Source organism: Gallinula chloropus (genome assembly GCF_964237585.1).
Source record: "Gallinula chloropus genome assembly, chromosome: 2".
Taxonomy (NCBI): domain Eukaryota; kingdom Metazoa; phylum Chordata; class Aves; order Gruiformes; family Rallidae; genus Gallinula; species Gallinula chloropus.
The window spans coordinates 43577930-43720399 of NC_140086.1; the positions used below are offsets into that span (position 1 = coordinate 43577930).

A 142470-nucleotide genomic window follows, 5' to 3' on the forward strand; every position below is an offset into this window, starting at 1 on the left:
AGTGATTAGGAGAAAGATGTGTTCAAGGGGTTTTTTTAATTAGCAGCAAGAGCTGAGAAAATTTGTTACTCTTAATATTTAGTCCTATTATGGGATTTTTTGGAAAGGCTTAATCCATATTTGACATCACCTACACCTAATTTTCAGAGCTTATTAAATAACTGCTTTCAGTAACTTATTAAGGCTATATATTAAAGTAAATAAGACTGCAAAGAGAAAAATATTTTCATTTTCCAGATTTAGATCAGCCTGAATTTCATAAAACTGTAACTCAAACCAGCAATATTTCGATCTCTCTTTCAGTGAGGAAAAATTCTGACACTATCACCCATTAAGGATTACATTCTTATGCCCTTTAAATAGAGAGTTGCCCACAGTTCCTTGGTCATTTTTGTAGAAAGCCTAAGAGAATTGAGTGCATGCTTGCACTGAGGCTTTGAGAAAACTCACCTTAAATGTCTGTTTTCAGCTTTCTGTGCTAGAATCCATCAGCAGGAAAGGAGTACTCCCGAATTTGCTGTCTTTCTCTAGGGCATTGTTAAGTAAACATTTAAGAAAGTAGGTGGCTAGAGAGAAGATTAAATCTTTCTGTTATTTCAGTGAACAGTGTATTTCAGAGAGAACATGCTGAAAACCTTTACGCTCCCATGAGCCAATGCATAATTTTATTTGGATTACCATTTTGTTGTTAATATTAGGTCAGGTATATTTTCTTCTTCATCCTTTTTAGTGCTATAAATTGACACTTTTGGAGTAATATGTTGTACAAACATGGTTAGTACATTTTTGAAATGTCATTTCAAAGTTGAATGCTTAATGACTTGTAGATTTTCTGCTATGTATATATCTGGCAGTTTTCCTCAGGGCAAGCCTGCTAACATAACACGCTCCAGGCTGATTTATTTATTTTTATTCAACCAGGTGCTACATGGGTTTGGCAATTTTGGCAATGCTATTGTCTATAATGACTCTGCACTGGTGCTTGATGATGCCAACACATACAATGAACTTACTGGCACCAGCAGAGAATATTTCATCCCCTTATCTCTTCATGAGAATCAAGCTTCATCTCCCATAATGCTTGTTATCCCGTATGTCTCATGTAATCTCTGATTTCTTTCATACTTCTCCATTTCCAGAATATTCAGTTATCATTCTGCTGTGCTAATATCTGTTCTTAGAAATATATTTGTTAAATTTTAAGTCCTTTTACAGTATTTTTTTCATTATTTATTTTTCCTGTCATGGGGTCTCTTAGGCATCATAATTAATTTTCTGTCTTTAAAATAGATCTGGAATAACATTTGGTAAGGTGTAGGAATATGGAGAGTATTTCTCTGTATTTCTACAGAGGAATGAAAACAAACTTTTCTTCTTCTAATTTCTCCTTTTCTTTTCTTTCTTTTCTTTTCTTTTCTTTTCTTTTCTTTTCTTTTCTTTTCTTTTCTTTTCTTTTCTTTTCTTTTCTTTTCTTTTCTTTTCTTTTCTTTTCTTTTCTTTTCTTTTCTTTTCTTTTCTTTTCTTTTCTTTTCTTTTCTTTTCTTTTCTTTTCTTTTCTTTCTCTTTTCTTTTTTCTTTTTCTTTTCTTTTTTCTTTTTTCTTTTCTTTTTTCTTTTCCTTTCTTTTATTTTCCTTTCTTTTTCTTTTCTTTTCTTTTCCTTTCTTTTCTTTTTTCTTTTCATTATTATTATTACTATTATTATAGCAGCCTCTTCTTCCTAACAGTGAAGATAAGCTGCATTCTGGTTTTACCAATTAATAAAATTTTAGTACTGTTGAATATAATATTCATAGTACTAATTTAAATTTACTTGCTGTTTTTGATGTTTTCGCTGAACTTGAGGAGCAGCTGAATAACTGCTGCAGAGTCCGTATAGAAATTTTCTGTCAGACTTCGCTGTGGTTCTCAGGTATATTGCAACAATTAATTTACAGTTTTCTTTATGCTCTTTGAAGAGGACTTTTCTATCAGTAGAAGACCTTAGAAGACTATAAAAAGTCTTGTACCTCCTGCACAATTTCTTACCATAACAAGTTTGAATAGTAGCTACTGCATATTCCAACACACATTTATTTCATTTGTTTTTCTGCAACAAGTCATCATTCCCCTATTACATTTAATTTTTTCCTAAGTGAATAGTATGAGGGATAGCTTCACCCTTTCTTTATCCTTTCCTTGTTATTCTTATAAATTTTTAACCTCTTGTTCCTTAGAGGGTGAAAATGGGATAACTGTTGGCAACTTAACATTTTTCTAACTTTGAAGCACTTCTAAGTAATTCTAAGTAATTTTTTAAAATAAATTCTCAACATAAACAAGTCAGTCTTTGCCAATTTGTCATTGCTTACTGCACTGTAATCCATGCTCAAAGCAAAGTTAAATCTGAACTTACTTAGGGTTGATTTCATGACAGTGTTTTTTTTCTTTTTTTTACGTATGCATCTCAGTGAAATGTAAGAAATACCTTCCAAACACATTTTTCACCAAGCAGATCTTAATGTCATGGCACTACAACCATATAAATAAGCATCAGGCAGGAAAAGTCTGTATCTACAAATTGTACTTATTCCCTCATTCCATGTTCTTCCCATGATATGAGACAATCTGAATAGCTTTGTCAAATCAGCTGTACCTTTAAGACAAATGAACAGTTCACAATCTACGCCTATACTTAATACTGGAAAATATAAAGACATTGACCTAAATGCCAATCTTACTCCATGATCAATTAGGGCCATGCACAGCAGATAAAAAAAAAAAAAAAAAAGAGAGAGAAAAAAGCTCCATCTGGTTCAGAAGACAGTGGCCAGTCCTATAAATAACACAAGCTGTCAGGAAAACATCATTCCTATAGTACTCTTTGTATTGGCTTTCTGTCCAACTACAGATCTACTACAAGGGGTTTCTGAGCTTTGCATGTGTTTGAACCACACTTCTGTCTTCAGGTCACCATAACAGCCACATTCATTAGTTATTCACAAATTAGCATGGTGCAGAAAGAAATGTAAAAGAAGTAAAGAACATGAACGTAGACACTTCTAGAATCCTATTGCACATGCACACACACAGACGTTATATACAAAATAAAAAAAAACACATGTAATAGCAAAATAAAAAAAACCACATGTAATAGCAAACTCCACACCAAAGTATAAGGCAAAGATGAACAATAAGATTATTTTGCATTTGTTTATACTTTCAATACTTCCATTGGTAGCTAATACCTAGTTGTCAATACTAAAGAGAGAAAAGAAACACTTTTCAGCCATACATTATTTCCATATTCAGAAGATTTTTTTCACAGTAGAAAAAGAAAGACCATTCTGTACTGTACATTCATATTCTGGTAGTATATTTTACTGGGGCAGAAGGTGAGTGCTGGGCGCTTTACAAGTTTGTGATAGATAACTAATAGTTCTGGAAGTTTAGAATATTAGTGCAAAACAGAGATGTGCGTGCATTCTATTTTTAGATGGAAACTTCACCTTTGGAGAAATTGACCACTGGAAATGCTAGTAGAAATGCTAATAGAGAACATGAGCAAGGCCCAGGTGGTACTGAGCCTTCCAAAACCAGAAAAATCCACAGACCCAGCGCTGTCTCTGGAGTTTCCTATCACTTGCTTCAAGTCTTGTCTTACCAGCCCAATTTTTGTCCAGATGGAGGGGTGGGAAGGGGGACGGGATGAAAATGCCACTCGATGTCTCCTCTCAGGCTTCAAATTTACATGCAACTTGTGTTCAAGATGTGTGGGCTCCAAGGAGAGGAGTGAAAGTTACTTTAAACAATCTCATCAATTTTGAGGAATTTTCTCATGTGACGGGTAGCAAATTTCCTTGATCCAGTGCTGCAATAAATCTCTAGCACATAATGGAGCCCCCACTTCCCAGTGTTTCATCAGTTTTACTTAACCATCCTCCCCTCTACTGCAGAGGGAGACAAAGGATTCTCCAGTTTTCAAAGGTGTCCCCTGGGGAAAAGAACAAAAGACACATATAGTTTCTGTACATGCATTTTCTTAGGTGAACATGGAGTTCATAGCTGAACTTTATTTCTGAGGAATCAAAACTTCACTCACATGCTCAAAGCATTAAAGGACGTGAAAACTGTGGCATGAACAAGGTGAAGAGAGGCTGTGGATACTTTGTTTGCTCAGAGGTAAAATGGCGATCCCCACTCCTTCCTGTCAATCTGTTGAAGATAAATAGCAAATTGGTGCCTTTATTTCTTCTCCCTGGTTTGCATTTAGAAGATGACACATAGAAAATTCCCTTTGAAACATTTCCTTAAAGGCACATGATAAATCCCTATGGAGAAATGCACAGCCTGAAGTGAGCCTTGTGCTTGGGTTTGATTGTGACAGATAGCAGTGGAAACACAGTACTTGGTGCTCCGAACTAAGAGACCATTATGTGTGCAACTCACAGTGAGACCATGGCAGAATAAAGCTTCCCCCAGCCCCACCCAGAAGTGTGGCTGCCTTTGTAATTTTAATTGGTCTGTGTTTGTGGAGTGGGGCCTCTATTTACTTATGGCTTGGGGCTTGTGTTTACCAAGCCTGGTGGAGGCCAAGTGTCATATCACTGAAGCTTAGTTCCTGCAAGCTCTCCTGCTATATCTTGAGGCACTTTTCTTTTCAGTATCTGTGCCTGTCTAATTCGCGAGCTTCTGTGAAACAAGCACAGGAGGGTACAAGGCCTACAGGGAGGAATTACACCTAATTACTCAAATAATTGCTAGGCTGTTGCCTTCTTAGTCACTGAAAATAATTTCCAGGTCCCTGGCTTTTATAGATAGTCTTCTAGAGGCAGGAGGACACAGCCCCCTTTTTAACTCAGCCCATTCACTCACAAAATCAGAACACTCGAGCCTGCAAAATTAATAAGCACCACTTCCATTACATATATTTTAGGTTGTTGTTGCCGTGGCGATAAAGTCAGGGACATTGAATCTCCTCTGTTGAGCCATTGTTATCATCCCTGGCCATCTGCTGCAGAGGAGTGATATTCCATCTCATTTGCATGATGACTGATATATGGGAGGTTTGGAAGGACATATGCCACAGCAATCATGTGATGAAAATTAAAGTGAAAGTTTTGGGCCCAGAGCCGAAAAAAATCTGTGTATGCGCATGAGGCTGTTGATGTGCAAATGTGAATCATATTGAGAAGGTTTGAATAGGGAGGTGTGACGTAAAGAGGGGACACAAACGCAGGTGCTTATCTCTAGGCAGTCAAAGGCACTGGATGTCATATCATGGGAACTACCTTTCAAAGACACAGCTTTAGTGCACAGTTCAGCACACAAGGGAGGAGAAACATATAAGTTTTGGAAACAAAAATAAAGTAAGTTTAACAACTTTTTCACACTATTCTGAACCCATTTATGTTTAAGCGACTTGTGCTATCAGTAACTTTCTGTCTTTTCTATTGTTTGTGCTCTTATTTTGCAAAAAGCAAAAAAATCCTGTCCATATATTGATGTTGAAAGCTTGAGAGATTTGTGTTAAGAAGTTTGAGGGGGTTTAATCCGTGTGTAAAATGCTTTCTGCAAACTTTTCTTTTTTGTTTAAATAACACTAATGCTGTTTCTTCCACAATGTATGCTTGGTCGTTATCTTAAATGCTATTTTGGGCCTCAATTAAAAAATAGCTACTTGTAACTGCTTTGAGAAAGCTTTCTGAATAAAATGTCATGGTGTAATTGCATTTATACTGCCTCAGTAAAGCCTTTGTTCATATACATTTTAGAATTGTGCAAATTTGCAGCTCTAGCTATTTGATTTGAGGAAATGATCAAAAGGACACTTTTCCTCTCATTTTGAAAAGTTACTAAACTTAAATGCTACCATTGAAAAAAAAGAGAGGGGGGAAAAACGAGACGGAAGAGGGACCAGTGTATTTGTAGGAACTGTTCGATGGATGCAGGTTCACTTGCAGTTATGTATTACACACCAAAGAGCTTTCTCATGATGTTTTAGAATGCTTTAAAATCATGTGTAATGTTTTTAAAATGAAGATTGTTGATCAATATATTTAATAGCATTGCTCTAAATGAAAGAGTCTTTCCAAGTGTGACGTTTCAGTCCTTTAAATTATTTGGAATTCAGAGAGTGAATTCAGAGATTCTGATTAAAAAGCGAATACTGCACTTCAGAATGAATGTTTGTGTCAGGAAAATCTTTAGAAAGTTAAATGACAGTAATATCAGGCAAGGTTGAAGAATGAAATGGACCTTCTGGGACAACATTTTGCAGGAGGATGATTTTTATGAAATAGCATTTGATGCTAGAGAAAGTCTGTTTAACACTGATCAGCAATAGCTCTCTCTCTCTCTCTGTGACTTTCTTTTGTCTTTAACAAAGCACTTAGTTCAGATGTTTGTCTTCCTTCATATGTAAATAGCAAGACAATCTTCTGCAAGGTGTTGTGAATTTTTCATTTAATAGGTTATAAAAGCACAAATCCTAGATTTTATCCTGAAACTGTATGGAGTGAACTTCGTTAGTTAAGGCTCTTTTTAGTATTCAAAATGACCATTTATTATCTCTTTTGTCAATTAAATTAGTTTAGTTAATTGCGTAGATGTGTCTTCTTTGGTTTGGCTGTGCAATGGTTTTGTAATTCCTGGGGAAAATTACAGCATTTGTGATGAAAGCTTTCTCTGAGACAATAATATATTTCTGCTATAAGGTAGCTAACAGATGATCTAGATTCGGAATGAGGAATTTAGACTTTGGAATATAGACTTCCCTGTTTGGAGGATTTTATTTTTTACTTGTAAATATCATCTGCGTATTATAGTACTTTCATGCCTGCAGGCTAAGATTACCAGTCCTCCTTTTTTTTCCTCCTCCTTCTAAATATTCAATTACTCAATGGTAATTATTATTATGTGGCCTTCTTGGCTTACTGCATTATTAGATTAATATAGATTTCTTGTGCCAAATTAGCGGAAATCACTGTTATACACAACAACAAATCACTTTTTTTTTTTTAGTTTTATTTACTTTGTTGAATAACAGGAAGACTTTGACATCATTAGGTTTTATTCTTCAGACTTTTAATGAGTCTTTGAAAGCTGAGCGGGAGAGGGCGTATTTTTTTTGGTTCGCTTTTTTTTTCCCCTGTAGGTTTCTAGTAAGAAACTTTCTTTAAATTCTAATATAGTTCGTTCAAAGATCTATAAATAGGGATATTTGTGAATGAAGTTACTGCTAAAATCCCCTGAGCTCTGGTTATTGTTTTAGAGGTGTGTAACAGGGGTAAGAAAAACTGAAAATGAAAGAAAAAGAGCTGTCCATGGTACTGCAGCTGATTAATATTTCCCCTTACTGTACAGAAAAAAAAATCTTTACTGAAGTGTTAGTAAAACTGCCACCATTTGCTACTGGTTTTGTTTTGTTTTGTTTTGTTTTGTTTTGTTTTGTTTTGTTGTGTTTTGTTTTTCTTCCTCTCAAATCTATATAAACCTTACACTGAAGTTAACTAGAAAATAAATAAAATAAAATCAAGTGCATGAAAAACTTATTTCAGGACCATGTCATGTTTCTGAGAATAGCAAGTCCTCAGATCACAATAACTTTCACAAATTCTATATTAAAACTATATTTTTCTGTGAAGGTTTTTGTCAAAGTTACAGACAATAAAACTTTTCCCGTCTAAATTAATCTTTGAGTATAACAGAAATGGTTTCTATGGCAGTGCTGCAATGTAAACAAAACAAACAAGCACAAAAAAACCCCAGATCCCAATCTTGCATTACTTGATTGCTTTTGAAATGAATTCTTGTCCTTATATGACCTGAAATGTGTGGTTACAAAGCTATAGAAATCCAAACGATCATATTTGTTTGATATGAAATGAAAAAAAATAGTTAAATTGAAAGTTTAACATCATGAAATTCAAAATCCCAAGCGGTATATAAACATTAAAAGAAACTTTGGACCGCTAATCCTAGGAAATGAGTTTTATGGATTGAATTCAACAAGGCTTCAGAAATGGTTCCATCTGCTGCCTAGCAGCTGGTGAAAGGATAAATTTAATTCATTAATTCATTTGGAAAAAAGGATCCAAGTAGTAAAGACTTCATTGCTCATAATGCACATAGGTGGAAATCAAAACTGAAATTAGGTCCAGTTGATCATCTTTGATAATGAGGAACATTTTCTTTGCTATTGTTATAATGATCTTGATCAGGCAGTTAACAATATATTGACTGTATGCTGTTAACTGGTATTTTTATGTCTCAAAAACTTGAGAACCATGTTAAAAGCACAAAACCTCTGATAGGAAGAACAACCTACATTAGGAGTTACAAATTATGTAGGTCTAAAAAGCTGACATGTTTCGCTGAAATATTTCTGCCCTTCTATGAATATTCACAACTTCATTCCTATTAAGTCAGTTTATCTATACAGATTCGGGTACGGAAAATAAACTTATTTTCATTTAAGTTACCATATTAGTCCAAAACCAGAATGTTAAATATAAAGTGTTTATTATTTTACTTTTCTATTGAAGTCACAAGCTTCATCTTTTTTGTCTTCATCCATTTCCATATTAAGAGCTAAAAACTTGTGCAAGTGTAAAAGGGAAAAAATAAAAGTTAACAACTGATAAATGGCAATATCAAAATATCCGGAGTATTAAAGGCAAAATTAATTGAATGAATGCTTCAATAATAACTTGACATTTAAGTTATCTAGATTATCACAACTCCAGATACAGACATTTTTAAAAAGTTGTTGCCTTTACTTTAAATTGTAAGTAGTAAGTGCAAAGTCACATAAGACTTTCAAACTGAGATGGTAAGTGGCAAAGCCTCTTCACCTTGTATCAGGCACACAGGTAAATGTGCACCTTATTACTTGCTGAAGGATACACAGGACGGATGAACCTATTATCCTGAAAGCAGCTAAATATCTGCCAATGCCTATTTTCAATGTTTCTGCTTGAGATGGCGATTTCATGAATGATATTTGGCTTTTCCCATTTCCTCTGTAGCCCATAGCTCACTGTGGTGGGTTTGTTGGATTTACTATAAAGGTTCTGTTCGCACCCTGTGGGTTGGGTTAAGAATTAGGATTTATGCATTTACTTCTACTGTTGCATTGTTTATACAGCTTTGGTTTAGTTTTGATCCCTTTTTTTTTGCCTTTGAGGCTCTTCCACAGTGTCAGCTGCTGACTGATAGTAGGAGAACGGCCTCGTGGTGTGAATGAAAGGGACCTAGCGGTTGGTAAACAGAGATAAGGAATAAATAGAGCACAGGCAAAAGGAGATAGTTCTGTGGGAGCCCAGATTGCCGCCAGTCTGTTCAAGTGAGATGCAGTGCCTGTCCTTTTCCCAGATTAAATTAGTGTGCGAAATCTCCAGTGACCTCCTCCCCTTCTCCCCATACTCTTTAGCCAAGCTGAACAGCCTCCGCTGTAAAGTATTCATTTTATCCAGGGACAAGTTGGACAATAGAACTCTCCCTGTTACTTATGGACAGCTGTCGTGATTCATAGGGCTTTTCAGCATTTCATTTTTCATAAGAGTTAAAAGGGTTTTACCTTGTAACTGACGAGAGGTTAGAAATGCAAAGACACCAGCCCTAAGGTTGCCTGTAGTAAGGAAGTTAATAAATAAATATTACACAGACACACACACCCCCCAACACACACATATCCCCTCCCCAATGTGTGAAAGGCTGTGTATTTTGTTAGTGTTGCTCCTCTTATTTAAAGGGGTTTAATTGTGATAACATGATTACACTGAAGCATGAACTGCATGGAGAAATTAACAAGCAGAGACACAGCGATCTGCAGGGCCCCCAAGGTTCCCTAAATTAAAGGTGACCAGTGCAAACCCAGTGAGTGCCCTTTTCCCTTCTTTGCCCTTGCTTTTGCCCACATCTCCTATCACTTTATTACCTGCAAATAACTCCCAGGAAAGAGTAAACCCTCACGAGATACCTCTGTGGTCCCGTAATTTTTTTAGTGATTTACTGCAAATATATTCAGCATTTTGACTGATTAAATAGACCTTCGGCAACCTTGAGGGTCACTGTGTAGAGTATGTACATAGAAAATGCATCAGCCCATTGTACCCTGGCAGCTAATGAGATTGGTCGTTAAGTAAATGACACAAAGCCTACAAAAAAAGCTTAGCAGCTCACTAGAGTATCACAGAGTGTCCCTGCACACCACACAACGACACAAACAGTGGACTAACCTAGCCCACCCCTGCTTTATTCTACATCACTGCTTCCCTGATGTCAGCGTGAGAGGCAGAACAAAGGCTAAAAGGCACACGGTAAGTCAGTCTGACAATTATGCCCTAGGGAGAAAGTAGAGCAAATCTTAGCCTAACCATGGGGTTGAAAGTCCGTTTCTAGACAAGTAGGTCATAATGAAGGGATTTTTTTTTTACCCCCCCTCCTGTCACTTCAGGAAGGGGAGAAAAATGTCTCTGGAATCAAGGTTGTGTTTGTTTCTTGTTTGTTTGTTTTCTTTCTCTGTCTGATTTGCCAGCTTACAAAAGTTTCTGGAATTCTGAAAGTAACGTGAAACAGTATGCTTTGTGAACTGGATATTGTAATTATAGTGTAATGAAAGAAATATTCTTTGTAAGAACTGACACACAATAAGCACCGCCTCAGATGTACATTGACATTTGATGAACTTTACAGACAGAAAGTTTTCTTTTTGCTTCTCTGTAAAAATCTGCTGGAAATGTGTTATGTGTATAAATACACATTTTCATCCACTAGCTAGCTACTTTCACCCTAATACCCAGTACAGTTTTTACAACTCTGTGGATATAAATTAAGGTGTTACTATAATTTTTTTGTTTTTTAAAAAACCCAGTTTTATACATGACGTCTCTCTCAGTGTTATCTTTTACGTGAGCTGAAATTAAAGAGTTGAAGATTTGCAGTTAAACAGTTGCACAGTCATTACTTATTTTCTTTGCACAGAAGAAAAATATATTCAGCTGGTATCTTAGTATAGCAGTGCCTGTGTATCCAATATTAAAATCTTTCCCAGCACTGTTTCAGTTTAGTACTTCAGGACCCTTTATTTTGCTGAAAAATGGCAACAGGAAGTTGACAGAAAGTCTTGTTTGCATTGCTAAAATGTTTCTGTCTGCATTGCACTTTGGAGGCTCAGGGGATGCAAGGTTCAAAACAACATTATATTATTACAAGATGCCTGTGTGAATTAAGTAATTCTTCTCCCTACTGCCCCCCCCCCCCCGAAAAACCTATGATCATGATGTTTTAAGAATGCTTCCTCAAATGCAAACAGTTAAAGAAATGACTTTTAGCTATCAGCATGCTTAAGGGTTGTTTTTTGTTGGAGTTTTTTTGTTGTTTTGGTTTGATTTTCTTTTCTTTTGGAAGAGTTATTTAATTTGGGAAAACATTTGTCAATATACATGTATCTAGATGTGTCAGGATAACCTGTTCACATAAAACTCTTCATAAAAGTCAGTTCACTGTGATATGTCACTTACCCAGGGACATCTTTTTTTACTGCATAGACAATAAAAGTATCATCACAACTTATAGAAACAAAGATAAAATGTGGTATTTTACCATACACCTTTGGTGATTCCTCGTAAAGGTGTGTGTCTCTGCATACATATATACAAATCTGCATGTGCCTCTTTATGCAAAAGTGTACATATGCAAAAAAACATGCTTACTCATATATCATCTCACTTTATTGAAACTCTGTATATATTAAGTATCAGTTATGTCTGCTTTTTCATTTCCCAATATTTCCAATTTAGGAAATTTCATGGGAAGAGCAAGTGAACAAACTCTTGTAAATTTTTGAATTCTTTTCTTTTCATATTTTTAAGGTGTTTGCATCTTAGCAACATGTTTTCCTCATGTCATCTCAGAAAATAGGAGATACGCAGGCATCAGAAAACAAGCTTGCTTTCTCAGCTAAGTCCTATAATTCATACCTCATTGCTAGGTCAGCAGAGATTTAGTAAACTACAGCGCTACAACATATTTCATCTTTGAACTTTGGTAATCGATATTAAGTTTTCAGTTCATTTTAACAGGTAAGATTTGAGGATATTTTATGCTCAGGTCCATCACCACAGCTTTATAAAATGAGCACACCCCTACACCCAGGTTTCGTGCTTTTCACATACCTATGTGAATGAGAGTAAACGGTATTTTGTATTTCAGCATTCACTGCATTAATGAATAAGTTCAGCTGTCCTTTATCCTTTTAAAAGTAGAGAGTGATTTCACTGTACATGCAGCAGTACTAGAAAAATGATACTGCTACTCTAATCCGACAGGTTGAGCCACAGTTAAGTGTCAATAGTTTTTCATAGATTCATTGCTTTTCCTCCAGTCTGTAATTTCTCTAATACACCTAAGAGAAACGGCAAAGAAAACTTGACTTCTGCTAATTAATGTTGTTCATCTGATTTCCCTGAAAAATACGTAATACAACAGATTTTTAGTGACCACTTTCAATAGACTTTTTGGACCTTACAGTCCGATATGAGGTACATATCTCTGTGCTAAGTTCCAGGGGACACTAATCTAGGTTGTGCATGTGGATCAGAAAAACTTTATGGCATTATACAGTTGATTTGAATAATTTGAATTCCTTTTTTTTTTTTCTTTTTTTTTGCATGGTTTTAGATTTTTCAAGCCAATAATCCTCAAATATCTGATATTCTTGATAAGGAAGTATCTATCTTCAAGGTCAGTCACAAACAATCCTACCGAAGGCCCGGAGCTGTTGCTCCAAAATAAAATATAGCTAATATCGTGAGAAGTAAACTTTATATTCTACTGCATCCATATCTATTTGTAGCATCTAGACCAAATTTTATCTGTTCCTTAGCTAATTCATTTTGGAAGTAAAAGTATATAACTGAGACTGGGTCACTTGTCCCGATAGTTGTGGATTATTAAAACTGCATAAGCAGAGTTGGTGCTTCTGAATTTTAATTACCTTGAATCACTTCAGATTAAAGATACCGTTTAATTAGTGATAAAAAAGATTGTCTCCCTCTTAACTTCTTTTACTACTTACATAAAATTCCTTTGGAGGAGAATTGCTCTCATTTTTGTTCATGGAAGACTTCACAAACTTCTGTCTTTCTAAATGATAGATTAGATGGTTCAAAATAAGTAACAATCTAACAGTAAAAGTTACTTTATAGTGAAGATGGGGTGGGGGTTGTGGGGAGGTTTGGAGGGGCTTGCCTTCTTGGGTAGGTGAACACTTAAACATTTGTACACATGAATGATTCCACTGAGGTGGAGTTGATGGCACTTCACTAGAGTAAAGCGGGTGTGGAAGTGTTTTTAAGACAAGGGGTTTGTTGATTTGCTTAATAGATTTGGGTAACAGTTTCTAGCTTGTTTTTCAGGTTTGGCTTCATATGTAAACTTTTCTCTCCATTAAGAAACTTTGGTTAAAAGGACCTTGTTTTTCATTTAAAGACATGTATTTGAACTCTGCTCCATGCAGGTGTTAGATTTAAAAACCCAATCTTTAGAACTTTTTCAAAATATCACTTCATGTGAGCATCAGACTTTTTAAGTTCTTCTTTACAGTGTTTCTTCAGGTGATAGTAAGAGTCACTAATTCAGTTCCTTAGGTCTCAGGGGAAAATTTGACACCACCCTTATAGCTCCCCCATCCAACTTAGAGTACATGTACAGCATCTGGATCATACAACAAAGTAGTAATGGCTCCAAAGGCACCGTTATGGGCTATCAGGTCAATAATCCTTATGCTAAGAAGGATTTACATGATACAGAATAATGGGTCTGTCATTTCTGAAGTAAAAATCCACTTTTTAATGAGCATCAAAATACTGTTTTGCATGCCTGGCTTCAGAGATACTATGGTAGTTTAAAAAAACCAACACACATACCTTCTTCAAATAAAAGTTCACATTTAAATGTTTGAATAAAATGAATGTTAAAATACTGCTGGTAAGCATCTAGAGTCTCCCAGGAGATTTTTTTTGAAAAAAAATGTACTTATTACTCTTCTCAAATATCTTCTCCCTTGCTATATCAGAAAACTATGCAGCATTGCCATCATGTCTTCAAATAGCATTTTTGTGATGCAGTCCAGAAATAGATTTGGCTTAGGGGCCCTTTTGTTTGTTTTGTTTAATTTTTCTACTGTGTGGTTTTATCCTACTTTGGGCAGAAGTTTTACACAGTCTAACATAAACTATCTCGATCTTGTTACAATAGTTTGAAAGTAAAAGCAGTGGTCATAGGTCACAGAAAACCAAGGCTGTGATTTTTGTAATAATTATTTTTATCTATATATATTTCAATTTCTTGCAATTAAAAAAAACCTCAGAGAACATTTAAGAGGTTTTTCACATTTTGGGAAAAGAGAATTCTTCGCTTACAATTTGGTTAACTCAGCCTCCATATAAGATATGGAAAGTCACCAAATCCTAAACAGAAAGAACTACCATAGCTATACAAATGAAGAGACTGAGTACACATGACATTTTCATTGTACCTCTAATATTTTATAAAATTAAACACCATTTGAAGTATGGGTCTGATGGGAATCATCCTATATATAAGCATTAGACATTTAGTGAGCAAAGTGCCACTGAACACATAAATCACTCTAAATAACATTGACACTTGGTCAAAAGAAACATATATTTAAGGCTCAAGTGTATGGTCAAGCTACTTTATGGAGAGCTAGCTTTCCCATTATTTTTGTGAGAAACAGTACTGTCTACAAAAAGGGTTAAAGAAAATGCATTCTGTTGCATCTGCTTACTAAATCCCTTACTTTAGTAGAAATTCAAATTTTGTAAAGATTATTCGTTTTATTGATGCATATAATTATAATCACAAGCCATCTGCTGATTTGGCAGGCATGGTTAAAATTCTCTAACTCTCATAACCTTTCAAGTACAGTGCCCTTGGGACTCTATTTCACTTTTATATTTTGGAAAACATGTAGGGACAAACAAGAGAGGTCATCTGCCGAAAGTCAGACCTGTAAAACATTAAAAGAATAAAGATCGTGATGACTGCTCTTGTTTTAATAGAAAAGAAAGTATTTTCTATTTTATTTCTGACTTCAGGAAGGATTATGCTGGTTTCCATCACGCACTTTGGGAATTTGAATTTTTTCTAGGGATTAAAGCTCTCTCCTAGCACTCCTGGGATGTGGGTTCCAAGTCTAAACTAAAAGAACAAATATTGTTCAGTTTGATTGTCACAGGTGAATTAAACATATTTGACCTTGGCCTTAATTTTTTGTTTTATGTAATTTCCATTACATTTCTATTTGAAATGTTTTAACTAACATTTATTTTTTTAAAAAACTTGGTCGTACTGAGTTTCACAAAGATACACTTATCACATATTTAGCTTTTCCCCAAGAAGCTTGGAAGAGCATTTAAATTTGAGGACTGCATACAATAAGGCATAAAATGAGTGGCTAACATTCTTTGCCCTAGCCCTCTAGAAATGCCCGTCTCTATTTAGATTATCCTACCACCAACTGGCAGTTAGACACAGATAACAAATGTTTGGGCTTTGTGTCTATGAGAAGTCCTGTTCTCCATTTCTTTTGTTCTTCTCTATGTTTATCCAAGATATTTTCTTTCTTAATTATTCTTCCTTCATATTGCTGCTGTTGTGTTACATGTGGTGTTAGTCCGCTCCTTGTAGTAGAGAAAATCTGCAAGGGAAAAAAATCTAGATGATAGTCTCTCTGTCATAATACAAAACTGAAAGTGTTTCAACAAGTTTCTCTGAGTTAGGAAAAAGGATGTTTCAGAGACAAAATACATGAAGGTGGAAAATCTTGGTACAGAATGGGACAGTCCAGTGACTTCCTGATATTAGCAGAAGGTTAAGACAATCATCTCTCAGCACAACTGTCTTGCTTAATGCTGTATTGACGTGTATCCCGCAGGAACAAAAGATGCAACTCTCACTTCTGTTTAATTAGTGTATCTGAAGGCCTGTATACAGCATGCATGCTGCTTTACTCCTTTTGGAGGTTTGATTCTCACCCCACACCCTCATTATGACAAGCAGGAGGGAAATGCACATGTTTGAAAGTGTCTTCACAGCTGAAACTAGGGAAACAGGCCGAGAGTAGCTCTGGTTTATTTCACAACCAATTAAGTATGACATCTGTTGAAACTCAGGAAATAAGTCTCCCTTCCCCCTGTTCATATACTTACTTAAGCTGCCAGTCTTTTGTTTGGATATGGCGAATTTTACTCATAGGACTTTTTTTTTTAATTTGGAGTAAACAAAAGAGGGAAACCAAACTATTATTTTTTAAAAACTAGTTTTCACTGAGTGAATGTGAAAAAGCTGTGCTTGGCACTCGCAAATCAAACAAATGATTGTGTCAATAATTCTTTGCCTAAGCATGCACCTTACATGCTGAAAGAGAAGCATGTTTGTAGCAGGCAACATAGGCACAATAACATTTTCATTTTTAAAAATCTGGCTCTTCTTGTTGGCTCCCTAAGGCTAGCAAAAGTTGCTAGAAGGAATTTTGATTTTATTTTCTTTAATTTTATAGTTTAAAACATCACACAGAACAGATGACACCAAATAGAACAGGGCATGGGGCATTATGTATGGTTAAAACAGACTAAAAAACAAATTGAATGCATAGCTACTGTCACTAGTGACATCAGGTTTCTCAAGTATACAATAGTTCACATCATAAAACGAGGAAGAAACAGAGATAAGCTTAAATAGCAAACTTTGACTTAAGAAAACCACTGTATTTAGTATCAGATAATAACAGTTCAACCTGAGAGACATTGCCCATTTATCAGACATCAATCCATGTGATGCACTTACGTATCAGGAAAACTTTTATTCCTTCATAGAATATTGTCCAATACAAATATTAAAAAGATGGTATTTCAGTCTGTACCAACTGTTAAGAGTTCAGTTTCCTGCTGTTGTGCTTAAAACTTGATTGTCTTCTTTTTCCTTTATCTAGATAGAGAAATATTTGGCACATCATGCTGACTCTTTTCTTCCTCTGCCTCTTGACTCTATTCTCCTGCCGCTGTGAAGCCACACTGCTCATATCAAAGCTGTGGCTAACTCTTCTTCAATTTACACCATCCACTAGTGCTCCCTTTATTTGTCCGTCAGCTTTGTTTTGTTTGCCAGTTCTTTCCTACAAGGACTGGCACAGCCTTCATTCCTGGAGGATGTTTCTCTATTTCTCTTGCTTTTTTATCCCTATTTTAAAATACAGATCGGAAGTCACATAGGGTACATGTTATCTAAGCTGTAAAATGCTTCTCAGCGATTGCCATAGGTTTCTGGGTTAAGAATCCTCTGGTGAAATGTTCGTGTGAACAGTGGAAGTGTCTAGTCCTGAGCCAGTCATACAGATTCCCTTTCGAGTCAGTGGAAAGAGAGAGATGTTTCTTGGATGCAATTCATCGCGCCTTGAAGTAGATGTGTGAAATAAGTAAGACGTATCACACATCTAAACAGAGGCAGAAATGCTTGTGGGTTGACTACAGGCTTCCCAGAGACTATAGAAAAACCAGCGGTTACTACCGCTGAAATACGTATCTGCACCTCAGGCATGTAAAGTTATGAAGGTGAAATCCTGTCTTTCCTGTCCAGCATACAGGCTGGACTTGATTTCCTCCTATATTTTGTCTCTACAGAAACTCACTATTTCTCATAATTTCATACAAGATAATGATACAAATAATATGTCATAGCTTAGACCAAAAGTTTCATCTTTCATATGCATGGCATTGATGAAATTCATTGTGTACTCAGGTATTAAAGGAGAGCTGAATAGCAAAACTGAATATTGCTGTGCATATCAGAGGACAAAATTTTGCCCCTGAAATATGATAGTTGCAAAAGGGAAGGGGGAAATTCCCTGCTTTGTTCTTATATTCCTTGTCAGAAAAGTGTTTCTTTTCTCAAAAGTAGTTCTTAAAAGATAAGATTTGAGCTGTAAAGATTTAACAATATCCATTCAATTCAAAATATAGTAAAGATGTCTACATTAAGCCAGGTGAGATTTTTTTTAAAATGGTGGTAGAGGAATGTCCAGGCTTAGCTCCACATTTTCTTTCTCCCATTGGTCACTATCAGACTCTGTAGGCACTTTTAGGGGTGCATCTGTAATTTCTTTCTCTCTCCTAAGGCTTTCAAGACTGTTTCTCAAGGTTTAACATAACAGAAGAATAGATTAAATTATGGTTTTGCATTATTTCTATGGGTGGTTTTAGTGATTTCATGCTATCATAAAAACTACAAGCAAGCTTTCAGTTCAGAATTTCAGTTACTGTGTGTATTTTGCATAGATTCCAAGTATTTTTCTGTGTTTGAGGATATTTGATGACACAAATTTTGATTTTTAGAGGATTATTTACCATATTCATTGCTTTAGATCATAGATATGGGACTTTTTAAAAATAAAGTTCATCTTTTAAAACTCTAGGAACAGGTTCTCAATGTTTCTTCAGATCAAGGCAAAGTTCTTCAATTTTATTTCTTAGTAGACAATTCCTAATTCCTTTGGGGTTCAGAGCTAGATAGATCTCCACTAAGCTGTGCTAACCCTTACATACTTGATGGTCCCTATGGAACAACACGTGGCTATATATTACCCTAATCTATAGGATGGGAGGCACAGGTTGGCCTTGTAACCTGTAAAGGTTGCTGTCAGTCCTTTGCCTTTTCTCACCCTTTCCCTGAGGGAAGTAGTATACTCTGCTGTAAGATTATGTTCAGTTTGATCTAATTTAGTAAAAATGAGTTTCACAAAGGGTTAGTAACTATGTGTCTCCAATAGTACTTCCACAGATGAGGCTCAAAGTCAATGAAAATCATGACCAAATTTGTGCTCATGCCAAATTCATTGTGGTATAAATTGATACCAATTCAATAAAGATAGCCCTTTAGGCTGATTTAACATTTATCCTGGATATCTTGACCTGCTCACTTGTAATATTCTTAGTTTTCTTCTCCACAATCAACATTTTAGTCATTAAAAAATGTCTTCTTAAATATCCCTAACTTATTTTGAGTAGCGTGAGAGAATAAATAGCTTTAGCCCTGAGCGCTTTGGGCTCAATGTTATTTATAGCAACACCATTAATAATACCACTTATTTTTATTGTTATTAATGTGAATAATGTGCTACTATTTTGTGATCACAGGGAATAATACTGCAAAATTGCAGAAGTGCAAGTTGCTTTCAATCAATGAGTGCCAGCCTTCAAAAAGCAAGTTCAGCATGGTGGATACCCTTCAGGTCACACAGCTTGTTTCCTGATTTATTTGTTGTGTTTTCAGATTTATTTGTAGTTGCATGATGATCCTATCTTTTAATTTTAGAAGTTGCATGGCTAATCTAAAAAAAAATTCATCAAGTTTTAAGTGGGCACAGTATAAAAGATATCATGATTTTGGCCCTAAAATGTTCAGAGACAGTATTTTGTATGCCTCCTCCCTCCCAAGCCTTGAGGAATCCCCACAGTAGGACAATCATTAACCCAACAGACTATTGAGACAAGCTGTCCTCAAGCATCCCAGAAGCTTCAGTGTACAGCATGAAGTCTACTTCTAAGAGAGAGCTAGCAAGTCCTATTACTGACAGAGTTCAAGCAGACAGCATCCCAGGAAAGAGTGAAACTCAGTCCAAGGGTTAAGTTTTCCTGTGGACAGGGCATGTTCCCAGTTTTCCTGTCTGTGGATGAAGAAAGCATCTTGAGAACTGAAGAAAAGATGAGCCAGTAAAATATGAAGACCTTTGAGTAGAAGCACAATCCTCATGTTATCCCTGAGAATTTTCTTTTTTTTAACATTTGGAGTGAGATATGTTGTGTGGGAAGAAAGAATAGTCTTTTGAGCAGAGAGAAAACCTGAGACATTACATTATATGAGCTTTCCATGGCCTTGCCTGCCTGACCTCAGTGATCAGAGGATTCTGTAAATCATTAAGCCCAGTTAATGCACCTTCAGGAAATTTGCTTTCACACGAAATTCCAAAACTAAGCAGAAGAATTTGTTCTAATAAAGCAATAAATAAATATCTGCCTTTTAAAGGACCATAACCACACAGCTCACATTTTCTCATTGCTCAGTGTTTGGGGTTGTCAGTACAGCTTGCACAACTTAAGGTGCCTGAGAGAAAGAGGTGGTTCATTACAGTAGTATTCGAAGGAAATATTCATTTCCCAGATGACTATTCAAGTGATCCTGTGAAATTCCATTGTGCTTTTGGCTTGATATTTTCAAAAGCAAATTTATCATCTTTTGAGCGGCCAGTCCTGCAAGATTAACCTGGAAAGCTTATGTTTCTTTCTCCATCATCATATTCAGAAGACCATATTCATGCCTTAGGCTTGTCACACATCATCTCATGTAATTCATATAATTACATGCAAGTAAGACAGCAAGTAATGCAAGTAATGAGCAAGTAACTGAGCCTCAACTAAAACCTTCATGAACGGGTCTTTTGCAGATACAACTGCAAGTAGTTCATCTTATTCTTACAAAACATGTACTCTGAGGTGTCCTTTTGGTGTATGGTGGACATATACTTTCTCTGTTGACACCTACAGATCTTAGCCTGAGGAAATCTGCTCTGATCAGGGTAGTCTTTGTATAGACAATTTTAGCATAGAATCATGTTTTAAAGACAATGCCAGTTCAGAGACCTGCTGTGAGTTGTGTTTTCTGATTGTTAACCCAAATAGGACTTGATGTTTGGAAACTCTGTAACAATGCCCATCTTTATCCATAATGTTCATAGCCTACCACAAGAAAACTGGAATAACTGCTAGTGAGTAATGGTAGGTGATTGCTGCTGCTGTGGAGGAGGAGCCTGTTGCCTTACTTTCTTAACAAGAAAAGGATGTTCAAAAGTGATGCATGAGTGTCACTCTTGATCTTACACAGCTGTAAAGAACACATCCTGTTCACCCCAGTTCTATTTACTTGCTATTCAATTACCTGCTGGAATTATGTTAAAACATTAGCAGGTTGCTGAAAGCCTTAAATCATTGTCTCATTAGAGTTTGACAAAAATAATAAAAACTTTTCCCTTAAATGTATTAAATTTTGCACTATTATCTTTTCTGCTGCTTAAAGCAGTATTTTATGAAGAAGTTTTCTAGTTCATAGACCAGTAAGCTATGAATAAGTAAATATTCTCACCCAACAATCAGCTAAGACAAGCTTGATAGGTACATGGATCTAATTGTAACTATATAAACTATTATGCAATATATATAAAAAAGATTTTTTAGATTAGTTTTCATGTCCTCAGATTATTAGTCTTGTTGATTACTTTAGTAACCTTGAGAACACAATGCTGGCCTGAAAAATACAGTTGTTTCTGTAACAAGAGACATGGGAATGGAAGGAGTTTTACATTGGTGGGGTTTTTTTTTTATAAATATGCTTTGCAAATTCTTTGCACAACAAACCTCACCAATATGTAAACAGGGCTCTAGCTACTGTGTTTGTCCACAGCTAGAGCTACAGATGAACACAGTGTAGTTGTGTGATGACAGGAACAGCTGACTCATTAGTAGAGAGCAGTGAAAGGTAATTAACCCTGGGAAAAGTACAGCTGCCATGCGAGCTGTTCCTTTCTGTAGGATCTGATTAGAAATTAGTGTTAAACCACTGATTCTTTAAAAAAATGTCATTGATAATTCACTTTCTCTCTCAGGTGTGGCCCCTAAGAGGGGCCTAGGATGGAACTAGTGCACAAAAGGTCTTCTATCTAAAAAGGCCTTTTCTGAGAGAAGTACACACCTGTTTGCCTACTTCTGGACTTTACTTAACCATGAATATTGTCTCAGCTTTGATTGTTTTGAGGACACCCTCCAAGTCTGTAGGCAGTGCAGAGAATGCATTGTCAAAATGATTTAAGGTAGAACATTGTTGTTTGCCGTAACAGCACCTTTAGTAAGGCTGATTATTTACAAGTCGCAGCTACTACTTCTTGTATCAGGACGTACTTCTGATGCAAAATGATGCAGACCTCTTCAAAAGAAAACAAAAAACTGTCTCCTGGGTAGGTGAGCACAGACTACGAAAAAAGGCTTGCGCCCTGAGCATGAAAGCCACCCTCCAGCCCACCCCTTTTCCTTCATATCTTGGCATTTGAAGTGCCAGCAGAAGAGGCAGAACCCATGATTCAATGTGACATCCAAACAACAAGCCAGCCTATTACATATATATTCAGACACCTGATACAGGCGTACTTATCAAGAATGACATAACTGTCAACTAAAATGGGAAAATTTCATTAATTTGCTATTGGAATTTCTAAACTGCTGTTTATTATTTACAGCTGTCATATCCAAAATAGTTTTTAATCATCGTACTTAGTAAGATCTTCTGGCCAGCACTGTATCTTTGTATACCTGTCTGATTAATACCAAGTGTATGGGAGAGCTTTCACATGCAAATAGCATGTATTATTGAGGCCCACCAGAGTGTTGTGGTTGTTTTCAATGGAGCCAGGCTTACACTAGGGAGTCTGAAGGGTAACTGCTTAAAGTGATAAAGTTTGTAAGACATGTCTACTTAGGCTGATATTTTTCAACTTGCTTGAGTCAAATTTGCAGCAATAGGATGAATAGGATTATTTTAGGAATATAAAGTAATATTACAAAGATATCTTTCTGTAGTGTTATTTTTAACTCAGTATTGTTTAGTGGTACAGTGAGCCATTTTCTTAGTGCACATCTAATGTGCTTACATTGAAAGAAACGTTTTTTTTTAAACTTTTTGTCAGTGAAATACAGTGCTTGCTGGGTACAATATTTGAAGTTAACATTACCACAAACACGTGTATATGTATAAGCACACATCCATTTTTATATAAATAGACATATATTAGATAGATATAAATTAGATACAGATATAGCTATAGATATATACACCTTATTGACATTTCAACATTGAGAGCAAAAATAAAGCAAAAATAGTCAAACAAAATGATTGAAGATATTTTCTAGGAGAAAGTTTCTCTTTACAGCAAAACAAGAGAAACAGATTTTTAAGGTAAAGTCCTGACATGCCAAGAGTACAGTTAGTTCTAGATTGCCTAATATGTTAAGAGAAAACAGAAATACATTTTAAATTATTTTGCCATTCATCATGCATTACTTAGTACCCATTCTTCTCAGAACTGTCCTATTTTGTTTGGGTTTTTTGTTTTTTGGGGTTTTTTTTAGTAAAAAGGCTTGAAGAGAAAGAGGAAACTTTTTTTTTTCTTGGAAATCCCAAGTAATAACATACTCTTGAAGTATCAGGTTGAGTTTCAGAGGAAGTGAAACCATGAGCAGGCTATTAAATTGATGAACACATGAGCATGAAAATAATATTCACTACCTTAAAGCATGGTTAGAAATGCACAAAAGCACTTCACAGCACTCTACATCGTTACCCTCATTTAGCTGAAAGGTTAAGAGACTTCCTGGGGGCCACAGAACAGATCAGTGGCAGAGACAGGAACAGAGTTCCAGAATCCAGTTTTTCCAAATTATTTGCTCTGTCATGTTGCCTTGAGTTTGTGTCTATGACAGAAGACTGCTGTCATTTTATCAGTCCACTCTAGACTCATAAAAGGCTTCGAAAAAGACAATTAAAACTGCCACCTCTGGTGCCACTGGCCTCAATATAACTTTGGATAGACGAAACACTTTTTCCCTTGCTCCATGTACCTGATGCAAACTTTTGCTGAGCAAAATCTTTTCAGATAAGAAGTATATCCAGTGCTCATTTTACATGCACATATCGCTATCTGACAAATATTAACAATTTTTTTCCTCCTATTCTTTATGAGTCTGATTTTCAAGGTGGTATTTTTGTTCTCTGGTTTTTTCCTGTTCTCTTCAGACTGTGCCCAGGATCTTCAGGGCAGTTCAGCAGTGCAAGCAAGCCTCATTGTCTTTAGCAGTTAGGGTCATTACAAGTCTTTTAGATGGTGGCAGACTGTTCTTCACTTAGCACTCTTGAAGTTAATGAACATATGTGATTTGCATGTTGAGGGAAGGCACACTTCTTCCTTTGTGTGACTTTCCCTTTCTTAGGACATGTCTGTCATGCTTAATGAAGAGAGCTTGTTGTTCAGAAAGGGGAGGATGAATGCATAGGACAGCAGAATGGTGGTTATATTTCTTTTTTATAAAAATAGTTTGTATTTTTAGGTTCATTGTTCCTTTTGACTCCATGTCAGACAACATTCAATGAGCTAATTAGCCATGGATTTTGGCCAGCATAAGAATTGTGATGTCCTAATTTTGGCTATTAAATCAGTTCCCAAAATTTTGGTTGAAACAGTCAGAAATAATAGTGAAGGAATATAGTAACCTAGATTAAGCCTGTAAGTATTTGAGAAGTGACCACTTTTACTGAACCTAATCAGGTCCTGCACTTTTGTAGAAGTTCAATGAAACCATAATAGCACCCCCATAAAATTGCCCTTCAAACTCATTGATTCCTAACTAGCTTGCTGGAAACTGTGTAAGGTATAGGGACTGTAACAGTGATGGCTAAACACCAGGCATGTAACAATACCAGAGCCAGACCAGAATCTTTCTGATGTTGAAGGAAGTACAGAACAGAGTAATTAAACCCACACAGTTTCACTGCTCTTAGTTATACTGATCTGTGTGCTCAGACATCTTCCGCTGGCCTCAAGCCTTCAACAGCTTAAGCACCCCTTCGATGAGCATGGCACAGTCATCTTTTGCTGAAATCAGTACCCGTCCCCCCACACAGCACCTCACAACAGAGATGAGTCCATGCAGGAAAAGTCATCCAGGCTGAAAAAGAGTAAACATGTTTTAAAAGAAAACAAACCCTGTGTTCCAGAGTCAATGACACATGCTCTTTGAACTTTCTTTTAAAATTGCTCTGAAATCATAAGGTTGTTATGGTGTGGTTTTACTCAAAATAATGCATATCATTGTAACACAAGCCTTGAAGTTAAGTGGCTACTTTAATGAAACATAGTTACCATAGTTACAGCAGAAGAACAGAGAATAACTTTTAGTTCTTTTGAAGCTATGAATTAGTTTAAAAAGAGGAAAAGGAATAAACAAGCATGCAGAAGTTTATTATTCAGTGTTTCATGCCTGATCAACTCCAAAAAAGAAAAACTCTCCCCAGACTAGGGCATTAACATTTTCCAGCTGAAATCTATAATTGCCCATCAAAAAAACACAAAATCACATTTCAACTCTTCAGTATGTCTGTTTCTGTGGTTATTTTCCCTCACTCAGAGAAGAAACAGATTTTTCCTAAGTTCTGCTTTCAGCATTTTGTTAATAATTGACATTTTACAGCATCATGGTTGCTAAAAAAAAAAAAAAAAAAAAAAATAATAATGTCCTAAAGGCAATATTACATTGATTGCTAAACACAACTCATGAAATCTATGGTCTAGCTCCATTATTCATTATAAACACTATCTTAAGGCTGATGAGAGGGAAATGAGAATTTATCACAGTGAAGATGTCTTCTAGGACCAGCTTCATTGTTTTTCAGTTTAGCATTGAGATGTTCTCTATCCCTGAAGTGTTAATGGAGGTCACGGCTGTTGCTCTCCTTTACTGTGTCAAAGCAAAGGAGTTCCTACATAGTTGACTATTGAGAAACAAAATGATGTTCTTTCCAGTATATCACCTTCAGCTTATGAGCCTCTAGAGCAGCAGTGATTAACAGGACTTTTACAAAGTTTCTGTGTAGTTACAAGGACAGCTTCAATCTTCTGTCATTTTTTTGCATTAGCTATGATTATGCTTTTACCACCAAAATGCATTTATTTTAAAGGTAACAATACAGACTCAGAGAATAGCTTATGTTTCATCTATATTTATCAGCACTCACTGTACATTTGTGTCTTCATTACCAGGAAATATTAAGGGACATTGTGCCATCTATTCCTGTTTACAGTTTATTATGCAGAGATAGGAAACACTTAGCATGTAAAATGAATGTAGAAATTATTCCTGGATAGAAACACGGACATTTCCCACTCGTTGGCTCTTTCTCCTCCATCACCGGATCAGAGTGTAATTGTCAGTAATCAGGCCTGCTTGCTGCTGATAAAACCACTCTGAATGCTAGCAGCCTTCTTTGTGTGATGACTCAATTATTCCAGAAGTGCCTCATCAAATCTGCCCCATCAGCTGGGCTAATAAATAAGGAGAAGAAACTGGCCCCCCAAAGCAAATTATAAATCCATTTGCATTAACCATTTCGCTGGTCCATGATCTAGGCAGAAATAAGCATGGCAGATTGTGTTAAGCTTATTTGAATATGTTTATAATGTTTACAGCATGCAACCTTTTTCTTTTTTTTTTTTTTTTTTCACAAGGTGTTGGAATTATTGGTCATGAATAGCATCTAAATGCAGTTATGTTAATTACAGCAAAGCCTCAGGCATCTTTGAGGGATAGTTTGTTGCTTAAATCAGGTGAAAGTTAAACCCTTCTGCTAGGCAAAATGTGATCTTGCACATGGCATTCGAATTACTGCTGTTTTTAAAAGAGATGATGAGTGCAAGGGATCTGTATTTACAGGTACTGGAAGGACAACTGCCTGTGTTACAAGGCTGTCTCGTACCGGTAATGTGACCTCCTGATCATCTCAGGATAAAACTAAGTAAAATAAAGTTTAGCCTTATAGCTGGGAAATAAACTGCAATAGTCAAAGCAACAATAATTCTGTTTCCTGTGTACTCAGCACTTAGTAAGTCAAGTGTGAAGGAAGAGGGGTACTCTGCCCCAAGGAAATTTCTTTCTAAAGCCCACATTATATAAAAATGATGTTTCCCATTAGACTCCTTCAGATTTCCAAGGCTGCCCATGTATACCACAGTGAGGGTGCTAAAGTGATGCATCAGAAAGCCAAATGAAATTAGTTCGTTTACTTATGTCCTGAAAATCAAACATGCACTTAAGAGTCTCACTGAGGTGACCCAAAATTTGTGCAGAACTTTATGTGCAAAGTTTTATACTTCATCCTGCAAAGATCTGACTGCAGTCAAGAACTCAATATGTCTTAACTCACTTGTAATGACGTATTTTGCTTTCACTTTTTTTTTCTCAAATGTGAAATATGTTACAGTATTTTATCTTGAGAACAATAAATCACTGTCACTGTAGAAACACAAAAAATGTTCAAGGATCACAATGGTGAGCACATCAGATTTTGTTTCCTAAGCTGTTACTTCCATTCTGAATTAACAAATCACAAACTGTTGTGATAATTCATTTTCATATTTGCAATATATCAACTAGTGATGTGGTAAATGAGACAAAATCAAATTCATCTGTTGGAAATGATATCCATTATGCTCAAAAAAAGTTCTTAAGGGTCTTTTATAGACGTAGTATAGTCTTGTGTAGTGTATTTCTGACAAAGAAAACCTCAGACTTCTGGTGATGTAATTTTTAACTGCAGAATATGTCTTTTCTCATTATTAAATCTCAAGGAACTCTCTACTAATCTGACCTGAATGAGTGCACTTTTACCCATAGACAATGGGTCAACAGGAATGGTTTCTTGAAGGGATTTGTCACACGCATCTGACGTTGCGGATCAGGGCCCAAACGGTGATTCACATCAGTATCCTGGTATGACACATGGATCTCAGTGGGATGGCACTTCAGAGTCAGTACAAAATCATGTTGCACTGGAAATGGCTATAAACCAAAGAATGAATTGCAAAGGTTCCAGGTGACTTCACTGAACCATTACACTGACAAATCAAGCAACTCATTTATTCCATCTTTGTGGGTTTATAAAGTTTGTGATTCTAGTTGATTTGAGGTGGAGGTTTTCTTTGTAGGGAGACAAACTTCACCTTCAGGATTAAAAAATTCTGTTCAGACACATAGGGATCTGAAGTGTGGGCACAATTTGCTGTCTGTAAATCCTTTTGCAAACAAATGAGCTAATGCACGCTATGAATATGTTAGGCCAAATGAAGATACATGTGGACTGAAGGGGAATGATACTACCAAAAAGCCTTGGTTGACAAAGAAGTGAGTCCTATGTGATTTCCGTCAACATCAGTCTTAGTATCAAAGCTGCCTGTAACCAGGATAGATGTTCTTTATGGGCTCTTGAAGCTGAGAACTTAATTTTCCCAGTTGGCATTGCAGGCTTTTACCTGCACCTCCTGCAATGCCTTAAAATTTGGCCCATGAGTAATTTTAGAATTCATAAAATATACTAAAGTTTTTATCAATGTCTTATTGTAGAAGACCTTGATGTTATTGTAAAATCGGCACTAACTCTTGTTTGCTACCTGAAGTATCAAATCCCAGCACTTATATTTCTTCTTGGAGTGTGGACAGGGATGACACATAGTTTATATTCCATTAGGGGTACGTCATATCCCATGACACAGCATAATCCTACACACCCTGTTTATAACATGACAGATGCATGACATTGTATTGGACTTTTTTATGAAACACCATATCTTCAAACGTGGGTACTCACCCACGAATCAGCTGTATGGCAGCCAGCACCCTGTTATGTGAAAGAAATAGAAAATGGCATAGTTAAACTTATTAACTGATAACTTCTGTTGTGATTCAGCACAGAAGGGGGGCTTAGGGGTTGTGCTTTATATAAAGTCTTGCTTTTGTCCTGCTGCAGCACCCTCTCCTTTGCAAAGATAGCTGATGATGTTGCATGCAAGGCAGATGGGAGTAAAAGAGCAAATGGCACTGTTGCATCTAGTATTCCAGTACGATTTCAAACTCACCCCACCTCAGCCCCAGCCCAGCCCAGATTCCTTGTCTTAAAAGGAGGATTTTCAATGCATTACCTTATTATGTAAAGTCAAATGTGAAAAGTTTTGTATATTTTCCTGTCCTTTGTGCACTTTTCCAAGTGGATCTCAGCTGTGCTGTCTTAACTCCCGGTCCCTTAGGATGAGAGAGACAGCAGATGGGGTTAGGGCAGAGGGCTGATGCTTCTGACAGCAAACGGCCTGGTTGTTGAGTGGAAGCTGTGAGCGTCAGGAAGCTCCTTTTCCCCAGAGAACCAACTAACCACTGAAGAAAGTTGAAAATGAGCCCTTTGAGAAACGCTATTAAAAGTAGTAAAAAATTGCAATTGTGCAGATGATGTGCTGCTGTGTGGTTATTCGAATGCTAATGAGTTTGACATTAGGGAACTCAAAGGGTTTACAGCTACTCCCTTATGTGATTTTGTTCTTTATTGGCAATCTTTGAGAAAATAAATGAAAAATATATTGCTAATAAATACATAACATGATAGGAATTTAGACAAAAAGCTGCAAAGTTTTAGGCTTTAAAAAGACTCACCGTTGTAGCTGTTCTCAGAGATCTTTTGTTTTATGTTAGTGTGTTTTGAACAAAGAGGAAGAGGCAGGTAGAAAGATTTGACTCCTGTTGTTTTGTTGTTGTGGTTTTTAGGTTGTTTTTTTCATGAATGTTGAAATAGAGTAATGGGGGGAGAGGCCTTTGAGGATAAACAACATCTTTTTACAGCAACATATTGGCTAGAAAACTGCTTTAAAAATCTTGTCTTTATTGGGCTGTTCTGTTCTGGGTTTTGTCCCATCTTTATCATGCTGCATCTGTTGTCTGTTTTCTATTTAATAAAAACTTATTTATTTTAGTTAAAAGTTATTGATGGGATGCAACTAATATTCTATCTATTGGGACTCAAGCAGAAATTAGTCACTTGGTAAACTAGCTTACCCAAGAATGGGGTTAGAATGAGCCTTTCCAACTTCAGAAATGTAACATTACAAATTTTACTGGCAAAGCTTCATTAGATATCTTTAAATGGATAGTTGAAGTTTCTCCTTCAAGTTCTAAAAGTTTATCTGCAAACTTAGTTATAAGTGTCTTATGTTGAATGAATAGACCTATTTTACTTATTATACTGCATATTATTTGAAAAGGACCTTGGAAGTTGTAAATGATAGTAAATTTTTTGTATTTTGGTCACTAGAATAACTGCTCTCAGCCAGATTTTCCCAGGTTGAAAGTGCTTACAACTTCAAGTGTTCGAACGGTTTGGGAACTCATCATTTCTGACTACAGGGCCCTCAGTATTGTACACTCATATCTGAACTTCTGCAGCTCTTTTTCTTTCACTGTTACTGTTGATTTATCTGGAGTTTCCTCACAGAAATGAATAAAAATTGAACAGAGAGAAACGTCAAGTATTCCCTTCAGTTTGCTTATAGTGAGAACATTATCAGCCTGCCAAACTTTAATCTCTGATACTCAAAATAAGAAAAAAAATAAAACTGAGAGATTTTCTGCTATTAAATTTTTTTAGAATGCTTCTCATTTATTTGATACGATGTACTGAACTGTCCTACTCACTACAAAGGGGTTCTGTTACAGTAAAAACATTTGACTAAGGATTTCTACCTACAGAAACTGTGGATTTTTGTCTGTGCAAGAAGAAAAACTTTTCTCAGAGCAGGTCTATTTCATAAGGTATCAGAAAGAGTATTAAAAATATGAAGAAAATACCATAACAAAAGAAAAATTGACTTTATTTCTATCTTTTAGAAGCACACTTGATGCCTCTACATCTTTGAAAAACTGCTTGCAAGAAAGAAACACACCAAGATTATTCTCACATTTCATTTAAAGCATCCTCTTTCATCTATATTTTATTTAGTGTAGCAGGTTTGGGGTTTTTGGTTGTTTAAGGTGATGGGTGTTGGCGGTTGTTTTGGTAGGAGTTTTTTTCAGAGAATGAATTTCAGGATTATCTATTAAATTAGGCAAGGCATTTTGGGCTGAGTGACAAATTTGGTCCTTTGGAATCTGCACATATTTACACCTGGAAACACAAAAAAGGTGGGATAATTTATTTACAAGAATGTATCGAAGTTGATATATTTCTCTATATTAGTGCTAGAATCTGCTATGATTTCATGTGTTGTGTCTCATGCACATAACATCTACTTTTTTAAAATTAGCAGTCTTCATCAGTCAGGTATAACCATATTGAACAACTGAAAGAGATAAAAAACTTTGTAAATACATCAAGGTTCTAGATTTAAAGTTTTAGAACTACATTACATACAGACATAAACACAACTGTATTTGAATCTATATGACTCCAGGGGTGAGAATATGTAATGCACTGCTTAAATTTAATCTGTGAGTGGCATCTTATTTGTGAATCACTTTTTGGTGTATCATTCGTATTGAGATTTTTAACTATATATCAGGTGAGATAAAAACTTTGTTGTATTTGTAAAAGATATCAGGCTGTAAATGCAATTTTTTCTTTTTAAATGTTGACACTTTCTTTCTTCCTTCTAATATATATTGTATTTAATACATAATAGCCCAGGAAATAATGTCAAGGCATTGAATTTTGTCCAAAATACAAGTCCAGGACAAAAAGCCTCCAGAAAGTAGGATCACACATCAGCTTGTGTTGAGCTGCATTTCAGCATCGTAGACTATATAATTTTTCTCTACATTTAAAAAGCTAGCAGTTGCCCCTTAATTTCATAAAGCTGTGACTCTGCCCTCTAAAGCCTTGGTAAAGCAGACTAATAGAAATACTTGGCACACGTTGGTTACCTAAGGGAATAATAGAACTATTTGCTGTAGTCGTTTGGCAAAAGGACATAAACATATGGCTTTGGTTTATATTCAGCACTGCCAGTTGTGCAAAGTTGCATGGATGAAGTATACAACAGCAGTGACAACTCAGAAATCAGAAGTGAGAATCAAAATAAATCATCCTCATTACAAAGCTATTCAAGCTTGCCTCTGATTTAAGGTTTATTTTGTCGCTGCATATTTTCAAGTGGTGACTTAAATATAAAAAACATCGACTTCTCAGAAATATGTATACCATTCAACCATACTATGAAATGCCAAAAGTATTGATGATTTATATGTGTTGCAAACATACTTTAAAGTTTGAATTCAGTAGATGTACTTACTTCTTTTAATTTCTGAGAAACTAATACATCTGAACTAATTACTTTCACATTATTCAATTTTGTCCTAGAGAAGTCAATAATAATATTGCATAACCAAAGAAAAAAATTAAAAAATTAAAGAGATGACTCCTTGGTTAAGAATAATCAAGATCAGAAAACAAAGCATATTTTCACTAGTATTCTTTAAGAACACATGCAAGAAAATTTATCGTAGTACAAGTAACATTCCTGAAAATTTTGTCCTCATATTTTTGACTTTTTTACTGACAGTAATCAGAATATAAAAACTTTTTCTAGAAGTTGCTATGCGTGTACTTTGCATTTTCTTTTCACCCTGTAATTCTCACCATCAGTCTCCCATTAATACTTCATATTAAAAAAAGCTGTTGGTAGGTTTCAGAAAGATGCAGTCAGCACAAATATATAGACAGATAACCAAACAGTGGTCAGTAATTTGGGACGGGCGATGGATAATCCTCTTGTTCTCAGATTTATTTTTTAAAACATTTTTCTTTATTACAAAATTCCCTTTTATGTATTAGATTCTTAAATGAGTTACTGAAAAGAAACCTTGAAATATGAGTACCAAAAGCACTGAAAAGCTTGCTCTCAGGGTATTACTTAGTACAGGAAGGGGCACACTCAATTTCGTGTCACCCTGAGACACAGTGCGACATAGACATATCTGTAGTGCTTAGTAGTGCTACAAGTATTTGTAGTCTGATTTCAACTGAAGTTTGTAGCTTGTGTTTGAGTTTTGAGGATGTGTGCCTTAAAAATCATTAAGGTTTTTTTTCTTGGTTAATTTTATTAGCCACAGATGTGTGTGTTGCCTCTATACAAGCCAAAGTAGTTTACAAATTAAAAATAGTACCGCAAAGCCATTATTTTTCAGACCTTTCAAAATCAGCTAAGGTTTGTCATAAAGAAGTTGTTTGCCAGGTTTGATTTTGAAAATCACATGTAACTTTTAGTTGGAAAATCACATGGAAATGTCAACTTTTACACCCATTACCTCTAGATAAACTGATGATTTCTTTTCCTCTGGGTAGTTACATGAAAAAAACCCCAAACTGCCACTCCAGGAGTGTGAAACCAACTCCAGGAAAGTCATGCTTGCACCAAGACTAAAGTAGAGATTAGGAAGTGCACGGCTCTTATTTTAGCTCTTTTCAGGAGGTGCACTTCATTATTACCTATCAGCAGCAGCGGCTTCCCCAAGTCGTATCAAAGTTATGTGCTTTAAAAATATCTTACCAACATAGAAACATCAATTTAGTTTCTGAAATTCAGAATTAAAAATGTGCAAGCACACTGAAATATTATTTTTGCTATCATTATTATTATTACTGTTATTATCATTTACTGCACATGCCCTATTTTCAGCCGTTAGTCATATTCTTGGATCCCATTATAATATCAGTACATGCACATGTGCACAGATAGACTCCAGGCATACAAAAAACCAAATGCAGAGCCAAATCCTGATTCTCTTACTCAGGGAAGTATTTCCAGGTGCTGCTCTTGAGTCTGCTGACCTCACTGGGATATTGCAAACAGAAGAACTAACATTTGGTTTCTCCAGCCTGGAATACTGAATTTTGCTCAGAAAGTTTGATTACTTTTATTCCAACAGTAAATTTATCTGGAGAAACATGAATAACTGCATAGCAAGTTATTCCAGCTTCAGCTAAGCAGAATTTGTACTATCGTCAGTGACTCCAGTCAGTTTTCTGGGGGTCTACTTACTTGACTTACCCTTAAGTCGCAACCAATATTGGAGGAAATATGGAGGGAAGGTAATATTGAAATTCCTGAAGTCAGACAGAAAACATTCATAAACTTAGCGAGATTTGTTGGAACATGCTGTTAGAAAATAATTCAACACTGATGTCCTCAGTAAAATTTAAAATCACAGAAATATAGCATAACTGAAGAAACCCTAAGGCAAGTATTTATTTCTTAGCCTGATTAGCCTGATTTGGGACTGCAAAGCTGCCACCTTTCTGTCACTGTGCTACAGACTGTGTATCTCCCACTCATCCCTTTTGAATAATTTAGCTAGTTTCAACTAATTTGGAAAAGAAAATGTTTAGATGGGTTAAAAAACCATCAAGTCAGAGACTCTAGTTATAAAACACAAAAATAAAGTAGAATTAATTCCACTATTTACTTGTCATTAGTTCTGTGAAGCTTGCCTTTAAAAAAATATGGGACTGAACTGCCAATAAAATTTTCCTGGGAAATACTTAACTATTATCTTGATCATTCTGATGGATAAAAAAATCAGTTGTGAGACATTACATGAGAATTTTTTTGCAGACATGACCATTCTATTTATCTCTTATGGCTTATTGCCTCAAGACAAGATATGTTCTGGATTGGAGGTCTGACCATCCCCAGCTTGAAGCACCTTCCGGAATCCATCCAATCTTTACAGTACACAGCAGTAATAAGATATGTCTCTCAAAGTAACACCTTGATAACAATTACCTCTAAAAACTTTGGATAGAATTTCACCGATTCCATGGATGATTTAAAAGTTTGAATACTTTTTGCTCACCATCTGTGACTGTCATTTCATGTAAAACATTCACCATCTAGAAAAAACTCTGAGGTGACAAACTTTGTTCACTTTTTTTCAGTATCAGTCTCTGAAAGAACTATCAAACCCTAAAGATACTGTGTTTAAATGTTGGGCCTGAGGCACACTTACAAGGTTTCCCAGTTTTACTCAGTTACTTTTGAATTTTCAAGTTAATACATGTGACTTCCTGTAAGTTAAGGTCTTCCTTATGCAACACAAACATGATGATTATTTTAATACGTGATATGCGCCAGGATAAATAGTCCCATAAATTTTAGTTTTAAGCCGATTAAATGTTTCTCATCGTTTCAAATTATTTCAAGGAAAGAAAATCAATAGAAAAATCACCTGCATTGATTTTATTGTTGGTTTTCACTCATTGTGCAGTTTTTAAATATTCATCACAATGCAACACACAATTTAGAGCAAAGTAACTGCTGTTCACTTGAAGCAGTGGACACTTTTTGTTTCATAATTAAAAGAGCAGCACTGTGATTGGTGTGGTATTTATTATGAAATGATGACAAAGGAGTACCAGTGGTTTTAATAGTTTTAGCTTACAGGAGCTGTTGTTAATTTTGTCTGTAGAGTTGCAGGTGAAATAATGCACAGTGGATAAATAGTCTATATTGGTTTAACTGAACATAATATATAGTGTGTTCTGGAGTTGTTTGTCTCAATAGACTATAGTAATCAAAAGTAATGAACCTATTATGTGCAGGACCTTGGAGAGCATAGAATGGCAGTAAAAGTGTGGCACATAAAAGGTTTATTAAAGGAAATTAAAGTCCATCATTGCCACACCTGCTCCCCTATTATAAGTCTATGGCAGGTCAGTGCCTTCAATCACAACTCAGCATCAGAGAACAGAGCCATGTTTCCCATTACCATTGCAGTCACATTGCAAAAACTCGTTCTCCAGGTTTTAAGGATAGTAACAAGTAAAGGCTGCCATCAGCCCCACTACGTAAACACAAGCCACTTATGTTGCTTCCCTGCTAATAATCTACATCAGATGTAAATTTAAACAGAGAAAAGATATCATTGTCTGGCTTTGAGATGCATTTGAATTAATTTATACTTTCATTTCAGATATCGCTAACCTGTGTTCTAGAATTAGGCTTCTTCAGGTACACGAATACCATTTTCAGATGCTTATGTTCTCTCTTGCAAATAAGTATTTTGATTCCAGTCGCTGTATATTGAGTATAAACAACAAAAAGGGAAAAAAAGCCAAACCCAGGAAATTAGAGAAATTATTTTTCTCTTCTAGAAAGGCTAGGTTTATTCTTTTTCTTTCTTAGGTGAATTTTGTCATATTCTGCATGTTCTTTCTGATAAGACCTTCAAAACATCTCAATTATCTGAGTCATACAAAAGCTAAAAATAAAGCATCCTCAGATCTTCAAACTCTATAAATGGAAAAAGGCACAAACAGTGCCTTTGCTTCAGTGGGGCAAATCAGTTCGGCTGATCTCAGAAAGGAAGAGTGAAATAATAGGTTCTTCTGATGACATTGGTTTTTATCTTGTGGCCTTCTGCAGGGAAAGATGTCGGGCACAGGCAACTTCTGGTATCCACATAATTACCTATTAATGCAATTATATAAATCAGATGCTGGTGTCTGCATTTATTCATGTGTATTGGTCTGAGAATCATGTGGGAGTTGCTTTGTCTACAGATCATCACCAATTTGCAAAATGGGAACCTGAGGTTCAAAGAAAAGATAGATAGTGAGATACTGCCACCGTGTACCCTCGTATTTTGCCTAGGCAAAAAAATATTACTTAGGGAGATTCTTACTTACATAAAAAATTAAGAGTTACTTTTAGAAAGAAGAGGAGCTTGCCTCCCTGGACACAGCCATAATTACGCTGTTGTACAATCTGCAGTATGTCACTGCAGCTCTCCACACCAGAACATGAAATCTTAATCCCTTTGAATTTCAGGGGTCTGTAATAAAATCCATGGATTGAAAACCTGCCCCTACAATTATGGGTCTGGGCCAGATCCAAGACCAGAAGGTGCGTATTTTCAGAGCTGGTTTAGATGTAGCCAAAAAGTGTCATGAGAACAGCTGATCTTGAAAGGTGTCTCTTAGTTTAGTTATTTTACAGGAGTAACTGACTTTTTTTGGAGGGTTGGATCTTGGATTGGGGGGGGGGGGGGGGGAATGTTGATGGTGTGTGTTTTTTTCAGTGTGAAATGCAAACCTGGACACTAAATTTCTGCCTCCCCTCCCCCTCCTCCAACTCATACAAATCTGTAATTGTCTCTGACCAAAAGTTCTGTAAAAAGTAACTGGTTAAGTGGTGAGGTATTTCAAAACTGTACATGTGCAATTATGCACATTCAAGCAAGAAAGTTTCACATTTCAAGGAAGAAGTTGTCAGAAACGTAGGTTCCAAACACATCTGTTAAGTTACACTTCAGTTACAATAATGTAGAGTGCCTGTAAGCACTGTGGCTTTCTGGGACCTTTTCTTCCAGGAGGTGGATGCACTCATACAGCACTGCTTTTTCTAACCTTATGCCTTCAGCTAACACCTGTAGAGCTTGCCATTAAACCTTACGGAGTCTCTCATAACCATCACTTTATTAAACAAATCTGTATCATTAAAGGTATCTCCTAGGTATTTACTAGATATTCACAGATGGCTTTTTATCTCTTTGACAAGATTAATAAGGCATGATTATTCTTCTTTCTATTACTGTCTAGCATTTGGAAATGGGGGTGGGGGGAAGCATTTGAGATTTTTTTTCTCAATGGCAAAAAGAATGAATTAAAGACTTTGTGTTAATATTACAGATGGATGCAGATGGGGAAAATAAAAAGCTGCGCACACGCTCAAAAGGAACCAAGGGTGAGTTAGCAAGCATGTTCCATGACCCTGTGCCCTGCACACCATGAAATATGATAGTTCCTGTGCACAGTCCCTAATGTGCAGTAAGAGAGTGTGTAGCTTCCTTAGGGCTGCTTTTTTAATCAAGGCGGGACACAGACTGCTGGCATTAAGAGGCATGCTGTCATTAGCTATGGTTTAAAGAAAAGCAGAAAAAAATCTACTGTATGCTACTTTCCTTGAGCTATTTCTCAAAGAAAATGTTATCCTTTTCATTATGCAAATAATGATTTTCCATAGTGACTAGAGCTGGACCGTATTGAATGGATGCTTTCAAAATAAGGTACAAAACTTTGTCTCAGCCAACTGAATGTTTTTTTTCTGTCTATTGCCATTAATTATCTGTAAATTAGTGCGTAAATTTACTTTAATCAAAAGGTGCAGGTGTATGTGGCAGAGAAGAAGCCTGGGCTTTATTGAAGTGCGGGTTGGTGCTCGTGTTTCATTTTGCAAAGTTATGACATAGTTGTATGTCCCAGCTATTCCTCTCTTTTTGTAAAGAACAGATGGAAATGCAGTGCTGAGAGATAAACAGGCCCTTAATGATCTCAACATCTGGAAAACATGATTGACTAGCAATACAGCCCTTCCAGGAAAATAACTTTTTATTTTAATTCATAACACTTTTTGTGACTCTTGATAACAAGTGAAAAATTGAGATACGTAAAAATAAATGTCAAAGTTTTGCCTGCCTGCACTGTGAGCATTTTTACTGATGACTGCTTTCAAAGGTGCAAAACACCCATCCTTCACTCTGATTTTGATGTGAATTGTGCACTCTCAGGATTGTGCAAAACCAGACTGGTTTGATTCATTGTCCCAACCCAGTAGTTACGGATTGTTAATATTATGCCTTCGGCTGCAAGTTGTGTTCAGAATGAAAAACTAAAGAGTTGTTTGGCTTAGTTCTCTAGTTTCAAATAGCCAAAGAGGTGAAAAGTGCTAGACTCCACTTGAAAAGACAGAGGAAGGGGGTGGGACTGCCACAAAATGCCTGCAGACAAGGGGGTAAAAGCAGACAAGCCTTTCTAAAAAAACATAAATATTGCCGTATCAAATCTCTGATGTGTCCTTCAGTAATGTTCTATGCAATTAATGTATAAATTAATTATTTATTATAAATAAATTCATATCTGCTTCAAAAGTACCAGAATAAGTGACATGAACAATGTTATTGAATAGGGAAGTTATTGACACCTTAGCATTGGAGATGTCTTTTCTGCTGGACTGGACTGTGACTTAAAAAGGTCTGACTGGTTCAGCAGTCCTTAAGTGCATTTAATATGGGATTCAAACTCTTTTCACCCAAAAAGCTAATACACTTTTAAATTTATAGTTTTTCTTTCTCTACATTTTTTATACACATGCACACACATCTATAGGAATTAATAGATCAGGAACATTTTCCCAGAAGTGGAAACAACAAAAGATGCTTATGCAATATGACTAGTAGAAGAACCACCTGTTGGCTTTGTCAATATGCTGTATATCCTTGTGTGGGCAGGTATTTGTAAACACAAGCCTTTGTCATTCGCAAATTGAGTTAAAATTCAAAAAAAGCAGAGATTTTTCATTCTATTTTAAATAAAACCAAGTCCCTTCTCTTTTTTCTTAATTTTTTTCTTATTATTTTTCTTATTGTTCCACTGAATGTCATACTTCAGGTTTGATGCATCCTAAAATAACAGTGAGAATTATATGTTCAGTTAATGTTTGCCACTAGTAGCTGCAATCTTGCGGCTAGCATGAAATAATCACCTGTGCTTTGATAGCTGCTCCTCTGCCATCACAGATAGGCAGGTGCAAGGTTGCAGAAAGCACAAGTCTAGAAATATAAACTAATTCATTCTTTCCTGCTTTTATTAACAGTTCAAGTGGACTCTATAGCTCAAGAGCTCAGGTAAGAACTCACGTTGTTTATTTTTTCAGCTTTATTTTCTGATTATATTGATACATTCAGACCACTAGTCTTGCGTAAAATAAAATATCTAGCAAATGATGCATTATGTAGAGATTTAGCATAGATCTGACACAGGATACTTGATGCTGATTCACTCCAGAAATAGACCAAAAAGAAAGGAAAAATGTTAGCATTAATTATGAAAGCATAGTCAAAAGTAATGCAAAGTGCTCAGAATCCTGGTATGCTGCCTTTGTCTTCAGCCTGTGTTAGGATACACAACCAGATGTAGTTTCAGATCAGTCTTCAGTCATCTTTTTCCTGTAATAGATATTATTCTGGTTTAATGTCTGAACAACATGAGAGTTATTAACCTTTCTAAGATTTTGTTAGATTGAGTATATAAAACTTACAGTCTCTGTATACTCCTGTGGATTCTAAGTGCACTAATGGTTCATTCTTCCTTGAGTACTTGCTGAGGTTCCACATTTTATGGAAGTAGCAGTCAGTACTTTCCATATTTGCATATGGAATGCCAGTCCATTCAAACCCATATATTCTGCAGGGATTTTCCAGATCACCAATAATTTAGCAAAATTTTAACATTACTACAGTAATCCTACTAATGTCTACATCAACTCCTAAAAAGTGGTTAAAAAAAACCCTGGTTCCTAAAAAGTGGCTTAGAACAAATCCTGGAAAGACCAGTATATTATTCAGTTCCAAATCTTCAAAGAAGAACATGTGCCATCAAATTCAAGTTTTCCTGGAACAAGTTAATTTTTCATGTCCCTCAAGGAAAGTATTTACAGGTAGTTGCAAATTCATAGAGTTATTAATGACAATTAGAATGCACTACAGCTGTAATATAAATACTAAAAATGTTTTTGCAAAACTTCCAAATAGTTTTCCTTACATTAATTTTGCCTACGCTCACTTTTCATCACATGCTACTGAGCTGCATTCTTAACCACAGCAGGAATCCGAAATACATGATTGTGTGTTCATCCACCTAGGGAACAGAAACATCTCCATGTGATTTATTGAATCAATAAAAATGCCATTCTTAAGACTGGACATAACATACTTACAAGAAGTTATTTGCAGTGAAAACAAACAGTATTTTAAGCTTTTGTTTTATAATAAAACTGAGGGAATTATAAGCTTCTTCTAGATATTCCATAAAGAGAAATGGAGGTTTAACTTTTGGAAAATTATTCATGGTGAGTCACTCATTCAGCTCTACTACGAACCTCATTTTTCTGTATGGCTTCAGTTTCCTGAGATTTAGTGCTTCTCCTTTTTCCTCTGTGCATCCCTAATTTATGCACCAGAAGGATGCATTAATCCGAAGAGGCAGTCATCCAAAAATGAGGATGGTCCATGTGTTCCTAAGAGAAAAATGTTTGAAAAATAGAGGATGTGCAAGTTTCTGCAACATCAGGGAAGCTGTTATTTATGCGTTATCAATTACTATAGCTTTTCTCTAGCAATTTTGCGTTTCCCTGTGAAATCCATACTGCCTTAGGAACTACTGTGTAATGTATTAGTCTCTCTTGTCAGGTGTGGACTACCTTCATGAAGAATTACATTTCGGTTTAAAACAGTGAGCTAAACAGTCAACAAAGCTATTGTCCATTCTTAACTTGTTATTTGTAATTTTTAAAATTTAACAAATTTCATATTGGGTATCTCCACAGTCAAGTGGCTTTCCTGGCAGATAAGTCAAGTGATCAAATTTATTTGTATATGATAAACTAGAGGAAAAGAAGTGGGGGCTTCCTTTTGGAGATGTAGCCTACAAACTGCATTCTGATTTCTCATATCCATATTATTGTGGAAAAACTATTGAACATCCCTGAAGAATTAAAGACTGAAATAGTCTGTTTTGTTCCCTGGACACAGATATTGGAACCACTGTCTTTTTTGACCAAGGTTCTAAATGCTGTGTGGCTGACAAATTTAAATCCATGCTTAATTAATTTCCCCTTCTCCCCTGGCTTATCCTATCTGACAAAGCACTTTTGCACTCCTTATTGAGTTTCTGTTACAAAGTGCCTTGGGATACTTCTACATGAAAGGCACTACATAAGCTTACATGCTCATATTGTATTATTATTAGTTTCATAACATTGATTGGTTCTAGAGCATTTGTTAGCCTTTTCTTATTCTGCAAGTTGTGTTTCACAAAAGTAGAGAATGAAATAAATGGAAAGAAAAACAAAGAGCTGCAATCACCAGTTAGATTCAATAATGCATCAAATTTTCTATCTTCCAAATATCAGGTGTTTCATTCTTCCTTAATAGAATTCAATGTCAAAATATCTACCGCTTTTAAGAAAGCCAAGATTTCACCAAGGACCCTGTCTAATAGTTTTGCTATCATCTATCTTTTCTCAGAAATAGTACCACCTTTCTGCATAAAAAAAGTGTATTTTCAGGAAAACATCAACTTAATGGCCAAGTTGGGTGGTTTTTTTGGGGGTTTTTTTTAGTAAAATAACTAAAAATTCTCTTGCACTCTACTGAGTTTTTAGGGGACAGTACTTTTCTTCAAGATGCTGAACACCTATGCACAACTATTTAATTGTCAAACTTGCACTGATTTAATGTACTTATATACCTTAAGGAATCCCAAATGTTAATATCATATAAATAATTTTCTTTATATATAAATATATTAATACTGCAGTGCTATTACTTCAGATTTCTAAGACCTTTTATAAAACTATATTTACAGTATATTCTCTAGTGTTGAAGCACAATATACTAGCCTTAATTACTTCTTCAAAACTGAACAGTTTCTCCTTCCAGTCTTAATTATTTACATATGAAGAGCATGGTATAAATTTTTTTCTTTAGGAATGTAGTGCTGTGATGATTTCATCAGTAGCTAAGCTATCCACAGGAAAAGAATAATATTTTATCAAAACATAACATAGCAAAAGATGAGGTAGAAGTAAGTCCTGAATCCAGGATATCTCTGTCTCATACGTTCGAGTTTGAATTTGACACTTTTTGGACATAACAACTCTGCTATACCTTCTGCAAGAAGCAGAAATAAGAGGTCTTCTCTTAAATGATTTAGTCATGAACTACTGAAAGAACAAGGACTTTCAGCTGTGTTCAGGATTAGAATGGAAACCAAAGGGAAGTGAAGAATATTGGTGTGATGTATTCTCATTACTGTGTTCTATTTAACAGATGGGATACAGTACGATGAACCATCTGTAGGTTATGGAATGGCATCTGGGTCAGACCAAGGAAGAGCAAATTGGATTGATCAAAGCATGGGATTACAAAAGCATAGATAAGTTTGGGTATCTGAATAGAAAGGGTACTTTTCTAGGTTAGAGACAGGTGAAACCAAGTCTTTCTAGCTTCTGTAACGGTTAATAAACACACCACAAGGGTCTGGTGCTTAAAGTCATGTAGAGCAGTCCTGCTCTTTTGTGGGAATAGTTCCCCTTTCTGTAGTGTTAGGTCACTTCTTCAGAAGAATGCTGTCTTCAAAAGTAAGGGAAGTTATTTCTTGTCTGGAACTCTTGTTCCAGATATTGTGAGGCATTTTAGATATTCAGAGAAGTTGAACTGTTCGGTGTGAATGTATGGAGATGTGAATATCTTGAATGTTTTAGCAGAGAGAGAAGTAACAAAGTGGAACTGTCTGAAGATCTCTTTGATAAAAGGAGTAACTGGACCCTTCACCGTTTGCTGTTGTCTCTTGATTAGGAGGGTGAGAAACCAGAGAAGCAAATATTTGAAGCACAGGAAGTTCCACACCAACATGCGGAAGAACTTTTTCACAGTGAGGGTGACAGAACCCTGGGACAGGCTGCCCAGGGGGGTAGTGGAGTCTCCATCTCTGGAGATATTCAAGACCTGTCTGGACACCTATCTGTGCAATATGAGCTAGGGAGCCTGCTTTGGCAGGGGAGTTGGACCTGATGATCTCTGGAGGTCCCTTCCAATCCCTACAATTGTATGATTCTATGAAATCTGCAACCAGTTGTACTTAAATATTTCAGAAGGTTTATATTAGTAAAATGTATTCCTTAAATTTATCCTGAATGTTTGAGAGGTTTGTCAATAAAAGTAACAGTATTGACAACATACTAAAATGTGTTTTGCTTACTGAAGGAGTAATTACCTATTCTGTAATACTGAATATTTTGCTGGTTTCCTCTAACTATTGACAGATGATATGTATCCAGTTAGATCTGAACTCAGGTTTTGGACAGTAATGGAATGAAGGTAGACAGTTTGCTAGGTAGAAAATTTTTGGCCTCTCAGGAAAAGTTCATGGCATGAAATAAAACGGCTGCGCATGCCTAGCTGCATTTAGAAAGGAATGATTCATTGGTAACTTTTTCTGAGGGTCATAAAATAAGCAAGTTTTTTAGAAGTATTTTTATGAATGGAAAGCAGTAGTCTGGCAGATGACCTGAGAAAGAGATGATAGCAGTACTCAGATGATAGAATAAGTAGGCACATGAAACAAAATCACCAAAAAAAGGCTCAAAGATGTTCCTCAGTAAGAACTGAGATTATCATTGATTTGTGTAGCTGTCACCTCAGTAGTCATATCCCATAGGACTGCCTAAAAGTGAGACAGAGTCTGATGTCTGCTCCTAGCTGTATCTGGAAAAACTGTCAGGTTTGTCCTTTGGGCTTGGCTTCTGTTTCCACAGGAGTTGATCATAGACTGATTTTCTGGAAACTGCTGGGAAAAAACACATTCGGCATGATCCAGCGTCAGCACCTTTGGTATAGAACTGAGGTGGACTCTTGCATTTCCTGGTGATCCACCTGTCTCCCACTGGCAGAGTGTGGGACACTGACAGTCCTGAGAGTGCTTTGCTGAAACAAATGCTGCATACTCTCTAGCTTAGAAAAGTAACTTCCTCCCTGCCCTAGCCACTGTAGAAATTGAAATAGTCATGGGGCTTTGAAAATATTAACCTCTGCTTCTTACTTGGCATTACTTCTTTCTGGTATAATCAAGTCTGTCATGTTGTCATCAATCACATTCTTAAAATTCCAATAAATCTTATTAATTTCTTATTCTTTTCTTACAACATTGTTAGGTTCTTAAGGAGTTTAGACTGGCATGTTAGTCAGCACTCTCCTCCAAGAATCTGTAGAAATCTTTTATGCGAAGGAAAAAGAATTTTATAATTGATATTTGATAGTAAGCATTGAACAATCAAACATAAATAAACACTGGAAAGTCAGTACATGATACAGTTTACCGTGAGGCAAAGGTAGGTATATGCTGGTCATAGAACTAATAAAATAATAGTGCTGGAATTCACCTGTCTTTATCGTTATATCCTGTATGTCAACCAGCTTCATCATAACTAATAAAACAAGCATTAGTGTAAATTGTACTGGCAATCAAATTTGTAGGTCAGTCTTGTTTAAGTCCCTCCCTTGTTTCCTCCTTCATCTTCCAGTCCTCCTCTAATTAGCCATTATCTCGTGAAATCTACAGTGCTGTCATTCCTCCTCTCCCATTACTCCGCCTCTTCCTTTCCTTTCTAGAATTCTGATGAGTTGATGTACCTCAGGCTTTTAGCATTTTTTGTAATCCCATGTGCTTTTGTACTTAAGAAACAGGTTGTTCCTTCAGTACAGTTAAACCAGTAGACAAGAAACAGTAAACAAGAAACAAACTTGAAAAGAAATTCCCAATTAAAACACTTTCTGCCCCAATATTTCACATTCATTTGGGTGGGGTAAGGCTTGCATGAAATGTTTGGAACTGGTGTATAGAGAACACTAAATAAGAGATTTTTTTTTAAAGTAAAACATCTTTTTCATTAAAATATTCTATGAATGAGATAATGAAAGGTAATAAGAACCTCATCTATTAAAACCATTGTCATTGTTTCTGTGAAGAGAATCACAAAATCAGAGAATTGTTGGGGTTGGAAGTCACCTCAAGAGAGCATTGAGTCCAACCCCAAATAATGTTTCTGGGTGACCAGAAGTAATAACTTCAACATTTTGCAGGTAGCTCTGAGGTGGACAGTAATTTGACCTAACTAGTGTACTGTTTGGAATGACCGCTAAGATGGTTGAAATAGGAACTGTATCTCATACTCCTTTTCATGCACTTTTGGTTGGAGTTGTTAATTATGATGAATCGTTTGCCTAACTACTGCAGATATAAAGACCTTTTGATCTAAGCACTGTGATCTCTACCTGGATTTATTTAGAACATTTAAATCCTGTATTCTATGTTCAGATTTCAACTTTAGTTGGCGCTTTATGTGTAGTTGCTCTCTAGGTGGCTTCTTCAGCTTTCTTCAATAACAAATGCATAAAATAACTTTCTGACATATTACAGCCCTCTTTTACTGTCTACAATGTTCACTTCTAGCTAACTGCAGTCTCAGGGTCTCTTTTCTCTGCTGTTTCATATGACTGTGGTTTTACAATTTTTGAATTTAAAATCTCCATTTGATATTTAAAACAAAAAGCAAAACAAAACAAAAACCAATGATTATTTAGTTTCAATGTATGCTTTTCCATAATACTGACATACGTAATACGTATGTCAGATCCACATCACTTTAATTGTGGCTGCTAGATAGTCGTAATTTCCTTTTTTTTTTTTCTAACTGAGAGCTTGTTGTATCTTAAAACATCCCTTGCCTTGAACTAGAACTTGTACATTATTAATATAATACAGGAGTTGCTGTCTTCCCCATCACAACTTCTGTGTTCATCACCACACAGTAAACGTTATTGTCCCAACCCTATGCAGGAATTTAGAGTTGTATATGCTTTAATGCCTTCTGCTGGGTGGCAGAATGCATCAGAACTTTATATCCCCAAATGGTTGTTCTCTCTTATGGCAGATCTTTTCTCTGTAGATGACCACAAGTCATATAGAGATTGAAATGCCAGCCAGCGACTTCTGCCTCATGTATATCAATCATGAGTTAAATATTACCGCTGGCTGAATTGGTCTGTTTGATGTCAAGGGTGAGTTCAGCCAAGCAAAAGCAAGCCAAAACAGACCATGGGCAGCCTGTACATAGCAAGTAAAGGCAAAGAATGAAGCCATGGGATGTCCTGCTATGTTAAAGGGAGGTACTGACTCCTGTGAATTGCTTACAGTCCCATTGTCTGTTGTCAAAAAAAAAAAACAACAAAAAAATAAGGCTTATCTTCTTTATGCCTCCTTTAACCAGACTGTAGTTACCAGTATGCTTTTTATTTAAACATTTACTGGTGTTAGCAGACTGACTACTCACGTGCAAAGCTTTCTGGATGCAAAGGTTGTGTGGATGATCTGTAGATTTGCCTAGAAACTTAATCCATTCTAAGCCAAATTCTTGGCTTGGGTCCCATTGGAATTTATTGACCTACTGAACCTGGACAGATTGAGTGAGTAAATGAAAAAGAGGTTAGGGAGGCTGGATTCGGCCTAGATCTTGGGCATTCATTCATATTACTGAGTTTAAGAACTTCTTGAGCTCCATGCAATAAAAATTGTTTTCCCCAAACTGGCTTTTACTAAAAATAACTTTCCTGTTCGAAAAGGGTCCAAATATACAACTCTAGCAACATAGCATTCCTGATCCATGAGCTATAGAATGACACCATGACGTCATCCATTTCATTAATATAGTAGTTGAATTAGAGGGTATGCATTATATTTTATATTATCTAAATATTCTTATCATCTTACAAGTATTGTAAACTGAAAAACAAGAAAAACAGAGAAAATAATTTCAACCTGTCCTTCTCTGATTTGCCTTTCCTGTGGGGAAAACCCTTCTAAAATAGTAAACTAGAGTAAAAAACCCAAAACAAAAAAAACCAAAACAAAAAACATTTAATGAACCCATTGCAGCCTGAAATCGTGGTTCTTTAGCCCCAGGCATTACAGTGAGCTTGAGGCACGGGTGGATTTCACCATGCCTTTCTCTATGTTATTGCTGACTTACCATTGCTTCACTCTTTTTACTTGCTTCTTTTTATTTGCTCAATCATTTCACAGTCCAGTTGTTCTTTTTGGTCAGGTGGCCTATAACATTTAGTTTACTGTCTGAAACATCTCCAAGCTCAGTACATAATGACTCAACACCATTATGCATTTCTCCCCAGCCTCTTCTTATGGGGGCTAATAAATCCTTTTTCACCAACAAGGCTATGGCAGCTCCTTTACTTTCCTTGTATGTCTTTTATAAATAAAATATATCTTTTAATGTCATGCTCCAGCCAGCTTTCAGTTATGATACCATATTTTCTAAACATCATTATCTGTCCAGTTCTGTTCTTTTTTTCCTAGATAAACCTTTCATTTGTGTATATAGACAGACACTTTAATACCCTCAAGTTACTGAGCTTATTTTGCTCTGTATTAGTGTTCATAAATATGAATTTCCCTTTTATCTTTCTCCTATCTATACCCCATGTGTATTCCTTTCATCTTGGTTCAGCCCTGGACTGAACTTCTAGCAACTCTGACGTTTTTTAAAAAAAAAAAAAGCATGGACCATGTAAGGCAGTAAACTTTTCTACTTGTAGAAGGCACTTGTAAACCAAATGTACGGTTTTATTGGAAAGGGGTAAAATGTGTTGTTCTGTGTTGTGTACAAGGTTAAAAAATGATAAACATCCAGACTGTCTTTAAGTATCATTGAAGTAAGTTAGATTAGTTCTGAACTTCTAGTACAGCCAATTCACGTGGTCCAAATGATACGTGCTTTTTTTGACATATTTTGTTGGTTTAAGTTCTTACCATTTTAATGTTTAGCAATGTTACTGGAAAGGAATAAATTTTACCTGCTGAATTATCTCCAAAATGTCTTTTTTTTTTTTTTCAGGAATTCCCAATTTAAGGTCTTTTCCAGATTATATTTCATCTAGGCTGAAATCACTGAAATACACATAGTCAGTCATGGAGTCCAACTGTTACAGATTGTCTAAAAGCTACTGTGGGTTGGCTTACTTTGTAAATACAAGAAACCTTAATGTCAATAAATCTCATTCTGGATTAGCAATCAAGGCAAATATATGTTTAACATGACGATGATGAGAACTTAGGGGTCCTTTCCATGTTTAGCCTGCAAAATTTCACCTGTAAAGAGCTGTGTTAAAACATGATCTTTTGTAACATTTTCACATAGAGCAGCAATTTTTCATCAGCATAATGTTTGAATATATTTAAATACATATAGAATCATAGAATCATTTTAGTTGGAAAAGTTTTTCTAGATCCTCATGTCCAACCGATAATGTAGCACTGCTAAATTCACAACATCTACACGTCTGTAAATATCTCCAGGGATGGTGACTCAACCACTTCCCTCGGCAGCCTGTTCCAGTGATTAACAACCCTTTTGGTGAAGAAATTTTCTAATACCTAGTCAAAATCTCCTCTGCTGCAATTTGAGGCCATTTCCACTTGTCCTATTGCTTGTTACTTGGGAAAAGAGACCAACACCCCTTGGCTAGAACCTCCTTTCAGGGAGTGAGGTCTCTCTTCAATCTCCTTTTCTCCAGGCTAAACCATCCCAGTTCCCTCAGATGCTTCTTATAAGACTCTTGCTCTAGACTCTTCACCAGCTTTGTTGCCCTTTGAACAGGCTTCAGCACCTCAATGTCCTTCTTGTAGTGAAGGGCCCAAAACTGAACATAACATTCAAGATCTGGCCTCAGCAGTGCTGAATCCAGGGGGACCATCCCTTCCCTAGTCCCGCTGGCCACACTTTTTCTGACACAAGCCAGTATGTTTTTGGCCTTCATGGCCACCTGGCCAAACTCCCGGCTCCTATTCCACCCACTGTTGACTAATAGCCCCAGGTCCTTTTCCTCTGAGCAGCTTTCCAGCCACACTTCCCAAAGCCTGTAGCATTGCAACCTGTAAGGCTGCTGTGACCCAAGTGCTGGACTAGGCACCAAGCCTTGTTGAACCTCATGCAGCTGAACTCAGCTCTCTCTATATAAGAATTATTTATAAGAATTAGAAAGCAAATATTTTTTTCGGTTTAACTCAGTCTTAGATTGTCAATGAAATGTAGCTTACTCCTAGATTATAATTTTCTTGTTTGCACAGTGTTACACCTTGAAGTTCTTCAGCTAGTCAGTATATTGCTAATTATAACTTGTAAAACAAGCAGGTGCTCCTGGACATATGTGATTTCCCCACATGTGGTTAATTTACAAATCTTTCTCAGTTTTACTTTTTTAGATAGGTAGAATGGTCATTTCATCTAACTCATGTTCCAACATGTTTCACTATTTAGGGAGAAATATTTGGACATACAAAACATCTGTAAGCATATTTTCATACCCTACTACATAGAACAATATCTGGAAATGGGAAGTATGTTGCAGGATGAAGCATCAGAATACAATGTTATAGAAATTCAGAGAATGTATTTAGCCCATACAGCAGACAAGCTACATAGGATTCTAAATATTTCAGATCTTTCTAAGAATGAGATTTGAAGGGTACAGAGATGTGATGAAGTTATAAGAGCCTTCCCTTGAGTTACCTTCCCAACTCCTTGATGAAAATAATCTCATCTTTAAAAAAAAAAAGGGTTTGATCAAGAAGTCCTTATTCAATAAAAAAGTATTTTTCTTCATGTCCATTAAGAGACTATGCTTAGTTTTGCATCTAACATTTGCATGGATTTTAGAACAGAATTAAAGAAATTTAAGTACTGTTTAGTTGTCAATTTTCCAAAGTTATAAACCTTATAGATTTTGTATTCAAATATCCATGATCCAAAGAGATGCAATTTACTTCCTTTTAGAAAATATTTTTCTTCTGTATTTAGAAAATCTTATTAATCCATGTCTTTTAAAAGTAGTTCCTATAGATTTCTGAATTTCTGATATAGTCAGAGAATGTGAATTCTTTTATATTCAGTAAATAATTCCAAGGCATTGGAAACAACACAGTAGCCCTTGGTTGCTGATCAGTTCTTGCAGACAAGACTGATGCTGTGGATTTTGGAGTCTTTCTGTGAAGACTCCAAATTCTGGCTCTGATGAGACAATGGGTTAATACCATCTTCCTGACCTCACTTTTAGAGCAACCTGAGGTGAGAACACAATCACTCCAGCTTCCACTGAGCTATAAAATTTACATGCACTCCCTGCAAATGGTGAGGGTTACTTAAGGAAACAGAACATAAATCTGTCTTAACCTGGAGACAAAGTAAACGCCTGAGTCATGGTTATTCTCCACCTTCCTCCCCAACTACTGTTGCTCATCTGAAGTAGCTGTAATAATTAACAGCACTCATTTGGGCTTTCAATTGCAGTGATCAACTAACCAACATTCTCTTTCTTTGGACTCTGGTATTCCAGCATCATTTCAACAGTCATGATCCATACTAGGAAAAGGTCATCCCCTTTCTGTATCCAGTGCTAGTAATTTCTCCTGTTCATCGTCATCTTATGAGGTGCTCAGGATTTTATGTGATTTTTGTGGATCAGATACTGTCAGCTGTAGCCTGAACTGTTGGAAGCAATTGTGTGAGAGTGTTAGAAAAATCCAGCTAATACATTTCTTGGAGAAGAAAAGAGACATAAAAGAGGCCTTAGGTGGAGAGAGAATCAGAATTTTTGTTCTTTTTAGGTACCTCTGATTCAATACAGTCTTAAAATTCCTAGAAGAGAACCTGACCATTACAGACATTGAGCAGTAAGCTACTGGTTCACCTGTGAACAACAAATGTCCCTAAATCTTCAAAGACCAACTTTTTCCTCCTTTAAAGAAAATGTGGCATTTGTCTTACGCAGTAGCCTGTGGTGATTCCAAGTCTGTGAACAAAACCTGATCAAGACATAAAGCAGCAGGCAGTCTTACTCACAACTTGACTAAGGAGTAGTGAGGCTAACCTTCTTTTAACTACTGGTCTGAAATTAAAGTGTTCTGTAGATTGGAAGATGATATTTTAATTGTAATTTAATCACCTAACACTTGCTCTTGCAGTATAGTCAAAAGGCAATTCAGGCTAATAATTTAAAATTATTTTCTCCACAAACTAAAATGTTCCACTAATTATTCTTGCACAAACTCATTCACATGAGGAGTGGGGTCCTTAAATAGCTTTAAATAATAAATGTACATGCCTTGATATTCAAAGACATTTATTTTCTCTCTCAGAGCTAAGGAGTGTACATGAGATGCAATGTGTTCTGGTCTTATTATTTTTCATGGCATCCATTACAGGCATTAGCAAACACCAGTTGTCAGGCTGAATGTACCCTTGGTTTTACACACTATGGCAATTCTTAGCTCTGTTATCATGCTTTACCAACCACCAGGCTGTTGTGAATAAGAAAAAAAAATCCCCAGAGATCTGGAAGTCTTGCCAACAGATTAGCAAAAAAACCCAAAACAAAACCCAAACTTGCTGGCTACAAAGTGGTTAAAGGTCGGGTTATAGGTTTGACAAACACATCACTTAGATGAACCAATTACAATAAAAAAGAAGAGCATGACAATTTTCAGCAGTACGAAAAGCTTTATGTGGTTAGGACTGCTTAAAACCTCTCTCTTCTGTGGCATTGCTTTGTGGTGGGCTCAAAGCACTGTTCTGCTTCAATGCTACCCGTGTCTCCCCACAACATCCACGATGTATTTGAAACAGAAATAAAGGAAAAAGAAGAACCTAGTAAATTAAAAAAAAAAAAAAGTATTCAGGTGTGAAATCCATATTAAGCATTTATCATGTTAATTTTTTTTTTCCTAACTCATGCAACCAGGTCTTACAAGTCTTAGACTTTGCCTCCTGGTTCACACTACGACAACAGACACAACACTGGTTTTGGTAACCGAGTCATTGACTTAAAAAAATAATATTAAAAATCTGCTCATTGTGGACTGTACTAAAATGATTTTTAATTCATAAAATTTAAGTACAGTTAATTTAGGGAAAAAAAAAAACATGTATTCACTTTGGGCTTATAACAAAAAGAGCTTCTTCTGTTTTATGAGCCTCAGATTACCAAATAACCTTGACAGCTGAATCAGTGTTCCATGACAACAAGCAGGCCATTGATAAATAGCAACAAAACTATTAGACGTTGAATTTATGAGATGAGTAATAGAGAAGCTAAATTATAGGTTTACCATTTGACAAACTACAGCTTGACAAATCTGTGCTAACGTATGTGTGCAATGTGTGAATGTACATAATCAAAAGAAATAGAAACTTTTTAAAACAACAGTGAAATCGACATGCCATGAATGGTATGAAGACATAAATATATTCTTTTCATAATAGTTAAATTCCCAATGTCCATTATCAAATACTTAACAAATCACGTGTAAGTACTTGGAAAAGCTCCCACTTCTGAAGTTATTTTTCTGGTTTTATTTTCATTTTTATTTTTAAGCCCTGCATGGTACATGGTAGATCTTTAAACTGGTTCTTGCAAAATAATAGACTCCAGCTAAACTCAGAAAAGCTAGCAGTTTAAAAAGTCACCAGCAAAATCAAGATTATCTTTTCCTGGCTTATGGAAAGCAATTTGCACTTCCGAGCAAAGAAGCAACAACTGTGTTTTGTCATCTTCCTGTAATCAGAGTGGAAGGCAGCTGGAATGATTTTACTTAAACTTGAATCTCATCTATTCACTTATTTTAAAATCATCGTGTCCTGTTTTCAGCTGAGATGGAGTTAATTTTCTTCCTAGCAGCTGGTATAGAGCCGTGTTTTGGATTTAGGATGAGAGCAATGTTGATAACACACTGATGTTTTCAGTTGTTGCCAAGAAGTCAAGGACTTTTCAGCTTCTCGTCCTGGCCTGCCAATGAAAAGACAGGGGGTGCCAAGGAGCTGGGAGGGGACACAGCCAGGACAGCTGCCCCAAACTGACCAAAGGGATATTCCATATATATGATGTCGTGTTCTGTATATAACTCTGGAGTGGGCTGGGAGGTACTGTGGTTCAGGAATTAGCTGAGCACTGGCTCCAGGTGGTGAGCAATTGCATTGTGCATCTCTTGTTTACTGTATTACTATAATAATTATTTATATCTATTATTATTATATCTTTCGGTTCTGTTCTTAATCCACGAGCTCTAGCCTTTTTTCTCTCCCCCGTCCCACTGTGGTGGTGGAGTGAATAAAAAGCTGTGTGGTTACCTTAGCTGCCTGATGGGTTAAACCATGACAGCTGCTGTTCACAAATATGAATTAGGAAACTTGATTTTACTTTCTCAGACGTACATAATGCATTTTTTGTATGCACTACATACATCCCTGATGTCCATTACATTGCCACCATTTCCACGGGGGTGTTTCCACCCTTGTAATTCTGACCTTTTAATATGATATTCTTCTTATTTTCTATTATAAACAGAGAAATAGCAGAGAAGCCATAATATATTCAACTATAGCAGACACTTAGCGTCCAGCATTCCTGATCCCCATAGCATTTTAGCTTTCAGAAGATCAAGAATATCCACTGTATTTAAGATGCATATGGTAGAATTTTAACATTCTCCCTAAAATGCAGATCTTCATATTTCCATGTCCTTCATGTTTGCAATGATAGATTGCCAAAAAGGTGCTTAGCCAAAAATGGGTATTTTTTTCAACAAAAAGCTCAAGTTAGTCATATGCTTTCATCCAAAATAATCAGAACCTGAGCCAATTTAGTGCACATAAGATACCTTGGAAGGATTAATTTATGCTGTTTAGCTTCTAATATGTGTAACCAATAAGAGTTCCCTGCATACATGGATTTTTTGCAAATCTTACAGTTAAGTCAGTGAGCCAAATACAAAATCCAACACCTAAGGGCATCGTGTAGATTTGTAATGCACCCCGGGGGTGCCTGAGGTCGAGAAACCATTGAGTGGATTACACAGATTCATATATGTAGTTTTTTCAACTCTGACAGATATAATGTGAGCAGTATTATGCATACTACATAGATTTCTTAGAATACTTTGTGTGATAGAACAATGAAATCATGCCAAAAAGTTATTTTTTTTTAAGTTGGAGTTGAAGGTGCAGTGCAGGCCTCCAGAGAGATGTTGTATGTTGTAGCATCTGTACGCCATAACAAATCAGCTGCATGGTGGCAAGGGCTTTGCTTACTGCCTGTAGAAGTAAACTAATATGCAGATCAATATGTGGATCTTATGATATACTTCTTTCAACTCCTGTATCTGTGAAAAATCTCCCTCTGGACTGGGTAAGGCATGTCACAGGGAATGGCTCACCCTGTTTATCAGATACATCTAGCTTTTAGTGGGATGAATTGCCATCTGGAGGAGCCTTTTCCCAGAGTCTATACACAGACACCTGAGAAGAGCTTAAACTAGGCATTTTGTCTGGAGTTAGTTAAGTGAACCCAACGCTTGGGACTGATATTTAGAGTAATGAAAAATGTTCTGTAGGTACAGTGTGCTTCACACAGTTTTTGTGCTGCTGAACTCAAGGTGCATGACTGGATGTCCGTACAGATATAAAGGTAACAGAGCCAGAAGCTCTGGGTGTTGCAGTTACCAGTGGTGTGTTTTCCCCTTAGCTGTTTCTCTGAATTATCAACCCAGAATACAACTTTGTTCATTGTTTCTCAGGTGTACTTATTTTACAGTACAACAGGACATACTCAGGAATAAGGACATTGGGTTATGGGTTGTTTGGATTTTTCTTTCTCCTCATTCCCCTTCCCCTAAACAGATTTTGGCAGTAGTGAAATGACTCAACCATGCCCTGCACTTCAAGTACATGAGTTAAAATTAAATATCCACAAAACAAAACTTCCTGAAACTGCAAGTGAATTCATATTTTATCAGTCCTCATTTTTATATTTAGAAGGAAACTAGAGGATGGTGATATTTTTTAAACAATCTACCTCTAACTTTTCCCACTTTTTTCTCTGTCATTGCCTGTGGATTGTTGCAGTGCCTACAAATGCTCCATGGCTAAGAAAAGAAAAGCTGAAGAACAGCTATCAGGCATTCCTGTCAACAAAAGGAAGTCCCTGTTAATGAAACCCCGCCACTACAGCCCCAGCTTGGAATGCAAAGAAGAAAATGAAGACAGGACGGATCTACAGGAAGAGTTCAGCGTCCTCGAGAGCAGCTTAACTCCAGGTAGTCATGCAGTGGGGTTCCGCCTGTACCTGAATTCTACAGGAAGGGAGATATGAAGCAGTATTTTCAATGAGGACACAGAATCTGTTTGATTTCTAACAGAGTTGAAATAATGTTTAGGTTTAACCATCGTACTTCCAATTATTTTGCACAATAACTCCTCCTGGGGTCTAGTAAATGCTTTACGGGTCACACAGAGAGACAACTACTGCAGCGGGTCAGATACGGAGCAGCATCTGCTTCTCCACTAGCTCTGTCAAAGAACAAGGTTAAGCCCACCACTGAGAAAAACACATTTATGAAGAGCTGATTTTCACTGAAATATATAGAGCTCTTAGGAAAAAAAAAAACACCCTCAAAACGCTTAGCAAAACATTGTTGACTTTAACATTTAGCAATTTCATGCATGTGACTGCTACGTGTGTTCTGTTTAACACGATTATTAGACTCAGCACTTTTCTACTTGTTGTTCCAACTCTGCTAAGCCAAACATGTCCAACAAATTATAGAAACTTCTACAACGTGCATGCTGCAAAATATGGAGGATGGGTGGACAGAAAGATATAGCTACAGGATGTCTTAATTGCTCTTTCTTTGTAATATATGTTTATATATAGTCAAGGCGAACAAAAAATATCAAACTAAATTTGCTGTCAAGTATTTGTTAAAGAATTCCTGCACAAGTTGTTTATCAGTAAAGTGAGAAGAAGTCAGTATCTGCTTTAAAAGGAAGAGTCATCATTAGATATCACAGGCCAAGATAAAAGCAACCTTCTATGGGAAATTCGTAATCATAAATATTATGAAGAGAGAATGAATTTATATTCCATACAGTTTCTAGCTGCTACAGCAGTGTAAAAGGAATTTATTTTACACTTTCTTGTACCAACTTCTCAAATATTTTGGAAGGACAGCATGCTACCTAGTCTCATCAAGGCTTCTTCTCCAGATGATCTTTCAAAGTGTCTCCCAAACTGGGCTGATTTATGGTTCTGTGCTGAACTGAAATTAGGAATTTACACCTTTAACAAGGTAATGGCTAGTGTCTCTGTCTTTTGGATGATATTACTAAACTAAATTCACAAAGAATAAAGCTCCATGGTTCTCAGTGCCTGTCCAGTCTGCAAGGAGTATTTCCACCACCTAACACCAGAAATCTGAAGGGAAGCTGAGTGAGAGTTCTCGTATAGGTTGGATTTTTTTTTCTTTTTTGGTTGGTTGGTTTGGTTTTGGGTGGGATTTTTTTGAGATATATAGGTTTTAGCTCATTTTTCTTTAAATGATTCAGCCTGATTCCTGGCCATCCAGAGCTGCCCTACATAATGCATTTTAGTTTCCCTTGTGTCTGCCCTCTGAACAGCTTGAACACCTTGCTGAAGGGAAAGATATATGAGTGGTGTAAAGACAGACCTTGTGCAATATGCTGATTTATCTGGTTCTTTTTTTAAGAAAGGGCAAATGTTGGGCCAGGTCCATTGATATAAATATAGGGAACACTATTTGCACCTAGCCTTTTAGTCAAAAGAAGTCATGTTATTTCAAAAAGATATTTCTCATTCCAGTGAGATTTCTACACATGCACACATACCCACACACACCCCTACCTGCCTGTGTCAGTGATAATATGACATGTCCCTTTTGCATTAAATTTGCCAGCTATAAAACAGATTTCAGCTGAAGTATACAGCTGGTCTTGGTATGTAGGTTTATTTGAAATTTCTTAGTGCGATATAAACTCAAGATCCTTGTTGTTTGATCAGTTAATGCCTCAGTTCATGGATTGATGAAACTGTAAACTAAGCTGAGTTTTGATTATTTTTAAAGTAAATTTGCAGCCTGTGGAAGTGAAAAGCAAAGCTGGGACAGCTGAACCATTAAGACTGGTTCAACAACAAATTTGTAAACATTGTTGATTTTAAAATAGCTGATTATTTAAGGAGCAAAACTCTGCTATCATGTATTTGCATTATGTTTTAACTTTCACACAGAAAAATAAGTGAAAAGACCTGTTACTGTTATCAGGTTTTGTTCATTTGGTTTGAAGGGTAGATTTCTTTTAAAACTAGAACTTCTTGCTTTTTAAGTGACTTACTGATGTGATTCTGTTATTTTTCAAGTGGCAGAAGAACAAATAAAAAAACCTCCATTTGACTGAAGTTGGTAACAGAGTCAAATCGTTGTTCTTACTTGCTGAGATGTGAAAAGACAGCAGACTTCTTTATTCAGAATATTGCTATGTGTGTGGTATGACCAGCTGCTAAAAAGTTACATAAAGGTTTATAGACTTTTTTTTTAAACACAACTTTATGCACATAGTGCACAAGGCCACCTCTCACTGCATGAGTCCAATTTTCTGAAGAAGAATAAGAATTAATCAATATTTTCTTTTAGCATATAACAAACAGTTGAACCAAACAATTATGTAAACTGGAAATGACCCAAAATGCTAACAGTTTGGCAGCAGTAAAGTGAAATGCATTGTGGTGCACATGTGCATTTTTGTCCCCCTTTTCCCCTCCACAATAATCTGCACTTAATAGGAATATTTTAAACTATGTAGCTAAGCAACAGAGGTAATTGTTGCTTTCTAGAGCTTTTGTTAGGCACTCTAACACAGCCCAAATATGCATAATTAGGTATAATGTCTATAAATCATTATTGTACACATGTGGGTAGTTAAGTGGATTGAGAGAATAGTTCAATGAATTGGACATATTCACTGAAAATGCTTTTTATTTGTTTTCTGTAGTTCATAATACTTTAAAATTATCATAACCCTTTACACTTTCTCTTAATAGCTCGCTGTGTTATTGAGAGAAACTTCATTTGCATTTTAGACTATGCTTAATTTATTATTTAAACCTGGAGTTCTTCTGATTCAGGAGGGGACAGACACATCTTATGAAATAGTCTGTGCTTGTTTATTCATCCTCCTTTCTAGGAAGTAAAATGTTAAATTTTTCAGTTTATGTTGAATAGATCCCAACAAAAGAATGTACCCTATAATCAGCATTATTGAAGGGGCTAGTGTTGTGACTAAATTCTTCCCTTCATCCAAAAATGCTTTTAGTTACTATGGCAATATTTACTTGATCCTGGCAAACCAGTGTTGATTTTAGAGAGATAATTACCAGAAAGGAAGATGATGGAGATGTATTTTTGAGTGTCCTTGTCAGAGGAAATGTTTATAAAAAATTAAATGAGATACAAAAGGCATATTGTCTTCCACACCGACAACCTCTCCTACATGCAGCCTCTATTACCTGCTGGCTGCTGCTTTTCTTCTGAAGAAAGATGTTTATAAAGACAGGATGCACTTCAGTGGTGTCTTTAACAAGTCCTTTATGAGTCTGTACATAACAACCATTTCTGTTTGCCTGTGCATGACCTGATCTATCACTTAATGTGGCAATTGCAGTGGTGACCAGGAGCTTGCCCTTTGTGAAGTATTGAGGGTTTTTTCCACCAAGGTCTTTCATGGGATCTGGGGTGACTGGAAAAGTAATTAAGGTCTATTTTTGGAAAATATTTGGGAATCTTAGATGAAAGAAAAGTTAAAACAGATTAGAAGAACTTCAAAATGTGCATGTGTGCTCGTATGTATGTGTATGTATTGTACAGACTGTGCGTATATGCAAAGTATCTATCTATATATGGCACATTATATGGACATATACAAATGTGCGTGTGTTCTAAGATAATATGTCTTCCCCATCAGTGAAAAATGGCAACATATTTATTTTTCCTATAGCTTTGGAGCTATAATAAAAAGTAGACATAATCTTAGAAGGGCTTTTTCTGATGCTACGAGCAGTCGTTTCAAACACAGCCTTGGTGAATTCAATCATTTCAGAGTACCTTTGAGTAAAGAAGTGGAGATTGGTAAGTAAATGTCTTCGTATCACTACTACAAGACACAAAGAGTAGTTATTCTTACATATTTTTATCTTGTTTTGTTGATTGCTTTTTCATGCAGAGGAAAGTACTCCAAAATCATCCGAGGAAACACCTCATTCAGGTGGGCAAGAAAACTCCAGTCAAAGAAAAGATAACTACTCCAGCTATCAAGATGCCATGGCCAAGTCTTTGCTGAACATTGGAAAATTATCAAAAGATGCACCCAGTCAGACAGTGGCAGAAAATCTAAATGACAGTGGCATTCAATCCTTAAAAACAGAAAGCGATGACACTGATGAATGTTACATGATTAACTCGGCTGAAGGAAAGGAAAAGACCGTTATTTCTGACCCAAAATACTGTTCCTCTGAGGAAAATGAAAGTAACTCTGAAATTATGGAGAATGAGTGGGACAGTTCCTCAAATTTCTCAGAAGAAACCAGTGTAAAGCCCCACGTAACTCAGAAGTATATTTTAGAGTGTAATCAACCTGGCATCCTGGAAATCCCAGAAATTAAGAAGGAAGAGGTAGAATTTGGCACCTGTGAAACACTTTGTGACTCAGAAACAGAGCTAAGAGCCCCCCAGGACTCTCACACAGATCCTTTCGAGAAGAGAATTCAGAATCCCTTCCCTGAAAGCGAAGAAGATGACAACGAGTGCCTGTCAGAAACCACAGAAGTGTCAGTTGAGCTGGACAAAACAAAAGGGAACTTGAGTTTGCTAGAACAAGCAATCGCTCTGCAGGCAGAGCAAGGGCATGTGTTTCACAGCACCTACAAGGAACTGGATAGGTTTCTCCTGGAGCATCTAGCAGGGGAAAGGAGACAAACCAAAGTTATTGACATTGGTGGGAGACAGATATTTAGCAACAAACGTAAGGAAGCATTTTTTGGCTGTTCTTATTGGCTTAAGCATTTATCCTGTGACTGATAGAGGATTCTGAGCTGGGTTTTATAGCAACAGTAAAGAATCTGGAATTTAGCTGGTAATTTTGTTAATTATGTACCTTCACACTAGTGCCTTACATCTAACCAGGTTAAACGCTAGGTAATTGGCTTCCTGCCAAACCACTATGTGAAATGATCAGTAATGGCTACTAAAAGGGCTGTGTAGCTGGCACTGACACTCCTTCTCCTCCTTTTCCTCCTCCTCTGCCTCCTCTTCCATAGGGCGTTAATACATACCTCCTAAATTTCAGCAGCCAAAAGAGAAAGCATTAAAACGGTGCTTAAGGAAAGGTTAGGGTGAAAAATTGGCCTCTTCCAAACATACCACCTAATTCCTAAGCCATGTGTTTTCAGAGTTCAGGCTACTTCACGTGTCAACATTACATTTTGCTACAGCCAGCGCTTCTGAGCCAGGAAAGCACAAGCCGTGCTCTTCTGCCTCATTCACCATCAGAATGGCCAGCAAGTTCCAAAATCTTTATTGTTTCTGATGGTTTGTGGCATCCCACAGAGCTGTAGGAACATTGCTCCATTTTCAGTTGTTAATCAGGCTTCCAGAAGTGGGTATTTTAAAGATTTGGGTTTGATTTGTAAACTGGGCTGTCTCATATGAAACTCCTCGATTGAGGATAATTACAGAACATCAGGAGATGTCATTTTGTAAGCACACTCTCTGCTCTAGTAAGTAATGAAACATTCATCTGTCCTTTGACTTTTCCTTTTGGGCTTCCAAGTATACTGAGGTCACCCCAATATTGCTGCAACTTCTGCTCTGAATAAATGATTTATGGTTTATCTGGTGTTACATTAGAGTAGTCCCTGTGGACATCGCAAATATAGTAGTTTAATTATTTAAAACGTTTAATGCATAAGATAACTGACTTATACTTCCTGTAGCATTTGGGAGGAATATGCATGCATCTCACTTTTATGTCTCAAGCAGTACTTTCATTAGCATGCCTTAAGCTATGCAAGCAAAGTAGTACTCTACTTCCTTGCTAAACTACATGAATCTTTATTTGCTGAGATGACAACGGTATATGCAGGAATTTTACAGATAACTTTTCTTGTCCTGAGACCAGCTGTGTTCACCAGGTTCACATTGGAGTCAATGTGACTTTCTCACAGCACACACAGGAAGGAGCAGTGGTGGGTAAGCATGGCAGATTTTGGCCCTTCCTGATTTGCCTAATATTGTTATTAGATGCAGTTTGTAGGTGTGTTCAGAGGTAACACTCGTGGAGGGTCAAGCTTTGTTCAGGTTATATAAAAAACATATGATTTTTGCCAGTGTAGTATCAGGCACATAATTTTTTCACTTTACGTAATTAACTGGGTTTTATTTCAGAAAAATCCACCATCAAACCCATCAGCTCTTAATTTTCTGTCTTGGATACTACATCAGAAAAACATGGCTTCAATTTATATTTTTCCATCTTTTTAATGATAAACGTTTCCAATTAGTTGGGAAAAAATGAAATCGTATTTCAGGGTTCCTCTTTATTTTCTCTCCACTATTGCAGCACTTTCCATTTGCAGTGATTCTGAAAAGCATGTGGTCTCCTGTTGATGCTCAGTCTATTTTCTTTTCTTTTTTTTTTTTTTTTTTTTTTTTTTTCTTATTACCTAAAACCTCCTTGCCGGGAAGTTTAACCCTCAGCTGTCTCTGGCAATCCTGTCCCTAAGCATGCCCTACCTCACGGTCCAACAAAACAAGCTTGAAGGAGGCTGCTCCCTGTGCTGGCTGCAGCTGTTTTCTCCCCCAGCACCGAATGCTGTTGGCAGCCAATCACAGATGGAGCTAAAACCATCCTCAGCAATTTATGCGGCCACTTCCTCCAGATTTCTCACAAGAGAATTTCTGGACCAAAATTCATTCCTTTCTCGCCCAGACTTTTGATCCTGCATTGGAAATTGAATAAAGGCTTTCTGACCAGTGCTTCTTGCACAATTCTAGGTGCTTGAAACATAAATTGGGAATGCACTGCGGCCATTACAGACTGGTAGCTGTGGGGCTGGGCTGAGACCTCGCCTTTGAAAGGGTATCGGCTGCTCCATGTTTTCACTGTCATTGTGGGCTGCTCCACAAAGCAGCATTGCCATGTGTACCAGAGGGAGCTGCTTGCCTTGCCTCTCAAATGTAAAGTGGCATGTATTCAGTTTCCTAACAAAGAACCTACAGCCTAGAGATCTGCGATATTTAAGGAATGGCTTCTGGTTGAAACGCTTTTTGTTTGTTTGTTTGTTTGTTTCACACCTCAGCTTTTATTTGGTCGTCCCAGCTTCCCGGAGTCTGACATTAACGGAGTAAAAGATTGTTTCTGCTTTTTTATTTATTCCTTTATAGATCTTCCCGTTGGCTGATGCTGCCAGTTTTCTGGCTTATTGGATTGTGGCTTCTGTCCTGTTTGAAGCTCTGAATGGAATAAATGACACCACAGTCCTAAAGCTAAATAGTTTAGCACACAAATGGCATACTGGGGGCGTGGGATGTGGGGAGAAGACGTTGTTTAAAGGACACAATGTGAAAACCTGAGGTGATGCTTAAATCACATACGTCTCTTAAAACTTCGTGTGGGAATTACATCTGAAGTACAAAATAGAGAGTACCAAACTGCTAGGATAACTCAGCTGAGCGCAGACAGGGGCTAAAACAAAAAAAAAAACCCTTATCTGATTTCTCTGCAGATTCACCCAGGCCTGAAAAGAGAGAAACCAAATGTCCCATCCCAGGATGTGATGGCACAGGGCACGTGACTGGGCTGTACCCTCACCACCGCAGTCTCTCAGGCTGTCCACATAAAGTTAGAGTGCCACTAGAAAGTGAGTATCACCACCCTGTAGTCCAGAATAACAGCTGGATCTGGCCTGGTGTTGTGGGTATTGCATGCTCGAGCTGGACAAGAAGCCCACTTCATCTGGGTGAGATTGCAGAATGAGGCTGAGAGGAACCATTGCACCTTCTTTGTCCCCCACTCCCCAGATTTTAGTAATAGTTCTTCATTTTGTGAAGCTCAAGTACTCCTTAGTAGTAGGCTCCTCAGGTGGCCTGGGAAGAGTGAGAGCCAGACTATCCCCACACTGCCAGTAGACCTGCATGCTTTAGTCTCATGTGTCTTCAAGGTCTTTATTGCTAATGCCTTTGCTAAAGGCATGCAGCAGAGAAATCACCAGCCTGTTTCACAGCTGCAACCTGATTTGCCATAATCACACACCAAGGCTGCTGGTTTTCATTGCCAATAACCAAGAGGCCTGGGCACGCTTACTCAGAGATGTTTCCAGTCTTCCCCTTGCCACTGAGCTCCAAAAGGTCTCTTCCATCGGTACATCCCAGCGTTGGTCCACAGCATATCCCTTTCTTATGACTGCATCGTGCTAACCTTTTTATGCCCCGTCTAGCCTGAAATTCCCTGCTCATTTCAAACTGTGCTGTTCTCATTGTGTGTGTGTGTGTGTGTGTGTGTGTGCAATCCTGCAACGTGGTGCAATGAAATGCTGCATAATAAGCCAAAACCTGATGTGAAACTACTCATTTAAATAAACTAGTTAGTTTTTTTTTGTGGTGGAAAGCAAACCAACAAATTAAAAGGATACTTGCACTTTACCAACATCCTATTCCTCATTGTAACTCTCCCTTTTTAAAAATTTGGTACTAAACTGTATGGAAACATCTGCTGAGTTAAGCAGGCAGCTACATTTGGAAGGCCTTAGCAACACTAACTTTCTAAAAAGTTAAAATTGACAAGTCCTTGTTGATTATCACACTTCCAATCAGATACTTTCTGCTAAACAAAACCCCCCAAAAAATCATGATTTTGTTCATGACAAAACAAACCAGTTGACTGAACAGTCATCTTCTCTGAAGCACTGTGCACACAAAGGGGTAATGCAGCACTGAAGTCACGAGGGCAGATGTACACAGATCTATTCTGTTTTACACAGGTATACATCTCAGTCTTAGTAAAGATGGACAAAATTAAAGGGCATGAGAAACATACACACAAGAGGCTGTGACCACTGCTAAGCACATAAACCGTTGCTTGGGAGCATGACCTATTGGTGAAATGTAGTTTCAGTACAGCTCAGATTTTCAGAAGGTTATCAGGTTTCAAAGGAGACATGCTCAGATCAGATCATCTAATTCTGGCGCAAGGCAAAGAAGCTTCCTGTGCCTGAGAGCTTGCCCTCTCTGAGACAGAAAGGGACTCAGCTCTATGTAGCGTGACTGTCTGGCCCAAGGCTCCTATATCACCACCCTTTTCTAATTGACCGTGTTAGTGGTGTATGAACCATGGAGCAAAGGGTTTCATGATGTAATATCCTTACTAACCTCTGCTGTGGTTCTTTCGGAGTCCCTAAAAACTGTGATGTCCATGTGGGAAGCCACACTACAAACACATAGGTATAAACTTGCCTTGCTGTGTTGTAGGTCCTTTGCTTCTCCTTTTCTTCTGTTGTCACAGAATTGAGAATCCATGTTCGGAGGGAAATGTTCATATTTTTTAATATATGTATTTTTAATTGATATATGTTATTATCACTTTTTTTCTTTTTTTTTTTTCTTATCCCTCTTTAGTTCTTGCCATGCATGAAAATGTTTTGAAGTGCCCCACTCCTGGCTGCACTGGAAGAGGACATGTCAACAGCAATCGCAACACACACAGAAGGTAGATCAGAAAAGTTCCTGTCCATTTAAAATCTAACATGCACTCAGTGGTAAATTGATGGGCACACCTTGGAATCAGATTTTATGTACTATGCTGCAGAATGCCGATGAACTTCAAGGATAGCCTGTATTATTTATAACCAAATACTTGTTTTTAATTTCATTATATAAAAAATGGCTGCAGCGCTGATGATGGCAAATTCCACTAGTCTTTTTCACAGATGAGATTTCAAACTGCAGTTTCATTACAGTCTTCACTGTGAAACACCATCATGTAAAATGGGTAGGAATGAACAAATACATTAATATTGCTACCACTGGAAAACCCAGCGGAAACCAAAGACTCTTTGTTTTGCACCACATGCATGGTAGTCCTTGGCAGGAATTTCCCATTAAGGCACATTCCCTTTTAGCAAAACAGGAAATTTTAAGTGGAATAATTTAGAATCCCTGTAAAAACTAACTCCATTTATTATGCTCAGAAATGTCATCTTCCTGCTTGGAACACTCCTGTCTGTTTAACTTGCTGCCTGCAGGGAGAAAGTAAAACTGAGAAAAGCCTTCCAGATAGGCAGCTGTGGCATCACAGCTGGGCTGCAGGTGAGGCAGAGAGCCGACTCGCTCCATCTCCAGCAAGTCACTGCTGTCGGCACAGCTCTTGTCAGCACTGCTTTCTGCTGGAACCCAGCAAGCCAAAATATTCCATTATAGTCCCTCTGGAAAAATGCAATGTCAATCTTACAATCAAACTTGGGACAGAAAATTTTAAAAACCAACTTTCTTTGTTGAACTACCTTTAAGTGGGATTTTCTTTTTTATTGGTGATTGATTATTGTACGAGGTCACCAAAATCAATCATATTACTGTGCTCCCTGTAGTCTTAACCAGAGAGTTTGCAAGTCATCTACAAGAATATACAAGGAACCAGTAAATATTTTTTCATTTTAAATCCTCAGTCATCTTTGCAGTGCATCAACTGCATAAGCGACCCATGAATATGGTAAGAAAACATGTTCTAATCTAATAAAGCAAACAAAAATAAAACAAAGCATAACTTGAACTGATAAAATGTGTTCTTTGGTAACAGTCACTCACATACTCATTTTTTTTCCCAAATTCACTTTCCTTTTAATCAGCAGGAGGCTTATATGCATGGTTTAGCTGATAAAGTAAATGTCATTTGTCAAAAAATTTGCTAGTGACTTGCCAGCCACAAAACATCAAAGCTGAACTGTGGAAAACTCCTACATGATTCAGTTTCCAGATATATCACCTTAAATAAACAGATTTCACAGTATTGCATTAAGGATTGAAAAAAACCCTGAGTAATCTGGGCTATAATAGCAGCAGGTCCCAGAAATGCACAGGGAACTAGGGAGGTTCAGAGTGACTGGGTTCCACAGCGCACATGTCCTTTACTTAAGATTTAATTTTAATCTTCTTCTTCTTGTTTCTTTTCTTCACTTTGCTCTTAAACAGCCTTTCTGGTTGTCCAATTGCTGCAGCTGAAAAGTTGGCAATGTCCCAGGAAAAGAACCAGCTCGAGTCCCCAAAAGCTGGGCAGTGCCATGATCAGACTCACAGGTAGGAGTCCTCACAAACTGTCTCTAAAGTATTTCTGCAAAAACTCTGTCAATCACTCCTCACATCTCTCATTGATTTCAGATTTAGGTGCAGAGGTAAGTGGATGAACTTCGGCAAAGCTAAATGACATGAACCTGTCTCAAAATTAGCAACCAGCGTTCTGCTGGTTCTTTTGCATGTGACTGACATTAAAGACAACAGAGGCATCTTTTGAAAAGCAATCAAATATATTCTACTAGATTCAACTTCAACACAAACAGTCTAAACAGGGCATCTCAAGTGTCCTTCTCCTGTAAACCAGATCTCCTCTCTTGTTGAAAGGGTTTAAACAATTTTCAAGAACTTTTCCTTTGTGACAGTATTTTGGACATTGAAACTTGGCTAAATATCTCTTTGACCTTATTGCACTTTTAGCATAACAGTCTTCACTTATTTTGTGATTCTTTTCAGAGGAATCTTCTGTTCATCCCAAGTAGTGGGTGGTGGTGTCCCTGCAGTTATCTGGAAGGGTTCAGAATTCTGCTCACTCTGTTTCCCCACCATTGAATAATTCATACTTTGAGTTTCTTTATTTTAAGTTTATTGGTTTAATTAGTTTAATTTATTTTTTATTCAATGGTGTCAAAAAGGGGAAACATTTTTATTGCAATTGTATTTTGTTTGAGAGTTATATGGACCCTACAGACATGCATAATTTGCACATCATTGGCACCAGGACCATTACAACCTATTATATTCAGGTCTATTTGGGGACACTTTAATTTGTGGATTATTGACATGATCAGCTCTAATGGTTCCTTCAGAGCCATTACGGAATATTACGTCCATGTGTCTGCCAACTGCACGTGCCTTAACTCTACATATGAAAAGTCCTTAGGAAATTACTAAAGACAAGTAGTTACTGAACAGTAACTAAATGGAATAACACACCATAAATCATTCTTTCCTCCCAAATAACAGAAGCAATTACTTTGGATCATCTTATATTATATTTATACCATACTCATTCACAATAAAGTGAGTATAATAGTGAACCATAAAACTATAAGTCCTTTGACTAGCAAAAATTCAGACAATTTTTAGAAATAAAGGAAGCACAATGGTACAGTGGTAACTGAGAAGTAAATCAGTTTGTTTGGGTTTTTTTTTTTTTTGTAAATAGCCCACACCATCACTAGAGAATACTAGGTATTTTTGTGTCTATAGCTTTACAGCTGAATGAAGTCAATGTACATTTTGACTACTAGATCAGGCACCTTAATACATTATTTATTTCTGTGGCAGCAGCACAATTTCTGATATTGAGATGCAACCATACCTCATTTTCCAAGAAAAGTTTGTTTAAAGATATTCCTCTCTTTCTCACTGATTTTTCCCCTCATCTTTGCAGGACAAATTTAGCAAAGCAGCCAGAGGTAGCTCAGTACAATTACAGAACTTCACAGCCAGTCACCTCCTCCAGAGCCACCCTGATGAAAGAACAGGAGAAGTTTGGGAAAGTACCATTTGATTATGCCAGCTTTGATGCACAAGTCTTTGGCAAACGCACAATAGCACCCGTGGCACAAGGACGAAAAACACCCCCATTCCTTGAATGTAAGCTTGCAATTCCATTATATCTTGGGAAACAGGCAAAATGTCAATTGCTTTCTATTTTTCCTTTTATTTGTTCTGCTTTCAAATTTCTAGAATTAAAAAAAAATATATGTAGGAAGCATCTTTAACCACTCGTGGCCCAAATTTTCTGAATACAGAATGCTAGAATGCTAAATACAGTCACTATAAAATGCAACATATTTATGCTTCTCTTAAAAGAAATTATCAGGGGAAAGAGTAATAAAAAGGAATGGTTTATGTCTTATCTGCAACCTTTCTCCTTGGCTAAATTGCAGTATCCTTATGTGACAGGATGCTACCATGAGAATTCCCATAGAATGGGTCTGCACAAGACCTTATGAATTGTAGTACAGAGAAATTCAAGCTAGGTTTTAAAAAGGCTCTTCAGATACCTTGCAGATGCATCCATGTAGGTATTCCTCCTAAATGATCACCTTTCTTAGCTGCTTTATATCCAGGCCTGGATTGAATTTGTTTTGATATCACATATTTCTGTACTGCAGACAAATCCAGTGCATTAAATTGCTATCGAGATCCCCCTGCTTGCATCACTTACAGATTTGCTGAGGTACTACTCTGTACAAATGAGATACCACAGTGTGAACACTGATTATTTATTGCAGATGATCTTCACAGTCTGCATCAGAAATTTCACCACTATTCTGCCATTATATTGACCATTATAAAATGCTCTTTAGTTTAAAAAAACCGAATTATTCTCTTACTATTATTCAAATGGGAAAAAAAGGGTTTAATTGTACCATATTTGGGTACAGAAGAAAATAGATTAAAGTCTTTTATTCACGATTAAAAAAGTTAGTAAAGAAAAACAAAAAAACTGCAAATTGACCCCACTTATCCCAACAAAGTCGAACATTCATAGTAAGGTGAACAGAAAAGCACAAAATTATGTTCATATAGATATATATATACACACATACTTAAAACACAGCATGACATAACACTATATACTCAGTATACTATATGCTTTATATTTATAAAATATTTATCTGTGTATGTGTCTAAGTACACACACACATATATACATATATACATATATAGAGAGACATATATACATATATATACATTCATATATATTTGTAGGTATCGATGTGTTTGTGTGCATATATATATATATAAAAATACCCCATTTAAAATTGCAAATGAAAAGTAGATATTTATCTGGCCTGCAAAGTGCGCTTGTTCAAATGAAAGCAAATATGTGCATTGCCAGCTTCTTGGGTGGCAGCTTTTCCAATTTTGTTTGTAAAATTGAATATTCTCTATTAGCTGTCTCTCTGCACAGATGTATGTCTATTTCATAGGTTCATTTCAGGGAAAAAATGATTGAAATGTTTTTATACAAATGCAAATCCATACATATGCAATTTATGTATAATGTATATCAGGGCTGAAGTTTGCAGCCTGTTGTTCTTGCAAAGATTGCAGCATGCAGCTATTATTTTAATGGAAAGGTGAAAGTGAAAAAGCAGGTGAGTGCTTTAACTATGCAGATATACAGAAGTTGGCAGTAAGAAGCTGGTTATATAGTGATTGGTTCAGCATCCTATGTAAATACCTAGCTAGCCAAAAGCCCATCATTAGCCCTCTGTGGATTCTGCATTTGTAAACTTAATTTGTTAACAAAACATGGCCTGCTTTTTTGTGAGTTTTTTTGTTCTTGTTGTTGGTTTGGGGTTTTTTTTAGCTTTTAGGGCAGGTAATGGAAAATGCACTATTTTGCTCTTTAAATATAATTTGAAGTTGGCTATAGCAACTGCTAAAAATGTAGAGCTTCTTGCTTGTGCAACAATTTTACAGCAGGGTAGATAAATCCTTTGTCATTTGCTCTGGAGAAGGACTTTACCGTGTGGCTCTACTGAGATGACTCCAGTACGTAGGAAAACTCAGTATTGCACTCAGCTACAGTCAGAACACACAAAAAAGCATTTCTCTTAGAGTATCCCAAGTTTGAGGAAAGATGAGTTCTCTGATGTCTTGTGTAGGTCTAGGATTAAAGTGCACTCAGCCAAAGCTCTACATCCAAAGTGATCTGGAGCCTTGGGTCTCAGATCTTTATGGAGTGAGCAGATGGCCATACACAGAAACGTTCTTGATGTATCTGGGTGTAGGCTGCTTAGTTTATCTTTGTAGGACACTGTGAGGGCTACAGACAAAAGAAGTGATTGCTGCTTGCTAAGAGCTGAAATCATGGTTATGGGTTTTTTCCTTGCAAGAGTTAATGACATCACGGCTCCAAAATCCAGAACAGAGTTATTTCTACCTGTTTTAGAATCAGTGCTGCTGATCAAGCAGAAAACAAAAACCACACACACCACTTTTGTCTGTGAAAGTGCTTTTCTGTTCACCTGTTTTTCATTCTCAGCTGGCATCTTGTGTTTAATAAATCTGTGTATTATTCCAAATGACAGCCAACATAAGACAGTGAGCCAAGATGAGTTTTATTCTGAATGTTCATTGTCATTACTCTTTTTTGGGTTTTTTTTTATATTTATTAAATGGCAGACTTTCTAAAGAATTTCTAAATGGCAGAATTTCTAAAAATTTCCATAAAATCAGGACCTAATATACCTAACAGGTAATTTTCTTATCTGGTTGCTCTGACTCATTCAAGAGGTGGTCTTGTTCACCTTACTCACACAAGAAAAGCTTTTAAAATAACAGGTATTCATTTAAGTAGTGTAAGCAGTGTTGTTTTAGCCAAGACTGGACAAGTGACTGTTGGGTATTTTATGCAACAGAGCTCCAAGAGGAAGCCTTTATAAGGATGCATTTGCAATTGCTTTTGCCCACCGGTATTGTCAGGTCACAACGGGTAACACAGTAACGCTTGTTCAGTCTTTCCTTGGACATCGTTGCATTTAATGCCTGAGTAAAGAATGTGCAAAATCTGAGTACAGTTCTCTGATGCTTTGTTGATAAATGTGTATTTGTCGGGTAAAAATTGTGTTTCTGAAGCCATTTTTACAGCAAAACCTTACTACCAATAGGAAATGGATTGTTTTAAATGTGCTATTTGAATATTGTAATGTATGAAATTGTGGTCTGAGAAACAAAACTATTAATGGGGAAAAAAATCTCATATGTGAAATTGCTAATCAAATCTCTCTTCAACAGCAAAGCATTTTTCAAATCCAGTGAAATTTTCTAATCGACTGCCTAGTGCTAGCGCCCACACACAGAGCCCTTGCCATGCCAACTCTTATAGCTACGGTCAATGTAGTGAAGACACCCACATAGCAGCAGCTGCTGCTATCCTGAACCTTTCCACCCGCTGCAGGGAAGCAGCAGAGATCCTCTCCAACAAACCACAGAGTCTGTCTGCCAAGGTAGGGTAGTCCAAGAACCTGGAGGGTGTGCTAGCTACTGAACTGTGCGAATAAACTGTCTTTCATGTTAGTGACTGCATTAAATCCCCAAAAAGGAGGCTTCTGTTTGCATGCTCTTTTGAAGAGAGATAGAGAGAAAAATCATTAATATAGTGACCAGCTCTGATAAAAACAAATAAATGGCAGGAATCATGTTGTTACTCTTTTCATAATTGAGCCCTGAATAAAAGGGGGGAATTTTGTGGGGGGGAAAAAGAAGGATATTTGAAATCCAGTAACAATCTGTGGTGGATAACGAGTGCGATCTGTTTAAAGGGGGAATTTTCCTCCCTCTGAAAGCTGCTGTAAGTGATCATTTTGGAGTCTGATTTAAAAAAAAAAAAAAAAAAGAAAAATCATACTGTTAATCAAGGCGATATTTTGGTAGCAACGGAACAGACCTACAGCTATTGAGTCTGTTGTGTTTGGAGCTCATGACAGTTTGACAAGGTGCAGAGAGGGAAATAACAACTGACTTTGGTAAAATTCTCCCTTCTGCTGGCAAGAGAGGAGAATCAGGCCCACAGTGTTTGGAGATAGATAATTTGGGCAAGTCTGTCGTAATGGAAAGCTGCCTAATATCGTAGATGTTCATGTGGCTTTCATGTTTTGGTTCCTGCTCTGCATTTCCTCGCAGATCTTTATGATTTACAAATGGTGCTGTGCGAGCTGCGAGCCTTATTTGCTGTGCCATTACATAGTATTATGCTGCTGATGAAAATAGACAAGGTTTTCTTCTGATGACGGTGGTTGTGGGAGCACTGTTGTTTATTATTTGTATTAAAGTCAGACCTGCTCCTCTGCAGTGAAACTTTTGAAAGCTCTGTGTAGATGAGAGAGTGCCATTACAAGAACTTGAAAACACTGGGGAGTGAAAAGAGGTATATTTATCACAACAAAAAGTAGCAAATGTGTTTCTGCTGAGAGGTTTGAATCATGATGTGAGCTCCAAAAGACATATGACATATTCCTCTGCAAGTCGGTATCACTGTACCTTGTCTCTTGTAACACCAGAGGTGGCTTCTGCAGCTGTTTCTTCACAATTTGCTTGGGCCTTCATTCATGATTGCTACGACATTAGCTATTATGCTTTATGGGGAACCACTTATTTTACCACCAGCATAACACCTTGTTAGGTATTTCAAGACTTTCTCCTTTGCTGAGCAGTATCCCCTACTTTGCTGCCTTTGACTTCCACTCATGAAGTTTTGGGTCTTGAAACTGATGTTGCGAGATGTCCCAGAGTAGACTTTTTTAAGGTGTATCCATATGCATCTCCCATAACAGACATTATCTGTTCATCAAACCTTTTCAGATGACAGATCCATCCCTCATATATGCTGCAGAAAGCTCCTTCCACTGGTCTTCAATAGAGACTTCTAGCAGGGAAATGGAAACTGATGCCAATGGCTGGATTAAATTGCTGCCGCAGCCTTTGGCTGACCTCAGCAATAGACCTTCTTGCCAGAGAAGAGCAGTAAAGGGACCAGGCATAACCCAAAGATTTTCTCCTCCGTACCTGCTTCACAGTTGCCAAATCATGGGGAACGTTTGAATGGAAAGTGAACATAATAGTAACGATATGGAGGGACACTTGGGGCACATAGCTTACTCTTTTTTCACAGCCAGGAATCCAGCCTAAAAGAAAATCACCTGCATACCTTGCTATCTGCCTGCCTCCACTTTTGCCAGACTTTCTGGAGGGCATACTGCTACAAAACATCTGACACAAGAATCAGAATTAGCTTCTGGCCAGAACACAGGCAAGTAAGCCCCAAACAGCTTTGGTCGCCAAAACCACACAAAACCCATTTTTATTTGGTTTTGGCTATTTATTACCTTTGTCATACAGGACTGAAGCAAAAAATGTGGAAATAAATCTGTAGAGTCCCTTCAATTAAGATTCTTTTTTATTTTAAAATACAAAGCTATTTTTTAAAGAGATCTTTCTTTCTTTCTCTCTCTCTTTCTTTCTTTCTTTCTTTCTTTCTTTCTTTCTTTCTTTCTTTCTTTCTTTCTTTCTACGTATCTATGTTATGTATTAGCTGCAAAGGGAAATGTTTAATTGCTAGAATTTATTTACATATTTTTAGATCATACAAAGCATCTCTTTGAGAGTTTATTAGTACTTAGACTGAAATAACGCAGCATCAACAGATGACTAGAGTTAATAATGATTTTATTCTTTTTACTCTTAATAGCACCCACATTCACCAGGCCTGAAAATACCTCTGTGGGGTGGCTATGCTCAGATTCCCACAGTACCAGACCTCTCAGCCCTGCCCCTTGCCACATTCCTTTGTTCCTTTGCCCAAGATTAGTACCGTCTGTACTTCAGCAGATCAAAGCTCCTGACTTGTGAAGGTGTTTGCTCTTACAGGAGCATCAAGCAGGTTCCCAGCAATCCAAGCCATGACACAGCAGGTGTGAAGTGGTGTTGTGGCAGACCGAGGACATGCGGGACTGCAGAGGATTTCCTGGACTTGCAGAAAATCCTTTGCAAGTTGCACAAATGTCAGAGCTGTAAAAATATTGTGCTTCTAAGTTTTGAAAGCAGAATTTGTGCTTCAAATGTTTCAAGCGAGTTTCATTTTCTTGTATTTGTCCAAGGAATGTATATGTCACCTTGTCTGAACATGCAAGGAAAACACCAAAACATTTTTTACCACAGGTGTATTCCCAAAGTTGTTTTTTTTTTTTTCTGTCATTATATTTCTTGACCTCCAGAGTGTTGTCCAATTTAGTAAGAGTTGGATGTTTTACCTTGAATAGTCACCACTTTTGTGTAAATATAGAAAACACTTAAAATAAGGTGCTTTTACAGCACAGTTCCAAATTTCATAAACTTAATTGATTTTCTAATATATATCCCACATTCTCTACATATCAGTTCAAAAGAGAAAGTCTAGGGCAAGAAATGAAAGAGAAGGGTAGCAAGGGTAGAGAAAGAAGATTACATATTAACAGTAGCATTGGGAAGCAAAACTTCCAAAAACATTTAACGTACAAAGGCGATCTGCCAAATATCTCCAGAGTAAAATCATTAATTCATATCTTAAGCAATTTAAAGAATAAATGTATTTTGAAATGAGCGGTAAAATGGATCCTAAGCTTTCTTTATGAAATATCTATTCAGCTGCATATGAAGTACTAACACCATCAGATACCTTCTTCATACTGGTTTCAAAAATAATTAATACAACATTGATGTTACACTTTCTGAGCCATTCAACCTCCACTTGGGACTGCAGTAAACTGTTCCCCTGACTATAATCCCTATCAACCAATTCTCACGGGGCCAGCACCTCAAACCGGTCTCCTGGTTGCATTTGATTTGCAGTTTATGTGCTTTCATTCAACTCCAATTGAAGTTGACAGAAAGACTTCCCTAGAAGTCTTTGCCTGCAGTTTCTAGCACAGTGCAAGAGTCTATGTCACTGAAACATCCAGGGATCTTCCCTGTTTCCAGCCCTCACGGCAATTCACGTCTCACAGAGGTATCTGCAGCAATACAGTTTATCTGTAGCCTCATCACTGCTGCTTGCCAAACATTTTGTTGACTGTTTTGGTGTTTTCCCACCTGTTTAGACAAAACGGCATATGCACACTATGCCTTGAAAGAAAACAAAGAATGACACTTGCTAAAAATGTTTAAAGTTCAAATTCTGGTTTTGAACAAAATTGTGTCGTCTCTCCATTCTTGGATATTCATGATGGTGATTATTGCATCAATTATTTCAATGATGCAGTTAGTACTCAGCACGCTTATCAAGCAGTTCTTTACTCCAAATACCTTAAAGCCTAAATGCAGGACAAAAAATCAGCCAAGAATATCACTAGAATATCATTACCATCCTGCTACTCTGCTGTGCATATTGGTCCTTAAGTATATTCCTGGCTAGATTTTTTTTTTAATTTGTGAATTGCTCTGGGCTGAGATTGTAATTTCATTTTTGTCTCAGATGTTGTTGGTCATGTACAAGTTTTCTTATTTTGACCCAAATTAGTATTTTAATTTCCTGCAGAAGAAGTCAACTGCTTAAATTTATGTCTGAAGAACTGAGGACCAGGTGCATGGATTTTTATTGGCTGGGAATGGAAGTGATTTTACCCTTTTTGGATGGATTGCGTTAAGATTAGTATTCATACACATTGCAAGGTACTAGTTTCAGAGTTACTCCCAATAGCAGAGCTAAAGAGCTCTTTTGAGCATTCCAAACTAGACAGAACTGCTAGTGGGAATGCAAAATCATTGATAATGTTGTTTCTTTGGGCTTACTTAGTATTAAGTTGTACGGCTGATGCCAACCAAAGAACACACAAAACCCCTTATATATGTAACGATACAATCTCCCAAAGGTCACAGGTTTGAAATAAGATTCATGCAGACACAATAATTCACTCTTTCTGATCCAACTAGGACATAAAGCTTAACTTGTAATCGTCACTGGAAACACGCCGCAGAGTATTAAATGTTGGGACTGATCAGATGGACCAAAAGCATATGAAAAAATGCAGGAATAATTTGTCATGAAAAACAACATTCTTTATTGTCCTGTAGTTCAGTTCTGTGACTGACACTTAATAACGTACTAGAAAGTATTCTGTAACATGTCATGAAGTAAAGAAGTCTGGAAAAGCTTGACTTTTAAGTAAAAAGCACTTGAAGAGGCTTTTTTTTTTACGTATTTATATTAGTCTTCATTTTAGATAGATATTCATAGTAGAGTACTACTTGTACCTTTTCTCTGAACAGATCCTGGAATAAAGAAAATATGCTTCAGTCATTTTCTTCAGTCATTTTTTTTTCTTCTGGAATTCTTTTTCCACCTGCTTGTAAAACCTGTGAGGGTGATTACCTTGTCACTGATGTGGGAGTAGACATCGAGGAACCAGAATTTAATTACTGCATGTATCCTCTCACCCTCATTGATTTTTCTTCATTGCTTCAAGGAGGCTTTTATTCTGGTTTACACCAGTGTAAATGTAAATGAGATAAAAATCGGGCTGCAAAGATTTAGACAGCTGCAGACTAACATAAGTTAGGAAATAATAAGATACGTTTGCATCTTAATTTTGCTTACATTTTTAAGGAAGCATCAGAACAGTTTACATTGTTTTGGTAGCTATATTTTAAATATGTCATGATAAAAGGATAAATATAGGCCTGTTCGCACTTGCACTAGAGTTGACAGTAATAAGATCTTGCCTCCACTGAGGATAACACAGCCTTTGCAAGTCTGAGCTAAGCATAGTAAGTGCCATTTTCTGTCAGCGTGTCATAGCACTGCTCTAGCATATTTTGCCATTTGCCATTTTTGTCTTTTTAGTTCCATTTTAAAATTAATGTAAAAATAAATGTGGTAAAACAAGCAAAGGAGACATATTGAGAGGAGGGTGGGATGAAAGTAGGAATGAAAACTGGAGCACTATCTCTGACTGTCCTCTCTTTTTGCTCTGCCATTTGGAGTTTGCTGTGAAGGCAGCAAAGTAATGGCTCTTTTATACCATTCTGAATAAAAAGCCATGCTGTAAACGTGTGATCCCTCCTGTGATGGGCAAAAGGGATATTTTTTTCCCTGACTATATTTAATTGTTGTGTGCATCTGTGAGCTCTCTTAAACCCCATCTGTACGCTACTTCACAAACACACAACCCAGCCTTCCCTGATCACAATTAGGTGCATATTGGACAACCCAATTTCTACGTGACTTTCAGGAAAGTGCTGAGAAAGTTTTAAATATCCATGTTGGTAAATATTCTGCTTATCAGCTAGAGCTTCTTGTTGTGGCTACTGGTGTGTTTCTCAGAGACAATATATTTCCTGATATTTTTCTATGTCCGCCTTCATTGAGGAGAAAACCTTAATTGGTTTTCATCGTTTTTGTTGTCACTGTTGCCTTCTGAGTAGTTGATATTTTGTCAGTGACAGAGAATCTGCACTATTTATGGTTTTTGCACTATAAAACTACTGCAGCCCAGTCACATGGCTTCCTTTCCTAAGCCATCTGTCACAGAGGTCTGGAATTTTATGTGAATGTTGGTTGTGCAGACTTAACCCAAGTTTTTTTATTATGAAAAATGTCAGCAACTACAATATTTAGCATTTTACTTTACATTGGTCATTAAACTTGATTACTGTAGCTCTGTTTCATTGCTATAGTTACATATCAACTGTGAAGCCAAAAAACACTGGGGCGGTCATGGCAGAGCTATATTGTCAGATCCTGGAGTGTGCGCTTGGCACTGATATAGTTAATATCTTGGATTTTTGTAACTAAGGTTTATTAATGCTGGTATAAAAATGTATTTGATATTATACAGATGGCATAAGATGTTGTGGTTACTAAGTTATTATCCAGGATAAGCTGCACTGTCAAATTCAGGGCTTAAAACTATCACAGGAGATTAAACTATTTACTAAAAAGGGGCAGAAAGATATAACCAAAGCGTCTTAGTATGAACATATTAGAAGTGTATTTACTTCCCATAAATATAATAAAACATCTCTCTCTTTAAGCTGTATGATTGAAAATGTGAACTTATGCAGGAGAAGCAGACATAAGAGGTGCCTGAGTTTCTGAACCAGGGACAAGCAGATGGCTTAGTAGTGCTTCAGTCTAGGTGGGCATCTGTCTTAGGCCCATGGATACAAAATGGAGTCAGGGTGACAGAGTAAGGAAAGACTGCTGGGCCCCAAATTTTCGACTTCTACCAACATTTCCCTTCTAAAAATTTCTTTAAAGATCTTTACACATATTTCAGCAGATGCATTTAACTTTAAATGAGATACCACTGGCAGTGGTAGGAAGTCAATGCTGCATGAAGGAAGCTTATGCCTTCAGTCCAACCACGTTGTCCATGTCACACTTTCAGCACAGGGGAAGAACTCTCTGCTTCACCACAACTGTTTTTAAGATTCTCAAGCAAGGATAATTTTCACTGCCCTATTTTTAATAATTAAATGGCTGGCTAATCATCAAGCTCCAGGTATAATTAATAGGAAGAAAGAGAAAAGGAGTGTTTTTGACAGTGTGTCATCTCTTCCTAAGAAAGAAGTCCAATATGGAAAAACTTTCCCCCTGGACATACCTGTCTCTTTTCCATTTACAACAGTGGGTCTAGATTATTCACTTACCCTATGGGTTTACTTTTCTATTACTGTGGTAACAGAAATTAGGGTTGTAAGCGTCAAACTGGGTTTATACAATGGTCTCCTACAGTTACACAGCAACTAATGTATCTAGCTACAAATTCCCAATTTGTATCTGAGCTTTCCAGTGATGACAACAACAGGAAGACACAGGGCAGTGTTAATTAAAACATTCTACATGTGTAGATTTATAATGTTGTTATTTATCTCTATAGTCTTTGAATGTTTTCCACCTTATTCAGGGTTCAGGGCAACACACAGAACTAGTGCTCTTCTAGAGGCCACATCTTTCAGCTCTTCCCCTACTTCACTTTAGTAATTGTTGACAATATCAAGGACTAGTCTCATACTCATCCCTATATACACAATGTGTCAATACTTAATGTTGCATATCGAGCATGATGAGAAATTTTTTGTCGCTTCCATTAGTAAGGTACATTTCCAGGAGCTTTTTATCATTCAGAAAAAAAAGAGTGTGTACTCTTTTTCTGTGGTCAGACCGGGTAAGGCACAACAAAGAGCTTTCCTTCCCTTGTTCTTCTTGTACAGCTGAGCAGCACTTGTCCCTTCTTGTGAGCAGCAGGTGTTCTGAAAGCTTCTCCCAACCTGGAAGGGGAAGTTGGGTCTCTCCCCAAACTACACACACCCTTGCAGAGGCTGCTCTTTACTGTGCTTCCCAGGTAGCAAAGGCTTTCTTAATTCATGCTTAATGTCTTCATCGGAGAGAACCTCCTAAAAATCCTCCTGTGGTTCTCAGTCCAGTGGCCTCAGTGCAGACCTGTGTCTTAGTGGCCTAGCCAAGCTGTGGTTAAGGCAATAGGTTATTTTGAGTTATATACAAAACCCTAGCAAAAATTTCTCCTGCTGTGCGACTTTTAGGCATATTTCCTTCTCTCCCCCCATAATGCAGATGTTGTCATATTTACGGGGCATGGGGGGAAGGGACGATGTGTAATAGTAATGCTGCCGATGACCTAAACAATGCATTAATGCTTTTAACTGTGAATTGGGGTCATAGTTCTCTGTAAGAACGAAAAGATCAAGAAGATTTAAAGCTAAACTTTTTTTAAATAAAACTAGATTTAGGGTGTATAGGTTACGGTTTACAGACATCTTATTTAAATTCTACTTACTATGTTTAAGCTGAGATGCAGGGATACCATTACTGAAGCCACTCTTAAGTCTGCCTAAGAGTTGGACATTAACTGATATAAACCGAAAATCTGGTTTTAGATTCAGATAAATTTAAATAAAAGCGTGCATTTATATTTATCCTTTAAAAGCACCACATGGTTATGTTGCAGCCTCACCATGTCCGTAGCTAAACATGTCTCTGTTTCCTGTTGCATGTCAGGGAGCTGAGATAGAAGTGGATGAAAATGGCACTCTGGATTTGAGCATGAAAAAGAATCGAAGCCAAGACAAAGTTATGCCTCTCACTTCTTCCAGCACAGCACTTCCCACACCTTCCTCTTCTCCTTTCAAAACAAGCAGCATCCTCGTAAATGCAGCCTTCTACCAGGCTCTTTGTGAACAGGAAGGCTGGGATACACCAATCAACTACAGCAAGACCCATGTCAGGAAAGAAGAAGAAAAAGAGGTATTTTTTCAGTTTCTGAGTGACTTTTTCGCTTGGATGAGTGGCCATATGATGGTCTTTGGGATGACCAATCTAGTGCAGTTTAAAGGGAATCAATTTGCACAGACAGTTTTGTGAACACTGAGTTGGCTTTAATGCCCTTTCAGAGGTGGCATAAAAAAAAATAAGTATTCACTTGTAAAAATCTTGTTATCAGACCCTACTTTCAGAGGTAAGAAAAAGCAACTGGTGACTTGAGTATGAGTTATGAATGCCTCTAAGTCTCTAAGATAAGGAAATCAAAGCTCTTCACAGTTGGAGAAGTTTTTAAATATTTTTTTTCCAAATGGCTCAGTTCTATAGCATATACACTCAAATGACCTAGGGATCAGTCAAAAAAATAAAAGACTTTTTTCATAAGGTATTTTTTTCCACACCAACTGTTTATAACTCTAGATAACTCATTATCTAAGTATTTGAACATATACTTAGACCATTGTCTACAATAGTTTTTCAGTGGAAAACATATTATTTTACATTTAACATATATCAAGAAACCTCTGTCAATGAGTCTTAGATGCCACAAGTGAGTCCAGTGGTCCAGAAGTCAGTCTGAGAGCACAAACAGAGAAATAAGAATTTTTTATGGATTCCTGGATGTTTTCATTACAAGTAGCACAAGTAGTACATAATTTCCATGAATTGGTAGTTTTTATACCATAATGAAACAGCTTAGAAAAATTAGATGAGTATATACAGGTGTCTTCCCTTTTCAACACATACTATGAAATGGAAAAGCCCCAAACTGAAAATGAAGTTACAGTAACGAAGATGAGGAACTAAAATTTCAAAAAATATTTTTATTTAGCAACTTTCCAACTTCTATGGCTAACTTTTCAGACTGCAAATTCCATGTTGATAATTGTCTTGATATTGGTTTTGTTTCTGTTTTGCTCTTTCATGTTTATTTACCCTACCTTGCCAACAAGATATCATAGTCTACTTTCTTTGTCTTTTTTTCTTAGTCTCCTATTTTGCTATCAAGTTTGTTGTTTTTTTTTTCTTTTCTTTTCTCTTAAGCCTGGCTTTCAGTATATGGATTGCTTGCTTTTTTTTTCGCATCAGGAAGGGACCATCAGCACCTTTAAAGGCTAATTAGGTAAAATCTGGCAGCACTGGGTAGAGACATGTCATAATGATACCTCTGAGACAGTTTGCAACATGGATTGTTTCTTGGAGGCTGGGTTGTTTGAAGAGCATTTTGCAGTCACCTCTGTGGGGCTAATGATGCTCCTTACCTCAGCAGTGACAGCAAGATCCATGTACCAGAGTTTTGAGGTGGGTTTGACACAGGGCAGTAGGGTGAGGTCTGAGGCTTTTCCCCATTCCTGCTGCATATTGTGCTAGCACATTGAGAGAACCGCCTTGCTGTAAGGAATCAATTGGTGTTGCAGACTTGGCAACAGTCTTTTCCTGCTGCTCCACCTCCCTGCTGCCACTGCAGCTCAGTTAAAGAGCCATGGCAGGACCACCTCCGCATCATCGCTCCCCCAGTGTCTGCTTGACTTTTTGAATGTCTCAATGGGTGGTTGGCTGCTTCCCTCTCCCTTACAGGGAGCTAGAGGCATCAGCAGGCTACCTGATAGGACATAGAGACCTGTGTTCAGGCAGTCATCCTCTTGCACCCAGTGTTTTGACACTGTGCAGTTTGTCCCTAATCAAAGATCTGGCCCCAGACCTCTGCTGTGAGCCTGTGCCATCCCAGGGAGCATTGACATGTCCAGTGATCTCAGGGCCAGGGGCTCTGTTTTGCACATTGAAGACTGACAGTTATCCTCATGCAAAGAAAATGACTGATTATATCTATTTCTAATTCATTGTTATCTGGTTCATATGCACAACAGTTGCTTAATTTTGGTGGTAATTTCCAGAAAATATTGTCTCTCTCTCTCTCAGCGAAATAGCCTGTCCAGATGCCCCCTTAAAAAAAAATTTCTGAATTTGGAAAAAGCTCAAAATCTCTCCAAAAGGAAAGCACCGAGAAATAACTAGAGCTGTCAGTTAGTTCAACTGTCAGTTCTCCAAAGATTTCAGGGCTTAAAAATGTTAAAAGTGCCAGATGCTATTATCTGTTATTCATGTTACCATTATGTTCTGGTCTTTGCTGAAATCAATATAAACTTCCATCTGTACATTAATGGAGTTTCATTGCTTGCTTGCTTTTTGTAGTGTGCATGCGTGAATACACACATGCTTTTTGCAGAAAATAGTAGTGTTTGGACTGATTGGGCTGGTTCTGATTTTCCTTTTAGTCTGGAATTTTTGAGGATTTTCATAGCATCTAGTTATAAATCCATTCAAATGGGAAAGGAAAAATCATACATACGGTTGGACTCGACTATCTGTGATGATCATCACAGATGATCTGGTTTTGGTCTGTTGGCTAACAGACCAAAAATTGGGAGTTAAAGGTGTTTTCCCACAGGATTATTTCTCCCTCAAAAACTAAATCACTGCAGAAGCACACAAGCCGTACTCTGTGCTCGGTCCTAAATGCAGAGGACCAAAAAAATGTTTGGTCTTTAGGTCTGACCTACTCGTTTCAGATAAGTGCAGCCCCTTTTGGGCCACAGTACTGATGTAAGGTCCTAGAAAGGCAGAGTTTCAATATTCTTCTGCCTGCGTTCCCTTTGCACTGTCTTCCTTTTGCAGCTTCTGCACAACTGAAATGTTCGTGCTGTGTGAATTATACTGAGTGTTCCACAAGGTGCTAAGACAGTGCTGGAGAAATCATCTGTTTAAATGCCTATATGCCTGAGAAATATACTAACAGATGTTAACTAGGAAACAAGCTGTATTTCTACTTTGGCCCTTACTAGATTATTTTTCTTCTTTAAAAGAGCAGTTACTATGAAATTGTAGGTGTTTATGTCTCTCTGTATGTAGCTATTGGTTCGAAAAATTAGAAATCTGAATGTTTCAATTCAGAAAATTCAGTTAAAATTTGAAAAAATGAATTAATTCAAAGATAGAAAATTAAAATAATGCCAGTCTAAACCCTCTGGCATGTTATGCTTGTGGCTGCAGATGTACTCATGTCAACCTTCATCCTGCAGTCTTATTTTTGTTAAATGATTCAGTGAAACATCATTAAATGAAGCTGTGAACTGCAATGCTGTAGTATTCTCTCAAGCCTTGATATGCATAATTCTCAGCAAGTCCTCTCTGTGCAGCAGGTATCAAACAGTGACATGATGAATAACTCACATATGCAAGTTTCTGGTCCATCACCAGAAGAAGATTGAGTGATATCTTTCATTTGAGATAAAAAACACAAGCTGTATACACAAAAATATTCATAAACTCTGCAGCACAAACAGTTGCAGCTACTCTTGTTTGCTGTAAGTGCATTCTGAGGTCCATCCCACAGCCCAGAATCCCAGGGGAGTGCCAGAGCGGTCTTTCCACCACCCTCTACTCCAGGCTTCTTTCGGTTGGAACTATGACAAGAAGTGGAGGAGGCCAATGTGTGCCTGGTTCTGATACGGTTAGGTTTCAGCCATGGCATTCACTACATTTTTAGAAACAGCATTGGTCCGCAGTTCAGTGATAAAGCCAACTTTCTTCAATCTCCATTACATTAAATGGAAACCACCTTGCCTGTATTTTTTTGAAGCTATTTTGACATCTGGCCCCTTCCAGCTGACAACAAAGTGTCAACCATTTTGTTGCTTCTTTTGGGATCTTGAGATTTTGCGGAGACTAACACTAGTAATGACCATTGTAGGAGCTGGCATTTATGTTTATGTAAGAAAAGCAGGTGAGAACTGGTGGACAGAGAGTGTCCAGAACTAGAATCCCCATTCTGCAGACGTGGCAAAAACAGACCCATGTGCCACTAAACACAGGATTTTACTCAATGATTGAAAATAGTCTTTGAGGTTTCTTGAATCTTGAACAAAGCTGGCATTCATTTTTCCACTTTTGTTTTTAAGCATTTTCATTTCCATGTTTGGAGGACTTTCAGCTATTTATTTTTCCTGTATTAACATTTTAACAGTATCTATCATTGTTTCAAATTTTCTCTACTACTCCTTATCTCAGTTTTCCTTTGGAATAAAATTTTAAAAGCCTGAAATATCAGGGCTTGGGTGGTTTTTTTATTTAAAATAATCACCCAATAATTACTACCAAAGAGTGTTTAGAAAAGCTGAATATATGTATTTTTGCTTTCTATATTTGTAGCAGATGAGATTATTCTGAGACAAACTAACCCCACAAATGTGGTTGCAAAAATCAGTAGTAATTGATATAGCAATAATATGGCATGGTTTCTATATGTATGTATAGCGTGAGTTTCAGTAGGCAGTAGGTAGCCAGTACCAGAAAGCAGAAGGAAGTCATATTGAGGATCCAGTCTCCAAACAGGCAAAGATGAGCTGCCAGAATTGAGGACCATATGGAAGCTTTATCAGAAGAAACACCCCCGCAGAGCTTACAAGTCCCGTTAGGCAGAATCTCCATTCTCAGTCCAGATTCTCCTCAGCCCTCTGCTTTGCATTAACAGCTCTGCAGACATCCCTGCCCCTCTGTCCTGGCACGTTTGTCAGCTGCACAAGCCCAGACCATCTATGGCACCAACCCCGTGAGTTTAGGAGGAGATGGGAGCTTCTCCTCTCAGCCACAGGCAGCACTTTCTACTCCTACAGATGATAATCTCTGGGCAATACCTACCTGAGTGTTGGAACAGAGTCACAAAACTTAAAGGGATTAGTGGAGATTTGATAATTGATGCTGTGAGCTTTGGAGAATTCTTGAGGGATGCAATAGCCACAGAGCATCCCTTCAGAAAGGAAATATTTATCTCTCATAAAAATAATAATTGGTAGTGTTAGTTTTCAAAACGGTATAAATCAAGCTGTCTGGAAGTGATCAAAGAAGATTTTTCAGAAAAGAAAAATGTAATTTCCTTTCAGGACTCCAAATTTCCAAAATGCCTTCCCAAAGGAGTGGGTGCTTCTAGTCTATATCATCCATCAAACAGCACTGAAGCAGTGAGGATTTTAATCTACAAATAGAAGTCAAGAACTACCCTTAGCAGCCTGCTATGAAGAAAATTTCAAAGTGGCTTTGGCTTTATGATTTTTATTTTAACAAGAATCTGCTCTTTGAATAAGATAACAAATCATTCTATTCTCCAGAACTAAAAAGCTTTGCATTTACATATGTTTATGTAAAATAGCTTTTTGTAATTTATTATTGCAATTTTGTAATTCACAGTACAATGGTGCTCCCTTCAACTGTATACAAAACTCAGTGATAAACTTACGCAGAAAAAAAGAACATACGTTCCAAAGCCTTGTTTGGCATTCTATATTAAAGGCTCTGTATATTCAACAGCTACTTTTATTTTCTCCCTGCATTTTTCTTTGGCCATTATCACCATTTTATAAATGGAAACCAAATTTTCCCCATGTACAGCTTAAACCAGCATCTGCCTTCAAAAATGCTTTCACAACGTTTTAAAGTCTATAAATTAGAATGTGAAACTATGATGTATGAAACTTTCTTCATCTTTCCCCATCATTTCTTAAGACTTTTTTGGTTTAATGCTTTCTAAAAGGTTCTGTTCTTGCCACAACAAGTTTGAGAGAGAGGCCTTGCTGAGAGAAACCTTTTGTCACATTCTCATTTAATATTTCAGAAAGACCCAATAAGCTCTCCAGAAAACATGGAGGAAAAGAAGTATCCAGGTGATGTCTCCATACCAAGTCCTAAACCCAAGCTCCATTCAAGAGATCTCAAAAAGGAACTTATCACGTGAGTCACAAAAAATGCCATGTTTTCCTCTGCTCTTGTAAAGACTCGCTACACTTTTGTTCTGAGTGCTGGTTTGGAGTAGATTCACAGGAGTTGAGCAAGCTGACTCGTATGACTGTTGACTATTGAAATACAAGCTGACTTGCATGACTGTAGTTAGTGTCCTTTTGTGGGTGTGCAACTGGGTAGATATGAGGTTTGGAGCTGAGACAAGCCAGGGTAGGCCTCTGGGGATCCAGATAGATTTGTGACTAATGTGATGCTGGATAAAACTCCTCATTCTTCAGATAGATGGGGAGCAAATTGGCCACAGCTCCTTCTACTAAACACACAGTTCTGTAGTGTGGTACAGACTGGCTGTGCAAATGCTTGCATAATTAAATAAACTTCATTTGGAAGTAGAAGTGCTCAGGATTTCTCAGATAGGAACCATGAATAATTAATAAAAAGATGAAACACAGGACAGGACCAACCCCAGGGTTTCTGAACCTGTATGAAATCTACATTTATGTCCTTCATCTGCTTCCTTCAAATCAGAATTTGTTATTCCATCCTGCTGAAAATCCAATGGATGCATAAATTCACTCTGGGAGGATTGGCTAATACTCTCTCAGGTACAGAGACTTGCCCTGTATTAAGTTCCAAAACTTTACTATCTAAAGCTGCAAAGAAATCCCATTAAATCTTTCCACGTGCAACAGTTTCAGTTCAGAACCACTCAGTAAAATTGTCCCCACGATCTCATAACACCAGTCACTTTTCAAAATCTCATCGAGCCTCTTCACAAAACCGCTTTGGATTCACGTCAACATCGTTTTGATATCAATACACTGTAACAGTCAACTAAGACTATATCACTTTTCTTTTTGTCCCAAACCAGAGTAGATCTCTCTAGACAAGTGCACTCCGTATCACTTAGTGATGATAGTCCAAAGCATATCACTGCAGGCACACTCATAAATAAATGAGTTGCACCTCGTCACCTTGTGTCCTGCTCCACAGACTCAATGGCCGTGAAGCAGCTAGATTCACCTCTGTCTGTAGAATTTACATTTCCCTGGGGCAAGCTGCCGTGCAGAGCGATTCTTTCCCCTCATGCTGTGCAGTCTGAATGCTGTCTACTCACCACATTATATCTGCAGTTGGAGTTCATGACCTAAATTGCCTCTTCTAAAACAAATGCATAGAAAAACCGCAGAGAGTTTATTTGCTGAAGACTAATGGCTTTTCTTTTGTAATATTTATTCCTTTGTGATATTGACCTGTTTTGAGATGTCTGTAAAATACTTTTCTACTCGCCTAAATAGTAATACCCAGAGTACATGCTAGGGCAATGGTCAGCTTGCAGTGGTTCTACTGTATTACTTTCAAACAGTGAGTAGAAATAGGTATCTAAAATGTAGCTGTCCATAAAATTATATAAATAGTTTTAATTTCTCAGAAGAATCTATAGGTATTATAGGGATCTGCCTTTCTATCACCCTGTTGAGCTTAGAACTTGTACAGAACAATTCAATACAGGTGGCTCCATCATGAGGAAGTTTTTAAAATGACATAAGCACTCGCCAGAGAAAAATTTTCTGACATGGTTAGCTCAGTTACAGTGAATTATTGTGCACGTACTTTCTATTTTTCCGTGTTAATTGTCTTGCCCATAACTGTATTGGTCAGGTTGAAATGGGCTGTGAAAATGAAGCTGCTGTCTTCCTAAGTGTTTTTCACAGATTTGAAAAACTTCCTAGCACTCTGACATCTCAGAGAAAATAGCCAGGTGAGGATCTCAGTTCCCCCTTATTCATTAAGACAGAGCACTAGCTAATTTATTTTTTTTTACAGCTTCTGCTTGCCCTTCTTATCCATGTGCCCAGTGAAAGACATACAGAACATTATAAGGTGGCTTGCAGGGTTGGTGTTAAGAGTGTTTTAAAATGCTTTTGAAAGGCGTACTTAATTCACCTCCCCCTCCATGCACAAATTGCATTTCGCGATATCTTTGCCCTCTTGCAGAGGACTCCATCCCAATCTGACAAATGAGCTCAGTGCTATGACTGAAGAAGGGCTGAGGAAAAACAGAAGCTATTACATCTTCTCCGGGTCAAACATACCTCCGTCTCTTGGCATAAATCAATCTCTTCCACTAAATGTATATCAACTTTGTATCTCTTCTCAGTTCAACTGAGAAATATCTTGGGAAACTTTTGTGCCCGTTCTGAACTTGAGCTGTGTGAGCATGATGTGCTTTCTGTTCTGCAAGAAACCACACCTATTTTCTCACTTATAAAAATTGGATGTGTTCTAAAGAAGGTGTTTTAATTTAGTCAGAATCTGAAGGAATTATTTTGGATATTACTGTTGTCTGGCCTGTGTTGTACAGGAGGTCAGGTCAGTAACTTAGCCCTTACTTTTACAAATTTCTGACCAAATATAGTAACCAATAAAACTACACAAAGCATGGTGGGTTTACATTACATAGATTAAAAAGAAAATGTTTTGACTAATTTGCATGATGTAAATACGAAAACATTTTCCCACCTATGCTTCAAGTAATAATTAAAAACTGTAAGTGTTGTGTAAATTTGCTAGTTTTCTGCAATGCCATGATAGTGTTGAGATGTGTATGATGAAGGCGATTGTCCTAAGGACCATTGCATAATTCACTGCAGGGTAGGGTGAGCTATGGGGTATGTTATACTTACTCTAATTTCTCACTGCATCTCCTTTGCATAGCTGTCCGACTCCCGGATGTGATGGTAGCGGTCATGTAACAGGAAACTATGCCTCACACCGCAGGTAAGAAACAACAGGAAGCCCAGAGCAGGAAATTGAGCTACTTTTAACTATTGTCATCTTTGAACACTTTTATGCTAAACATGGGTAAACATTCAAGAATAATTTCCAGAAAATAAGCCATATGAAAATGTTTTTCCTGGTTTTGTTATGTTTTGAGAAGGCCTGATGGTGTCAAGCAGTGTATGTTTATTGCTGTAGCTGTATGTCTTAACTGAGACCTCTAGATAAGTCGTTTAGTAGAGTTTACATTTCCCTAAGTGTATAAGCACGCTCTTACAGATGCTGGTGTATGAGTTTTTAAATGAGGTTTCTGCAGATAGCTCTCAGAATGGCTTTGAACTTCCTAGATCTGCTAACATAACCTCAGGATGCCAAATATTTTCATCATAGTAGTCTACTGTCAACCTGGGCATAGAAAAAATAATTTTCTGCTCCTTCTGGGAGCAGGATGTAAGTAGTTTCTGCCTTTTACCAGCCACGTAGACCAGATGCTCTACCTGCACTTCATGTAGGCAACATAAAGGAAGGACTCGGTGTACCCCTGTATCCCCATGCAAGGCTTTACAGGGACTTAGAAACCTTTGGCCCTAACCATATATCTTTTCAGCAATTTAAGAACTACAACCTGATATTGGCTGCTCCTCCTTTGCCAGGAGCAAAGATTAGAGGATATCTTTTTTCCTATTAAAAGTCACAGACTATTTGAAGGTTGTTCTTTCAAGGAAAAAATGTTCTGTTTTAATAAAACATTTCACATTGGATTTTTTTCAGTGTTTCTGGGTGCCCATTAGCTGACAAGACATTAAAGTCCCTTATGGCTGCTAACTCTCAGGAGCTTAAGTAAGTATTGACAATAGCACAAATGTTATTGTTATTTGTCTTCGATTAACATGTTCCCTACATTAATGCAGCTGTTCGTTTGAATTGCTCTGACCTACATCAAACCTTTGTCTGACACTTGAAGTGAATTGGTTTGAAAGCTTTTGAGTGAAACAGAGCTTACTTTTCCCTATTTGTCTGTCTTTATTTTTACACCCCTTCATTTTCATGAATTTACCAGTACCTGGAGGAAAAAAATTGTGAACACTAGGAGAGAAGGTGGTCTGACAGAATTTCATAATCAGAGAGAAATAGAAAACATCTAGCATGTAAGACTGATCTGCAAAATAACTCAGTCTGATCCAGTTAGAATAAATTAGAATTATTTAGTTAGAAATAAATCTAGTTAGAATAAATTTTAAAATGAGACCAGAACTCCTGCAAATATTTTTTTTAATCATTCAGTACCATATACTATGAGTTTAATGTCACTGAAGCAGACATCAAGTCATATGATTTTATGCTGGCATAATTCTCACCATGAAATGTCACTTACAAAAGGACTGTGCAGGCTCTGCTATATAGACAGATGTATAGGGACATATGAATATTTCAGAAATCTGTAGTCAAGAGAGGCACTGGCAACCAGTCATCTAGTTATTGAATTGGCTTTGTCAATAAGGATGTGGGGAAGAGGAAAGGATAATTAGAGTTCTTTCATAGCTTTCCCTCTGCAACTTGTAAATTGGATCCCATAATAGATGGCTTGGAAAAACTCATGAATGCATGTAAAAAGGGGAAAATCCTGTGGCTGTCCTTTCTGTCCTTTAGGTTCATCCCTAGTCCAGATAGAAGAAAATAAAGTCTGATCATGGCACTATGATGCTGTTCTAATGGTAGTAATAGTAGATGTGAGTGTGCTTAGGCTTGACTCAGTGCTTAGTCACAAGTTAACTTCTTCAGATCAAATGTTAGTGGTCTCATCTTCTAGTCTGACAACTTGAATTATAAACAGAGCACTGAACTGATGGTAACTACGGAGTTGAACCTGCTGGAGATGCAGCAAAATGGCAAAGAAAGGCCGTTTATATGGACAACTGTTCAAAGCAATTCCCAAATCCAGTGGGTAAAATGCAACACTGGCATGATGCTTCAGTTTTTCCATCTCAGAGTGTTAAAGGTATAAAATTTAGGCTCAATTTGTTTTAAAAAGAGCAGCACAAGAAGCAAGAAACTGACTTGTGAAAATGCTGACAAATTTGAAATCATTTGCTGAGTCATATATATTTGTCCCTGCTTTTGTTGGCTTTCTGCCATACATAGACACTCACACAAATATTTTGAATAGTTGCTCCTCATGCAGCACCCCCCCCTCCCCATATTCATGTGTGAATAAGGAAATTTGCATACCAATATGGTTATTTTTCCACTAAAGCTTTTAGAGTTTTGGTCATGCCATAAGGAAAGAGGAGCAACAGCATATGACTTAAATGACAAACTGCACACTGTACGCCATGTATAATAAGTGAGTTGTGAAAGACAAAGTCAAAGTTCATGAACATTTCACAGACAGAAATATGTTGCATAACGCACTTAGCATTTAATTTCAAATAACTAGAAAAAGAGCAAAAATCAAAATCTGTTCACAGACAATTTGCAAAAGGAAAAAGGGCTAGATAAAATTATTTTCCACAAATGTACCACCTTCTTTTAGCTTCCTGCAAAACATTGTTCAGGTGAAATTTTAAACAAATCTTTGCTTTTGATAAGTGTTGGCTAAAAGAAATGATGCACCAAAACTTGCAATCATTCCTGCACTGGGAGAGTGCAGTGATATCAATAGTTAATTTTATTATCGATACATAATCAGAGGGCATAAATGCTCATAGAATCAGGCCATGAAAGTACTCTCATGTAGTTAGGCATGAATATGAAAAAGCTGTGTATTTTTTCCAAATGTTTTTCACATTTAATTTGCCAGAATCAAGATACGATCTTGGCTTTAATTATGAAACTCTAAGCCAGCAAAGATACAAGGCTTCCATGTGATCTACAGTTTGGAAATAAGGAAGATCTGTTCAGAAAGTGAGCCTTTGAGTTAGATTCAAGAATTCTTTTATCTGAGGATATTTGCTTGCACAGAGCAATCTAAGGTGGTCAAATGAAAACCTTGTTTTAAAAGTTGATGATGGCTCACAGATTTTAAAGCTATAAGGGTGAATTATGACTGATTATCGTATTTCACCACAGATGTGTTTATCAAGCCCTAAGGAATTTTAGAAAGATGTTCACTTATAGTTCAAAAACTTGAAGGAATAGGTAGTCAGTCCTATCCTTAGACAACTTGTTTCAGTGGTAATATGTCAATTTTAAGAGAAATTCTAGCAGTTGTTTTAGACAGGTTTCACACAACACATTGATACTGATCCAGTTTACATAGGCATCATGACGTACTTCAGTCACTAACTTCCTCAGCTGACCTCTGTGGGTTTACCTCAACTAAGGTTCTTATCCAACCATCTCTGTGAGTTTCCCAGGGAGTAACAGTGCCAAAAATGCTCCTTGATCTGCAGCTCAGTGTATTGATTTTATGTCAAGCTGGAGTTCATTTACCTAAAGATAAACTGACTCTCTCGGAGAAAGGAACAAAATATCACAGAATCAGTCCACAGTTATATGAATTTCTGTGTTTAATCACTGACAGATTTGTTCTTGGAAAAAAAATCTTGATGAACTGTAAAATAATCTGTAACCTACACCCACTTGAGAGTTGACATCTTTTAGTTTAAGCTTCTGAGGCCTCTGTCCATCCCATGTAAATCTGATTTTCTTGGCTCTGCACTGGAATCCAAAACAGAGGATGACTCCCTAACCTGGGGCATCAGTCCAAATTCCTCAGCCAGTTAAAAGCTGATGGAGATCCACAGTGCTGCTGACTGTAAAGCAATACATTGTTGGTGTATCTTTGTGGAATTTCACAATCCACACAAAGGTATAACCAATATTTAGAAATGCAGTGGTGAGCTTAGGAGTCTTTCCAGTGATGCTTCTTACTATTTTTTCAGTATTCCACCTGAAATATCATTTTATAATTCCATTAGTATTGATATTTCAGCCTCAAATCTTTAATGACCTCAAGAATACCTTGGAGTCTAATCTGACTGTGAAATCTAGCTGCTGCTGGAAGTTGCAAATACAGATGGGGAGATTCAAATTTAGTTCGGTGTCTTTTTTAAGTCCATGACTCTATTCGAATGTCTCCCACAAAGAGCTCTTACTGAATTAAAATCCACGTCCAGTCTATGCGGACAGCTCTTCCATCTGTGATCATCTGATAAAACAAGTAGCCAAAATTAATACCCATAGTATTTGGCAGGTGTTCTGGATTTACTTGTGAGCATTCACACTCTCCAGACATCTGCCCTTGCTGCCTGCTCCACATGACATTGTGCCCAATCCTTGTCCCACGTTCAGGTCAACATTTAGCTCAACACAGTTGAGCATATCTGGCAGTCTGCAACCCACAACTCTACCTTTGCTGTCAGTGTGAGGCATGTCGTTCTGCCAAAATATTTTGTTCAGCAAATGTCATCGTGAAATGTTTTGACAATATCTTAAAAAAAATAAAAGTCTTCCCTTTCTTTAGTTGAAATTATTTGCTGAATTCTACTTGAATTGGTGAATAAATTTGGTCATGTCCAAAGGAAATCACATTTTTGACAAATTAATTGTTCACAGAAAAATAGTTTTAAATAATTTGTGAAGAGATACACCTGCATGCTCAGATGTGATATTACAATTATATTTATAGGTGTTTTCCATGGCAGCCTACCATGACTAGACCAAATCACCCATGTTTTCACCTCAGGAAAGATTCACTAACAACTGAGAAGAACCTTAAGAGAGTATTGAACAAAGCGAGTTTCCTTAATTGTTTAGTACAAGATTATTTGGCACAACTCTTTCTGCAATTCTGATACTCTGTAAAAATCATAGCACTCAAAAGGCCCTTAGGGATGCTTAGCATAAGAACTTTGTGCTATATAATACAAAACCACATAAATGCCTGGCACAACTTCTAAAGGTAAATATTTTGCTTGTGCTGCTTTGTGTGCTGAGGTGTTTTGCTCTTAAAAAAACCCCAACAAATGAGCAAACAAAACCAAAATAAAAGCCCATGCAAGAAATAAAATACCCTCAAATAAAGCTAAAAAAACCCAAAACAAAACAAAAAACCCTAAAAAGCAAACCAACCCTGAACTTCTGAGATAAAAGGTGCTACCAGCAATGTCCTGCTCCAAACCCCATAGAAGTCAGTGGAAAGACTTACTGATGCTGGTGTGCTTTAGAGTGTCATCTTCACATATAACCAGCAGCAAGTAGCCCACCTTCCCAAAGTATAACAAAAAACACAGTTACAGTCACATTTGTTTCCTTTTCATTGTATGGAGGGTTTAGTATTAAACATTCATACTTAAAGAAGCTTGTTTGTTGCGCACACATATGGAAACCCCTTAACTAAGACATAAACATAATCCAATTGCTAAAATGAATACCCAATTGAATGTAGTGATAAAAAGATATGGTCCTGTTGTATGCTTACAGTGCTAGAATATACAAATTATTAAATTAAAATTCTGGGTATCATCTACTGATGCCCAAAAGTAAAACTGCTTCTCTGCTTTCGTTTGCCCTTGAGCAAATACTGGCAAAGTGCTTATTTATATCTGTACCTGAAAACATCAGAAGAATAACAAACAAACATACAATAGTAAATTTACAAATAGATCTATATCAAATTGGTTTTGGGGGTGGGTTTTGTTGTGTTTTTTTTTTTTGTAATGTTGATCCTGTACAAGGAAATTTGATGCAAACAATGTTATAAACTAATTAAATCTACACATTATCTGCAATAAATTTCACTTTCCTTAGTAAAACTCTCTTCTAAAAGAAAAAGAAAAAGTATGCTCATTAAAAAAAATAGTAAATAAAAATCAGGAAGAACCAGTTTAATTACTCAACAAAAGCTCTTTCTTCCACCCTAGACAAAATGCAGAAGGTACAGGTTATTCACTGTGTACCTTTGAAGCCGTGTTTTGTAAGCTCCCTGTATTATTCCACAGGTGCCCGACACCTGGCTGCGATGGCTCTGGCCACGTGACGGGGAACTATGCATCCCACAGAAGGTAAAAACTATTTTGTCACACGGGGCTGCAGCACTGTGGGTTCTCAGCAAACAGCGGCAGAAAGAGGTGGCTTTTATTCTCTGTGCTTCTTTCAGTTTATCTGGTTGTCCTCGTGCCAGAAAAGGAGGTATCAAAGTGACTCCTACCAAGGAAGAAAAAGAAGACCCTGAACTTAAGTGAGTACAAAGGCAGAAGTTGACAACCAGTGAAGGGGGAAAAAAGCCCATAAGACCTCAGGACTTGAGGCATTGTAAGAGATGCCCCAGTTAATCTGAGCATCACAAGGATACGGCCTAGAGCTTGAGCTCAACCAAGTGTTTCTGCTTCTAGCAAAGCTGGTGGAGTTCATCATCTTGGAGCTTGAACAGTGGGGAAAGATTTCTGTATCTGCTTGCATTGGTCCAATTACTGTAAACAGTGCTATGAAAGTGCTACTTGGTTGGAAAATTTGGCAAAGGAAAACAAATTATTTCTGCCTGCAGTGAAATCTTAACATGTTAGCTAATTAAATCAGAGTGACACCTTAAAAATACATCCTGGAGAACTTAAATATACATATCATGTCTTTCCTCTAAAAATAAATGAAAATTTCACTTAAAGTGAAAACTGGAAACTCAGTAGAGATTCGCTATGTTACTGATTCTAACGCACATTCCATTAAAAATCAGTAAGTGATAATTGCCAGAATATTGACCTGAAGGTTTAGCTGCATAGAATGCTGTTCTTAATACTTGCTTATGATATATGAGAGGCTGCATAACACTGACAGAGCAAAAACCTCCTAAACATGTCTTTGCAAGTATTTGCATGAGATGATAGAGGCTTTTCAGGTACAGGAACCCACCCTCTGCTTCATGCCAGAAACCTAGACAGAGATGAGAGCATGTTGACTTTCCATACAGTTACTTGTAAAAGTGTGATTTATTGCCTGTGATAGAATTTCAGTTTTCCTTTCTGATAAAATACTATCTGAACAAATATTTTAGTTTCTTAGGATGTATGGCTGCATTTTAAATTGCCTTAAATCTTAAGATCAGCTGAACCCCTGTAACTCAGCTTGACATGAATTGGATGCTCAGGTGCAGTGTGCCTCCAGGGACTGAGTCTTATTAATCTGTTAATGCAAAGTGGCACAAGCAGCTGGAATAATTTTCTCAGACTTTCTTGAGACTGTCTTCACCTGCTCTCTCCAGTGAAAACGGGTGTTCTTTTGCTGTGTTTCTGTAGATGTCCAGTGATAGGCTGTGATGGCCAAGGTCACATATCAGGTAAATACACTTCTCATCGCACTGCTTCTGGTTGTCCTTTGGCTGCCAAGAGACAGAAGGAGAGTCCCGTCAATGGGTCTTCACTATCCTGGAAACTGAACAAACAAGAGCTGCCACACTGTCCTTTGCCAGGCTGCAACGGGCTGGGTCATGTTAATAATGTTTTTGTCACCCACAGAAGGTATAACTTTGTGTTTTCTCTTTTTATTTTTCCTTAACATTCCACTGTTGAATTGGCAACGTGTGAGGTTACAGTCTGAATAAATTGTGCTGAAGTCTTTTAAGTAACAACATAGTTTACATTGCAGCTCAAGTAATATGAATCGGAATAACTTTCAGAGAGTTGGGATCAACTTTTTATTCTGTTTTTCAATATTCCCATTGCAGTCTGACTTTCCAAGGTATTTGCTTCAGATTAGCACAGTTTCTACATGATTTAAAATTTAATAGAGTTCTTTCCTAGGCAAATATGGAGTTGCATCAGTATATCTTTTACAGACAGTGCAAATACCATTGAAATGTCACCAGAAAAGATTTAGCAAGACCAATGGCTGCATTCATTTCATCTTTCTACCAGTGAAAAAGCTGTTTCCATAAAATTTGTATTCAAATTGCTAGAAAAATTAAAATTAAAAAAAAAAAGTAAACACAAAGAACTCATATGGATTGCTTATTTAGAGTTCTAACAATCCTACAAAGAAAACTATCCTTACAAAGCAGGAATCACATGCACTTTTTCACAGTGAGGGCAACAGAGCACTGGAATAGGCTGCCCAGGCTGGTGGTGGAGTCTCCATCTCTGGAGATATTCAAGACCCGTCTGGATGCCTATCTGTGCAATATGAGCTAGGGAGCTGCTTTAGCAGGGCGGTTGGACCTGATGATCTCTCGAGGTCCCTTCCAACAGCTATGATTCTATGATTCTTTGATTCTATGATTCTATGATAACCAGTAACAATAAACACTACAATTTTATATATCACTGTGAAAACACTAGTACAATTTGACCACATTCAATCAATATTACTCAAATAATCTGACCATACAATCTGAACTAATACCTGGCAAAATTTGGTCTTCTGTCTGCAATAGGAATTAAGTCTATATTTTGTACTTTGCTTTCATTTTAATGCTCTGGACCAACTTCTTCAATTCAAGAATGTCCAAGGTGACTTGAACAAATTCATTTGGAGTCTAGTGTTATCCTAATTTTATGATCTACATCCCAGCTTAAAATCTTTATGCTTGGACACTATTGTAAATTGGGACTAATTAAGCAAATAATATGAATAGTATGTTAGCTGCTTGCAACTCATACTACAGATGCTTTCTGTCCTAGATAAGACTGTCTAACAGTCAAGATCATGTTAGTTAAAATAAGGTAGTAAATATAGCTTTGTGCTATGACATCGTTTCCTAGGACATCTGAAGACAAACAAGTAACCCGTGGCTTTGAAATATTCCTCCAGCTGGTTTTCTGCTCTGGGCAGAGATACTAAGCAGCACCTCAGAACTGGAGAACCAGCAATTTTTTCCTGTATAGTTTTTAGCTTTGCCACTGTGAAGATAAGAATTTATCCCACAAAAAGCTTTTTCCTTTCTTTCTATTTTTTTTTCCTTGTGGAAACACCGTATCTGTTAAGATTTTTTAAAAATTGTTTTTGCACCAAAATCAACCATTTTCCTGTGTAACGAAATTTTCCATCACTCCTTACTTGGCCACGTCTGAATACAAATCCTTCTGTCAGTTCTTCAGCATATGGGAATTTCTTTGTTATTTATAAAGATAGTATTAAGACAGTGCAATTCATCTCAGCCCTTTAGTGGGCTATAAAAATTTCCTCAGATAATTACCAGCTGATGAAATTGTAAGCTTTGAAATAGCAAAATGTAATTTAATGTGAACAGTGGTTAAAAAGCAAACTGACTATATAATAGAACCATTCAAAAAAGCTATTACAGTCTATAGGGTATATCCAGAGTTATTATTGCATTGATCATTATTATGTATCAACAAAATGATACAATAGTTGTGCTCTGTGGAAATTATCCCCTAAAGAAATTGTTACTTGTTTTCTAGTTAGTAAACTTGCTATTTTAAAGGACCACACCGCCCCTTGACTCTGGAGCACAAGCCCTCAATAAAAACAACAGAGAGATTTTATTTATAAGTGTTGGAACCTCAAGAATTCTGTAAATGCATCTTCACATTACTTAACAGAGGCTGCCACTGTTATTTCGATTTTTCTGAAATCTGTTTAAGAGTTGTTTACTTATAGGTTGAGATTTCTGTGCCAATTTTCAAGCTGGAATATACAGTTAAATGGCTCTTTATGAGTTATGTCATTCCCCGAAGCTATGCTATAATGGAGATACTGATGTGACCTTAGGTACAGAGGTCTGTCCAAGTGCATGATAATATTGCCTGAAAGGATTGTTGCCATTTTCAAGTGGGTGCTAATGTTTTTTTTCCTATCCGTTTCAGCCTGTCTGGTTGTCCTCTGAATGCACAAGCCATAAAAAAGGGCAAAATTTCGGAAGAATTAATGACTATCAAGCTTAAAGCAAGTGGTGGTAAGGAGATTTGTAAAAGACGATGACATTTATTTAGATAGAAGGGCCCTGACTCCCATTTATACTTATGCCCCTTTATGCCATTCTGGCATTAATTCTCACTCCTTTCAGTTGTCCCCAGTGATAACAAAAATCTTTGCACAAGAGATTATAAAATTATTCTCATTTACATCAGGATAACTCAACTTTAAGGGTATGTTCTCATCCTGTGCCACAGCATTTTTTTTTATTTGGAGGTGCTCATAATATCATTATTACTAATGAATTATTAGCTACAGAGCAGGAGGACTTGGCTCTCTGATGAGTAAGGTAAGAAAGGATAAATATTATGTGCACAAATGGACTCCTCCCCTTAACTTGACTACTACATGGTTTAGTTCTGTGCAGTATTTAGAAAATTTTGCCTTACAGTTTTGTAAGGCACCTTCGGTAAAGGAACAATTACCAAATTAATAATTAGAGGAACATATATAGAAATATTCCTTTCTTATGCAGCATGCTTTAGGAAGTTGGGCATTGAGCCAGGATTTGGGGAACTTAGTCTTTATGCCTCCAACTGCTGAGCGAAACGGCTATGTTACACTGGGCAAACAATTTTGCTTCCATGTGTCCATGTTTTCACCAGGGCAGGGACTGCTGCTTACAGGTTTTCCAAGCTGGCTCCCCAGCAGACTCAGTTCAGGGCTCTAGGTGTTAAAGCAGGAACCACAGTGGCACAAATCTCTAGGCAGAGTTGGTCTCGTGGTGATCCTAAGCAGAAAGAGGGACATGTATGGCCAGCAGTTGTAGTTGCTCAGCATTTTTTTATGACAAGGCCTTTTATTTCTTTGCTATCTGACTTGTGGGGATGTAAAAGCCTTACCATTTTTTTTTCCCCTGTTACATTTGTTAGCTTCCTCACAACTTCCCTTTTGCTGTTATTTAACTTTCACTATTTATCACATGTAACTAAGGCTGTGCTTCCTGAAGTTACTCTGCACAGAGATTTGACCCCACAGAGTTTCTTGCAAGATCAGAGGCGGGTACAGATGAGCTTACTGAAATCAGCTTATAGTAATGGAGATGTTCCCTGCAAAAGAAGAGTTGAAATTACTTTTCTTTTAAAATAATATGAAGTATTGTGAACACATCCTTATATTTTATGATAAACTTTCCTCTTTCTGGACAATTTTTTCTTTCTATATTCTCTAGCTTATAGTTGCATGTTGCACTGGGAAAAAAAAATACTGTGAAACAAAAGGACTCAGAAAGCCCTTTCTATTTTTCAGCTTATATAGATGATTTATAGCTAGGAAACAGTTTTGACAGTAAAAGCAAAGTAAGTGGCAATTTAAAGATCAATCATTTGATCAAAAGCTTATTATCTTCCTCTTGTTCAGTAGCAGGTAATGCAGCTTGTTACTCATACATCCATTTACATGTGGACACTTTAAATCTGATATCAGTATTTTCGACTCTGTAGGTATTGAGAGTGATGAAGAAATCAGACACTTGGATGAGGAAATAAAAGAACTGAATGAATCCAATCTTAAAATTGAAGCTGACATGATGAAACTCCAAACCCAGGTATAACATCGATGTGAAAGTCTTACCTTCTCCTGTGTTATGTTTAAGCACAATAAATAAATGAAATACTGCGTAAAGGCAATGGTTAAACAGTTACTCTCCCCTGCATTTGTTTCCCCATCACTTCCTGGCATTTAAAAGTACCATAATCTTGCATGTTCTTTTGTAAAATTTTTTTTTGTTTGTTTTCTGTAAATAAGCATCAGATTCCTGGGTATTGTCTTAAAGATCTGGTGAATGACAAATTCAGGGCAGCTTGGAGCTAATGTTGGCAAGCAGAAAAAAAACCCAAAACTATTTACCAAACAGAACATTCATTTTTCTCTGTTGACCAAACCTCTGTTGCCCAAACTGTGCAGAATTGCACGACAGTGTTTTTAGGGAGGACCTTACCTCTTACAAGCAGGCTCTAACTCTTAATTTGAGTCGGCTTTATTCTTATGTGTACTTAAGAAATTGTCCGTTGTTCAGTTCACCCACTGTCAGTTATTCAAATAGTTTGGATTTTGCCTCCAGGCAACACCTGGTAAAGAATGGGTGCCTTTTTCTAGGCTGTGAGACAGATGAGTTTGACAGGAGCTATGGAAAAGAGTAATTCTCTTTCATTCTTTTCTATAGCTGAGAAATTAAATCAGCTTTAAGATGCTGATAGTTCTATGAAGTGAGATGGATATGTTCATCCCTACAGAGACTCCTATATGCACCCAGGAGTTCATCTGGGCAGACAGGGTAAAAGCAAGAGCATAAACTTGCTCAGTATTTCAGGAAAAAGACTTTAAGAAAAAAAGTTTCTAAATGAGATCTGGGAACTGAATATAAGTCTAAACTGATCTAAACCAAAACTGACTGTAACTGTACCCCTCCGTATTTGTACCACGCTGGAATGCATGGTGATGATTCATGCTGTTTATGTAATAACCACAGCGTATATGGTGTAAATAAAGGTGAGGTTTATGCCAGCTGCATTGGATATAGATGATTTGGCTTTACACTGCAAAGGCTGTGGGGTTATCCATCCCAAACTGCGAGGGGTGGTCTGTGTCTCAGGACACTTGTTTCAATTCTCTCTCATGATCACTGTGCTGTTTGGGCACAGAGGTTACCCAATTTACGCAGTCAGATTTCTTCTTCTCAGACTTGCTCCCTGGTGAAGGAAGTTTGACCAGCAAAACCTGAACTGAATCATAGCTGAAGCAACATGTTCCTTCCACAGCTTGCTCTGTCTCCTCTTAATCTACCCTAGCCAGGAATTAGGCTGCTGCGAGCACCCGCCAGAGGAGAGTTTGCAGTGAATCACAGGCAGGCAAAAAGAGGTTCCTCACCCTGTGGAGTGTTTTGATGTGTGACAGCGTGTGAGGGAGGGAAGCAAAAGGGCCACAGCAAGAGATGTTTAAGTAATGCAGAGATGTGCATCCTAATGAGGAGCAGGGGGACATCACAGCCGTGGATGTGACTCCCATCACTCTGTGTCTTGCGGAGCCATGCCAGGCACAGGGGTGGCAGCCCTCGGTTCTGCCTGACCCCACTGACCCCCTGCCCATTGCAGGGGGAGGAGATGGGCAGCAAGGAACCAGGCCCTGCCATAGCTGCCTTTGATTTCCCAGCACTGCTTTTGACATACAAGCCTCCAGAGCTGAGTATATTCCCAGCGTTCTCGTCTGATCCCTTTTCCTGCTCTTTCCAAACCCCTCATTTCCTTTATGTTGGTTGAAGATCATCTTTGTGATGATTGGTATGAGCTCAACCCCCCAGCTTCCTTTCCACCCCATTTTTCTCTTGTTTCCAGTGCTGTCACTAACCCCAGCCCGCTCACAGCTCCACCTTCAACCCAGGAGCAGGCCAGGAAAGTAGCACAACCCGTGCCCCTGCTATTGTGGTCAATCAGCAGGGATGCTGTAAGAGCAGGGCAGCAATGTAAACATCAGCCTCCTTTCTCCTTCCCTCCGCCAGCCCTGCGGCCACACTCTCCATCCCAGCTCCACACTGACCTTCCCCCTCGAGCTCAATTCCCTCCTCCCATCATGGCGCACCCTCCAGTGCCTCACAATCACAAGGTTTCTCTGTGAACTAGCAGCAAAGTCCATTAGTTCAGAGGAAATACAACCTCTTTCTTGCTCCGAATATTCTGTGGAGAAGTTATGTCTATCATAAAAAAACCCAAACAAACCCATACCTGAGTTTCAGATCTATCGTGGCCCCACTCATAATCAAATGGCTTCCATTTTGGGTTCAAACTGCAGTTACAATGCTGCCAGGGGTCTGTCTGTCTGTGTGTTTGTGCCTGCCTGTGTCTTTTAGATCACATCTATGGAGAGCAATTTGAAAACAATAGAAGAAGAGAACAAACTCATAGAGCAGAACAACGAGAGCCTGTTGAAAGAGTTAGCTGGCTTAAGCCAAGCCCTCATCTCCAGCCTCGCTGACATTCAGCTTCCACAGATGGTAAGACCACAGCCAGCATCTTCGCACCTTCTTTGAGGCTGTTTTGCCAGCACTTCAAGCAGATGAGCAAGCTCAGGGGCCAGCAGGAACACTGGGGCTGCGTTAGGAGAGGGCTCTTTTAGCCTAATTTACTTTGCCGAGATGCTGGTTCATGAAATCAGTGTGATAGCAGACACAGTTGATTCCAGGACTGAGCCAGCCCTGGTACCTCTGTCCTGTACAGGGCAGGCTTTTCCCTCATCCGTCCCAATCTGAACATCCACCCTGCACAAAGAGTGGAAACTTCACAACCAGAAACCTCACTGATGCTGCTCCTAGATCAGCCACTTAACCTGTTTCATACGGGTGATTTGTCTGGAGCGCACCGAGCTCTACCTTCTCAAATACTCCATGTCCTCAATGTCTTATTTGCAAACACAGGCCAAATCCACGAAGGGACCTGGGTGCCCAGAGTTACAGTCCCCTTTCCCAATCTCAAGCGTGTGCTGCTGGGTAGCTTCGGGGGTGTCAGCCGCAAACCCAGAGCCAAACAGACCGCAATAAAAAAGCAAGTTACACTGGCAATAGCGTATAATATTCCCTTTTCTTGCTTGGAGAGTGTGTGGTTCCCCCAGCAGACGCAACTCCATTGCTACAACCCCTCCATTAATTTGGATGGCTGCCCTGTTTACGACTTCTCCCCAGTTGCCATATCGCTGCTTTTCCATGCTTTGGGGTCGGGTGTTTGGGGTTTTTTGGCCTTAATTTTCTCTCCTACAATTATAATCTGTTTTGTCTTCATTTAGGGGCCAATCAGTGAGCAGAATTTCGAAGCATATGTAAATACACTCACAGACATGTACAGCAATCTGGAACGGGACTATTCCCCCGAATGCAAAGCTCTGCTGGAAAGTATCAAACAGGCAGTGAAGGGCATCCATGTGTAGGATGTGAAAGCTGCTGGGCAACAGAAATTACTTAACAGCAGTAAACTCCAGATGGATCTGTTAGGAGTTCATGTACTGCTAAGGGGTGTAGGTTGCCATGCTGCATTTACAATTGCAACATTGCACTAATTTTTTCCCAGCTGACATAAAAATAATAATAAAAAAAAGAATAAACCACAACAGACTATTTGTATTAACAGCAATGCACTCTGTTAGTATATTGTATTTATTTCAGTACAATTCTTTTTTTTTTCTTCTTTGCACTCAGTTTTTGTAAAGTGAATGTAAAAAGTGTGTGCGACTATTTTTTATATTTTTTATTTATTTCTAATCAAAGAGTTGTTTTTTTTATCTTTTAACAGCATTTTTGCGGCCTGCCATATTTTTACAAATGTGTTTATTAATTTATTTTCCAACGGGATTTTAAATAGACTGAAAGTTATACTGTAAATTAAATAACTTGCTGGGTTTGTACAGGAAGAAAAAAAAAAACAGAAAAAAAAAAACACATACACACACACAAAAAAAACCCTATGAAAGTAACAAATGACTGAGCCGTGGTTCTAGTTTTATTTTCCTCACATCCTGCTTTTTTATAATGGCTTTGTATCAGAGATGGGTTTGCGGTAACATGAGATGCGAAGATGCTTGGAATGAGAAGATAAACGGTGCCCACTAGTGGGTAACCCGGGCTCCTAAAAGCACAGTACGCTGGAGAACGGAGTGTTAGGGAATATGTTAGCAATAATGAAATATAGCAATCAGCAGAGCACTTGACTTGGCTGTGTGATTTAGCCTATGCGAATGATTATTTAAATTGTTTCAAGAGAACTTCAGATTTATTTTACCACTGCAGGGTTTTTTTTTTTGGGGGGGGGGGGGGTATTTTTTTGTGTGTTTCGGGGGAGGAGGTTGTCTTTTTTTCTCTTTTTTTTTTTTTTTTTAATTATTATTTTTCCAGAGGTAACTCATGGAGGGAAATGACAATTATCTCTAAACAAGAAGGATAATTTGATAGGACTGGTACTTTTTTAGTGCGAGACGTTGAGGTTATAACCAAGTGACCAGTATTGCTATGGGTTTGGATTTGAGAAACGCAAACGCATCCCAAGCTGAAGGCTTTGTACATAACAAATCGAACACATCTCCCCTGAAATGGCATTTAATACTGGTTTGAACTTAACGGCAGCTGAGAAGGCAGCGGTCTGGGGAGCAATAATACCACTCCAGCGCGACGGTGGTTGCTTCTCTTTTCCAAACGAAGGGGTAGCAACGCCGTGGCTGGTGTCTCCCATCCTTCTTCGCTAAGACTAGGCTGACACTGAATTTGTTACCAGTCTTTGGGCAAGATACCAAGTGCTACAGAGCGTACAGACAGACAGAGGTGTGGACAGATGAGCACTTGCATGGTGGTGCTGGGGGCGTGCCTCGGTATCTGGTTAGCCTGGGTGTGGAACTTCTGAATCCGTCAGAAAGTAGCAGCGGTTGCTATAGCAGAGGCAATGTCTATTTCAGGGATTGTAAGTAATTAAGCATTGTTTCAAAAGTTTTTTTTATATTTATTTTTTTTAAGAAAAAAGGTATAAACAACCAGCTAAACTGCCTTTTTTGTATGCACACACACCTCATGTGCATATGTGCCTCAGTGTAAATGTATACATGGATCTAGCGTGTGTTTAATTTTTCCGTGCTATAATGAAAGTGTTTATTTTTATTAGCCTCATTTATATTTAGATTGAATATGATGGCATTCACAGGCTTGACATATACAATTATATTATTACTGTTCCTGCACAAAAGTACTATTCAAAAGTGATTCAACTCTCATGCACTGTGGTCACTGTTCTGCATTAGGTGGGGCTTGCTTTTTGTTCGAGGGTTGACTCAACTCTCCGATCTTAGTTTAGACGGGGGAAAAATGTATGTTCTTAGGAGCTCTGTTTATTTTTAAATCGATTTTTCAAAAGCTACCATATGTGCTGTCTAATATAAATAGGAGGACACCAAACAAAAATTTGCTATGAAAGTTATTTGTTCTTGCTAAAAAAACAAAAAGCAAGCATTTGTTATACTTGTTAAATGCATACGAAATGAGTTCACTCGTTACAAAGACTAAAATTTAATTTACTAAATATTTTAACAAATTTGTTATATATTTTATTTAAGTAAAAAAAAAATCTCTTACTGACCTATGTATTTATTATTATGATTTACTATGGCTTCAGGTTAATTTATCTGTGTTTGGTTGTTTGCTCAGGATGTTCCGTGAAGTATGTTTGTATTTATTTGCCTCCCTTGTACTTGATGTGTTTTGTAATGTGCACTGATTTTTTTTTTCTTTAAGTTTTTCTTTTTTTTGTGTTTAAATGCATTGATGAGCTATACTGTAAATTAGACCTTTTGTAAAGAGCAATGATGTATGCATTTTTTAATTTGGAGTAGTTTGTATACTGTTTCTTCATACAATTAATATTTCTTACATCAAAACAACAAAATTGTGTTCTGTGCTGTACATTTGGTGTATGGTAGGAAATAAAATTGATAATGAAACATTGCAGGAAGTTTGTTGGGTTTTTTTAGCCTCAAGATGCCGACTTGTATTACACTTTCTTAGCTGCACCTGGCACTATACAATGTGTCATATGTTTTACTTGCTTTGTGTACAAAATGTGTCATCCCTGTAAGTAAATTTCTAGTATAAATAATTTAATTAGTATTTTACTTCATCAATTTGAAATAAGGAGGAGAAAAATGGAACTGCTTAAGAGGTCCTTTTCACATCTGAAGGGAAAAAAAATCAAGATAATAATCACTGCATTATTTAATGCATTCTTTTCTTGGCAGTTGTAGACTCCATTTATACTGATAAAGTACAGGATTTGTGCTGACCTTTAACAGCTGCTAAATTATGTTTAAACATAAAAGCCATTGTAAAGTTTCCAGCAATTTGGAACCGCCCACTGTTCCAGTGCAATTTTCTGCTGAGATTTGCAGTGCTTAGGCATTGCACAAATAAAAATCTGCTGGTTTTAGGAAGACAATATTTCCAGTATCTAATGGACTTTGTTTTTTTCACTGTTCGTTGTACCAAAGACAGGCCAGTTTTATTTAGGATGAATGCTAGTGGCTTCAGAAGCATTTCCCGTCTCAGATTCCAACTTCCCATGGATAGACCAAGAATAATTTTCATTTAGAAAATAAGGTGAATTTAAATCCCATGAAGTAGCTGGTAATTATTTATTTGAATAGACATAGATAGATAAAAGAAAATAGACTCTGATGCTAGAAAAACTGTCATGTCCTGCATTTAAGTAGAGCAGAGTTTCACAATTTGGATTATGATACAAATCCTGGATACTTGCAAGTCTTGCTGAGTTTGGAGGTGTGGAGTCAGCAGAGGGCTGGGATGGAGACAGACCTGGCCTGTCTGGGAAGCTCTGCTCTGCTGCAGTTCAGTTTCCTTTGCTCTAGGGCACTTATCCAAGGACAGCATGAACTGGTTCTCAAGTAATTAGCAGTCACTTAAGTAATGTTTCTTAATATTTCTTAATGAATACAAAATGATTTTTTTTTCAGAGTCCTTCAAAATTATTGTTTAGCTGTAGATCATCAGGTCAGCAGATGCTAGTGGGGTGGCTTCTTCTCACACACCAGAGATGAAGCAGCTCTCCCTTAGCAGTGTGCCTTGATGCTGAAGAGATACAGACAATAGGCCAACATTCTACAGTCTCTGTTTTCTATTGCAATCTTATTTTTATTTACTAATTAAGCACCTCTACTTTCCTGCTGACTTAGTGCATCTAAATATATCATGTTTTTTCCACTTGTAGACCCTTCATCCTATTCATATTGTACTTTGGGCTTTTGGGGGATTTTTTGTTAATAACTCACAGGATTTCTTGATAGGAATTTGTTATCACACAGTGACGAGAGTTATGACAGAACTCATCATTTCCTCCTGTGTTCCTTCAGTGCTGTATGTATATTCAATATCTCTTGGTGTTTCTGCTATACTTAAAGTTTCTTTATGATCTATACAGCTGTAAAACTTGGACGCTGCCAGGAGATTTGCACCAGACAAAATCTTTTGTTCATGTCACTGGGGATACTGTGGGATGATAGAGCTCCATTTAGCTTTTGTGTAATGTAGGACAGTGACCTAGTTTTGGTACCTTTCAGTATCTCATTCTGGCTTGGTTTTCTCCTGTATCTTTTGCTCTAGTAAGTCTTAGCCAGCCAAGCTTACACATAATTTCATCAAGGATTAGTCTGGTTTCCTGTCTGACTTCATGGTACAAATTGCTTCAACTGCATTTCATACTTAACGAATGTTCCCGGGGACATTGTCCAAGTAAATCTCAGGACTTTTCAGTTATGTGATAACAATTACTATTTAGGTTGCTGCTGTCTGCTCTTAAAACTGTTAGTCCACAAGATTTTTCCAAACCAACTTTTGTTGCCCGACACCAGATTCTGGTGTGCAGCTTCACACCCCTGGACAGGGACACATTCTTAGAAGCGAACTGCACATCTATTTTTGCCAAGCAAAGCTTTTTCAAAATTCCCTTCTCAGGACAATAACTAGCTATTAACTTTCGATATTATTATTTCATAAAAAATATTTTTATATATATTTAACACTTATTTGCACGTACAGAACATCATAAAGTTCCAGGTGGGTACTTGTACCCATCCCAGGTAGGGAAGAGTAGAACATCATTGATGGTACACCCAAGCCTAATTCTGATCCTTGCCAAATGCCTCTTTTACTGTCTGTGCACAGCTTTTTTATACTTCTGATGGAAAAATTTATAAAAAAAAAAAGCAAAAAAACCCCAAAACCCCAAAAAACCCAAAATACCAAACCTCATTTTTTATTTAAGTGAAGATATATCATCTGTCCAAATAGTTCTCTGTCATTGCTGCTGAAGCCAGAGCTTAAAGTATCTGATCTGCAATCTTCTTTAATTACAGTCATATGTACAATCTCATATGCACCCCCTGTTTATTTCTGCCACAATAAGCAAAATCTGGATTAGGAGCCAGGTTCTATGCTGATTTCAAATTTATTGGGATGAAATTCATTTGATCCTTTAGAAGCAGGATGAGCTTAGTTCCCTTGGGAGGGAATTGCCTAGAACTGGGAAAGAGTCAGCTTCTTTAATCCTGACGTCTGGTCAAAAAGATTTTAGGGAAGGGTTGAAGGTTTTAAAAAGCGCATAAAAACCGACTGGGAAAACATGTGTAAATCAAATTCCTTCAGGGAAAAATGCAGTACCATCTCCACAGACCGAAGAGTCGAGCACAGGCACCGTGTGTAGAGCATCACTGCTGAAGGCTGCAAGGGGATGCCTTGTGTTTCCCAGCTGGCAGGAGACAAAATGGCACCTCAGGAAACCCAGCTCTAGGCCCTACTCAGCCTTTTGGGTGACTCTGGGCAAGACACTTGATTCCAGCTCTGTTTGCACATCAAGAAGACTCTGAAACATGTTAGGAATGAGCAATGCCCTTTTATAGGAGCATGAAGCACATGACTGTGTATTCAACAAGGGAGAAATAGCTAGAGTGTGGGTGCAAGAGCATATAGTACCTATGATACAACTGGCAGCATACTGTCAATTTCACAGTAGTAATTGCTGTCTGACGAGCGGTATCTGCAATATCACTAAGGCAGTAAGGCCTGTTGCCTCTGGTTTTAGCTCCTCTGCATGTCAGAAATGGTTGCTCTCTATACACCACAAGTTCACTAGAAACCCCCACATTTCCTATATCAAACCCTATTGGCTCTTATGCACAGTCCATCATGTAGGTTTAGATCTTTTTTCTTTTTTCTCCCCCCTCTTCAGGCATTATTACATTTACCATTTTATTTCTCTGCTTCTTATATTGTTTCCCTGGAAGATGTCTTCCAGTTAGCGCTGCTGGTCAGTCTGAAACCAAATTTTCAAAATGCAGAAGCTAAATTTCAAAACAAAAGAAGCAAAAGCTATAAAAACAGAAGCATTTTAATTAAGATAATGGAGCTCCCACAGATTTCGTGAAAAATCAGCTGATTGCTATGAGAGCAAAATTATGATTCACTGTAAGAGGGAAGAGGAGGGAGGCTCAGCTGTTAAAGATTCTGTTTGGCAAGGGATGACTCCTTATCAGCATGATGTACAACTCAGACTCACAGCAAGAGTTAGTGCAAGGTTGGCCAGAGAACCACACTCTGGTGCCTGGTGCCATGTCAAGAGATGTAAATGGTACAAGTCTCATACATAAGTATTTGAGCAAGAAAGTAGGTAGCCAGGAAGCAACTATAGCTCACCAAGCAGCAACTATAGCTCCTGTGTCTATACTGACAGTGACAGGGTCAGGGGCACAACACAGACATCCACTGGACTCCATCGGGTACCAGGCGACATCAGCTCCACCCTGAGCAGAACTTCTCTGTTTTCCAAACATGGGTCTTGTCCCATTTTGCCAAATGAAATACCATCTCCAGCTTACACACATCTCCAGTGTGTTATCTTGGGGAAACACAAATTACTGCTGAGCTCTGACTCACCCCAACATGGCTTTATATCTGGAGGAACGCAGGTATTTCTCACAGGACATGCTGGGCAGGCAAAGCCTGGCTGCAGAACCTCCCAGGGCTATAAAACCCCAACCACCAGCGTGTCTGCTGAGCTTTTGTGGAGGTAGCTGGTGCGGGGGGGAGGAACCAAGATGCTTGCTGAGTGCCTTTTCTCCTCCACCTGCTAGGATGGTACCCGGTACTGCAGTCCCCAGCCAGGTAGTGGCCTCCCAGCTCCACTTCCACCCTTATTCCCCATCCAAGCCCAGGCCAGGCTGGAGACAACCATTTTTTCTTTCTTTTTTTTTTTTTCTTTCCCTGCAAGAGGCTTAAATCTGTTTTCACCATCTTGGAAGCATAGTGTGGCTGCAGCCATCACTGGCTGGGCCTGGCTGCCCTTTTTATTACCAGATTAGAGGACATTGTCGTGATTCGTATGAGGCCTTTCAGATAAGGCGCTGTACAAGTTCCAGTAGGTTCCAAATACGACAGCGCGGCTTTCGCATCCAGCCTACGGGATCAGAGTTTATTTCCCCAATGCAGACAGCTTTGCACTGCCTTCCTGTTAATTAAAGTATTGATTACAATACCACACTGTTTACATGCAAGATTTTGCATGGTCTTGGCCATTCACATGCAAATGAACTTGTAAGCCTTTCTGTGCCCTAAAATCTGCTGATGTCAGTCTTCCAATTCTAACTCCACGTTGTAGAACATGTGGCTTTCTATAGCTTAGCTTTGATGCCCCCAAGTCATATTATCCCAATTCTGAGGTTCATTATGATAAATCATTCACTGGTTTTAAATCAAAAACTTTAATTGTACTGTACTTATTCAGCTTAGGTTTTGGCTCCTGAAGGCAGCAGTTTTAATTGCATCATTTGTATAGTGGCCCAATATGTTTTGGTGTGAAAAGTGCATTATCACGTTTAATTTTGCATTATTTTTCCCATATGTTTTAGTTACACTAAAACTTCAGATGGGAAGTGATGAGGCTTTCCCACTGCTCTCTCATTCTCTCTTCAGTGTTTTTTAATGAGCTAAGACCACACTATTTTCTTTTGTTCTCATCGGTTGAGGTTTTAGGGAGCTGTTTATTTGTAGGGTAATTCTTGTATTTATGTAGAGCAAGGCATTAGACATTTTTATCCTCTACTTATTAACAAGCCAGATGGTACCGGCTGCTACCCACACAATTCCAATTATCAGATGGCAAACTGAAATATACGTGGGGCAAATGAGAAGATGTATATTAAAGAAGCATTGCAGAGAATTGGCTTCTCGGAGATGTTGATTCACAAAGGGGTACTAGCAATTAGGGTGTGACAGCCTGCTGCTGAACGTACAGTGTTGCCCTCAGGGCACAAGCGTTCAGCCTCCAAAATATTAATACTATCTCTCCTTCCCCTATGGAATGAATGCTTATCTTTGAAACCTGATTCAGGTCTTTCATCCTTTAAATTTCTTGTGCACTTCAGAGTGAGATTTAGTATCAAGGCAGCAAGCTATGGTATCCCAGAAAGATATGGAAGAGATGAAAATTAGCATGAAGTTTGTGCGTCACCTCTCCTAATACACTCTCAAGCACTTCTTTGTATGCACCCCAGTAACACAGGAACAACTCTAACACTGAAATGTAAGAACCAGCAAAGTATTGTTATTACAGGTCTCAAACTGACCTAGAAGTTACACTTGGAATTTTGGTGAGGATAACTTTCAACTTCAGGTTTCAAAATAAGGAGGTCTGGTCACACTTACTAGGTTTGGCTTCATTGTCTTTTAAAGGTGACTTTTGTAAATTCAGAACCTAGACCCTTACTTAGGGTGAATCCATAAATCAATGATGCATGCTAATAATAAAGAATGAGTGTTTTAAAAGCAGGTTTTATAATGCCTTGGGTTTTTTTCTGCCCAGAAGATACAGCCTCCATAGGAAAAGTTTTTGAGTGAAAATTGTGCTCTCATGCTTCCTTTATTTTGACACAGAAATTCTATACACAAGTTGGCTGGGAAGATGGTAAACTTTTCGTGTGACATTTCTATTCCTCTTCCCTTCTGGGTCAAGCTGAAAGCAGTAACAAAATCAAACTCTGGAGAAATGTATGTCCTTGGGTCAAATCAGCTAAAGTAAAAAGTTATTTAAGCTAAAGTAATGGCTTGATAAAGTCTTTCAGTTGTTCATATGGGCTACTAGGAGGTTAATCATTTCTGTGAGTGGATTTTGCAAAAGTTGGAATGTGAAGCATTCCAGAGTGAGTTTAGTTTCTGTTTATAGTATTCGATCAAGAAAAGACTTTGTCTTTCAACAGCTGCTCTCATGATGCCAGGGAAAAGGTGCTCTCCTTGCAGCTGTTCCTGGCTCTTAACACTTGCAGATCTTGGGGAAGTCTCTTAACAGGATGACCCTGAAAACCAAATCTGCATGGTTTTCACACAATATACACTTCAAGCAGTTTACTATGTGCAAATGGTGCATGTGCAAATTCTCACTCCTATTTATGAGGAAGTGAAAGATTCGTGTGAGCATTTGTCTGCCATTTGTTTACACAAGTGTGTGAATTGCATCTGCAACCGTGAAGCCGATGCTTCTTCTGTCTCACCTTCCATCGGTGAAACGAGGGGACCAATAATGTTCCTTTCATCTTGATGCTAACACTAAACTTGAGCAAGGTCTGCAGTGGTCTTCAGGAGGCTGTCAGTGAGATGCTAAGTGTAAACTAGCAGTGATACAGCTATTCACAAAGTTTTGGGGAGTTCAGACTGAGCCTTTGTACCTGGTTTACCGGCTACAAAAAACCCGAAACACAGCATTGTCCAGAGTTTGTTCCCTAAATGTTCATTCCAGAGAAAGTAGCCCATTGCCTACTTGATGTTCCTCAAGAAGTTTAGGCAATGTAGAGAAGTTCAAACTAAACATCTCCTTGAAGCTCCAACGTGCAACTTCCAGTCTCTCCCAGTCAATACAATTGTCATGGAAGTTCACTTTTTTGCTGAAGTTCTTTAAAATCCTTAAGGCCAAAGTGTGATTTGATTTCTTGAAATAAGCCAACACTGGGTCAGATGCTTGAAGATCACTGACATCCAAATTATTATCAGGCCTGGATTGCAAAGAAGTGATTCAATAGCTGAACATCTGTGTACTCGCTCATGTAGAGTTGCTGTTTCACCCACAAGCAGCTGTAGAGTAGACAGGCAAAATTCTCTACATGGTGATAATTACAGCGTGTATTACAAAGGAGGCATAGTCATAAAAGCATGCAATCAGTTTGTTTTTTTAAACTTTGGAACAGGGCAACACTGTTAGATCCAAAGCTAATATATATAAAATAGGTTTCTCAGCCAAAATAGAGTAAGATTCAGTTAGATCTGAGCAAGATTAGGAAATTAACTTACTGATCAGGAAACTTTTTCTAAGCTCAATTTTTTCCAGTCTCCATTTTTCTCCTGTAGATGTGTCAGGTTAAAAACTACCTGAGGCACTCAAACTCTTCCAGACTGAAATATGATTGATTCTCTGTGGATTTGATTTAATATGCTTTTATTGCTCACTACACATGTCTGTCTGCTTTGTCTTGGGCAGTAGCATTAGGCATTGTATTATCATTTCTTACCACCAGGTTAGTAATGACAGCTGAGCACCCTTATCAGAGATCATGATCTTTTCATCTCTTATCTTACACTCTTTCAGCCTCCTGGTCACATATTTGTATGAAGACTATTGCAGCCAGGAAAAAAAACAACAAAAGGTTCCAATGAAATTTTTCTCTCACCCAAGACAAGCAGCTATGCACCACAGAAAGTATATGAAGTAGACCTTAAATCAGATGAAGTGGGATTTAATTATTGCTTAAGCCTTGTGTGCTTGCACGGGACTGCCTGCCTTTTTCCTACATTCAGGATCTATGAGCTCAACGTTCTTCTTCAGCGCTAAGAGCTGAAAGTCATTCAAGTATGAAACAGTACCTTCCTTGGGTTAACTCTGACACTTAGAATTTGTTGCTTCAGGGTTAACATTGGAATATGAGTGTGCTGATGTGATATTTTGGGGACCACTGTCCATGCAGCCAGAGAACACAATCTCACAGAGCACCATGGGCTGTGGCAGGAGTTAATATATCATAAAACATAGTTTCAAATCCCATACCTTATTGTAAAATGGCTGTATCTTATTATCACATGGGCTTCTGGTCCAATAATGACTGCACAGCAAATTCTTTTTCTAACCAGTAGTTTAGTTCACATGTTTACATGAAGCATGTGGTGAAGAGAAGAGAAATCAAATTACTGGCGGTTTTTTTCCAAACAGCAAGTCTTGGGTTTTACACCTGAATTATTCAGCAATTGTATTTTATTCATTTTCTAAACAGCTTCCAAAATTTCACAAATATTTCTCTGAGGTAAGATACTAGGCACAACAAGATTTGTGAGGAAAAAACCTGACAGGTCACTCTATAAAAGCAAACCAGCTGTCAAGGTTTTGCTCATTCCCTTAATAGGTAGCTGTGGAAAAGCATTGTTTGGTTAGAATGATTGCAAATCTGGGATTGTGGTATTATGCGATGTGCACAGGAGGAAAATAAGGATATGAAAGGTTTAATTTAAAGGAGAACTCATTGGGGGGAGAGAGAGAGGTGAAGAATGGTAATGGGACCCCCACTTCTGCCTGCGGTCAGGGCTGGGTAGAAGACACAGTCTGGGCATACACTAAGGACGATCAGTCCTTGCTGAGCCTACATATAGTTTTCTGACATACCTGGCACAAAGGTGTATGAGCAGCAGGCACCTACCGATGATACCGAGTGCTTAAAGCACGGGATGTCAGGCATCCACAGTGGTGTTAGCCCTCCACCTGGAAAAGCCTACAAGGTGGGTTCAGGCAGCCTCTGGCTCCTGGGAGAGAGAGGCTGGGTGTGCTGGCTCTGGAACAGATCTGCAGTGCTCAGGTTTGGCCCAGGGGCCAACGCCCTTGCTTGCAGTCTGCGGAGAGCCTTGTATCCATCATTGCTCATGCACATGGATGTGCCCCTGAGTGTGTAGATCCAGGCCTGGAGGTTGGTGTCCCTGCCTGTGTCAGGGGGGTTGGAGCTCTATGATCCTTGGAGTCCCTTCCAACCCAGATCATTCTATGATTCTATGATTCTATGACACTCGTGACTTTTACGGCAAAAGTCCCCACAGCTCCAGGGAGGGGTGCAACAATTTATATTAGCTGGGATTCATCCCCTTGTGTTTTAAATCCCACAACAGAGAACAAAAATTCAGCAAGATGCTTAAAAGTGTCAGCGGGAGTTGAACACAGTTGTTGTGCTGACCTTAATGGCGCTATTCACACGCTTACAGCAAGGCGTGCGCTGAAGTATGTAGCTGAATCAGCTCTTATGCATGTACGAAAATATAACAGTGATTTTTGCAATCAAGGCCAGTGCCAAGCTCTGGTACATCCCTGCCTAGAGTCAAGATATTAGACCATTGCTGCTGTGTGTAGTAGCTGGCATTGCAGCTCCTCTTCCCAGGCCTGCTGAAGATGAGCAGGAAGCATCCACACAAATTGGCTCATGCCACTTCTTTAATAATTCATGTATTTTTGCTCTCTTCTATAGTTAATGAACCTCCCCCACTCTCACCCTCATTCTCTCTCCCTCTCCCATTCAGTCAGTTTGTTGTGGTTTCATGTATCTAATCCATCTGTCACTCGATTATAGCTATCGAGCACCTGTTATGGATTTCTAGAGTTTCATTCAAGCTGTTGACAAGTTATTCACAAATTGGCCCTTGTCACACTGTCATCGTGTGGAGTGCACTTTAGTGAATTCTTTTGGGTACACAAAATAATGAACAGAAGACAGCAAGGCTTGTGAATTAAGCAGTTTCATGTCCCCAATATTTAAAGAACTCTTAACAGATTGGAAGTTTCTTGTTGGTGATATATTTTTCAAGCCCTTTTCTTAAAATATTTTGTCTTCTCTGTGCAGACCCTTTTGCATGAATAATCACAACACAACTTGCTTGAGTTGTCAGGGCAAGCTATTTTGACAATGACGCTTTATTTTATACAGCCTATGCTGCAGCTGTGACAAGTTGATCGTTGCTTCCTCTGCAGAATCCTCCTTGCCTACGCTGCTTCAGTATTAGCAGGGAAAGCAGAGGGCTGGCTGTCCCTCATCAGATGCAAAACTCTTCTCCTCAGGTGGTTATTTGTTTTATTCTGCCCTGGAGGACACCAGTCAGAAATTGGATATTGGAGGCAACAGAAGTAGCTATTCAAGAGCGAAGCATCTCCTCAGCAAAGCCTTAAGGAAAGTTAAGCTTAAAACAGGTTCATCTATGTCTTTAAAAATCCTCACTTTCCTTCCTAACAAGCTTTCAAAAATCTCAGTCTGGAAATGAACAGATTTTCACCTGCTCTTTATGTCTGCTTCTATGCAACTGTTGCTTACTCTTTAGGCTTTTGGCCTGCACTGCTCATGTACCTCTTAGCTTCTGCCCATACTCTTCTGTTGTTCCCCAAACTCTCTTGAGATTATAAACAGGTTTAGAGCCTGTACAAAAGACATTGAAAGTAATGTCGTACCAGGAAAACGTAAGCTAAAGGGGAATTCTAAAACATTCTCACAGTACAGCATGTTGGTGGTGTAGAAGAATGCATTTGCAAATAAAGGCAGAGTGATTGATCTGTTTGCAGCTATGAAATGAGTTATTTATGTGCAATTTGGCTCGAAACAAGCAAATGTAGTGCATGCATATCTCTATATTTAAATCTATTTTGCAACAATAAACATATGTACATTTTCCTAGGGAAGTCTGCAAATCCTTTGAATAAGATTCTAGGGCTTCAGGGTTTCAATCTTTGAAAATGATCTTTTTCCCCAAAATTCAAAAGGACAGAAACTAAATTTAGCAATTGCCTTGTCCAGATGGGGTGCTAATAAAGCACTAGAAAATTATCTGGCAACTGCGAAGGGGCTAAATTACTTCTGACCACTTATTAGATGTCTTATTGTTTAGTGGTTTGATGTTGTAAAATCCACTTTGCTTTGTGGTTTCACAGGGAGAAATCCAACCAGTGTGATCATTGCTCTGATAAGCCAATAGGTGGCAGGACTTCAAAGCAAACTGGGAAATAATAAAGCCATGTTCCATCATAACAAAGCTTAAAACAGAAAATGCAGCTACCTCGATAGTTAATAGCTTAACGGCTAACTCAGAAGAAGTTCATTTTAGATTCTTTTTAATATGTTTATAATTATTCAATGTTCAAACTGTGAACTGCAGTTCAGATACTCACAAATACTTCCTTTCAATTAGATAAAACAGTTTCAGAGGAGTTATGGGCTATGTTTTCATGGGCATTTAGGTATTAAAGGATACTGATAGGCACCCATGGTTTTATAGCTTGTAAGATTCAGATTCATAGACATATTTCATTACTTCTTCTGACCTGATACTGACCACATTTAGGGATCTCCACATAAATACACAACAATAATAAATCTCACTTTCCAAAAATAATTTACTTCCCTGAAGCCAGATCATAAGACCAAGTTATGTACCTAAAAAGGCTTTACTGAGAGTTTTAAAACCACATCACGGTGAAACCATCAGTACAAATCAGTAATAACTTCCTACCTGCTGCTATCCAGCACATTTAAATCAGCCTACTCACACCTTCAGCACCACAGTAACGAGCTACTCCGAACCCTGCCTCAAACAGAGGACCTGCAAGCCCTGACACCAGGGTTTTAGCCTGGATACAAAACCACTGCTTTCATTAGTGCTTTACCCATCCAGCAGTGTCCTCAGTATGCCTGAGGCAGCTGTCTCCCAGGATCACGGCAGAAAAATAAACACAAGCCACCTCTAGATTGAAGGAAAGCCCAACTCCAGCCTATGTGACGGCTGACAGATAATGAGAATAATAGAATAAGCTCAGCAGAGATGGACTTCAAGACAGGCAGAGGTTTTGACAACTAGGGCACGGGCTGCTTAAGTAGTCGACTTGGCTGCAGAGCCCTCGTCCAGCTGAGAGCTCGCAGCCAAGGATCCTGAGCGAGGGAAGCCACCTCTAAACTGGCATCACATCAGTTGCTTAGACACATAAGCCCCATTCTTCAGCCTTGCACTATTGGCTAATTTAGGCAGCTCCCTGCTCAGCTGTTTGCCTTAAAAAGCTGAAAATCCCTTTCTTACGAGCTTAACAATTCCCATATAGGGATCCCAAGCTGCGAACAGGCACTCAAGTTGGTGCTGAAATTCCAAGCTGCGAGCGGCTGAGGAGTTGTGTTGTGCTCCTCTGCCAAACAACACTGAAAAACATTTAAATAAATCCTTTCAAATCCTAAATCTTGCTGGCTGTGAAGAAACTAGGCTAGGGGGCTTAAATCACTTCTGAAAATTATGTAGGATCCTAATGTGCCTTTGAAAAATTTACCCTTAAAAGGGGGATGCTGGAAAATTATTTGCTTCCCAAGTACCACTGTTAACTTTGTGAAATTATTCCCGAAGTGTGCAGGAATAAAATTTATTCATAGAAACAAGGGAATCACCATCTGTCTGAATAAAAAAGCACAAAATAGGCCCAAAACCATATTGGTGTTTGGGCTTTTCTGATGAATCATTTTTAAATGAATAGGTTTTCCTTGGTTTTATAAAAAAAATATACTGTGTTCCTTCTACCTTTTAGCATATAATCCCAAAATATTTTCTACGTATCTCTGATGGGTGGACTGGGCACTTGATTAAAGGATCCTGGTAATGAAGGTATCTTGATCCTTTCAATGGTTTTCTTGGGAGATGACAAAAACAAGTCTCAAGTTGGCTTGTAATTGCTGTATTTTACCGTAAGAACGCTCCCAACACCTCAAGTCTTATTTCTGTATGAAAAAGGAAAAAAAGATAAGGTTTATAAAAATGGTATGGTTTACCTCCATTTTGGGTCTTTTGTCTCCAGTGATGTGATTTAGGGGTGCTCCTTCCTACTTTGAAATGGTTCAAGGAGTGAATAGTTTTGAGGAAAAAGAAGCCGCTGTTGAAGATCACTAACACTACCGGATAAATTTGGGCTAAATTCAGGTGTCAGTTACAGCATTGAAAAAATTAGCACAATTCTCATTTTATACATGCTTCTGATGTTGCTGCGTTTCCATAAGATGCACCTAGGGTGGGATATGGGGCTGAGCAGAACACCTTGTCTAAGTATTGCTTAGTTGCCTGCTCTCTTCAGCAAAAGCAGCCTTTGCATATCTATTCAATTCCTTTGGTTTCTTTTATTCTTAGCAGATCTCAAATATTTTACAACTGGGCTTTCTTCTTAAATAATTTGGGACCCCCTTATAGTAATGTATGTGAATATCCTACGTGTATCGTCAACTCTAGCATGCTCCAAAGTCTACATCCCAACCACTACCTCACATCTTGGAATAAACTTTCATGGTGTTTATTCCCCTGAAAAAGATAATTTTTGACACTTTAGGAAAGCCACCACTGCCAAAGTAATGTGCTCTGTTCTCTCTTGCAGCCCACGTGACTCTCAGCACCCCAAACCAGAGCTGCCTCTGTGGGAAGGTTGGTAGTACAGGGCAGGGGAGAAAAGACAGCCAAGGCAAAACCCCCAAGTTTTTTCTTAGATCTTCTCCTGCTACGAAGATTTGTAGTATCTTTCTTATAAATAACCCCTTTAAGCACTACCAGTTGAGGTTGTTGTCTTTTGAAGCCATACAGGCAGTCATGGGGCTGAGGTGGATTTGTGGCAGGCAGCTGTGCTATTTCCTCCAATTGACAAGTATTATCTCCTGCTATGTCTTCTTCCATTTGCTTCTCTTGTTACTGAAGAGATGCTTGACCTCATAAAAGCTGACATGCCTGAGAAACTCTGTGTACTCTTTCTTTTACAGAGCCTGTGCATGTAGATCTCTGAAGGCATACAGTACATGTTTGACTTTGCAGAGAACAAAGGCTCCCAAATTCATTGTTGAGGAATAACTGGAGTGAGGGGGGAACAACAAAACACATCCTACCTGCCATTTGACATGTACGATAAAAGGACTGTGTTAGTGAGAAACAGCTTATGTGCACAAAATAAAAACGTGCTGCATCAGCTTTTTTCTTTGCAAAGGAAAAAATCATTTTGTTTTTGGTGGCATTTCTTTCCCTGGTCCCAGAGAAAACCAAGACTCCAGGTTAGGCCCAGGTAAGGGTTTTTAAAAGACTTTTTTGAAGAGTAAACATTTTTTCCTAATTAATATAATCAAATTCAAAGCTTGTATTAACTAATTTCTAAGTCCTACATGTGGACTACTTGCTTATAAATGTCTAAAAAGCCATTAAAAATCTTATTAGCACTTAAATAAACATTGAAATAAATGTTTGATATGGCACTTATTTTATGCTCTTTCATGCAGTGATCAACCATGATCTTAGATGGAGAGGTTCCTGGTAATGCAAAAATGTAGTAACTGAGGACTAGAACTATTTCTATCCAGGTGGCAGGGTGAATCACTGCTTACAAATACATGTGTGTGTGTGTGTATAGGTATATATTGGTTGATCACCTGTCATATATAAGCTATGGAAGTTTCATAGCTTTAAATAAAAATATAAATAAATATATTTTGGTTTTGATAAAACTTATTTTGGTTACCGCTGTACCTTAGACAGTTGTCAATAGCTGCACAAATAGGACCAGATGGGAAGGGTGAATTCTTGCCTGTTATGCACAAGGGTGTACAAAAAATATCAAAACCCACACAAGAATGATGAATCAGGCTTGTGAGAGGAATTTTGACTTATTAGTGGGCCAGGTATACAGTAGGATGACTATCTTTTTCTAATAAAAATTAGGTGTCATTCAAAGCAACCATATAAAATATTTATTCTAACTCAATTGCATACGTGCACAATATTAAATCAGTCAGGTAATGGTAAGATTCTCTTTCAATAACATCTCATATCAAAAAGCTGCATTTCTGAATAAATCCCCATGCAAAAGGCTTTCACTGTCTCTATGCATTGACCTTTCAGCAAACATAGGGTGAGTTGCCATTAAAGGTTTTTTAGGACATTATTGGTGAGTGCAATTTTTTTACTTTAATTTTCATGCTACTTTGCTTTTGACTATGCACCAGGGATATTTTTAGATTATTGATGACTGCACCATCTGGCTGTATTCTATTAATACCAATATAACTGAGTTTTGCAAACTCTTTCTCCTTCAGTTCAAACCCTTAGGCAATGTATCCTTCCACAGTTACAGCAGGTACTCTAGAGTGAATGACCTTGGTTGTATTATATACAGAAAGTATTTGCTCATGTTTTTAGCAGTATTTCTACCTGTGCTTTCCATCAGTTGGGAATACGGAACGTCAAAGTAGGAGGATGGAAACAGATTTCAAGGTTAATTATCTCATGTCCTCAACTCGTGAATCCATCTGGATTTTGCTGAATGCAGAAACATGGCTGTTGGGGGTTTGGTGGTGGTGTCATGGTCCAAAGATGTGATGAAGGACCTTGACTAATATAAGGAGCTTCAATAGGGCTCTCACCAAGGGAATAGACATTCAGCATCAGATTTGTCAGTTCAGTGGTGGAGTCGGACATGGAGAGACTTCCAATTTTTTGAGTGTAGAAGAATTTCCTCATCAGAAAGCAGTGTGGAACGTTTGGTTTGGGGGTTTGAAACTCTTTTTTTCATGTTTTCCAACTAACACCTTAAGAGAAGGATTCAAATACTTGTGTGCTCACTGCTTCTCTTTTGACACCTGCTTTGGCTGCCCCCTGTCCCATTTAGCTTTTTAAGTTCTAGCTATGTTACATGCTATTTCCAGTGCTTCCATTGTTTTAAAAAGTAAGGCATAGTAATTTGTAGAATTCATACAAAACATGGATAAAACTCTTGACAACCTCGTTACACTGAATGACGCACTTTTTTTCACTGGCAATAACACAACAGTTTAACCATAAAGTTACAATCCTTAGAACTGTGATTTTTTTTCCTGACTTTTTTTTTCTGAGAATTAATCCTTGAAAGCAAAAATTTGTTGACACAAGGTATTTTGCTACTGCAGTACTGAGTATTCATGAACTTAAAACCAAAAGCTAGATACTCAGACAAAGTGAATTGCAAATAGTGAATGCTCTGCTTCTTCTGCAGCCCATATGCTAAGGAATAATTTTATAATGGATGAATGAATATGAAAAAATACCTACAGAATTTTTTTGTAAGAAACTTATTAAGTGATAAGAGGATGAGTTAAAACGTTTTTAAAATTCCATGAATGACTTGTCAAGCTCACCTCCAAACAAAAACCAATATTGTAGAGTTATTATTTCTGGATATATGGATGTGTGTCAAATTATCTAGATAGCAACCCTTTTTAGAGAGGTGACAACAGGGCTCGGAACAAGAATATTTCTGCTGTGTGAACTGCAGAGCAAAGTCCATTTTTTGAGAGAAGGAGCAGGGCTTTACCAACTTTTATACAGACACTGGAGAAACAGTTGGCTAAAAAATACTATGCTATCTTTGTGTTGGTTATGAGACATTGACTATAATTCTTATGGAAATTATTTTTATCTTCTCAAAGGGAAAACATTTTGGAAACTCCCTGTGGGTTTCTCAGATGGTTGGTTCATTACATGGATTACTCCTGCAGTGTTTTGGGCTCCCACACTCTGGACTGAGTTGTGATTCCATATCTATCTGCATTTCTTTCTTTTGCTGCCTTTTTTTCTCCAACCCACATTTTTCCTCACTGGGAAGTAAATTGTTTCATATTTTTTATTTGAAGCTAAGGCTCCTTAAATGCTTTCCATTGAGTTTTTCCAAATCAGGTTCTATTAGCAGAAGAGAAATGAAAACAATTCCTGCTGTGGTGAGCCTTAAGAAATTGGTTGTGTAATGAACCAAGACAATGGGGGATTGACAGTCAATAATTTATTTGGCTTTAGCCCATTTAACAAAGCCAGGATACATATGAAAAAGCCTCACTAACGAATAGACTCCCATGTCTTTTCTAATGTCAGCAAACAGTCAACCTTATAAACCAAGGTAAATAAATATTCAGGTTTAAGAACTTTGATAGTATATGTCCCTGGCAATGAAGAAAGATGGTTATTATTCTTTCTTGAGGTTAAAGAAACAAAATTAACTTCAGAGCTGCTACTGCCAGCACAAGCGATAATGGGATGGGGGAAGAGCTAATATGGATATTGCAAAAAGCTCAAGGGAACACATACTACTACTACAGTATTGTAATAGCAGAACAGCAGAATACCAGGAAGAGTAGAGATACCCAAGAATTTTGGGGGGAAAAAAAGCATGGCATGGTGCCAGCTGAAGTATTTTCATGCTGGTCTTTCATGCTGGCTCACTGTCAGTGTTTTGGAACACCAGTGTGATACTGCAGAGCCTCTTTGGTCTGTGGCTCCACTGGCAGCTAACACCTTCTCTTCAGAGGTAGACTGATGGGCGCTGTGGAAGCACAGCACCTGCACCAGGAGCAAGTTCAAATCACGCACTGCCCTGAAGTGAATAATCCTCTCAGAATATGTGTGGTGTTGGACTGTAGTGGTGAGGCATATCAAAGGCTTTTTGGGAGCCAAGCTTGATCCAGTGGGAATTAAGAAGATTGATGCACCTCATCCCAGTAACTGTAGCATATCACCAGTGATGTCAGACACCGACTGGCTCTGCAGACAGTTGTTCTGATGTGTCATGCACTAGCAAGGAACTCACATCATTCTGCACATCTTCCTTGGGTATTCACTCTCCCAGATCCGTTTTTTGATGAAGACAATAATGAAAACATTCTGACCTGGGGAAAGAGCAAAGAAGCTTCTATGTAGTGAGCTGGTGTAGAGAGAAATCATATCACGTGATTTAGTCTGGACAGTTGACCCACAAGTTCTTGGTCTTGAAGAAAACAAATGTTCTTCTCACTCTCCACTCTCCTTTAAAATACTATTAGGATGTGTTGTTGAAAAATTAGATAAATCTTTATTAAAATAGAGTTATTGCCAGAGAAGCCTGTGCTATGGATAGCAGAGTGTTCTCAGCCTAGAGGTTGTGACCTTAAAGAAAGCTGCAGCACTTTCTTCTCAGCCACCTACACTAGTTTGATAGAAACCAGAACCATCAATCAAAAGCAGCATTGCAAAAGGAAAGCATTTTGTGTCCACTTACCTTCTTTTTTCCCTAATAAAAGTTTTTAGATAAATTTAAACCCCAGCTTCATAATCTGCTAGTCTGTTAGCTGCCTACTGTAAGGGAGAAGATTTATGATGAATTTATATTTACAAAAATTTGACTCGATGCTTTGTGAGAAGCCATAAACCAAGCTCATTTCCACTTCCCACCCATGGTGTGTTGTGGGGAGTGCAGGAGAGCATTAGTTTTTTTCTTGTCCTAGTAAGTCACACTCATCCCATTGCCAGGGTCGACTAGTGCTGCAAGGTGTGGTCAGGCAGACCTTGTTCACCACAACAGTTCTTCATTCAGGTCACCAGACTACTGCAGCTTTTCACAGGGAGATACTCCCAGCACTATCAGAAAATGTTTGATAAGCAGCCTTTGTCTTCTCTTACTCCATTTAATTTCACCAGGCTTCGTATGTAATGTAATTCTTTTGTCTCTAATTGCCCTTTAAAAGTTTACAACCATATAGATTTTTGGAAGAATTCAGGCAATTTTAACAAGTAGACAGTCTCCAACATAAATTATGGAAGAATTAGGCTGTAATTGAAATGAAAGCCTAACCAACAGGGAGGAAATTCTAGTCCGATGTGTCCTGACCACCTCAGCCACTTTGATCTACACCTGCCACTTGTACCAGGACTGGAGGTAAAAGCTTTTATTCTTGTAATGCCAGGGGAGGGGATGGTTCCCTGTAAAGAAGGCATGTGCTTGTCACCCACAGAGATGCTGTGACCTTTAAGCTTCGGCACAGTTTTTACATCTTCCTCCCATTTACTACATAAAGTGATCACAGCTGGTTTTGTGGGGACATCCTGCATGCAAGACTTTAAAAAAAACCCAAAAAACAATCTGGTTGGCAGAATCAGGGTGAAGTGGAGTCAAACTTAATTTTTGGAACCTAAAAATACTCTGGGCAGAAGGCACAGTGCATTGCACAATTAAAAGTATTTCTGGCAACTAGAAGCAGAACTCTAGTTGCTTTGAAAACTTCCAAGTCAAACAGGGTTGCAGCTATCAAACATAAATATCTCCAGGATTAGAGAGAACTAGTTTAGGTCTCAATTTGGGATTTGGGAATCCTTCAGTCTAGCCAAGTCCTTCTGGAGGATTTCCTAACTCCATAGCAGGTATTTATTTCAACTAATTACAGACAATCTGTTCTGGAGAAAATTACTATTAGTACAGGACTGAAATGTAATAGAAGACACATCTGAGTATCTGTGAAACATTCCCATTAAAAAAAAAAAAAAAACAAACCAACCTAAAAAACCCAACAAACCACACACCAGAAATGTTTGCTCATTATTTAAAAAGGAACCTGAAGGCACCTAATAATGTAAGTAGCCCTTACCCAAACCTGCAAAAAACACAAACAGCTGGTTTCTGGCTCTCAGCATCTTGTCTTTTTTGAGAATTTTATGTGATTCTTTTTCTGCTGATAAATATCAGCTCACCAAATGAAAACAAGGCAACCATGAGAGTGCCCCTGTTTCAAGTGGCTGGAGCAATCATGTGCATCCTGCAAATTTCAGGTTGCAGCTTAGGATCTATAAAAAACCCATCCAACGGATGTGAAGGAGTTCGCCTCATCTGGGAGTATTACCCACATCACGACTGGTGCTTCTGTGCAGGTGTTCCTGGATCCAAACTGCCAATATTTTGAAGTCTCCACTCCACTAAGTTAGAAAAAGCGATTGTGATTAAAATAGAAAGCCTGAAATGCCACTTGTTCTTGAAAAAAACTATTTAAAATTAATTTCATGTCACTAAATTGATGTATACTAAGGTAAACACTAACTAAGGAAAGAGATCTAAAACCAAATTACTGACTAGCGTTTTGTTCGTCTGGTAGTTGTGTGCATAGTACATGAAATGTCCAAAAAGAGAACAGTTGACTACAGCAGCCTAACAAAACTTCAGGACTAAATTTTAAGGAATCTTTACAAATCTCACAGTGTATTACATAAAGTGCTCTTCACCTCAGATCATCTACAAGCACAAATGACTACTTTGAAGGAAGTGAAGCAATGAAGTTTAAAGCACCAGATCAAGGAATGCTATTAATTGTATCCTCAGGCAAGCTGGTACTAAAGGCTTCTAATTATCCTTAGGATAACACTGCACCATAGATTGCAACTAGTAGGGATAACATTTGCAATGTTGTGTTGGTGAGCTGTAATATTGTACTTGGGGAAAAAAGTTAACATGCAAATCTGGAATGAGAAATACAGTAGACATTGATTCATTACTTACAAACAGAAATTAGTAAAATTAAATATAATTTTTCCCCATTCATTAGCTTTTGTGTCCTTCAAAATATTTTTGACAGCCAGGAATGAACTTTTTAAATGCTGTATAAGGATTACCCATCTGACACAAAAAACTGAAATGTAAAGACCAATCTTAATTGTTCTCCAAGTTTCATCCTGAATTTCCTCTCTCTAGTAAACTAAATAGACACAGAGTGACTCTGCTATAAGGGGATTAAAAGAAATTGTTTCTATAAAGAAGTTGTGAAATACCTGTGTTCTGTAACATTAAGCTATTGTACATTTAGTTTACTTTGTTCAGCGAAAGGTGTATAGAAGTACAATGCTAGTAAGCTAAGAACATTCATATTAGAGCAGCCAAGGATGGATTTTACCACCAGGCAAATTCCTCAACAGTCCTTAACTGATCTGCAAAGTCTTTCCTCCAGAGTTGCATAAAAGTTGTCATCTTACCTTTAATACAGAGCCTCAGTCATTCGGTCAATTTTTCCCTCTCTTAAAAATATCCTGAAAATAACCTTCAGCTTCTTTAAAACATAAAGCTTTGGCATTTTGGAGAAACTGTAATGAGCCAATAAACCCAATTTGGAGGCTGGTTAGTATCACATAAATTAATTTCCCTGCTAAATGATCAGAGTCACATCCACCTTTTTCACTACCATCTGCCTCACAACAAAGTTGGCACTGTACTCCTTTGAGAGGTGGACTGTAAAAGTGTCATTTAGAAAAGGCTTATTAACAAAATCCTTTCTAAGTTCCAATTTTCCTGTTCCAGAGTAATGATCACAGGCAGCACATATATACCGTTAGCAGGAAGCACTCAAATGTCCATATGGCATACACTGAAAAAAAAAATAAAGTAAATGGAAAGTGTGTATGGATCTACACAGATATTCACCTCCATTTTTAGGGATTTTCCTAGGTATTTGGTCACAAAAATTCTGCTGGTTGTTAGTTCTGCCTATAAAGGAACAGTCCCTGCCAGCTGGGGTATTTGCCCTTCTTGCCTCTGTACTATATAATCAAGCATTTTGACACACTTCTAAAATGGTTGGAACAAAGCACTTTTCCTGAGCATGCTCTTAATTCCCTACACACACATGCCTCTTCTGATGTATGATAGACATTTGGGGTTGCTCACTTGGCCATCTCCTTTTATTCCTCAACGCAGGTACTTGGCAAGTACTTTGCGACAGTTCAATGGCAGAAGATATGCAGAGAAACAAACATATGATTCACTTCAATGCAGAAAGTCCTCCTAGCTCCTGAAATTCTTGTTTCTAAGTTCTGAATGCCAAAGATCGTTCCTAATCATAATAATGCAAAGCTCCAAATGGGCCTTCCACAGACTTCACCAAGAGGAGATGCGGCATGTTCATCCTCCAGCCCAGAAGAGAAGGAGGTGAGGACTGCATGTGAGGACTGTAGTTTCTGGTAGAAAAAGTCAGGGGACAGACTCAACACTGCTACCCTCCAGCACTGGAGCAGTGTTTCTGGGTACTCTGGCTTTGGCTGGAGCTGCTCCTCACCTCCTGGGACTCTGGAGCACCAACAGCAGGCAGCAGGGACAGAGTAGGCTGTGCCAGCTCCCTGAGGAAGAATCAGTTTAGATCACGCACGCAGGATAATGTGCTCCTTGAAACCTACTTGGCTTTCTAGTGCCCTTAGTTCTGTTCTTTGGGTTTGTGTGCAATTTCCTGCCTATTTTCTTCCCCTTGCCACATAAACGGTTTGGCTTCCTCTCTGTGTAATGTGGAAAAGCAAGCTGTCTTTGTAGTCTGCAAAAGCCACATAAGTTCTTTTAAGTTTGGCTTAGCTCTTAGGTTTAATGACTTTTGCAAAACAGGAAGAAAACCTCTGAACATGGTTCCTAAACTTAAATGAAAAACATCTTTGTGGATTTGTACTTCTTCTGGGAAATGTACATCGAGGTTAAGATTTCCTTTACATTGAGACACCTGCTGTGAAGGTAAGGAAGTTTTAAATTTAGAGAGGGACTTTGACTTCCTTTTTCCAGAAATGAAAAAAAAATGTAGTGACAGAATTGATTCATGGGACAGTTGGGTAATACAGTTTTTTCATGTGAAGCAAGTGAGGAGGAAGTTGCATATTTGAGTTAAAATGCATATAAATGCATGTCCCTTTTATGTAGCACAGTCAAAAGTTAACAGGCACATCAAATGGAATTTTACCAGCACCATTTATTTTGCAGTGAATGGTGCTGTCCTTCCCTGGGCCAAGATACTACTGGGCCATGAGCTGTCAGACAAGGGAGCAGTATCAACATGATGCACAAGCATTATGTTAATGTTGTTCTCTTTCACTAAATATCCCACAGCATGATCTTGTTCTACTGTCTACAATGCAGACGGTAGCTGTGGTTTACTTTCCAGAATATGTCACTTTTTTTTCTCCAAATTCTTAAAACCACCAAACTCTTAAAACATCCATTTTTTCCCTTAATATTATCCATAAACCCTGATATAGTAGCCTAAGTTTTTCCATGGTTTATGATGATGTCTTTTTTCTAAATAATTGGAAAAAATTCCATTAAGATGTTTTCCATAATTTTCTATCTTAGTAAGTATGATAACATTCTTTAGTTGTATTTTTCCCTCTTAATATTTATTTCCTCTGATTTGTTTTTAGGAAGAATTGTGTTTTAAGAAGTTAATTTCAATTAATCTAGCTAGGAAACTCTTCAGACAGTTCAAGCAACAAAACCAATAGCAGTTAATACATGAGTCAAATTTTACTTCAAAGAAGTTTTTGAAACCACACTGTGTATTTTGATCTGTTTCCTACCCAAAAAAATGGAATCCAAATGAATCAAATGTAAATTAAAAATAGCAAATTCTATGACTGTAAAGGTCAAACTCTAGGCTACAGAATTACTATTAGTGTTTCTTTCAGATCTATTGTCTTCCCAGATTTAAAAAGAATTCTCCATCGAAATCACCACTGCTGGAGAAATGTCTAGAAAGTGTAACATTATTTTTTTTTTCATTCACCTTTCTCAAGGTCTTTATAATCTGAAAACAGATTTCTGTTCAGGAAAAAGAATCATGCTGCATAAAACATAAGTTCTCTGACTTTACATTTCTGTGTGCAACAGAAAGAGATTTAACATTGACCAAGCTGCTGGGTTTTCTTCCTTCCTTTTAAAAATATTCATTAAATAGCATCCCAGGACATTTTGGAGTCTGGATGCTGAATGTCTTCTGGACACCCCAAAGTACATGCATTTTGCAGTATGACAATACCAGTATCAGGTAACCATAAAAAACAACATATCTCAACATCCCAGATACAATAAACAGAAGAGGCAGAAGCTTTGTTTGCTCTGGCCAGCAGCTCAGGTGAGTCTTCTGTAATAAATACTTCATTCTGGAGGTCAGCACAGATTTTCCTGTTCATTACAGGAAAACATTCCTGTTCTTACCCAGTCATGACTGTAACCTGTCTCTCAGATCCTGAAAACATGGTGATGCTTACTCTGAGCTAGCAGAGGCTGCTCACTGACACTATTAGTCAAACCCCACATTCTTTAGTTGGGGTGAGCTCCTTGAGTTCTCTTCGGTCTAGTTTGGTCAGAAAGCTGACCCATGACCTGTTCTACATTTCCCAAGAATTTAATCCTCGTTTCCAGATGAGTGAGGTTAAATTGAAATCTCTGAACCACTTGCAGCTATTTTCTGTTTCTCGGTGTGAATTATTATTTCAAGTTCTCAAAAAAAAAGGGGGTTCTCCTGGGGAAGAAAAATTCTGGGTGGATTTTTGCCTGAATGCATGAAAAATGTGGAAAGTATTTTCAAGCATCAACAGGCAGCTTCCTTACTGCAGGAAGCATCGCCAGTCTATATCTTGCATTGCACCTCTGCTGTGACTGCTGGGTGGTTCAGGAGAGCTGCTGGCTGGTAGCAGCCTAATTGGCACTGCACAAAGCTGCTGAGACCTCTTCCCCTAAGAATCAGGGCATGCTGCACTGATTTAAAAGTTTCTTTTAAACTTAAAAAGTTTAAAAACACATTTTTCCTGGGTTTCATGATTGACTCTGGGTGTAGAAACCTGGAGTTTCTAGAAACGCTTTGTAAGAACTGTTTGCATTTCCCTATTTCTATCCTCAAACACAACCTATATTTTATTCCTGTTTTGCAGATTCAGAGCCATCTCACTGCCAGCTAAAAGCATAGGCATTGCTTACACTGGTCATTAACACACCTATCAATGTACCTGAGATCTCAGGTCATCAATTGAACATTAATCTAGTCAATTTTCCACTATGTACATGGTAACAAAGAGCGGAGTCCTTCATGCAAATAAGATTATGTACATAAGACACATTGTTAGTATTATCACTGGATGTATACTGTCCATTCACATAAGGCTATTTTCTGGTGCATTGTACCTTTCTAAAGACATGATTGCTAATTTTAAAATAAAGCTATTTTTCTTAGCTTGCTTAAAACCAAACCTAAAGCTCGGAAATATAGCTGCACAGAAATATATTCCCTAAAGCTCATAAATATAGCTACCATTTCTGTGTATGTGTTTTTGGCATAAGTACAATTTTTTTATGTGACTTGGGAATCTGGAGATGAAAATAAGCTTGGCCTCTCTGTGTTTTCAGCTGAGTGGACACAAATCTTCAAAGATGCAGAAGCTACATAACAATATTTAAGATGACATTGTGCTTGAGGTGGCAAGCCCTGCTCAAGCACAACAACATACTATTTGGAAAGCTTGCAAGGTTTATTAACCTGACCACAGCACCATGTAAAATGTGGCTCTGCCATTTCTTATTTTGCTCTGAGCATATCCAGACATGAGACACTCTGGGTAGCTACATTTTGAAATAACAGTTGTGAACACAAAATGCTCAGCTGGGAGGAAGGCATAAACTAGTAAACTACAATTTAAGCTGTCTGCTCAGTTTGTACAGTCAACTGACTTCAGTGAACAAGGAGCAGAATGAAGCTGCAGAGCCCTAACCTGCTCTCTTCTCCTGGAGCACACTCAAATGCCACAGCAACTACCACCAAACTGGACTGAAGATGTATTTTGGAGCTGTTTAGATGCCCATCCTGAGAAAGCCACAACATTGAGGTAGATCCACATAAAACTATTGGAAATAATCACTCCCAGCAGATTAAAAGGGCTTTTTTTAATTTATAAGCTTGCTTCCCCACCCCCACCCTCTGCCCAGAACAGAAACTAGAAGAAATTAGATTGAAATCTGGGAAAACTGAAATGAGAAGCAGAAGGCAGAAGAGAACTTCCCAGACAAAGACACTCTGCTACAAGTGTCATAGCAGAGCCGATCTCCACATCCAATCTTGGTTTCAAACTCATGACTTGGTGACTTTCTGAGTCACCACATTTCCCTCTCCCAAGCCTTAGGAAAGGTTGATTTTTTTTTTTTCTCACCTCCTGTTTGGCTGTGGTTTTAATGCTGTTCTCATCAGGACTCACCCACACGTTTGTCATGCTGTTTCGTTGCTGGCTCTGGCTGAAGAGCTTTTCCTTCTATCTGTCCTGTCCTTCACTTGGGAATCTTCCCTCCTCTAGCCATGTCCAGGACTTTCTGGGGAAGGTGACATCTTCAGAAAGGAGAACTCAACATGCTAGGACAAGGCAAGATTTCCTTTCTGCTGACACAGCATACACTTTTGAAAGAAATAAACAAACTTCATACTCCCAATATCCCCTAAAAATTCTTCCAAATCTTAATATACATCACACGCCTTTAAACTAAACTTAAAAAATAAATTAAAAAATAATGCTGACATCTGAGATACAGACATACACCAAAGCTTAATGTAGCTGAGCAAATGTGCCATTACAGCACACGCTGGTACAGCTGAGAGTTTCCTTCTCAGCTGGAGCACAGAACAAATGACGTGAATAAACAGACAGCAAAAGCCATAGAAAACTCCTTCCCAAGGACTGTGATATTCCCTCTTTGCCCCACACATGCACTCTAGAGCAGTATTTCCTAGGGAGTACTCATTTCAGGCACTGCAGGACCTTCAGGCTTGCATGTCTGTGGATCCCAAGCAAGATGCCAAGCCCCTGATGCAGAGGGCTTTGAGATATTTGCTACATTCAGCATTTTGATGGGGCCCGCTCAGCATTTTGGCACATTGGTACCCCACTAAATGCTCTGCTCATGCAGTCCATGAGCAAGTCCTGGGTCATACCACTGGGAAAAGTAACCTACACCGATTGCTACAGCTCTTAGCCTCAGCGCAATGTAGACAAGCAAATAAAACCTACAAACCTATGGGAAACCAGCTCAGCTTTTAACAAGTGTGAGGACACGGTCTTAAGAGCTAATAACAGTCTTTCATGAACAGAAGAGAGCCCATCTGTTTAGCAGCTGTGTTTAGGAAAAACTTCTTGCTAAACTACAGGATTAGAGACTCTGCTTGATGAGAGATTGAGGTCCTGCTTTACACATCCATGTGCCTTTTCTCCACCCTCTTCTGAACAAAGCAAAGCCATTGAGGACTGAAGATCATATGCCTGTATCAGTGCAGAAGTGGAATTGGACCAATCCTGGATGGTGTAAGCGGGCCGTGAGGGGCAGGACTAAACACCACAAGCACAGCACTGAGCAGGTACCCACACACAGAGATCTGCCCTGCTCTGGGTCCAGCTCTGCTGCAGCTTCAGCTGGGCCCCTGGCACTGACCTAACACAAACATCACAATCACCATTGCCTGCTCCCTGTAGGTCACACCCAAAGACAATTTGGCTTGTTTAATCTAGAACAAAGGCCAAGAGAACATTTGTCTTCTCAGTACATCAACTATATAAACATCTGTTTAAGTTTAAGATTAACTTTTGAACAGAGACAGGCATAGACTGGATTCAGATAACTTGGGTACAGACATGTGACTCAGGAGGGTCTCAACCACCCTTCTGGTGGGAATTGCAGGCAGCTGAAAAGGGGAAGTTTGGAGAGGGCAAGAGGAGGACAAAGCTGTATTAAAGCTGTTATGAAAGTTTATGAACTGTAGTCAGGCGTGAATGAAGAGTTGTGAAGAAAAAAACCAACCCAACCCAACAAAAAAAAACAAGAAGAAAATAAATGGTAATGGTTAAGGCAACAGAGTACCAACCTGTAAACTCTTTAAAGTCTGCTTGTTGCAACTGATAGATATATTTTGCAGGGATTGGAAGGCTCAAGTCAGAGAGACACAAAACTGGTCAATGTATAAATAACATCAGTCTGTGTAAGAGTGTGAAGTGCCAATGGCTGTTGAGGGAATAAGTTACTCAGATACTGCTGCCGCTCAGAAAATAATAAAGGTTATTTGGCTAAGAGGTGAAGATGGTGTTTTTTGTGTACCAACTATTTCAGCATTCTAAAATCCTGATTTCCTTTGGTTATTCCGGGTTTCATTGCCTTGAAAAAATTCGGGTTTGTTTCTAAGTACCTGATTTGTGGTGGGTTTTAGGTTGGGGGTTTTTGTTTGTTTGTTTGGATTGGGGCTTTCTTTGGAGGTAAAATCTTGAATTTTGTTATGCAAGGGAAAGAAACTGGAGTGAGGGCAACAGCACAGCTATCCCTTAGTTTTGACAGTCTGGTTCTCCTGTATAGATTTGTGGAGCAGTCAGGAAGATCACTGTCTCTCCCCTAAGACACACGATGCTCACAGGGAAAGAAATCCAGTGAGAAAAAAAATCAAGGTGGTTTTTTTTAGGGCTTTATTTGTGTTTAGGTCTTTATTTTTTCAGACTTATTTTTGCTGGTGATGAATTCTGGGGCTTACTGCTTGGGGTTTTCTTCATTTGGCCTCTTGACGTAGAATCATAGAAGCATAGAATGGTAAGGGTTGGAAGGAACCTTAAGATCTTCAAGTTCCAACCCCGCTGCCATGGGCAGGGACACCTCTCACTAGACCAGGCTGCTCAAGGCCCCATCCAGCCTGGCCTTGGACACTGCCAGCGAGGGGACATCCACCACTTTCCTGGGCAACCTGTTCCAGTGCCTCACCATCCTCATAGTAAAGAATTTTTTCTAACCCCTTCTAATTTAAAACCATTCTGCCTCACCTTATCACTCCATGCCCTTCTAAGAAGTCCCTTCCCAGCTTTCCTGTAGGCCCCTTCAGGTACCGGAAGGGCACCATAAGATCTCACCAGAGCCTTCTCTTCTCCATGCTGAACACTGATTAGCTGATGCAGCACCAGCTAGAGAGTGGCAACCTACCCCATGGCTCAGCGGTGGCCCACTGCTCTTTCCAGTGCTGTGTCTGGAAGTGAAATGGAAAGTGCAGACAGAATAACTGACTGATACTACGATCTATCACTGTGTTGCTGCTTTTCAGAGGGAATACAGTCTGAACTGACAACTACACCATCCTCATTGTTTTGGGAAGCCTGTGGAAGCCTGGAAGTGGGAGGGGACAATTGATTGGTACATGCAGTGGACCTCTTTATGTCCGATACTGTATGTTTTGAAGTAGCCGTCAGATATGTAACAACATCACTGGACCAGCACAGCTACAAACCTGCCACAAATTTATGGAACGTATGGGAGAAGCTTCCTATTTTAGACTGAGAAAAGTGACCCATGAGAGTGCAGGTGGGATCTGTCTGAAACAACTAAGAGGGAGAGCTGGAAAGGTGGTGTTAATATGCCAAAAAACATGAAGACTTTTTTGGTCTTTGGCCAGATGGTTTGACAGTTTGCAGTGTGTCTGCAAGTGATGAGGTGCTTGGGAAGGTGTTGCTGACCTCTTACTAGTCCCTTCAAAAAAGTAGTTACCCCTAGAGGTGCTAAAGGCCTCCAGTGCATGCCAATAACCCACCTTCTAGCGGGGCTACAGATGCTCAGGGAAATGAGCTGTATGTGGCCTTTCTGTGCTGGGAAGAGGAACACTCTGTCAGTGCCACTGACTTCTGCAGCTAACCCAGTGCTGACTGGTTGACAGAGGGTTTTTTTTCCTGAAACATACTGTATGTATTATGTATACTATTATGTATATCTGTGATAAGAAATATTACTGCTGACTGGTTAAGTGCTCCTCTCTGATTCTCTATATAGATCTATCCTGACACTGGACTGCCAGGTACTGAAGGTGTGATGCTTAGATATTACAGTGGTAAGGAACTTAAATATCTAGAAAGATCCCTGATAAATGACATGCTCTGCAAATAAACCTCTGCCAAATTCTATTCAAATGGCAAAGAGATAATGTGAATATGACTCTAATGAAGGAAGGCTAGAGTTGCCATAATGCATGCAGGTGCAATTGCTCCAAATCTCTCTTAAAATCCATTTTCCTGCCAGTGCTCATTCTTCCTTTAAACAGAAGTTAATACTCTGCTGACATTACTGAACTCCATCATGCTCATTATCTCAGGCTAGCATTTACATCAGGTTTTTGGAGGTGAAAGACCAATTCATTAACTCCATTGTGTCACTCAATGACTTCCTGTGGAGAGATCCTAAGTCAGATGGTGGGTGTCACTGCTGGAAGATAAAAGACAGCTATAAAGTAGGAAGACAACTGGTATAATTCTCAAAAATTAGGAAAAAATACTCTATAGCCTTTAATTTCTATTCATAGTTCAGGTTTTAAGTATGTTATTTAGATAACAGTGCATTTGAGGGATTTATTTTTTTTAATGAGTTTCAGACACAGAATGGAAGAGGTTATTGGTTGGATATTTCTTTTATTGACTAAAAAAGAAGAAATAATATAGGTAACAAATAACAGCAATTCCTGTAAAAAAGAATTAAAAATTGTTGTTTTAAATCTAGATGTGTTGAAATGTCTGTATATGCTAACTTGTTTTGGCTTAAAGGAGGAAAAAAAAGAATGTTTGGAAAATTATTACGTTGTCAAAATGGTACTGTTATGAAACTGTTAGAATTTTTGTTAAAGGAAAAAGCAGCTGCTGGGAATCAAAATCCACTTATTTGATAAAAAACGAAATCAAAATCCCCATAGTGTTTCCTCAGAGTAAAGAAAATGTTTATTTTCAGAACACTCCCTGGGATGAAAGAATTTTTTAAGACTTTTTTATGGAAAGTAGGCTCCTACTGCTACTGGTTATTGACTTAATATGAAGCTTCTCAGTTTGCACATGGGAAATAAACAAGCAAAAATACTTTTCATGCTCGTAATAGTTTTTTTCTAAGAAAATTTTCAAATATGAGCCTTTTCAAGTATAATTAACAACTACTTAATGGGAAAAAGCAGTGTCAAATAAGAAAAACCTTTGCCAGAGTGCTTCACAGATTGTGTTCGGCTCCTTTTCAGCTTCCTTCTACCTGTTGCTTAATAAACCCATGGGAGATAGTTTGTGGAATATTTTCCTTTGAAGCTGAAAAAAAGCACTGTGGGTCGGGGCGGGGGGAGGGGGGGGGAGGGCTTTAATAGAGGTTCTCTACACTTCAAAGCACGAAGAATGAGAGTCTGTTTTTCAGAAGCTTTACACAAGAGCTCTTGGCTGCCTTAGAGGAATGACATGGGCCGCAGTGGCTGCTCCAACTGGTTGTTACTGGGCAGCACTGGCTGAGCCTCTTAGTTACTGAAGAATATGACAAGAATCCTTGTAGAACAACGTCAATAGTAAAACACTAAACATGACTTCATATATTTCAGTACTTCCTTTTAGTAAACACATCTTCAGTTGATGGCACCGGGTAACCGTGTCGAAGAGCTGTGAGTGGACATGAAAAGAGCAGCTTATCAGTCACAGCATGAAATGCAACTGCACAACTCTTCTTACCTTCAAGGTCTTGAGGAAGCTTAAGATATTCCCATGACTTGGGAAGCTTATATTGTTCAGTTTCAGATCTATTCAAGCCCTCAGATCCCAATAAACCCTGTTTTTTTCCTGTTGATTCCTTCATGTTCATTAGTGAACTACAGATGAAAGAATAAACCAGTTTTGATTTCTCCTAGTTGGTTTGGAAACAGCTGCCTCACCCTGCCCCCAGTTCAGCTAACTCTCTTTAACGCTAAGCTGTCCTTACCTTAGGTAAGAATCCCCTTCTCCGCTCCATTAAAGATGAAAGACACAATTGAAAGGGAACTCAGAAAAGAGAAATGCTAAGTTTGTATCACTCTATTATTCATACAGGTATTTATTGACAAATTTTGTTCCTCTTACTGTGTTATATGACAGCATCCTTTGCTTTATTTTTTGTCTGGATTGAGGCAAGCTTCACAAAACCCTTTGTTACTTTTCATCCATTTTATTTCTCCTGTCCTCCCTCCCCACACCCTGCAATTGTAGGCTGTGCTCACTTGCAATATTTTCTGCCATTAACAGACTGGTTGAATTTTTTTGCATCAAGAAGCAGCTCTGTAATTGGAGACCTAAGAGTCACTTAATATAAAGATCACTGAGAATCATAAACCATTTTCTTCTTGACCTTTTCTACCAAAACATTAGCTTCTGAGTCAGCCTGCTTTGAAGCTACAAAAGCACTACATATTGTCTTGTTGATTTCTGACTTCAAGCAATTCTTTTCTTCCATTTCCTCCTATTTTTAGCATCTGAAGGCTGAAATTCTACAATATGCTATTGCTTTTTTTTTGCTTTTTGCTTTTTTTTTTCCCCAGGAACAAATGTCAGAACATCAAAAGCTCACTGCTTTTAGAGTGTGTCACTTGAGATCACTGAAAAAAAATTACTTTCTAAGTCTCCTTATTGAATCATAAACCGTGGGCGCTACTATTAATACTTTTCACAAAAGTTCTGGCATCAGTCATTTGAGCATCACTTCACTGAGAAGCAAACCCCATAAAAAACCTCAAGACTGAAGAGGAAGACACAAGATGAACATTACCCCAAAGGTGAAGGGGTATGCAATCTAAACATTGCTCTTGTATGTAGCTTTTGTGTGTGTTTTTTCCCTGTAAATTATATAGTATTTGTAATGAAAATAACTATACATGTTCACATCATCCACATCCACTGGAGTTGCTCACCTCCTCTCCCTCTCTGTTTAGATGCCAGTCTTAAATCTTCCAGACATGCAATGCTTTCTGCAGCAATCCAGCCCTCTCAGACAACCATATAACAGCTGTTTGCAACGAGAACAGCTTTTAAACTCTAGGAAAATGGGTTCATACTGTTTTTCTGATCTTTGGTTATCAGGGAGAGAGGGGTGTGGAGGGACTTGGAGACACACTTGGCAGATGCAGAAAAAGGCTGGGGGAGCTCCCTGCTGTCTTTTCTGTACTACCACCTAAATTTACCTTCCATGTATGCGTATAGCTCTCTCATGATCGTATGGGTGTGGCCGTGGACAGGGTCAGTCTCTTCATAACATATCCATCTGCAACTCTTAAATAGCCTGCACCACCAAGTATGCATTGAAGAGTTAAGAGGACTCTTTAGTTTTCCATGATAATCAATATTCCTGTCCTGCCACCTGGCCAGAGGTGTTCCCTGAGGCGTTCAGAGTCACTCACTGAATTTAATGAACATCTGGCCGTGGTGCAGCAAGCAGAAAGACTTCAATATATTTAACTGGAACAACCAGGTACAGATTTTCCAGAACTTTGTTCAGTTTTTCCATTCATCAAGCTTGTGCCTAATGCAATAAGAGATCGAATACATTAAACACGTAGAACAGGGCTGCTAAATTGCCACCTAGTGGTCTCCTAACGAAGTTAGTGTCTCCGGCAAGCTGGTACGGGTGGCGAGATCCTTTTTGTATTTTTGTCAGGGCCTCGGTATCAAGTGCTCGCCGACCCCTCGCCTGTAGCATGGTCAGAGTGGAAGGGTGTCAGGCCACAATTCCCGAGCCAATGCAAGACTAGGCAGATGGTGCAGCTGGGGTGCCAGGGGTGGCTTGTGCAAGGACTTAATGACACCAAAAGCAAATTTCTAGGCCAATCAGCCAGCCTATGAACAGGGTGGAAAATGCTGCCAGGTAGGGGCCTTAGTCTGTTATCTCTGTGTGGTGGGTTGACCCTGGCTGGAGGCCAGATGCCCACCAAATCCACCTTATCACTCCCCTCCTCTGCTGGACAGTAGAGAGAAGATGCAATGCAAAGCTTGCAGGTTGAGATAAGACAGGGAAAGATCATTCAGCAACAACCCTCACAGGCAAAACAGACTCAACTAGGAATAAAGTTTATCTAGTTTATTACCCAATCAAAACAGTGTAGGATATTGAGAAATAAAAACAAATCTCAAAACACCTCCTCCCATCCCTCCCTTCTTTCCAGGCTCAACTTTATTCCTGGTTTCTCTACTTCCTCCCCCCAAATGGCACAGGGGGATGGGGTATGGGGCTTGTGGTCAGTTCATCACGAGTTGTCTCTGTTGCTCCTTCCTCCTCAGGGGGAGAGGTCATCACACTCTTCCTCTGCTCCAGCGTGGGGTCCCTCCCAAGGTGGACAGTACTCAAACAACTTCTCCAGCATGAGTCCTTCCCACAGGTGCTTCAGTTCAGTCCTCCCAGAAACCTGCTCCAGCATTGACTCCTCTCTCCATATGCTTCAGGTTCTGCCAGGAGTTTGCTCCAGTGTGGGCTTCCCACTGGGTTACAGCGTCCTTCAGCTGTCTCTACCTGTTCTACCATGGGGTCCTCTATGGGCTGCAGGGGGACATCCTGCTTCACCATGCTCTTCTCCACAGGCTGCAGGGGAATCTCTTTCTCTCCAGTGCTTGGAGCGCCTCCTCCCCACCACCGCCTTTCTTCACTGACCTTGGTGTCTGCAAATTTTCTCACATCTTCTCACTCACTTTTCTGGCTGAAAAAAAAAAAAAAAAAAAACCCTGCCACTTGGGATTATTTTTTTTTTCCCACCTTCTTAACTTATCCCAGAGGCACTACCATCATCACTCATGAGCTTGGCGTTGGCCAACAGTGGATCCATCTTGGATCCAGCTAGCACTGGTTCTGTCAGGCCTAGGGAAAGCTCCTAACAGCTTCTCCAGAAGCCATCCCTGCTGCCACTACCAAAACCTTGCCACCAAACTCTCTACTACCTATTTTTCTTATTTAATAAAAAAGGCAAGTATTTTGATATAGATGTAAATAAGAGGTTTTCTGACAGTTGGTAAATGAGTAAAATGTTGGGATACTTGTCCTCCCAAGGCTCAACCAGCTCCAGGGTAGGATGCACTTTGTTCTGCTGGGGTATTCTCCCGCCTTCTAGCCTCGCCCCGCCTGAGCCGTATGTTCATCAGCATGTGTTGTTTACAGAGAGCCAAGCAGATGGGAAACAGCAAAGGAGCACAAATTGAACAATAAGTTTTGCAGTTCTTCTTCTGTGATTACTCACATAGGTCCGCCCAGAAGCTGCTACGAGAGATTAAAAATAATTTTCAATACGATGAGCTGCATAAGCAAGGTCTTTAGGGATTAATGCATCCTCAATCATCTTTCCAATAATCAGATTGGGACGTGTTGACTGTGTGGTGACAAAGATGATGCTCACACGAGGTGGAGGCAGTAGAGGCCTCGTGTTGGGAAGCAGTCCTGGAGCGGGGGCTGCAGGCTACATCACTGCGAGGACACATCACTTGTTTCAGAGATAAGTCAGAGATAAGTCAGTCCACAGCAACAGAATTCAAATGATTCATCCTCCTCCTCCTCCATTCTGTGCAGTTAGTGGCTGAAGAAGAAACATCAGCCCAGGGAGACCGACTGAGAGCCAACATTGCACCTTCACTGAGGTCTTGGGTAGTTTAGAGGTGTCCCATGAGTCTGGCATTGCTCTAAGGGTGCTGCATAAACCCAAAAGCTTAATTCCTGCCAAAGCACATCCCCTTGCAGGTCACAGGGTCCTTGATTAAGGTGTTGGCACTTCTCACGTCTCCTGTCGTCTCAGGACAAACTGAAAGTCCTGTAAGTGAGGCCCATCAATTCCCACAGAACATGAAGTGAGAAAGATCGGGAAAACTAGCCAAGGAAGAAGAAACACACAGGGCTGGGGAAAGGGATAGGGCCTGGGTAGCAATTAAAATATTAAATTGGTGACAGGAATATTGTCTTCCTACACTTTGGGTCTTGTGACTAAAGTACAATTCACTATATATAGTACCACAAATGGTTCTGCTTTTTCCCTTTCACATCGCTTTCGGCCTGGTTGATGTTAATCTGTCTAAAGAGAAAGACTGATTTTAATATGTGGGTATTTTCCCCCTTTCTTGTTTTGCACATATCCCTATAACTCTCTTAATTTTTTTCACACTGTACTTGCTTCTTGTGCAAGATTGATTCAGCTAAATTTGCACCTTGTTTCTCTTTGGTTTACACACTTGATTAACATACTGGTTTGTGTATTTCTTGTTTCACTAGTGTCTGACCTCACACCATTCAGTTAATCATACTTCAGTGCAGTTCTCTGTAGAGTGAATAGCTATAAACTGATTTGCCTTTTTTTTTTCCTTTTAGTAAGACCACAGCCTTCCTCTATTTTTCTAGCTATTATGGAAGTACAGTAACGTAGGAAGCTATAAACACACTCCACAAACTGACATGCCACTAATCCAAAGTATCTAGCAAATAAAAAGACATGCAATTGAAAGTCAGATTACTCCTTAACGTACTCTAGGTGATTTGATCTTCATGGAGTATACAATAAAATGTGAAAGGTAATCGATACCATACCGCCTGAGAAACGGCAGCAGGTTTAACCGCGTACCTGTTGTCAACAAAATTGTTCAGGGACAGAATGCCCTATAAATACAACCATTTTTTATAGAAAATATATGACCTGTTCCAAACCCCAGAAGTTGGTAAGCCACAAAATAGCACCTAGGTGGCAATTACTCATT

At 38.1% G+C, this 142470-nt stretch overlaps 1 protein-coding gene across 2 annotated transcripts; it reads left to right on the forward strand.

The window, feature by feature from the left end:
* Window positions 1-10125: 10125 nt before the first annotated feature.
* Window positions 10126-103688, forward strand: ST18 (ST18 C2H2C-type zinc finger transcription factor; the record flags this gene model as incomplete). 2 transcript variants are annotated; one of them, XM_084279740.1, is made up of 21 exons in its annotated part: window positions 10126-10299; window positions 37376-37430; window positions 39339-39369; window positions 55272-55462; window positions 59439-60236; window positions 62998-63132; window positions 64886-64976; window positions 66455-66559; window positions 67950-68155; window positions 71315-71526; window positions 80073-80318; window positions 86002-86117; window positions 88845-88907; window positions 89679-89747; window positions 94850-94912; window positions 95008-95088; window positions 96140-96361; window positions 98666-98754; window positions 100217-100320; window positions 102619-102762; window positions 103548-103688. In XM_084279740.1, the coding sequence occupies 21 exons, from the start codon at window positions 10126-10128 to the stop codon at window positions 103686-103688; spliced, it is 3336 nt and encodes a 1111-aa protein (XP_084135866.1). The 2 variants fall into 2 exon arrangements, with proteins under 2 accessions (XP_084135866.1, XP_084135867.1); XM_084279741.1 differs by lacking the exon at window positions 10126-10299 and adding an exon at window positions 30771-30873.
* Window positions 103689-142470: the final 38782 nt, after the last annotated feature.